The sequence below is a fragment of the Protopterus annectens genome, chromosome 10.part0 (assembly GCF_019279795.1).
Source record: "Protopterus annectens isolate FY-2018-M chromosome 10.part0, PAN1.0, whole genome shotgun sequence".
NCBI classification, from domain to species: Eukaryota; Metazoa; Chordata; order Ceratodontiformes; family Protopteridae; genus Protopterus; species Protopterus annectens.
Genome location: NC_056744.1, coordinates 1,507,680,259 through 1,507,824,437, shown reverse-complemented (window position 1 = coordinate 1,507,824,437; position 144,179 = coordinate 1,507,680,259).

The following is a 144,179-nucleotide window of genomic DNA, read 5'->3' as shown; positions in this document are numbered from 1 at the left end:
TGTGAAGGTAACTACCATCATGCTATGACACAGATCATGTTTAACACATCTTATGAGGTACATGTCACTGACACCTCCACTAGCTGTGCACAGGCATTTATGATGTACAGCGTACCACATCACCTGTACAATCGGTCTAGTACGGCTGTACTTGGACCAAGTGTGGACAAACTGGGACAGGGTGTATCCACATCCTGTCTTCTGTGTGGCTACGTGTCTCTGGCCATCCCCCATGGCCATGTGTGCACGTGTTGGTCATGTATGTGATGGCCATCTATCACACATGTCTGTGTTGTCCCATATGACATACACCCATAGATGTTGGTTAAGTCACCATCCACAGGGCTATGCAGACAACAGGTGTATGTGTGGTATGTGGGGTATGGGTTATGGGAAACTGTGACAATATCGCAACCAAAACGCTACGTGTCTCAGACATGTTGGATGGAACATCACAATGTGTGAAACCATTGCAGGGGCATATAACACAATGGTGATGCTTGTGGTCTGCCCATATCACTACTCACTGTGCGGTACTGGTTTGTGTACCACACATTTTGTTCCACTGTATAGTACATATGCCTCCATTGTAGAACAAATCCACCATTGTATGCACAGCTGGACACACATGTAGCAATGACAAATACTGTAGTTTCATGTCTGTGTATCATTTCAGTTATATATATTGCACATGGGTGGCCTGTGTGGATGATGGGTGATGCAACCTGTATATCCATGTATTAACTGGCCACATGATGAATAGATCTATGCTTTGACATGCCTGATACTGATGATAGACTCATCTGCACGCCAGAGGTACTTGTATAGGGTGACACAGCAGTATGAACATTATCCATGACTGTATGACAGCCACAGGGTGCACAGTGCAGGTTAACACATTCACCTGTACAACAGCATATAGTCAGCACATGTGTGCATATCATACCTCTCAACCTTTTAGAACAATAAATGTGGACAAAGCCTACTATGAAGAGGGACATATAGGGACAACTGTGACATATTGCTCTTACTAACTTGGATATTTGATAGACCAATAGGTTTGCATGCACATGGGTTTGTAACGGAATGTGCAGTTGTAAACACAACTGTATGTCATCATTTAATGACTCCATTCCTCAGCTATTTGCCAGAAAGGGACAGATATTAAGGGGAACACACTTAAAATATGAGGCAGACATCTGGACATCCTGCAAATACCCGTACAATTCAGAGGTATGGTGCATACACAGGGTAGCATAAATCATGTGTGTCCAAATACATTGCATATGTTGTTACATTACATGATGTACACTGACACATGCACATACGTGGGATATACTGGCCATATGTTCAGTACTGACTTACCAGACAACTCCAGGCTCATTGGTTGGGAGATACCCACCTCCACGATGGCAGCTAGTGTTTGTGGGGGCTGTTCTGAGGGTGTTCCCAGACTGGCCAGTAGCTCCTCTGTGTGTGTGAGTGGAGGCTGGGTTGGTGGCCCACCACCCATACCACATTGTTCTCTGGCGATACAGTGGCATGCTGTTTTGCATGATGTATGAGGTCCGTGCAGTGTCTGCGCACCTGCTGGTAGGTGCAGTTGTGGCCGCCCACTTCGTTGACCCTCCTGCGAAGATCCTGCCACAGGTCATCCTGCTGCTGTGCTTGCTGTGGCACATGGCTAAATAACACCTCGTAGTTCTCATGGAGGTACGGTATTATGACATCATCCTCCTGTCAGCTATATGCTGGTAGGCGTGTACACGGCATTCTCTGTAAGACATGATGAAGGTGACAGGTCACATTTACAGATGTGTACAGTGATACTGCTGCACATACATTCTAGTACATTCACGCAGTTATCTTTGCAAATCAACATGACACTAACACGACTGGCATGTATGTGCCCCACACATGTAACACCCAGTATGCATTGGATATCATCCCCATATATGTGTGTCATCTCATTAGTGTTCCTACTGCATGTGACATCAGTCTCTGTGTGGACATGTCTGTTTGCATGCACTGGTGTTCTTACCTATCTACCCATGCCTGATGTATCCACGGTAATGCTGTTGACCTAGATGCTGTGGATATGTCACATATCAACACAGACACAGCCTTACTGGACTTGGGCAGTGACAATGCACCAAGTACACATGGAAACCTGTACATGCATCTGTTTTTCCATAGACATCTACACTGCACCGTACAGCTGTTCAACATCCTGCCACTGATCACCTGTGTTGCACATGTGATAGACATGGGACATGGGCTAGTCGGACGTCATTTGCAGGTAAGGTTATCGGCTATAGCATGTACGGGCTGGGTTTTCTAGCTGTATCCAACACCCATTATGCCATCACGAGGGGCATCAGCGACACATTACTGATCCAGATAGATGATACTACATCTACCATATGGCCATCACACCATGTATGGCAGGGATGATATGTGCAGCTATGTGGACAGGGCTGTATGGTATGGCGGGAGTATGTCACAGGTATGGCACAGGGATCTGTCCAGCATGTGGCCATCCTAGTCGTAGGACAGTGGTTGTCCATGACGTATGTCTTTCAGATCAGGCTATGGACATGTAGCATGTCTAACAGCATAGTGTGGCATATGTCTGTATGCAAGGTGGATAGCATGCTGCATACTGGAGGTGAGTATAAGTGGAGGCTGGTATCGGCCATCCACACATGGGCCCTACCCCTGGAGGGTGAGGTGCATTCCAATATTGGTCACACAGGTGCTGTGTATGCCTGTCCAATGATCTCCGTGCTCATGGATACCACCCTGTCATGTCATGGGTACCTTGGATGACTACCTAATGGGCCAGGGAGATGTCTCCAGCTCAGAGAGGTGTACTACACTACACCATCCCTAACACAGTGTCCTTACTGTTGACCACAGCCTAGGTGTTTCTTAATGGGTACGAGGGTATTCCCCTAGTGGTGTCATTGCTGATATCATCCACCAGAATGTGCACATATGTCACACACATCACACACACAGCCCATTCTGTATGTTGTTCACAACACTGTGACAACTATTGCCCATAGGTCATTGCCATTCACATCATCACATACACAGATGGCTGACATTTGTCTGTGTGGTATGGGCTACAATGCGGGTGGGGTACAACACATTAAACCTGGTTTACTGTAGCTGACACCGTGTGATATGCACATGTCACTGTAGCACCTTTGGTAGTTGTGAGTCTGTCAACAGGCCACTAGTTGAACACACCTGTGACATACACAGGCATCTGTAGCCAAACATCCGTCCTGTCTTGTACATCTGTACTGCTAACATCTATATTGATAATGGTTCATGGACCTGCAGACCATACCCAGCAGTGTTCTGATGTGGTGCCACCAATCATGACTGTTGTCAACACTTGTTGGTTGATATTATACAACACCCTATCTGTAATGTATGGGCATGCTCAGCACTTGTTCAGAGCTTCTTGGCACGTTATGAGCTACTGCTTAGTTTAGCACCCATTTCACACCAGTCCTCACAAGTACACTGTCTGTCCATACATTTCCAGCTTGATAACTGTACAACAGCTGTCGTACACACATCACTCACATACCTCATGAGACATGGTGGTTTCTACGGCCTGTCCACCTGCCACGTACCACTTATATACAGGCATGTCCAACTGGCAGGTACCAGTGCTATTGCCTGTCACAATGATGACTATGTTGTACATGTCGCAATAGAGCTATTCTCATGTGCACAGTCAATGCACACCTCCCAACATACAACAGTACAGCCTGTGGGGGATGCACATATGCAGCCCTGCTGGGGGTTATACTGTCACCAACCCTGACTGCACCTGACAGTCATGTGGGGTTGCACAACATTGGCAATGCACCCCACACATCACACGGTCCCACATGATCCCCACCACAGGCCACACATATGGAGACACCTTGTACAGTACCCCTCCATACTTTGTGTGGGCACCGACGACAGCCCACATCGCCAAACACAACCACACCAACCTGTAGCCCACAGACACGTGTGCCCATCACATACAGCCAATATGGTGTCATAACATACACAACACACCTGTCTTAGGTGACTGTCGGCAGTCATACTGCTGTTCCACTCAGCAGGCTACACAAGGCAATAGTCACTTACATCCTGCTGTCCAGTAACTGGTTCTGCAACATAACCTATGCACACATGCCACAAGTCAGCAGGTATGATGTGACTCCCCTTCCATGTTTGTGTGACTGAAGTTGTCACTCAGGGCACAGACTACGTGTGCAGGGACATGCAATAGCCCACCAGTGTTGTCGCCCTGATGGTATGGTCCATGCCTTGGGAAGCATTTTGCGGTCATCCGGACCTGTTACCACTGTACTACGAACGACTGTGTCACTCCCAACAGTTGTCCATGCTTATGATGTCATTCCACAGGCATCTAGTATATGTCCAGTTTGACAGACCCGGCCAAACAACATGATGCTATGGCACAGTTGACCTGCACCAGTCAGCCCTAGGAGTACGGATCACATGTTGGACTCTTGCTGCTTTTATACTGCCTGTCTTGCACAGTGCCCAATAACAGTCACCACCAGAACGGGAACTGGCTAGTGAAGCATGTGGTCATGTCACACTATGCTTGACATCATCCTCTATGATGCACGCAGGTAAGGCACACCTGATACTGCACCACTGCAATATCTCTGCAGTGACTGGGACCTGCCTCTTGGCTCTGCAGAGCACACCTGCAATGACTGGGTATAGACAGACTGTACCTTTCAGGCACGTACGTGGACTGGCACACCCACGGCTGAGGTGTCCCCATATTCCACTGTGTTGTACACACATCCCGGCTGGTTACTTCGCACAATGCATCACAGGTGCTCCACGTGCATATAACTGTGTCCAGAACTACTGCTGCTACTAATGTGAGACTGACAGTAACCCGCACTTAACTGTGATAGCCGTACATGTACTGACACATTAGGCGTACACTGTGCGTGAGTCATAACCTCCACTCAGCTTGTTCGACCCATACACCACCTCCAAGACCAACAGTATCCTTGACATGGACACTACCAACTTGTGACTGCTGTTCCACACCTGCAGTTATCCCCTCATTGGTGGAATCTGAACATCTGCTACCCACCCTTGTTAGCCACATACCGGCACCACACACTTCACGGCATACACAGTAGATGAGTACTACAACACCAACTACAGATGTCGTATGACAGTGGTCGTTGTTGTCATGACACACGTGCAGGTGGACAATGCGCATGCAAATGCTGAGACATACCCCAGTGCACTTCAATAGCACATACATGACAATGTGGTTCATGCTATTCCACACAGAGCCATGCTGGTACACACCAGAATACAGACGAAACTCTGGGGGTGCAGTCCCACTGACATACTTTACAACAACAGGTGTGGGCTGTTACACAGTGGTGTACATTCCCATGGGTGGGGTGACTCACTGGTCAGCCTCAGGAGGGCCACAGGATCCCACATCTCATACACCATAACTAGCTATGTACACATTACTGCGACACATTCCGAGATGTACCACAAGGCATTATGGTGGTATGGCAGTAGCCGTATGTAATACCCACATCTGCTCACACATACAACTGTCACTCTGGAACATGACAGTAACAGGTGATGTTGGCAACATGCTGTCTGATGGCTTCATTGCTAACATTACACCCTCTCACTCCCTGCAGGGCCACATTCCTTGCAGGTACATTGCGGTGTACCTGCAGTCACACCTACACAGTACTGACCTGCACTCTATATGTCCTAGGACACAGGCCCCTTGTCACCCTGCAATATCCCAGGCTGCGATGTCCACAGAACTCTGAACATCATGTCTCCCCACTGGGACACCATATTCAGTAATAGCCTTGTACCAGACATTGTGGCTCCTGACTGGCACATAGTGGCAGTAACACTCCACACAGGTGATGCCACACTGCACGACTGGGAATATTGCTCTACACACCTCACTGGACTGTTATGCACGGCTATAGGGCACATCATCATGGACATCATTCATTGAGTCTTTGTTGTGCTCCAGTCCTTTGATGCCAGCTGGGTTGGTCTTGTTGGGGCCACAGCATGCCTCCTACACCTGTTGAACACCTTTTCTACAGTTGCCAGAGTAGTTGATGATGACGCAAGTGTCCACACAGCCTGCATTGTCCTCTCGCTGCCATTCAGCACCGTTCTCCATTCTGGTATTGACTACATACACATCCACCTACACATTACAACATATGTCTCCGGATGTTATGTAATGTGGCTAATGGATGGGACACACACACTGAGGGTGGCATACCATATCACATATTTTTATTTTTAGTTAATTTATTTATTTTTGACTAGTTGTTCTGTTCAAAAGGTATAAGTATGTCATATTGTAGTTTCCAGTGCTACACTTGTGCATCTGGATTGGCTCCAGCGGTTGTCGTCCTTGATCCGTAATTGGATTTAACAAGAGATATATTTTTTATATGGGTCTAAAAGTGATGGATAGAGCAAATAATAATTCCTGGATTTAGGTTGCTTCAGGAATCATATGTTGTGTATGCTTATACAACTGAATTTTTTAGATATTTTCTGGGTTTTGCCAATCAATGTTTTTGAACTATAGGCTCGTAATGGAAGCCACATATCTTAATGTTTTAATATGAGCGTTAGAAATACTATGAATGTGTCTTTAAAAAGTTGTAGGATAAGCTGTTGTTTTAATAGTATGAATGTTAATTAGTTAATTGTTTAATTAACACTGACTTTTGTATATAAATAGTGAGCTTTTCTTGTGTAATTTGTAACCTGATGAAGCGCACAAGTGTGTGCGTGAAAGCGCTCGTTTTATAATAAAAATAGCTTTATTCTTTTTTCATGGTGGTTCCTAGCAGTTTTATTTATCTTCAGCTTCTTGTTCGTGGTGCGAGGAACCTTTGAATGATCGGCGTTTGCTTCCTGCTATTGGTTTTCATATTTTTGTGTCTAGCCGATCATTACATGATGGATATACCGAACATTGAATTGGACTACAATCCAGCAGGTACCTCTGGAACCGATAGTTGGAATTGTTTGTTTTATCAGAAGGACAACCCGCTTTTGCATTTGGATGTGAAATGTGATGTTCCTACTAATATTCCGAATAGTAATGAGAATTTGCATGACTTTTTTGGTCGACTAAGAAGTTTGGAAAATGATCTTTATCGCTTGCATAGGCTTGTCTGGCAGAGAAGACATCTGCAAGCCTGTCTTCACTTTAAGGTTATTCCCTGTGGCATGCGGGTTTTGTGCATGCCGAGCTATGGGGATAGCCATCCAGAGCTACTACGGAAGTGGCAGCAACTTAACATCGAGTTCGGCAATAAGTACATCCATTTGCTACTGGACTATTTTGCACCCATTGAGACGGAGCTCTTAACCAAGGTAGAGGAGCAACATAATTTCCTTACCATGAATTACCAGACAGAGTTTTGTGTTTCTAAGATACATAATATGAATAAATAGCTAGCCCTGTACAGTAACAAATTAGAACAAATTAAACTTAAGAAACTAAGACGCGACTATCAGGATTTCCAACTGGGTCACATCTTTGTCTGGCCAAGAACTAACCAGAGAGAGGGGTCCCAGACTGTTCATGCATCTGAGGATCCGCAGATGTTGAGCAATGAGTATGTTACCTCGATTGAACCCTTGACTGTTCGGGCAGCAGCTGAAAGTCAAGCAGATGATATCATTGTCCGAGAGTCCAGTACACCTAATATCTCTTTACCTTGTAATCAACAGGGCCTGAATAGCAATGATAACTTGGGTGCCAAGCCTAAAGCCAATAGTTCAAATAATGCATTTGTTGCACCCGTGCCTTTAAACTTCCCCCTTCCCTACAAGGGCGCAGTACGCACGCGCTCAGTAAGTCAGGGAAGAGGAAAAAGAAAGATGTCAGGAGAAACGCCGGAACGGAGAAGGAAAGTGAGGAACTGAACTGTTTGTTTTTCAACCTGGCATCAAGGACTTTTTCAGTAGATGAACAGTTTATCTTAAATAAAGGTTTATCGTATATTCCCGCTAAACAGAGTACGTTGTCTGATACCCTCATAAGTCTACGTCTTTTTGTTAGAAAATTGTCGTTGAAGGTAATGTTTAAAGACAATTTATCTGATAATGTTGAGTATGATTATAAAACTACACTGTGTAAAAGAAAAAGTTGTTTTATACCTTCAACACCACAGTCTGTTGAATGCTTTATGCGAACATGTGAACGTGAGTTCTATCAATATTATGAACAGGAAAAACATAAAGGCGTTTTTGTGAATTTGAATTATGCACAAAGGTGCGCTTTGGATAACCTTTGTCATGATGTCAGCTTGGTCTTTAAACCGGCTGACAAGGGAGGGGGAATTGTTGCACTAGATTCCTGTTTTTATAAACAACTTATGCTTAACATGCTTAATAATGATAAGGCATATAAAGTTATAGACAGATCTAAAGTAGCATCCATCATTAAGTATGTACATGATACTATCTATGACCTACTTATGACTAGATCTATAGATAAGATACTCTACAATTTTCTAATGATAGACTCCCCCCTTATTCCCTTGATCAAGGGATTACCTAAGCTGCACAAAAATGAAAACCCCCCTCCATTACGTCCCATAGTGTCAGGTGAACATTGGGTCACGGAGAATGCCTCTTTATATGTACAATCTAAACTTGGTGTGATGGTGAAAGAAATTCCTACCATTCTAAAGAACTCCTATGAGCTCCTGGATGACCTTAAACAAGATATGGTTAGAAGTAACATCGATGCAGACACCTTACTAGTCACTTTAGATATTAAAAGTTTATTTACTAGCATCCCTAACGACTACGGCCTTGATGCAGTAAGGTCTCATTTAGTTGAGCTTGGTACCACAGACAGCAATGAGATAATGAATATCTGTTGTCTGTTGGACTTGATCCTGAACAATAACATCTTTTTGTTTGACCGCAATGTATACGCACAGACATGGGGAGTAGCAATGGGCACTCCCTGTGCCAATGCTTATGCTAATTTAGTGGTCTATAGATGGGAGAAGGAGTATATTTTCAGTGACCCTAGATTCAATAACGTCATCCTTTATAGACGCTTTGTAGATGACGTCCTGATGCTATGGAATGGAGATATGGACATGCTGAAGGAGTTCATTTGTTATAGGAACTCCACTACTTCATTTTTCAGCTTTACATATGAATGTTCACAATTAAGTGCCAATTTCCTGGATATCACTATCATTAAAGAAAAGAACAACAGTTTAACCACCACTTTGTATAGGAAGTTATGTTGGAGGAATAGCATCCTTCACTATGATAGTTTACATCCACGTTACGTGTTTCGCAATATTGTAAAAGGTCAGATGAACAGAATACTCAAAATATGTAGCAATGAGTTGGATGCTATGAAACTAATTAAGCATCAAAAGCAGTACTTTATAGATAGAGGATATCCGGCTGAGTTAGTCAATGATGTAACGGATACTCTTCTTAGGGTACCAATAAATACAACAAAGTTAAGCCATAATTCCCATAGAGGAGAGAATAGTAGGAGCATTGGATATGATATTAAATATACCAGTGATATAGAGCAACTAGTTAGGATTATTAGAGGAAATTGGAAAATTATGCTCTCAGATACTCTTCTATCACAACTGGTTGGGAAGAAACCCACATTTAGATTTAGTAACTGCCTAAATATAAAAAGGCTACTTTGTAAAGAGAAGTTGGACATAGTCCCTATTGACATAAGAGCTAGTATTAAGACAGGCACTTATGCATGTGGTAGATGTTCATCTTGCCAATACATCATTAAGTCTCAGTGTCTCAACATCTCAGGTATCAACATGACCTTTAAGCCCACCTTCTACGCTACATGTAATACACAGAATGTTATCTACCTTGCTACCTGTAATCAGTGCAATGGATATTATGTAGGAATGACATCGCGTAGACTTAAGGATCGTATTTACAACCATGTCTACGATATAAGGAAGAATAACCTTACCAATGCTCTAGCTATGCACTGTTATGATAGACCTCAGCATAGCTTTAGCTTTCAGGTTTTGCAGGTCGTAAACCCAAATAGGAGAGAAGGTGACCATGTAGGTACCATTGAGATGTTTGAGCTAAGATGGATACTGAGACTGAAAGCCTATTTACCACCTGGGCTTAATACGGTGGTTAGCATCCGTCCGGTTCTTTTAGGATCTTCATGATATGATGATTGCATCATCCACTTCTCTGTTTGCTTCATCATATATTTTATATACTTAGACTGGTATATATATTTTGAGCTTATTACAATATACCAGTTGTAGTATCTTAAGTTGAGGGTAGTATTTTGGCACTTTTAGTTATGGTTTAGATTTGTATCCTGACACTATTCATGTCCTGAATCATGATTATGCAGTGATATTCTTTAATACGACATAGGCTATATGAATTTTTGCCACATAATAGCCTTATGTACGTAAAGATTTATATATATTTTTTACATTTTATATTTTGTATCTCGTATTGCTTATAGCAATAATGTGAATATTAGATAATAGTTGTTTGTGAATAGTGCAATCAATAATAGTTCGGAAAGTGCAATATGAAAGTAGTTAAAAACATAGAATGTATATATGAGCATATTTTCTGAATGTTCCTTAGTTTTGTGTTGTTGAACATGTCTTTAACATTTCATGAATTTTGATGGATTTAACATATGTTTCATACTTCATGATTATTATTGTTAGTTTGTAGATGCCTGGCATCAAAGAATGAGATTCCGTTGTTATGCATCTATTTTGTACTGTGTTATAAATCAATCGGACGTCTTTAAATACGTCCGTATCAACTAGTGAAATGTTTCTAACTCTAATATGGTCTAATTCATGAATTAAGATAATTTATTTTTATTTTTAGTTAATTTATTTATTTTTGACTAGTTGTTCTGTTCGAAAGGTATAAGTATGTCATATTGTAGTTTCCAGTGCTACACTTGTGCATCTGGATTGGCTCCAGCGGTTGTCGTCCTTGATCCGTAATTGGATTTAACAAGAGATATATTTTTTATATGGGTCTAAAAGTGATGGATAGAGCAAATAATAATTCCTGGAATTAGGTTGCTTCAGGAATCATATGTTGTGTATGCTTATACAACTGAATTTTTTAGATATTTTCTGGGTTTTGCCAATCAATGTTTTTGAACTATAGGCTCGTAATGGAAGCCACATATCTTAATGTTTTAATATGAGCGTTAGAAATACTATGAATGTGTCTTTAAAAAGTTGTAGGATAAGCTGTTGTTTTAATAGTATGAATGTTAATTAATTAATTGTTTAATTAACACTGACTTTTGTATATAAATAGTGAGCTTTTCTTGTGTAATTTGTAACCTGATGAAGCACACCTGTGTGTGCGTGAAAGCGCTCGTTTTATAATAAAAATAGCTTTATTCTTTTTTCATGGTGGTTCTTAGCAGTTTTATTTATCTTCACATACTGCAATCCAGTTACACTTGGCTTACCACAGTCCTCAGTCATGGGGCCCTCATGTTTGGTATATGCTTCCCTGAGGTACAGGCTACCACTGAGGGGACCTCCCTGCCTAGCTTTACAGACCACTGCATACCCAGCACTGTTGTTGCTCCACCAGCTGATACAGACCCCATCCATACAGGTGTCACTGTGACAGATACCGATATGAACATCATGGCCTCTACCTGCATGACACTTGGTGTGAACATCACCTTTGCAGTACACCATCCTCCCCCTGGTTATCACATAGGTGTTAGTCCCCTACATACATGTTGCATTGTACATGTTTTTAAGACACATGTATGTCGCACACACTCCTGTGATTACCACATTGCCACTGTGGCATGGATATCCTTCACACATGTCTGTACTGGGTGTGTAGCTGGTACATAGGCACCCATTGTACCTCTGAACACCAGATGTATACACACATCCATGGGTACAACACCCCGTGTAGGGTGTACCTTACACAACAGCTTTACATAACCCAACATTAAAACACCATGATGTTTATTGAGCTACAACTGTTAATGTATGCGGCTTATGTACAGACACCACATCTGTACACATTTGCAGACTACATACTCAGGTGTGACGTCTGCTGCAAAGACAGGGCCCATGTCCGCAGATATGTTTATGGATATACTCCGCATACACGACATACACAATAGCCACTATGACCATGATGCTTATGGATATGTCCACACACGCGACAGTGTGTGGCATGTGCTTGGGGGTTGCATTCCCAGACCGGACACTCACCATGCTTTGGGACATGATTCCTATGTACATCACGCATGGACAGTCAGTAGCAATGTTCATGTGATACCTCGCTTGCTGGATGGTGGGCACATGTACGCCAGGGATCACTGCAGTGGCTGTACTGTGCAGTGATGCAGGTTACACATGGCTCTTCTGTTCACAGGACACTACCCTGGAGAGGTGCCACTGGTGTGCACACTGTAGTTGTTGTTACACATTGATTTGCCAGACTGCATGGTACCTCACTATGAACCTGTGCAGCTATTACATGTCCTTTGTGCATGGTTACTGGTATAGCTCTTCCAGTTAGATTGGCTGTCACGCTATTACAATGTCCCATGACTACGGGCCATATGTATACTGTTATTGTACACACCAATCATGTTCCTGTTTGTCTGTCACATCTCTTCTGCTATTCTAGTATGGGAGTAATGTTTGTGTCCTTTGGAGTACATAGTTATTTTATCATAACTGTTTATACATATCTTAATTACATACTACTCACATCACTATATGATACCTTTGTTATGCATCATATGCCTGTTCTCCTGTGTAACATATCTGACGTATCAATCTACTGTACTATACATTACACATGTTTTACATGGTATCCCATAATTCAACCATTACTTGCACAGAGGGTCCACCTTAGACATGTCATTGACGTTATATGCCCATACACATGCATACTATTACAGTATATCTACATATACTATCCCCTGCTATGGCACGTACTTATTGGACATACCCTGCCACTGACGGCGGGTCATATAACATTGTTCTGTTTAACGCCGTCATGTTGCATCCCTTGTGGTGTCTATGCTGTTTACCGTGTGGCCCACTGCCGGACGCACATCTTCTACAAGCATTAGTACGATCAGCGAGACATCACTACATAAATACCATTCCCCACTTTATGCATGGTGGACACTTTTAATTACTGCAAACCAGGCTATGCATACACTGCCATTATGTAATACAGAACATATTATACATACAGTTAGTGTTATACATACCTTGATATCATTCTGGTCTTTCGTCTCTATCTCGCTCTTCTGTATCACTCTTTCAACTGTTATACAGTATGAGCATACAGTTTGCATATCTGGCAAGTCATCCTTATATACGTCTATACCTGCAACATGTGGTTTACTGCCGCCAATTGGTGGTCTGGTGTGACTAATTACGTGCACTTCAGCTGTGCAGCTACTCCATCCGCCAATTACGCAGCAGCAGTGGGGTATAATTGAATTCTCCACCTGGGCGTTGGCCATTTGCCCTGCCTTCAGGGAGACGGCCTGTATTGTGTTTTGTTGTGTGTAATTGCAACTGCTTTGTGTAGAGCCAAGTCTATTTTGGGGTCATGTCCCCCGTAGATTGTGTGTGACAGCTTGAGTATGTGGTTCTACCTGTGACTGTACCTGTCATCCCACCCGTCTGATAAAGGACTATTGCAAACACCGGAAACATCGCCATTTGTTCCGTTATACGACAGATACAATTTTGCATGGAGCCTTTAAATGTCTCTCACAAGGTATGTCAATGGTTCAGCAGATGTAATTGACTAACTAGATGTTTGGGCTGTGGTTACGGTCTGTATTGCTATTGTTTACAGTGTGGGGGATGTAGGGGAGTGTACGTAGCATATACGGTTTTGTGGGGCTTGCATTTCTACTTAGTCCATATATGTGTGTGTGGGCCCCTTCCCTAATTACAGTGCTATCACTTAATAGACTTCTGTTTTGGGAATTTACTTTGAGCCGTTGTTAATTGGTTTCTATATGGTATGCAGGTGTGGTTGATACTTCCATACCTCCGGATGTACAGCGATATGTGCAGGGATATTTGTAAATGAACGCTATCCCGTGTATGTCTGTCCCAGATATTTGTAGTCATTGCAGTGGTGTTGGTGTCAGACCCTCTGTCACATGGCTTGCCACCTTTTCATATGGCCATAGTTGGACACTTGCGGGTCACACAGTGGTGTTTACAGGCTAACATATGGCCACAGTCAGTACACAGGATAGCACACACTTTTATCCTCATTACATACCTACTGTTCTTGGTCCTTCACTACTTATCGGTTTGTATGTAACATTTCCATTTCTTACATACAGGCATGAGTATTTCCTGCAACTATTGCATATTATGTGGGACATACCAATGTCCTACACTCACGGACAGTTGCCCTTTCTAATGTTTCATGTCAGGACACACCTGCCCAGGGGGGGCTGTCCCTCCCAATGTGGGACAGATGTTTACCGCATGCCTACGGATAGCTATACCCGCACCTGCCGTAATCATCTACCTCCGAGTTGCCACCTACAGACACACTATGTGGACACACACACACACTTTAGTCACACGGGAACACACATGGCACCCTCAACACACACATACAAAGGCTACATCACTCACAACCACAGTTGTACACGGTACCTATGTGGACCGCACTGCCAACAGCGGTGACTACATGTCCTTACTATCGTCCTATTTCTCGCGGTTCTACTGTTCCAGTACTGTGTTCTTTCTGTCTTTCATCCTCCTGGTTACGCGTGTCGGTGTGTGACATGCTCCATAGTTGGCGGTATCCTGTTTATTTGTACCTCAAAGGTGTTTAGAATGTCGTCAACCTATCTATATATTTGCAGATGCCAGTGACCTCTTGTATATCGACATATATCACACTATCGTCCTTTGTATCTGTATTATATATGTGTAGATATATATATATATATATATATATATATATATATATATATATATATATATATATATATATATATATATATATATATATACATATCTCGGACAGGGGTGGTGACAGGCACGCTATGCCTTTCATTGTGTGTTTGTCAGTGTATACTGTGTTTCTTGGAGTCTGCACGTTTGTGTCTGTACCTGTCACATTACACACCTGCCATAGGTTAAGATTACCTCCCATCCCACTTTGCGAGGGACAGTCCCTCTTTGTGCAGTTGTGTCCTGCAAAATATTTGTGAACACAGCAAATGTCCTGTGACTTTGGGACAAACATATTCCCTATAGTTTATGTCATAGTTGCATGACACACTTATTCTGTATCTGACCCACCTACATGTTACAGGACATGGAACACGTACCTGCGACCATTACTAGACTAAGCTTTTTATCTATACTAAACACTGTCATTCTGGTTTTCATCCTGGCCGAGTGTGTGTTGTCCTGCTGACATCTGGCATATTTTCCACATTGGTCATTTGAACTGTGGCAACCCTACCGTATGTACATCTTGCCTAGCAATAGTGTTGGGTGATTGTGTACATGACTGCCGGTTCCACTCCTGGCAGTGGTCATTTTACCCTTCAGAGCAGGCACTATTTGTTCAGGGGTGACTAATGCTGGTGTCACCTGTTCTGTACATCATTGACCGTGATCTGCGCAGTGGTCGGTGACACTTAGCCCTGTTTCGCGCATATCTGTATAGTCATATTTAAACATCGCTTACCAGCTGTGGGCAATGCTTATTCCCGCTAACGTATACTACACATATTCTGATGACCTGCATCCGGAATGCATTACCCGTGCCATCGGGATTATGTTACATCCCTTGCGGGACGTGGGACCAGGAACATGCACGACAGTCACTGCTTGTACCACTTGGACATCTGGGGGTTGTACACGAATTATGTCAATTTGTATGTGCAGTAAACTACAGCAGTTACTCCACACTACACTTACATGGATGACTCCGTTAGGTTACAACTTGATGGGTCCAGTTAATGGTATGTTCATGTGATGTTTACTGGCTGTATTCCGGCACTGGGTATGTATATCACAATTAGGTACACCCGATAATTTGCTACACCTTCATACGACCGTGGATGCAGCATGCCGGGGTGACTAATGCCTGTCATGGGTATATCCCCTGCCTTGACACTACATCCATGATTACATTTTGTGGAGCCCCTCAGTAATGTGGTGGGTAATCCATGATGGTTGTGTGTAGGACAGTGCTTACACACATGTGCTCCCGTAATTGCCTCTGCTCCAGTATGCGACAGTTGCTTACTCGATGTTGTGGCGACGGATGTCACTGTTTGCCCCATTTGGTGTTTTGCCTCTGACAATCAGGTGTGTACCTATCGATGTACCTGGGAACCTATACACACAGCACCAACAGATGCTGATGGGTGCATCTACTGTTCAGGTGTTGACAGTTCCGTGTTCCCATGGCTGTTGCATGTACAATGTTTGAGGGCTGCCTATGTAGGATTCCACAGTGGGCCACCTATACATCACAATTTACAGGTAGTCATGTTTGTGTGCCATCCATGTTACTGTGTGCAGGTGGAGAGGGGTGTCAGTCCATGGGAGCCTACACTGTCAAGGTATGTGCTATACATTCCCTCTTTGCCAAAGCATATTGGGCACACCTCCGTCTGCCTACTGGGGCTGGCACAGTATGTCCATGGTCTGGATCCCTCTGTGTCTGTGTTGGCCTTGGCATTTGCGGTGGGCTGTGAGGCCCTCCCCCATTATGACCCTGCTGCAGCTGTTTCCTCAGGATCATATTATGTAGCATGGCACATACTTTGAAGATGCCTAGAGAGTACTGCAAGGCTCCACCAGATGTGCCCAAGCACTGGAACCATGATTTCAGCATCCCAAACACACGCTCTGTGATGATTCTGGTTTGTGCGTGTGCCTCATTATGGCGTTCTTGTATTGGTGTGTGTGCATTTCTGATGGGGGCATCATCCATGGCACCAGTGCATAGCCAGCATCCCCCACAAGGCGACCTTGTGGGATGTCCCCCTGACAAATACCTGATACATCTGTGAGGCATGCCAGATATGGGAGTCATGGTAGCTTCCAGGGCTGCCAGTACACACATCCATGATAATGCCCTGGGCATTGCACACGACCTGGCAGTTGATGGAATGGAATCCCTTGCGGTTTATGTAGCGCCTACCATACTCACTGGATGGTGACTTAATTTGTATATGCGTACAGTCTATCGCACCCAGTACCTCCGGGTAGTTTGCCACATGGTGGAAGTGACGCATATTGCTCGTCAACTCCTCCTGAGTGCGGGGGAAGTGTATATGCTCATTGGCATGTGGTAACATGGCATCCAGGAACTGGTGTAGTACCCTGGATGCCGATGCCTGTGAGATCCCCATTATATCTCCAGTTGGCCTTTGAAAGATACCTGTGGCTAGTATTCGCAAGCTTACACATACCTTCGTGTCCACTGGGATGGGTTCCCCTCTGTTGTTTCTGGTTCTCAGGTGTGGCTGGCACAGCTCTACTATTTGCTGTAAGATGTCCCTGTCCACCCTGTAACACTCTACTATCTCCAGATCATGTAGCCCCTGGTAGGTTACCCTTGGTCTGAACACTCTTCTCCTCCTCCGAGGCCTACGGTGGTTGTCGGCATCATCCTCCACAACACCGTCGGTCTGCAACACATGCTGATGAATCACAGCTATGGCAGCTCCCAACATGTACATTTTAAAAGTTCCCCGTCTGTTTACACCTATGGTGCTGTGTTTGGAAATACACAGGTGTGTGTTGGGTGCTTTCACACTTTATACTGTTTTGCTGTGAACACTGATGATGTCATAGGGTGTGTATGTACGATCGTGGCTACAGGGTATCTTCTGTGTTTTATTTATGAAACATTATTGTGTTGCCTTTGGTGTTGCATTACATTTGGATGCCATGCATTACCTCCTGCCCTTCCATTTACATTTGTGCACGTTACACCTACCATTTGCTGGCATGCATTCAGCTGCCTGCTTTCATTTGTACTTTCCCAGACCTGGCTTATCTTGCGTAATGTGTGCTATTGCTGATCTACTGTGGGTTTGCTTTGCTCTGTTATGACAGTTCTCCTATCTTTGCCTTCCAGGTCCTCCACACCTTTCTTTGCAATCCTATACCTCCCCTATCCTGTTTTGCAGGTGTCTGCATGCAGGCTTGTCTACTGCCATCGACCATGTGTTCATTGGTGTTAATTGCTCATTAGTACACCAATTACCCTGCTTCGGCATTTCCTTCTTTTCTTCCCCTGACCTTCCTGTTTGTGCTATTGTTTGCAGCGCGTGCATCCGCTTACCGAGTTTCAGGCACAAGTTCATCCCCGTACACATGCGCTTTTGGGTGTCATGTGTGCTCTCAGCTAAATGGTTCTATACCCTCCTCCCCACCCCTGTCCTTTAGCTTTGCTTAGCAATGGCCAGGCCAGATTTGCATTGCTCCAATGTGCTTACTGATACGGTGGCGCACCCCTCTGTTGATGTCATGTATCACCTTTGATACACTCCTCGGTGTTATAGTGCTGCGCCGTCAGGTACATCCTTAATCTGGCGGGACGTTTGCGATTCAGTATTACCTGCCTCATTTGTATGGCATTGACTACTAATTCATAATTACAGTGCTGAACACTGTCGCGGGCCCCTAGCAACCCTTGCGCCTTGCTTGTGGTGTGCAATGCCTACCATTGCATATTATGGTGCAATCCTAATTTGTCTTTCATTGCGATTTTCTGCCATTTTTATATATTTCCTTTGTATTCCTGTTTGCACACACATGCCCTGCAGTTGTACTGTGCGTTACTGTGGACATGACATTAAATGTTGTTTTTTAGGTGTTGTGTATCTTTTCTTGTGCCATTGGCTGTGTATTTGTCCATTGGCATATGTTAACTTTGTAAATACATGCGTGTGGTCTGCTTCCATAACTCCGATGTTCTGTTTGGGAAAATGTAAACCATGTTTTTTGGTTTACATATCCATGGGCTTGCACTATGCCTGCACCACTTCATGAATCGCTGTATGCCTTCATTAGCATGGTGCGACACTGTGCATGGAGTGATTTGCATACCTATGCCGAGGGCTGCGTAGCTCTGGCTTATGCTGGTAGTGCATGTGGGATTGGTTCATACCTGAATCGCTCGGTGGACATATTTGGCGTTATGCCACCTATGCTATGCCTGCGCCTGGCACAAGCTTCATGAATCCGGGAGACTATGTATTCAAGAACATCCCTACCACATTTTTGTGTGTTTTAGTCACTGAGAAAGATTAGACTGTGTACATTTAGTATGTTTGTGGTAATCTTTATGAATCCCCCTCAGTATTTAGGGCTGCAAGAAAATCAGTAGGAAAACTAAAATTAGGAGAAAGAAGATGTGAATTATGCTTGTGTTGTCTGTTCACTCATAACAGTGTACACTTAGTGTAAGTGTTAACATATCTGGCCCCATGTTTATGTGCACCATACATATGTATAAGGAGCACTTATAATGCGCAAATCTCTCTCTATTCTAGATTTCTGTGAGATTAGTAAAGATGTGTGCTATCAAAATGCTCCCCAGAATACAGGGAAAACTCCTATAACTTAAATGAAAAAAATCCAGCTAAAAAAGGAAACATAAGCTTTTAGCTATGAAATTTAAGTATGAATCATTACACCTAAAGCACCCAAAACAATTTCAATCAGACAACGTCCTTATTATTATATTTAACTAAATAAGACTATAAGCAGACAATATCTAACTATCTATCTGTCTATTTGTCAGTCTAATCAATCTATGTCTTCCAAATAAATAAATTAAACTAGAATGAATGCATTAAATATATATGAGCATATACCCCCACACACTTACACAAACTCTCTTCTTCTGGCATCCATCTCCACTCTTCATAACCTTTACGGTACAATTTGGGACACTGCAAAAAAAGGTGCAGCATAAACCAGATACACTTAAAACAATGAAAATGAATGTCGTGGAGAGTTGGTAGGTGGTTTAAAATCAGTTTAACATTACAACATTATAAACATTAGGCTCCTACTCCTCAGAAAAGAAACTTCATCAGAATAACATACCAACACAGGAGCATTATATACTAGACAAATGCATATTTCATTGGGTGTTAGTTAATAAACTAATTAAACCGATTTCTCTCTTAAAGAACCAATGTAAAAGAGGCAGTTGCCACAGAAGAAACTCTACCCTGTTACAGAAACATTCTCACAAATTTATTTTAAAAATGGACAATATTTTGGTATACAATCTAGTGGTCATTTATAGATTCATAGGTTCATAGGTAGGTACTAGGGTATTGGGCCTAGGGCCTATATAAGCCTAGCCAAAAAGGTACCATGGCTTTTGCCACCCAAGAAAATTATTTTCCTATGCCACTGTCGAGCAGAGCCACAGAAGTGATCCCCGGGGTGAATTTCCTATTTCCCATACGATTATAAAGATTTTTCTTGAAGAGTGCTAATGAGGATCTTTGTTTGATATAGATAGGTAGTTTAAAATTTCAGCCTATAAATTTATTGGCTTTTATACTCAGGACAGGGGCAATAGACACATTCTCATTCAATCCAGGGGGGAATATTGCTCCCAGTCTAAATTGCCACTTCATTTCCCTGAATTTTAAAAAAGTCTTCCAATACCCCCTCTTGGATCCAGTTTAATTTTTTGCAGGATACCAAAACAAAATGTATTAAATATTTTACAGACATTGGAATGCTTGTACAGGGCACTGTTTTCATTTTTTTCCAGCAATATCATAAGTGTGTTTGTAAATACATGTCCTTAGGGCATGCTCAGTCTTACCAGCATAGAACAATAAACATTCTACACAATACGCAAGCTGTGCCACTCTTTGGGTGATACAATTACCATCCTGGAATGTGATTCTACTGTTCAAAATGTTGCCTAACACCAAGGTCTGATTCTTTGTAATATAGATACATTACAACAACCACACTTCATAGTTCCTAGTTCCCTTAGAGAAAGTGCTCTGTTTGTTCTCCAAAATTAGGTGCTCTTTTAGAACTGAAGGTAGGTTCATACCCCAAAAACTGAAATATTTCAGGGTTAGTTTTAAAGATGCACTAGCTTCTATTATAGATATCTTTAATCTCCTTGGAGAACTGATTGTGTTCCACTATCAATGTCCTTTCATATTTATGTTCCATACTTTTCGTTGGTACAGATAATCCAATTCTTAAAAGAGGTTGGTACCTTTCCCCCATTCATTGCATACTTCCTGGAGCAAACTATCTAAAAATTGCTAAAAATATTTCCCTTAACTAGAGTAACTCAACCCGTACTTCATCCTTTTGATATGCCATACATGCCACACTTATGGCCAGTTCCTTAACTAGACTCATTTTCTGCCAAATAAAGTAAAGGTAAAAGTTACAAAAAGAGGCATCGATTCCATAACAAAATGTATTCTATTCTCTGAGTGGGTGGACCATTGAGTCAAACTATGGTGAAAATATTCTAGCCCTTCATTCTTAGGAAAGACAGTGAATAGATCTTTAATGTCTATGGCCACAAATATAAGATTTTCTATCAGAATGTGCTTTTCTGAATGGCCAAAAAGTCCCAGCATTCCTTTATTAAACGTGGTACTACATCATACACATGATTAACACATCTATCTTCCCAAACAGCTATGGGGCATGTTTTAGACCCTGAGGATACAGAAAATTGCTAGTATAATTGGGCTGGGGTTGGATAAGAAGTGATTGGTATCAACATTAATATGTTGATTTATTACATATTATTCCAGATATAAATCAATCCTATGGTATGCTATATGGATTTGATTCTTGGAAAAGGAGGTATATGTTTCAACATCATGCAAAAGTTTCAACATAGTATTAGAATAATCGTGTTTCATCAAACATAACCACACCACCCCTTATCTGGTTGCATGAAGTGTATCATTTTATCTTTGCATAATTGGTCGAGTAAAAGTTTTTCTGCTTTGCATGAACTGGAACCATAATGTTTCTTGTTAGTACAGGTTCTATATATTGTCTTCCATAACCACTTTTTCAAACTTGAATAGTGGGGTATAAAGGGGGGTTAAAAGTACTATGCTTTTTAATTAACCTTCCCCCATAATTTGTAACACCACTTTCTCTATTATTTTTATCATGTAAGAAGACATTCAAATTAAGGTTTCTGGTAAATGTTGCTTACAATATGGGTAGTCCCAGTGCCAGTCCAAGTATTGGCTCTACATTAAGTAACTCCATATTTATGTTTGAGAAATGGATTTTTAAATTTAAAAGTATACAGATTGAAAATAGTTATCTAAGACAATGTTTACACTTGAGTATAGTACCACAGGGGCTAAGACTGTTCAAGTTTCCTTTTGGGTTGTTGTATAATGAAGAGATTATTAGTGATTTTTTTGGCTTGCTTGATAAGTATGAATTTGAATTAGTGTACAAAATTATTAAATATAATGAAACACAGTAGGGCAATTTGAGTCACAAATTAGAATGACTACACCAGGTTATTTTTCAAGATACCTTGTTTGAGCATTTTAAGAACCTGTATGATAATATCCTTTTTAGGGTTGATAAAAATGCACTGAATTATTTTCAAAGAAAAAAAGAAATAGATACTAAGCAATACCGTAGCAAAATGCATACCCCACAACCATACCTCTCACCTGTCCAGATTTCTTGTACTGAGAGGTTGAGAAGTATACCTACAACACACCTCATATCATCCAATGTTACTAATACTACTACTACCAAAAAAGTCAATTTTGTTGAAAAGAGGAGAAGGGACAGATCAGCCTCAGGTGCAAGGAAAACTGAGTTGTTTATAGATAAGCATCAGGATTTTCAGAACCTGAGGCATTCAGAAAGAGATTGGCGAGTAATTTGAGATCCACGTTCAACCCAGGGCAGAATTCCCAGAGGTTCCCATATCACAAAAATCATACAAGGGGGTGGAGGACATAAGAGTTGGTGGTGATGGGATAGTCATTTCTTATAAGGGGTAGAACATCGATAATTATACCTCCAGAACTATTACAAAAGATCACTTTGCATTGTTTTTTAAAGGGCTCAAATTTGTTCTATCTAGGCAAATTAATATTGTTGATGCACAATAGAGGTAAAATTATTTACCAGAAAATTTAATTTGAATGTCTTCTTTCATGATAAAAATTGTGGGGAACATGGTGTTACAAATTATGTGGGAAGGTTAATTAAAAAGTGTAGTAATTTTAACCCTTCTTTATACCCCACTATTAACATTTTCGAAAATGTGGTTATGGAAGACAATATATAGAACCTGCATTAACAAAAAATATTACTGTATCAAATTTATCCAAACAGAAAAACTTTTACTCAACCAGTTATGTAAAGATAAAACCATACACCTCAGGCAACCGATAAAGGGGGCAGTATGGTTATGTGTGATGCACAAAATTATTCTAATACTATGTTGGACCTGCATGCTGTTGAAATATATACCCCCATTTCCAAGCACCAAATCCATACAGCATACTACATGATTGATTTATATCTGGAAGAATATGTATTAAATCAACAAATTGATGTTGATACCTATTACTTCTTATCCAACTTCAACACAATTATACCAGCAATTTTCAGTTTCCTGAAAATTCACAAAGGGATACTTCATCCCCTTTAAGGCCATTTTCTCAGCAACAGGGTCTAAGACATGCCCCCTAGCTGTTTTAGTTGATAGATGAGTTAAATATGTGTATGATGTAGTAACACATTTAATAAAGAACTGCTGGGACTTTCTAAGCCATCTAAAAAATATATTTGGAAGGAAAATCTTATATTTGAGACCATAGAAGTTAGAAATCTGTTCACTGTGATTCCTAAGGATGAAGGGCTAGAAAACTTTCATCAAAGTATGACTCAGTGGTCCACCCTCTGAGAAGATAGAATAAATCTTGTTATGGAATTGATGGATCTTGTTTTAGAGCACAATTACATTTATTTTGAGGGGGAGTTTTTCCAGCAAGTGGCAATTTAGACTGGGAGCAATATTCCCCCTGGGCTGAGTAAGAAAGTGCCTATTGTCCTGACCTGAATATAAAAGCCAACAAATTATAGGTTGGAATTTTAAATGACCACTGTATTGTATACTGAAATACTGTCCATTTTTAAAAAGTGTCAGAATGTTTCTTTAGCAGGATGGAATTTCTTGTATGACAGCTCACTCTTTTCCACTGGTTCTTTGAGACAGAAATTGCTTTAATTAATTTATTCACTAACAGTCAATGAAATATATGTTTAGTTAGTATATTATGCTCCTGTGTTGGTATGTTGTTATCCTGATAAAGTCTCTTTTCTGAGTCAAAAGCACTTAATACTTTTAATGTTGTAATATTAAACTGATTATAAACCATAGTTTCATAATTTAGGGGCACAATAAAGATGGAGTCCACATGCACTCAAAAAAAATCACATATATGCAAAGAAATAGGCATGCATGAGATATTCATTAGAATTAATTAAATCTAGTATTATCTGATGAAGTCATTTAACTTGGTAATATTTAGTATCATAACAGTTATTTCTATATTATATTAGACAAAAGCTTCCTTCCATCCTTAATAACTTCTCTAACGTTAAAACAGCTATTATAATAATTTAATATCAGGTACTATGCAAAATTCCTAAAAAAGGGAAGAAATATTAATGAAAATAATAGACTACCTTACCTTTAAAGTATAGGAATTCTAGACTGTCATATAAAGACCGAGACACGCTCACTTCCTAATATCCAGTGCTAAAATTCAGTGGACGAAATAAGTAAACAAGAAAAGTATAAAGTAGTTAAGGACATAATCAAACTATTACAATAAATATAGAACTGATAAATAAACCTTACAGACACAGACTCAGTATTTTCACATGTCCTACTTGTGGTGAGTTTATTTGACCTTTTGATTGAACATTCTAGATGAAGAACTCTTGTAATACACAAAATATGGGCAGGAAGAAGCAGTAAAAATCATCAAATTTCTTTTTAAAATGGTTGCTTGACATATGGAACATCACTAGTGTTTAAAGAAGCTGAAAGAGTGAAATTTAACTGACAAAATGGCAGTTAGATACACAAAATACTGCTAAAACTGTGAAGTAACAAGAGATGTTTCCACAACCACACTTAGTATTACATTGCAATAGCATTAGAATTAAGTAAAACACAAGATATAAACTAACACAGGAAATAAAATTATTAGTAAGAGTAAGCACAAAAATAAATTCTGTAAATTTTAAAATACATCAATATAGCACTGTGCACAATTCAATAAGTTCCCCCAACACTTAATAAACTTGGTTGCCATTGTGATAATACCTGATAAAAGTATAACAGATTGAAATTGACACTGGTCCAGATTCCATAAAGCTTGCACTAGCTATTTGCAGACAACATGCAAAAGGAAGACTCCATTGCACCTGCTGTGAAGGTGATTCCAGAAGACACACTCTAGGCAGATTGACTACTTCAGGACTCACCATTTGTAGTACAATGTAGGTACGTATGTTTCACAGAATGTGCATACCATAACTATATAATCTATTAACATGGCCAACTTACATGACATATGAGATGCATAAAACCATAACAACAAACCTGGCAAACACTCATGGGATGTTGTTGTTGATGCACTGTGCTGAACGTTAACTAGTGTAAGAAAAAAGACATTAAGTAAAAAGAAAGGCAGAAATGTCATGTAGTTACCAAAACTAATACTGACAACATCACATAAACAACACAGTAATATGGGCTGCAAATACTCACGTGATGGATATTGGAAATGTACACCAGAAGGGCCTGTATTAACAAATATTGACAAAGATATCAGTCATCACCTGTGCTAAACATTGGTCAAAGGTCTGATAATATCATCGTAACACACCTGGCCTTTCATGCAAGGCGCACCTACACTGTATGTACATGTAATGTTCAAGGTAATGAAAAGAATAATGTGACAGTGAATGGTAGTGCCGTTATGTGATGTGTGATCACTAACAAGGTAGTGTGCACAGCAACAGTATAGAGACACTTACCTGCTGTTCCCTGTTTTGGGCCCAAATTCAATGGACCTGTGAATATTAATGCAATAAACATTACACCTGCAGTTTGCACTGCTCTGTCTGTAACTGAGATCTACCAGCACATATAATTACATTTATGTTCATCATCCTCACTATGTGCGGAAGTGTGTTCACAGCGTAAGTTTGCTGCTGTATATCAAACACAAGAATACATGAATGTGCATGCTGAATCAATATGCATGGAGTGTCAAAATACTCATCCCTGTACTGAACATGGATACATACATGTTCGTCCTGGAACCCCCACTTCAATCCCATCACAAGGGATTCATTACTCCCCTCTTGCTCTATGCAGTGAGGCCATAAAATTGTGATGCCTTCGGGGGGGGGGGTCAGTGGTGGTCCATCACTTGTGGTATCCCTTGACCTCTCATGATGTGTGACTGTTGGCTGCACAAACAATCATATCTGATCAGTGATGTCTACAGACCTCATCGGATCGGTTATGGCCTCCAACGGTGTTAATCATGTTGGTGAGGTCCATCCATATTTCATTTCTTAACATAGTAACCCCTGAACAGCTTAGGAGTCTCCTTTCATGTTGGTGGAGAGCATCAGTTATTATGTCATTTCTTGGAGAAAAGTTTCCACCTCTAGGATGGTTGGTAATTTGGAAAACATTGATATGCACAATGATAAGACTCATTGATGACTACATCTGTGTATTTTATTCAATGAACAGCATATGTCAAAATAAACAGTATGCATTCACATGAAATGCAAACATCTGCATAACACTAGCTGTGAGAAATATTAACATGATATGTAAAATGTATCAACAAGGGCTTCATAAAACATCTGTAAAATCAGCATAACTTGTACTATCTTTATATTTTGTGACTAGGACTAGAACCCTGACATTACATATATGCTGAATAGAGGTCTAAACACCAAACACAACAGCATCACATCACTACAGTTTGCTTGTATTTTACATTAAAACACTAAATCACTTAACAATTAAATAATTTACTAAAAGCATTGAAATACCTCTGGATCCATAGCTAGTACTGATCCATAGTAAACTGACACAGAAGCATAATTGTAGAAATATCCACAACAGAAGATGGTGTGACACTGTTTTAGGAGTCATGATTTAACAAATATTTGTAACATTAACATATACTAGATATGGATACGGTCACAATCAGTAGGTTTCTGTAGTTAGACCACAGTGTGCGAGAAATTACCTGTAAGAATTATGAATAATCTGTAAATCCTCCTCCATATACTGTTGTCATTTGCAGTAGAACTGTGTCTATACAACTCCATATAGGACTGAAATAAACAATTTAAAGACCAACACCTGTGTGCATAAAATGCTCAGAAATTTATGAAAATTTAATTTTAATTTTTATTAAATTAAATTAAACTAAATTTTAATTTAAACTTAACATTTAGATTAAATATGACTTTAAACAAGTACATTCTGAAATTATTAACTTTAACTGATGTACTAGTTACTACTACAGAAATTCTACATGTTGCCAATTTTCCTCTCATGCAGACACAGAATCAAAGTACACCTCAAATACACACAGCTTTAAGAACCATTTGTGCCACATAAAATTAACGAGGTTAAAATTCAAGTTTTTTGAATCCCATTCATACACATCCATGTAAAACACCCAAAATATCGGGCAGCGCAGTGGTACAGCGGTTAATGCTGTCACTTCACAGCAAGAGGTTCTTCGGTTTGATTCTTGGCTGGGGTGACTTCTGTGTGGAGTTTGCATGTTCTCCCTGCATTCGTGTGGGTTTCCGCTGGGTACTCTGGTTTCCTCCCACATTCTAAAGACATGCTTCTGTCGCATTTTTTCCCGGGCCTCCGCTAAAAACAGGATATGTGGAACCTAGTCAGACTTTCCCGGTCAACAAATGTTAAATAAAATAAACACTATTATACACCGAAACAACCAGATGTAATGCGTAACCACCCAATAGGTATCAATAAATGGCATCATATGTGGCACATACCCATTATCTTCCAGTAATCTTGGAAATTTACATCAGTGCCACTTTCAAATATTGATTTTGATACATTTACTGATCAGGCCATTGCCAACTGAGAACTGAATGATACCTCAGTGAGCATTTCTCTGTTTTTCTATTTTTTTAGATTTGAAAGAATTGAAAATCATAATGACAAATTCACGGAAGCTGCAACATGGCTGTGCACCCAACTAAACCAAGGAGGAGATGACACAGATGTTGACATTCTACACCAGATTGAAGCAGAGGATGAGAGGCACATCCATGAACTTTGCTGTGATTGGCATGTGGAAACAGATCATGTGGGAGCACTCACAGAGGGCAGGGATCACCATTACAATGACCTGAATTGGAGGAATGCAGCAGCGCTGTGAAGGAAGGTTGATGAGGTGTGGCGGCAGCCTGTAGATCCCTATAGTAAGTACCAGTATTTTACATATTACTTAATAGTCCAATGAATTTTACAGACACATATTTGACCGATATATATATATATATATATATATATATATATATATATATATATATATATATATATATATATATATATCACATACATTTTTATAAGCCTGTTTTAGCTGCTGTGTGAATTAGCTTGTGGGGTTAATTCAGTGGACATTGTACTTATTGCATCTTGATTACAGGTTTGATACCCATTTTTTAATAGTTAAATAATAACTTCATCTATGTCCTTTGGAGATGCACATATGTTTTACAACAACTAACTACATAATTTAACATAGCCACTGTCCTCATGGATCACTGACACCTACAGCACCCAGGCTGCTGATGACCGCTCATTCCGTAGTTTTCCATTATAGTCCCACTGCATCACATATTGGACCATTACAAGGTGGAAGACAAACACGTATATGACTTATATCCATCATTCTTCCTACACAAGTACACAGACATGTTTAATTAATGAAAAAGCATATTTTGTTACATACATGCTGATAGCTGTTATGTCTTCACTATGAGCAGTGTAAAACTTGTATGCATTTTTTATGTTCTGCCATTCATTGCAGGATTTCTAATAAATGGCTGCATTAACTGTTGTCAACAGCAAAAGTCTATTATGATTTAGCTCAGCTTGTAAAATAACTGCCCAGTATGTTGACATTTTGACATGTTGCGGGTTCAAAACCACATAGGGAAACATGTTACCATGCTTAACTTTACCCATATAATTTAAAAAAAAAAATCATATTGCAAGCATCTATTTTATGGTTTATGTTGTGCACGGTAACAACTCACTGCTCTATTCTTTCTAGGAATAACACCATAATCTGTAATGGCTCAATAACATCAGTTGTTGAGCAACGGTATTTGAAAAACAATACCTGTTTTTTATACCTTGTATGTACTGAGTGTTGGCATAGCTTGTAAGGATACAGACCAGCATGTCTAAATTTTGTGTGCTATGTGTTCAAGTCTAGAAAGGGAAATCATACCTCCTAAACTGGTATACTGATGTCATATACCCATAGCGTTCTTTTAGCAAAGCATTTTACACTTATTGATATTAATGTAGAATTTGAATGGTATTGAGAATAACTCAGTCATTCACTGAAATATTACTGATATATCCATAATACATAACATTCTGTTGACATCAGCTATTTAACAGCAGTGCCAGTACATCTTGATAAATCGTGTTATGTGTCTGAGGAATTTATTAGGTTAATATTGTATTCTATTTAAAATGCTGTGAAGCATTGTTTTGTCATGAAATACTGAAGTAAATAATGCAACAGGCTCATACTGTAATTTTGAGGGAATGTGACAGGCACATTAGCAGTTGCAATGACAGGCAGGGAAGATGTATGTATTTACCTAGTGATGTGCAATTTCACAAGGAATAATGGTTCTCACACAAGCTTTTCTGTGTCCATAGTGTACAGCAACATGTATGGATCTGTTCACAGAAGGTGGATGCTACAAGACACTGTCACATTGTATGAGGAATGTGTTATCTCCATTACAGTCATTTTTTCAGAACATTGTGCTGACATGAATGTAATTTGAAGACTGTTTAGCTACATGAGCAGCACATGTTCATAGTTTGCAATCCTAAGTCAAGATCATTCTATACTTAACGTCCACCATCAGGATGCTATCACAACATTAACTCTTTTCACTGCCTGGAAAACATGCTTTTCACAGACGTGTTAGGTAGGCTGATAGGTCTTAAGGTTAGAGTATGGATATAGTTTTCATCTGCTGAATTGAATCTCATATCCTCCAATCTGTGCTCAAAGATGTTAACACCAGAATGTGTTCTTCAGAATAACAGTCTACAAAGTGTATTGTGAAATGATTATCCATGTTATTTGATAAATAAGTTTTATTTATTTATTTTTATTTTAGACAAAAGGACTGCAGTGGGACCACAGTGATGTGCAGTCAGTGGATGCACAGGCTTGAGGGGCAGTAGAGGGAGAGAGGTATATAGAATATTTCACATTATGAACTGAGATTCTTATTCCAATGTTTTCAGGCCTGTATTTTTCAAAAGTACATGTCTATTGAGTAGAATGCATGAATATCCATCATGCATCAGTAAGGTAAGTGAAATCAGCAAATGGTAACTGTCATTAGAGCTGTGTATAAAAACATTTAGTGTTTGTATTTTGTATTTTTGATACATTTGTTAGCACATATTTTCAAAAATACATCCACAACACGAATAAAAGTTTGTTGTGTATATCTGACACATAGGTTATAACATGACTCTTTTGCACATTTAAGTGTAAGTGCTCTGGCTATTACTTATGATGCATGGTTTGGTAAACTCGTATGTCTGGCTGTGTTGTTTGATGTTTGATCTGTTGTGCATAGCCTTCCTATTCTTACAGTCAGTAGGAGTCTGCCGTGACAGTATTAGCCCTGCAGTCTGTGTGGTGTGGCCTTCAGTTCAACATCGGTGTTGCACCTGCCTAGCACACCATGTGTGAAAACACCGTTATAGCCTAGGTTGCCTGACACTTGAGCAAGTACCTATTTGATAGCATCAGTTCCTAATGAGCACCCTCTGCAGGTGAACATTATTATTTTTTCTGTCTCTAACCCCTTGGATGTTTTATTTTAAAAGCACTGCTATAGCCTAGGTTGAATGACACTTGACCAGTTACCCATTTGATCACAGCAGATCATAATCAACAAGCATGTTCCAAAATATTTGTTTTGTAAGCCTCCTGATTCCTGATTATTTTGGATGAGAATGCATACAGTTGTACACATGCAATACTATTAACAGACATATTACATACTGATATGTCTACAGTTTTTTTTTGATTGAACATATCACATATTTAGTATTTTACTCATTAAATTGATGAGTGTTCATCCAAATATCATGTTACTTGTCTCAGAAGGTTGTCATATGTTATGGCTATTGTCCACAATAGTCTCCGATATTTTTCTCCTCGTTTATACAATGGCATGTTTTGTCCGGTCATATACATCACTGATTGCAGACAGTAAAATATATTTGTTGACCACTCATACATATGTGCAATGCTAATGACACTTATGTGTGTCTAAGCATATAGAATTGATCAGGAAAGAATACTGTCAACCATTTTAGGAGTATGACATATCGGGCATGGGTATCTCTGTCCATGATAGCTATGTCTCAGTCCCTGTGTAAACTGTTATAATAATAGTGTGTTGTGCTCTGATTTTCATGGGGCTGTTTTGTGTAATAGACATTTTGTTTTCTTTTCTGTTGTGCTTTGCAATTAATCTTTACAGAGCGCGGCACCCAAGGATATTCACTAATCTAAAGACAATGACATGTGTGTGCGAGGCCGTTGCCCAAATCATCCACAGAAGATAGTGATGAAGATGATGAGGAGGAGGAGTCTGGACTAGCCTATACTTCAGACATACTGCCTGCACCCCAAAAGAGACGTCTTCATGGCCATGATGGAGACGATTTTTGAAAGGAGATCAAGGAGGTCATTACCGATGTGCTCCAAACACAGGTGAGGGACATGATGGGGACCTTCTTCAATGAGATGGCACAGGCTATGAAGGATTCATTCAGGATGATAGCTCATGAGATCATCTGGGAGTGTGATCCACATCACTTAGTCCCTCCAGTTGGTAGGTATTGTCTGTGTGCTCTGCTTGTATTCTGCTGCCAACCTGCTGATTGACACGTAACTGGACTGTATATACAGTCATTAGCAAATTACACTGTCCACACACATTCAATTGTCCATAAATTGTGGCAGTTAACCTGTTGATATTGTTGCAATAGGCAGCCTGTAAACATGTGTCTTACTAGGATGATTGACAGACAACATATGTTATCCATAGTCCAGCACTAACAGTGTCAAATGCCGTGGATGTCTGTTTTGCCATATCAGGTATATGCAACATACAGACATGTCATTCCGCATGGTTTTTGATAACAGTTGTCATGATATCTCACTAACATGATATGGTGGTGTGTCATGGTTTGGCAATACTGATGTCATGTGAGGTCATATACAGGTATAATCTGTATACATGCATTCTTCCTTATATGACTGCATCAAAGAGCAAAGTAACACTAATCTGTACACAGTGTTACAGATTACACATTCTTTCACAGTACATTACAATATGTTTATTGTATTTCCTCACCCATGATGTAGTGACATTGGTGTACACCTTCCATAAACAGTTGTACACATTATGATTGTATGCATGTGTGTACGTAGCCCAATACATACTGATACAGACATGTACCTTTGACAAGTGAGCATTCAGTGATGTACTGCTGATGTGCTGTAATGATATCCACAGGGATGTCATCAGCTCCATAATGAGCAGTATGGTTGACATACACATGTATTTCTTTATTTGACATTTGTATGACAGTATATGTGTATGTGATTGGACATTTTTAATTTGCTTACCTATGAATGTTGAAGTGACATGATTGCACATTACTGTGTATGTGTGTTTTCTACATGCCCAGTTTTGTGGCTTTCAGCAGTCCATCTCTCCATTTGAAATACAATTTCCATTTGTTTAAACATATGACTATGTGTCTTCTACAGCATCCTGTGTGCTTTATGCATACATTTGCATTGTGTCACCTTAACACGTCCTGCTTTACCAAGATGTGGCCCCATGTTGTCTACTTCCCTCTCACCTTAATGTGTCCATGGTATTTACTGCAGGTATGCTTGCATTTGTCAAAACTACTATATATTGCCATTTATTAACTTGGCATGGTGATCATGTGCCAAATGTATGACTATTTTACAGTGCAGGACATGTGCACACAAGTTGTGGGCTATTGCTTGCAAAACATCCTTGTTGTCATTCTACTTCTGTATTGTCCAGTATAGCTTTTTTATACATCCATATGCACAACCTGCAATATTCATTATTTTGTCCTGTTATATTTTTTAACATATTATCACATCATTGGTGTATGTATGTGTAATGACCTTGATTTCAAGTACATTCCATTTATGCCACCGACATACACATGTACACCTGTGTGATGCCATACTACCTTTGACACATTTGGTTGTGTACACCTACTTGTGTATGTAGCACCCTTAGATGATCTTTTGCAGTACTTCTGTTTGCCACTGAGCATGGCTGTCTGCCTTTCATATGTATGCTCTTATGTTTGATTCTGTCTTCTAGAGTTATGTACCATTGCTTGACCTGCATTTGCTCATCTGTGATGTGGCTTGGCTAACTCCTACACTACTGATGGACTAATTGGACATAAGTATATTTATCCAGTGTATATTGTGATCCTAATGTATTACCCTGGAACACACATTTACTATTAGTCATATACACCAGATATGACTGTCACACATTATGCAATATGTGCTAATGTGATATTGCATAGGTAGATTTGTTTTTCTACATTTCACCATGGCTGGTATGTATCCCCAACCCTATTTCACCACTTTCCAGTGCCCATGTTGTGCAGTGTGCTGTCTGTGTAACTTACCTGTCCATACCATTTTTACCAACCTTTGCCTATCTTGTGTTGTGCTATTTGTTCTATGGGTATACCTGCTGTGCTTACCTTCAGCTCATCTCTCCCAATGTTTACCTTTTCTTCCATTCTTTAAAAAACATAAATAATGTAAACTATTCCAACAAAACAAATATTGCCTATGTCCCTATGACTTCCTCTCAGATTTTCCTATTCCAACATTCCTCGTTTTTGTCTGTCTTCTTTGCTCATATCTCTCATCTTCTTTTCTATCTCCCACTTTCCTTGGGTGTGTGTGTTACTTATGTTCCCCAATAGGTTCTGAACCCATTGTTAGCAACTGTTAGCTATGGCGATGTGGCCACAAACGCCTTTCATCCTTAATTTGTCTTATTAGGAAATTTGTGGATTTTGTAAAATCCCCATCTGTGACTGCCCAATATATTTCTATGCATATTCCTGCGAATTTATGTTACGATTGCCATGAGGATTATTTTGAAATACTTGCCATTTTTTATGTGTTTGTGTTCTTTTTCTATTATCGCTATGGCATCAGTCGCATTCAGTAGTTGTGCGTAAAGTTAGTGTACAGATTTTGTTATCTTTTTAAACAACTTTCAGTGTTCTTGATTTGTGATATCTTTCCATTTGTTTGGTAATGTGCAACATTATTGGACAACTATTTCTTATAATTACGGATTACTTGTGCATTTCGATAGTGTGCTGTTGGAACTGCAGAACTCCATTGTGCACTGAGTTATTCTGAGTTTCTTATCATACATTAGCATGTTACAGTATTATCTGCAAGTTCTGTGCTGATATCACTGTAATGCACCAGATTCTGCAAGATTTATGGAATTTGAACCACAGTTGCTTAAATAGTTTATACTTTGCAGGTACAAAGTACTAAATAAAAAGTACACACACATGCATACACAATAACGAGTGCAAAACAGAAATAAATAGACATTAAAGCTAATTGTATAATTATATCTAGCATGATAAATATATGTGTGTGTATATATATATATATATATATATATATATATATATATATATATACAGTGATAGAAAATAAATATAAAAATGGACTATATTTTAATCAGACAACATCATACACTGGAAATATAGAAGAATAATATGTATGCACAAAATGTACAAATAAAATTGCAGCAGTCGAAGATATAAAGAAGACATGAAGTGTATAACAACTAAGAAAGATGGAAGGAAAAGTAATGCAGTTAAAGAAAAGGTATAGAAAGTAAATAACAGAAGTGAGACTAACACTGTAACAATTAAGTTAGACATTCTTACAGTGTTTTAAAGGGAAAGACATCAGTGCTGAAAACAATTTAATATAATAGCTTCAGGTAAGTTAAGAGTCTGAGATAACCAGCAGTAAAACAATCAGCATACTTTCCCCTTCTCTGGAATTCCATAGATCCTTATATTATTCCAAGTCATCATTTTTTTCAAAAACATATTTTATTTAAGAAGAAATTCTATATGGCTTTCACCATAAGATACTCTGCTCTTTATATTATTCACTGCCTCTTCAGTTCCAGAAATATGTGTACTTTGTTGCATAACAGAATTACTGATCAACTTTTGTTTTGTACAGTCTTTCTTTATGTTTTCCCTTTCAGTGTCTAGTTTACCCATTTTTTAGTGAAATGTCTTAAATATTACTCAACAAGAATTGTAGCTCTTTCTTGATAGAATTGTTTTGATTGTTATATTTGGAATAACTCATCCAGAAGCTTTCCAGCAACTTATTCAATTCCTGTTAGAACTTTGAAAGGAAAGCTATAGACATTATAAAAATAGAAAAACCTCAGAGATCAATCTTGGTGAACATTCCTTCCTCTGACAACTTTTAAATTGGTCTTTGCAGCCTGTCATAAATATTTAAATACTGCAGAGCAGACTACCAGTACTGCTAATATGTCACTATCTTTGCCATTTCCCATTTAACCCCTATGTCTGTTTGTTTCTCCTGTGAGGAATGACCCCTATCTACCTATATATCTGGTTATCACTCTTTTTATGCATGTTACATATTTTTTTTTCTCCCTCTCCCTTGCTATACATATATAAATATATATATATATATATATCTATATACATATATATATATATATATATATATATATATATATATATATATATATCTATATCTATACACACACACACACACACACACACACACACACACACACACACACACACACACACACACACACACACACACACACACACATACACATACATATGGGTCTGCTTTGACCCATCAAATTAACATTTTAGCAAAACTCATATTCGCTAGTCCAGTTTCACGAAAGTGCATTTCTCCGGAAGTACACTTTCGCAAAACTATTTTTCACCAAAGCATTAAAAAACACACTACACAAAATTATGTAGGGGGGCAATCCCCCCTACACTCCCGTGTGGGGGCCTGCACCCCCACACCCTCGCTACTAAAATATACCAACTCTGAGCTCACACTACGGTGGGGAAAAGGGAAAATTCCCTTTGCCCCACTGTAGTTTCGCAAAAGTGTATTTCCGGAGAAATGCACTTTTGTGAAACTGGACTAGCGAAACCGAATTTCGCTGAAATGTAAATTTAGTTAGCAGAGGTGGCTAACTTCAAAACATCCATGCAAATGGAGAATAGAGGCATGACCACTGAAACATCCACCAATGCACAGTACAAACATGTACACAAATGCATGGATATCACCATACCCACTAGAACCAAGATGCTCTCCTCCAAAAAAAGGAAGCCAATCTGGTGATCCCCTTCCATAAACAAACTCTACAACAGAAGGAAGAAACTGATGTGGAATACGTTGAAGTCCCAAGACTTGAAAAACTCCCTTATCAGCCCCAACAAAAAGTTGAGATCCCTCATCAATTCCTCTCAAGCTAGCTATGAAAACAGATTTGCAGCAGATAGTAAAGACAATGACAAGGCCTTCTATAGTTATGTAAAGAATCTCCATGGCAATAGCTAGATTTGCTCTGAGCTACTGCACAATGGTACGTCCTATACCGAGACAACAGATATTGCCAATATACTGGCCGACAGATTCAATGCCAACTTTACACCTCTCTCCCTTCCAATGGGGGGGGGGGTCATCTGAATAGATTGTAGGAAGGGAAGTACATGACTGTTTTTTGCAAAGTTTGTAGAACTGGGATCCGAGATGTAGGTTGACACTTTGTTAGACAGGTAGCCAGTTGACATTATTAAGTGTTATGCAATGATACTCATTTCTAAGGGAGAGGGTAATGAATTGGCAGATAGGGTTGCTTACAGTTTGGATGATGGAGCAGTTTTTCTTTGTTACGTCTGCAACCAGTTGAGGTCCATATTCAAGCTGTGCTGGTAGAATGTCTTTGCCTATGACATTCCTGGTTGATCTGGAGAGAATGAGGGAAATTTTATAGGGACAAAATAGGAGAACATTTTATTTTCTTTCATATTTGTTCTAGGTGAAGTTAAAATTTGAATGTGGAATTAAGCCACATACCATGGTATTTGAAGGAGATGACTTGATTAATGGGGTTGTCAAGATGGTCATATATAAGAAGTGATTGATATTCTGCCATTCAGAGAATGTAATAAACAGTATTGTTTTAGTTTTGGAAGGTGGTCAGAATTAAATTTTTATTATTAAGCCTTTTAATAAGTGAAAGGAATTCAGCTTGTATTTGTTACTATGTGACCAAGGAGGTCAGGTTTCCATGAAATAAGACCATGTCATCAGCATAAAGTTAGAGATGGAGGTGAGGGAGGTGAAGTGGTAGTTTATTAATTAAAATGGAAAAAGGGGAGCCCAAATAGAGCCCTGGGGGAGTCCTTTAAAGATCATGTGCAAAGTGTTTTGTTGCCATTTCTTTTGCTGTAATTATACTCTCATTCTGTAAAGTGGGCTTTCGGATTATAAACTAAATAGATTTTACTTTATTTACTTCAGCGGAACTATGCTTATTAAGTATATTAGACTTATGTCAGTAATTACTGTAGGCTGAGCAGCTGTCCAGTTACTTCCTAATTTCATGCCATGCGTGTCACCAAATAAATGCAGTTATATTTAAGTAAAAGCAAGTTAGAACCTAATAAGTATCCTTGTAAAGTGAACAATGCTTTTTATTATTCCATGATAGACAGCTATTCATGTTACATCTATGTTACTACACTGTATGTTAATCATTATACAAAGAAATAGTAACAACATTTTTCCACATGATCTTTAAGTTGAGAGATGGAAGCAGAGTGGGTGTTTTGAAACTGCACACAGAAGTACAGATTGGAAAGATAATTTTTAAACCAAGGAAGTGTATCTGGGCTAATTTCATTTTCAGTTAGGTGATCTAAAACAATGTTATGATCAACAAGATTGAAAACTCTCGTGAGGTCAATAAATATGGTTCCAGTGAGGAGGCCTTTATCCATAACCAGAAAGATGTTATCAGTAATTATCCAGACTGTAGTAGAAATGCTCCTACCAGCCCAAAAGCCATGCTATTTTGAGGATACTAGATGATATTGTGACATGTAAGGGGTGAGTTGATTGTAAACTAATTTTTCAAGGATTTTACCAAGTATGGGAGAACGATATGGGACAGAAGTCAGTGTTGTTGGATGGGTTAATTTTTTTAGGGGGTGGGTAACAGTGGCCATTTTTAAGTATCATGTATGATGCTTTGAGTCAGGTATAAATATAAATGTGAAGAAGTCCTTACATAGAAAAAAGAATGGGAGAAGACTGTCAGGACCATCAGGTGAGTTAGTTTTTAGTTTTTCATGTAGTGCCATTATCTGCTTAACTTTGATTGCTTTTAAATGGAAAGTGTGAATATTGGGGAGGGATTTGAGAGAGGAGGAGGAGTTATTAATGGAATCATGGATGAGATCTGTACTGAAGTGGAGGCTGCAATCGGTGGCTAAGAGGTGAGATGAAGAAGGAATGAGTGATAGCCAGATTAGTGCAGCCTATCAGACAGTCGACTTGAGCCCAGAAATGTTTGATGAAGTGAGAAGGGACGCCAATGTTTTTTCATAATGTCACATTTATCTTGCCTAATTGTCTGTTTAGCTAGATTTCTTAAAGTAGTACAGTGTTTCCTGGAGGTCAAGGATGGGTTGTTTTTCCACATATGTTAGCATTGTCCCTAAGACTAAGGAGACATTTGAGTTTGTATGTCATACACTGGTTATATGGGATTTATAGAGCTGGGTGATTTTAGGGAAGAGTAATACCTGGAGGTTAGTGATCATTTGTGTGAGAAGAACGCTTCAAAAGTCTAGGTCAGTAGAAGAGAGAACAGGAGAACATGAGGCTATAATTGTCTTTAGTTTGAGAATGTTGGACTGGGATTTGTTCCAGAAGGATATGATGGAGGGAAGGATTTTAGTTATGTGGTGAGAGATACTGAAGTTGATTGGGCAATGGTCACTGAAGGAAAGGATGAATGAGAATTAGAGAAATAATATTAGGATTATTAGTAACAATAATAAGATCAAGAAGTGAGTGATGTGAATAGTTAGGGTTTGGTCTGGTTGGTTCAGTGACCAGCTGTGTGATACTGAAGGCATTAATTATTTCTAAGATATTGTTTGGATTAGGGTGAAGAAGGTTGATACACAGTAGGATATAGTTTTTGAGATTTTTTTTTTATTGAGAAGGTAATTTCAAGCAGAAGGGTGTTAAATTTGGGTAAGTAGAATGAAGGGGAGAGGTAATAAACTACAGCAAGAGGAATAGGTAAGTTGTTAGGGAAGGGGACACAAAGAAGGAATCAGGAAGAGAGTCCAAGGGAGTGTTGCTCTGAGCTAAAGATTGGACATTTAGATTACATTTAAACAGCAGTAGTATTCCAACACCAGATCTATAACCAGGTCTCCTATCAAGAAAATAGTTGTCCCCAAGGAAGAAGTGGTGGATGGAAAGATCAGTGGATTTAATACAAGATTCTGTTCTGCTGGTGGGTGAAAAAGCTGTTTAGTTGGTCTGTTTTGTTCTTGATACCATGGGCATTAATTAAAACACAAAATGAAAGAGAATGGGTAAGGTTAGGTTCAATGCTGCTTTCTAGAAACAGGAAGAGTATTGTAGGGATGAACTTATAGATGAACCTGAGTAGTTTAACGGAGTGGCTTGTAAGGGATAGGTTGGTAGTATAAGCAAGTGATAGTGGATATTCCATGCAATGAAAAGTGTGCAAGGGAGGGGATAGATTTGGGGGGGGGGGTGTGCATGCATGCTTATATGAATAGAGACTTGGAATAGAATGAATGAGGTATGAGAAGTAAGGATTTTTAAGAGATGTATGAGAGGTATATTTCTGCTATGTGGAGGAGGAATCCTTATTGCTGTGGGTGGAAGAGTAACACTAGAGCAGCAAGAAAGTATAAACTGAGATGAAAGGAGGGGAGAACATTTCAATAGTGATGACCCCCTCATTTTCTATGGGGGTGCAAGAAGATGAGTTTGAAATGGTTTACAGGTGGGGTGATGTAATGTGCTTGTTAGGCAAAGATTATGAAAGAGAAAACCGAGATGGCAGGATTTTATATATATATATATATATATATATATATATATATATATATATATATATATATATATATATATATATATATATGTGTGTGTGTGTGTGTGTGTGTGTGTGTGTGTGTGTGTGCACGCATGTGTGTGTAGTTGGTTCCCCTTCAGTAGATCAAACTTTTAAATGTTTGAACCACATATGGCCAAGACCATAACATCGAACATTTAAAAGTTCGGTCTGAATGGAGATCCCCTTACAGTGTGGAACGGGAAGATTTCCCTTTTCCGCAATGTAGTGTGATCTCGGAGTTGGTATATTTAAGTAGCGGGGGGGGTGTGGGGGTACGAATGTTTAGTTTTGTTTTTGTTTGTTTGTTTTTGTTTTTTTACAGTGTTCGAACTTTTAAATGTTCGATGTTATGCTCTCTGTCATATATGGTTCGAACATTTAAAAGTTCGATCTACTGAAGTAGATCCATGTAGTTACATGCTGGTTCCTTTAAGCTACAATTATGATGTGAGCAAAAATGGGAGGGGATACAATAGAATAATGTTTAGGTCTGGTGGGTGAATTGAGGGTGAGTCAGGAGGGAAGCAGGCAGAAACATACCGTCATGTATGAGTCAGTAACTTTGCAAATGCCTAGAAGACTCAGCCCCAACTCGGACAATAAAGCTTTCCATACCAGGTAAAAAAAGTCTTGTTATGAAATTGCTATGCAGTAGCTGCAACTAACTGCAAACTATATCAAAAAATACAACATAGGGGAATTCTTTGTAAAAGCATAAGAGTGAGACATTGCAGGGAATTAAGAAATATGGTTTGAGAAAACAAAAGGGAGAGGGAGGTAGACAGTCACCTGCATACTCCACACAAAGAACTAAAAATATTACAGTGATGTTTAGATCTCTTCTAGGGGGTTTTAAAACCAGGCTTTGGTCACTACAATGGAATACCTCAGAATTCTGCGTCTCACTGCATTTCTAATTCTCATGATACCTCCTGCAAGACTTCACAAGAGAAAGATATATTGGTATCTGAAGTCTCTTTGGTCCCAGCACCATTACCCGTTATCTTTTCAGATTTCAGTTCTAGGATTTGTATGGACTTCCAGTTGGTAGAAGCATCAAATATCTCTGAATCCAGGTTTCTCCTTCTGCCCTCCTGCTCCAAAGAAGCAAGTCACCACATCCTCTTCAGACTTTGCTCAGGGAACACTGCTAAGGGGAATAAAATTGTATGGTATCTGGGACAACAAAGACAAAAAGAAGCACATAAACATAAAAGAGATGCTTGCCCTTATCAAGGCACTCAACTCTCTGAAACAATGTTGGTCCACAGGACCACTTCAACTTGCTACACACAAGAACACAGTGATGTGGTACATAAACAATCAAGGGGTAACCAGATCATATCTCATGTGAAGACTAACCATGCTAGCATGGGATATAGCTTTATAGCACAATCTCGCTGTACAGACATCCTACATGCTATCAGAGAAAAATTGCAGGGCAGATAAGCTTAAAAGGACAAAGACAAATGTTCACGAATGGAGACCAGATCATAGAATCTTCCAAAATTCAATCCCTATATGTTGGAGTTCCTCAATTATACCTTTATGTCTTCGCTTTCAACCAGCAGCTGGCAAAGTTATGCTCCAGGACAGCATACTAGAAGGCCTGGAAGACAAGACACCTTTTCTTTTCCTTTGGCAAAAATGTTCTTGCATGCCTTTCTACTCTTTCCATTGATATCCAGTGTACTTCTGAAGATTCGGAAGGAATACCCCAATGTCATTGTGGTGACTCGCTTCTGTCCCAGGCAACAGTGATTCCCCTTCTTTGGGAATCAACCAAGAGTAATTACCATAATGGTTTGTGAGCATGAAAAGTGTCCTGAAATCTTCTTACAAGGGTGTTAGATACATCCCAACCTGAAACAACTTCAACAAACTGCTTAGACGATACAGTCTTAATATCTTTTAGGAATCTATATACTGAGGATATGCAGGAAGTACTACTATAGGTAAGAAAGCATGCTACTAGGAAATCATATCTAAGCAAATGGAAAATGTTTACTAGTGGGTGTCAACAAAATAACCAGTACCACTTCAGGTCTAAAGTTTCTCTGGTTTTGCAATATTTGTGAGAGTTACTGTCCTATGGCCTAACTTACTCCTCTATCAAGGTTCATTTTTTTAGCCATTTCAGCATGTCTGCCCATGGATCTGCCACTTTTAATGCATTTTCATGTCAAAATATTTTTCAAAAGGGTATTACATAAGAGACCTTCAAGAAAACCATTGATTTCTCCTTGGGATCTTATTTTGTCCAACATAAGCTAACACTTGCTTCAGTGGAACCAGCTCATCTGTCTGGCTTGAGATTCTTAACGTGGAAAACAATTTTACTGACTGCTCTGGCTTCTGCTATAGGAGTGTCTGAGCTGTGAGCTCGTATGGTACATCAACTCTATTTAAGTTCCCACAAGGACAAGGTTTTTCTTTGCAAACTAAACCCTCTTTTATACCTAAAGTGGTATCCAGGTTTACTTTAAACCAAACTATCCATCTTCCTGTATTCTTCCCTGAACCCAAAAATAAGGGAGAAGGGAGACTTCATGCCTTGAATGTCCACAAACAACTCGGGTATTATCTTGGCAGAACAAAATCGTTAAGATCTTTCTAATCAGTTGATCATTTCTTATGAAGGTAAGAAGAAGAGGCACCCTGAGTCAAAGAAGGCTGTTGCAAAATTGTTAACTCAAGCTATTACCTGTGTTGTTCCCACTACAGGAAAACTATTCCAGTCAGGGTCAAAACACACTGTGCTAGAGCCCTGGTTTCATTTATGGCTGTGTGGAAAAGGTTGGATTCTAGAAGTATTCTAGAAGCAGCAGTTTGGTCCTCTACACATAGTTTTACAGAACACTAGATTCCTTCTGCTGATCTAGGTTAGGTTTTGCTAGGACCATTCTTCAGGGGCCCCTAGAACAATCCCTTTCCATCACCCAGTTATTCTAAGCTATGGTATCTACCCATATAGCTTAGTCTACTGGAGCAGTGATCAATACAAAGAACATAGTACAGTAAGTAAATATACCACAACAGCAGATGTTCAAATGATCACTGCTGCAGTAGATGCTCCCTCCCTCTCTGAATCCCTTGATCCCCCTTGTTTGTTGGTGTGTTTTTAATGCCAGGGTGTGCACATCTGTTTTCTGTTGTTCCTAGCAAGGTCTGATCGGGGCTTAGACTTCCTTTCTCAGTTGTCATAAAAGTTCTGAAGAAATTGCCACCCAAAAAAAGTGTTTTAGCCAGCTTGACTCAAGTTGTCTAATGGTTTGTGAGCATGAAAAGTGTCCTGAAACTTTGGATACTGTCCGGCTGTTATATTCTTAACAGGATACATCTATATAGCGTAAGCTGTGGCAATAGTGATTATTCAAACATCTGCTGCTATGGTAAGTTTTCTTATACAACTATACCTTGGTTTTAGTTTCTGGATGTGTGAATGTTTGCAGCCATCTACTTCTTTCATATCAAGGCAAATTTGCTTTTGTATAAATACATATATTTTTTACTCATTTGGTAGAACCATTTTTATACAGTATGTACCTCAGATCCAACTTTTCTGCATGAACAGCTCAATGGTGATGCATGTACAAGCAAACCACCAAATAGTTACATTGTGACAATATAATGATGCTATTCTCTTCTACACAGGGGATCAAGCATGATACACAAAGGTATGTAGACACACTGGTTTAGTTCTCCTTTTGTCTTTTCTTACCAAATATAAGTGCAATATCTCATGTTATTTTTACTTTGTGTCTCCAGGACCAAGAAAATACTGAAAGCGAAAACAGATGCTGCACTGGAGTCTGATGACCTCAGTCTAGGAGTGTACAAGGGTCCCCTCCAGTACACAGTTTGGAAAGAAATGTTATCAGTCATCAGCCCTGGTAAGTGACATGTTACTGTACCTTTAATACAGAAAGACTTTAGGAGTGAGCAAGACTTTAGATTAGGGTTCCTAATTCTAAAGATTAGTTGGTAAACTATGATAGAAATAGAGAAAGTACAGGAAGGCCTATTACAAATCATTGTCTGTGAATCATAACTTCAAAAATTAAATTGAAAGAGTGATAGCAAATTATGAGGTAATCACTAATTCCAGCACATTCTCTCGAAGAAGTGCTAGAGTAATCTGATGGGAAGTTGTTTATATCGCCTAAAGTGCAGTTTTATGTATATATCTGGAACTATAATGAAAATCATGGGAAATTTGAAGTTAGAAAGCTAGAAGATGCATGCATTAACCCACAAAGTATTTCTGAAAAGACATTTAAAACTAATATAGAACTGCAGATAGTATCTAGCAGAAACATCAATTCAGTGAAATCCATGGCTGGTATTTGTTCATTCTAATCTTCTGCCATTGTATGTATAGATGAAAAATGTAAAGTGGTGTAACCATAAACAAATAAGATCTCTATGGGCTATGCACAGCACACGAAGAAGTTATTGTACCCATATAAGAATAACATTTCCCTAATATAGGCTTGGGTGCATGTCAGAATTTTGCTAGACAGTTTGATTATTATGAGAAGGAATGAAAGTAAATGCTGATCTAAGGATTTAAGTTTACTGCATGTGAAGCAAAGATCCAACAAAACAACAAGATGAAGATAAAAAGACTTTCTAATCATCTCCCCAATAATAAACTGATCTCAGTGGCAAATTATAATAGAGGTGATTTGAGTGGGGGGAGGGGCATGGCCAGTAAAGGAGAGGGGCACCATGGGACATTTTTCTATTGTGTTTCTTAAGTAAAGAAATCCTGTGTTTCTTTACTTAAAAATAAGACAAAAGAGACCCATGGAGCTCCTTTAAAAGCCAGTTGAGCAAGATAATTGCTTAACTGCACTAAGCACTGGGAGGATATGCTCTTAACCAATCAATTCACTGACTTTCTTTTCTTTACTGGGGAAAAAAGTCCAAGAATAATATCCAGGTAAGGGATTGCCACTGGCTATAGATGCATTAGCTGAAGCATAAGGTAAGTTGCTATGTATGTATTTATTTATTTATTTTTATTTGATCTGGTGGCTTTTGACAGCTTTGACAACTAGGAAAGACCATAGTTTTCAACTGCTGCTGATTATGCCTCATAAGGTTGGTCTTTTCATTGTAAGATTTGTGATTTTCTGGCAAATCCTTAAGGACATGCTTCTCAACTGTCCCTCTTTGATTTTGCATAATGTTCCTGATCTTAACTTGTATTTTTCATCTGTTCCTCAAGAAATTTGTGATTTTGCAGTCACTAAATACAGAATGTCAGATGTTTGAGTTTCATACTTTGTGTCCTTCAGAAAATGCATGATGATGAAAAATATGTTATTGTGGCAGCTTTTTGAGTGTAAGAGAGCAATATTTAAAATATGCCCTTAATTGTGGTCTTTTGTCCATTATTATGTTTTGGAATTCTTTCTGATACTTGCATTAAAAAGCTGAGAGCTGGGAAAGTACTTTTCTTGGGGTTAGTGACTGTTTGCATACTTTTCCTCTATAAATTATTTTGCAGAATGTCCCTGACTTCTGACTAATTTTATATTGTTCTACATAAAAGTGGTTTTCTAGAAAACAATGAGGATTGTATTTAATAAAAAATGACAATCATTTGAGTTTCAAACTTCATATACTTCTGAAAAATGCATGCTAATAAAAACCTGTTAAAATAGCAATTGTCTAAGTTTCTAAGAGCATTATTTAAATCTGTGCCTGACCTGGGACTTTGCTCTTCCATTATTTTTGGCTTTGCCTTGATTCTTGCGCTAAGAGTTTGACAGCTGGAAGAACAAGAGAGAGTATTTTGTTTGGGAGGGCTGGTTGATGAACAGCTTAAGCATACCTCTCAAGTGTCCCTGATTTTGCAGAACGTCCTTGACTGGAGGCCATATTTTTGGTCTATTCTCTGTAAAATTTGTGAATTTCTAACAAACTGTTGATAATTACATTCAATACATAATAACGGCACTTGAGTTTCAGCTTTCATTGCCATTAGAAAATGCATACTAATGCCAAACATGCTATTGTGTAACTTCCTAAGCACATAAGAGCATTTTTTAAAATATGTGCTTAATTTGTTGGCCTTTAGCTCCCTATTATTTTTTGAATCCCGATTTTCATGACAAGAGGTTAAGAGTTAAGAGGGATTTCAAGATGGCTGCACTGTGATCAACAGTTTAACTTCAGCTCTCCCAGTGTGAAAAAAGAAACAGAGATAAGGGCTAGGAACTTTGCTAGTTTTAGTAAATTCAGTTACTAATAAGTAAGTACACTGCCTGGATGCTAGCAAAGAAGATACTAAGACAGCCTGAAAAAAATCAACTAGAAAAGGTGCAGATAAATTACTCACTGGGAAGAATCCTGCAGCTAATCACCAAAAAGCAGGTTAAGCTCCGGTTTTGGTGCAAGAGATGGCTTCTAGGGTCTATATTAGATCACTGAATGCTTAAAAAAGCAAACGGTGATTGATCGAACTTATGTAAGTGAAAGCTTACAATCTCGAACTGTCAGAACAGTGATTTTTTCCTAGGGAAAAAATAAATCGCTGTTCCAAAACACATACAAACAACACAAACACACCAAACAAACAGCAATACACACATGTACCTAAAATCTGACACCTAACCCTACACTAAACTATACACACACACACACCACTAACTATCCACTTACCTTAACCCAAACCCTAACCCTAAGGTCTGTCACTATCGCACACTCACCTCAGCTGCTCCCTAACCCTAACTCACCTAACCTGCCCTAACCCTCACATCCACACAGTCACACACATACCTAACCCATGCCCTAACCCTAACTCACCGAACCCACCCTAACACTTACATCTACACAATCACACACTTACCTGAACCCGACCTGTAACTTTCCACCACAGCACTGAAAATACCAAAGCAACAGAAACAGACAACCAAATTCTTTCCCTAGGAAAAAATTTGGGTTTCTGTTGCTTCAATGTTTTAAGCTTTCGCTTACATAAGTTCGATCAGTCACCGTTCGCTTTTTTAAGTGTTCAGTGATCTAATATAGACCTGGCTTCTAGTAATCTAGAGGAAATAATAAGTCAAATGTGCTAAGAACTAATTAAAATAAATGAAATGTTGAAGGACTATATCAACTCAGATAACAAAATGCTAAAAAAAAATGGAGGAAGCTTTAAATGGATATTCAGATGAAATTCTTCTTCTTCACCTTTCGACTACTCCTGTTAGGGATCACCACAGCAGATCACTGGTCTGCAGAATGAGTGGCAGCAGAGTTTTACAGTGTTGTTACAAGCACGGTGCCCAACCTTCCTCCAAATGTGCAAATACACACACACACACACACACACACACACACACACACACACACACACACACACACACACACACACACACACACACACACACACACACACACACACACACACACACACACACACACACACATGCACACACCTAGGGACAATTTTGTGTGTCCAATCCACCTGCAGAGTGTCTTGGGAATGTGGGAGGAAACTGGTGCACCCTGAAGAAACCCACAATATACACAGAGAGGACATGCAGACTCCAAAAGAAGGCACCCCAGCCAAGAATCGAAATGGAGAACCTCTTGCTATGAGGTGACAATGCTAACTGCTGCATCCCTGTGCTGCCCCACGATATTCAGATGAAAAGATGAAAGTGCAAAATTCAAAGGATAGAATGAAAAAAAGTCTATCTGAGTATGAGACTGGTCAAGAAGAAATGTTTCAAAAAATGGCAGAACTGAAGGACAGAGCACATAGGGAAAACTTGACATTTTCTGCTATACAAGATATACTGGAAGGAACAGACTGTATTCATTTCATGAAAGTACAAATAAGCAACAGAACTGGTATTCCACAGCAGGACTTGTTAATTGATAGGGAACATCTTGTGCATGCTCCAAACCTGGTGATGAGAAAGCAACCAAGATCTGTATTAGTAAAGATGCAATCCTACAAGCAGAAAGAGTAAGTCCTGACAAAACTGCTGCAAAATAGCAAAGTATTAGACATTGGAGAGAGTAGAGTTTCTATAGAAAATTATTATTCACTATACACCAGGCAGAAGAAAATCACATTTATTCCAGCAACCAGGGAATGTCAAGAAGCAGGTGTGTTCATAATATTTTTTTTCCTGTAGGATCCAAGACATTTTTTTGATAGCTAAAGAGGAAATACAAAAGTTTGTTGAACAAAAAAGTGAGACATAAAGCCGAAGGGGATTTTGCTTTCATTCTTCTGATAATAAAGCTCATAGAGAGACTGCCAGTGAAACCTTTTCCAATGTTCCAAAGAAAAATAACAGAGAAAAGCACAGGAGTTGGCAAAAAGAAACAAGAATCCCTTGGAATTAAACCACAGCCTGGAGATGGGAGATGGAGATGAACAATAAAATGACCAGTAGCATGTAAATTAGTGAGTCATGTGAGATTAATAAGTATCGTTTGCATTTGTGACATATGGATGTGCAAGAAAAAGTTGAAAGAATGGACTTTTTTGACTTTATTAAACTTGCGAGGAACTGAACCATGTTTGCCCTACTTCATGTCATTAATGTTTGGAAGGACATTAGGGGAAGGGGAGTGGAAAGAAAAGGTAACCGAGTAAAACAATTTCTTCTCTTAATAGTATTTCTATACAACTTTTCCTGATATAAATCACATGTTATATAGTAAAGCATTATCAGATAGTGTTGTATGTGATGAATATGCTAAAGTAAGCAGATGTTTTTTTTTTCTTTCTTTCTTTCTTTCTTTCTTTCTTTCTTTCTTTCTTTCTTTCTTTCTTCCTTTCTTCACTTAGTATTAAGAAATGTAAGTGTTATAATGCAAATAGAGAAATAAAGGATGGACAGGATGTTTAAATTAACAGGCTGTAATTTTGGGTTGTTAAGATGGGGGATGGGGTGTAAAATCACACAGATCATAATACATGTTGGGCTAATATGTTTTCTCTTACGTTTGCATAGGTGGATGTCAGAATTAAGACCTTTGGTTTAATCTAATATCAAATTCTAAGTAGAACCAAAAGAAAACTAAATGCAGTGAAGTTTTCCTTTAGCAATAACTGTTCGGCATGACTTAGAGGCTGCAGCTGAGGGCAACACTTTTTTAATGTGTTTCCATGGAGACAAGCAGAGCATAGGGTAATAAAAAGCCAAAGCACTGGTTTCTTTAAAGCTAAACATTAATGTTTTTTGAAACCTTGAATGTTTTGATTCATATTTGGGTGGGTAATAAAGATAAAACAAGGACATACAACAATTAGTGTAAGTAATGGAACAGGTAGTAGCATGGGTCTTAGCATGGATAAACTTAACATTAGGTTAGATAATGCCTATGTGTGCAGCTATTTATTTGTGACAATTGTTCCTATTAGGATTGTTAAACTTAATTATTTGAAGATATACATAGTTATGTGTGTATTAATTTAACAGGTTGTGGGGCTGTTCTGTAGGTGTGCTTGTTTATTTCAGTTAAAGTTTTTATCAACACAAAAAGGCTTGTAAAATGTGACAGGTTCCAATGTTAATGATAAGAAAAAAAATGTATAAAGGACTAACCTGTCAAACATTAGTGGCTGCATGTATCACAAAAGCTGGAAATAGACATTAAAAAAGCTGGCCTATTTATTTATTTGTTAACATTTGATTACTGGTGAAGTCTGATAGGATAAAACCCCATTTTCAGCAAAGACCTGGGGGAACAGCTCCAAATTATTACAAAACATTTTAAGAACAATAATTTTACAATCTTTAAAAATGAAACAAAAACATCTGCAGTTTAAGTAGTTATAACAAATTAGACATAATATAAAAACATTGGTTAAGAATCAATACAAGTTATATGACAATTATTTAATATTTAGAGAAATTTTAGACAGTTCATAGAGAAATTAAAGGTTAGTTGGTCTAACAAAGTGAGGGAAAAAACAGGCTTATGGTATATTTAAAGAGAAGGTCAGGGAAGAGAATTTAATAGCAGTAAGGAAGTAAGTGAAGAGGGGAGAGTAAGGAGGTATAAGGAATGAATAAATACTTGTTCACATTTAGAGATATAGTTTATCCTGTTTTTTTTAACAATAACAGAACCAGATTTTAGCTAGGAAGTCTCAGGGACAAAGGAAAAGAGGAGTACTTGTATTAAGTGCTAGAGGAGCTGCAAAAGTGATAGAAAAGGGGGAAAATAACATCAGATTTGTGATAGTAAAGGGCTGTTGGCAAAGGATGGGGATTATGCTATCATGTATTTATATTCTGCCTAAAACTGCTATTATAGAGCTTAAAGAAAATTGGAGAAAAAAAATAACTTTTCAGTAGGAATGTTACTTGTAGGCAGAACTGGGATTTGATTTGCAATCATGAGGATGTATCCGGGGGCTTAGAAAGGAAAACATAGCAAAAGAAGGTAGATTTCTGAAGAAATTTGTGAAAATATTTGTTACGGAAGATTGGATTTCAGTAGTAGGAACTCTGAGAGAATTCACATAGTATTCCCCAAGGTACAACGATATACTAGACAGAAATTATATTTCACAGGAACATATGCTTTTAATTGAGAACTTTGATAGTCATATGAATACTATTTCAGACTATATACAGTACCAGTAATAGCTTAGATAAAACTAAAGGGTAATGAAGTAAATATGAAGACCGGTGCTTCCCCATCTATCTGTTAGAAAGAGTATAATTTAAGGAATGGGTAGTGGAAATTATTCATGATTTATTATAGAAGATAGAAAGTTTTTCAGAAGTTATACCTAGTCAGAGGGATAAAATGAAAGTGGAATTTAAAAATAGGGTAGAAATAAAAGAAAAAGAGATATGGTCAAGATTTAACATAAAATATTTAGAGGAGCTGACAAAGGTAAAGTATTGCAGAGTAAGAGGAATCTCACAGAACAAGAAGGGGCACAAATGTAGACTGTTAAAGTGAAAATAAGGGAGTAGCTGCACAATATGCACGAGTTTAGAGAAGATTGCTGTAAAGAAACTGATTTGATAATAATTCCAGAGTACAACACTTTAGGCAACAAAAACTAGAAAGGGTTGCTGCCAAATCTAGGGGACTTATAACAAGAAAAATAACTAGAGATCCTGTAGAGATATTAGAGACATTTTGAAAATGTTATGAAAATCTGTATAAAGCATGGAAATTTGGAAATTAGAAAAAAGCACAGACAGTGCTAAGAGGTTAGGTAGATGAGGCTCAAGAATAAGATAAAATGGTGATGTATAACCAAAGCACAGGGAAATCACCAGGAATAGATGGTATTCTGGTGAAAGTTTGGATGGTAGGAGGGAAGAAAGTGATAAAGATCTGGAAAGTTTTGTTTAATACTATTTTAAAAGGAGGGGAGGCACCAACATCATGGAAAAAAGCTGTGCTGGCTGTAATACATAAAGACTGTAAGGACCCATCAGATCCAGCTTCATATAGGCCCATTTCATTTTTAAACCATGCTTAAAAATGTTTATGTTATCATGGTTAAAAGAATGGCAAAGGTGTTGCCAACATTGATAGATATGAATCAGTATGGTGTTGTGGAGGGGAGGCAAACATATGACAATATTAATAGAACAACGCTGATTTGGAGGGAAGTAGAATGTAAGAAAATACCTCTATTGCTTGTGGGTCTTAATGCAGAGAAAGCATTTGAGAGAGTAAGTTGGGATTTTATGAGTAGGGCAATATAAGCATTTGTATTCCATAACACAATAATGAGGTTAATTAGGAGGATACATGAGGAATGGAATGGCAAAGGTGTTGTCAAAATTGATAGCTATGGATCAATCTGGTTTTGTGGAGGAGATGCAAACAAATAAGAATATTAATAAAACACTGATGATCCAGAGGAAGCGGGATGTAAGAAAATACCACTGTTGTTGATGGGCCTTGATGCATACAAAGCATTTGACTGAGTAAGCTGAAATTTTATGTGTAGGGCAATGGAAGCATTTCCATTCTCTGATATAACATTAAGGTTAATTAGGAGGATATATGAGGGACCAGGGGCAAAAATCAATGAGGAAAGGTAAGTCTGTGATAAATTGTGTCTGAACAGGGAACTAGGCAGGGGTGTCCTCTTTCCTCTTTGTTATTTACATTATTTACATTATATTTAGAACCATTGGAAAATAAAATAAAATAAAATAGGGGATTCAGAAATTCAAGGATATAATTGATATATTAATCAAGAAAAGTAGGCTTTATTTGCAGACAATATTATTTTGCACCTGATAAAACCAGAAAATTTCACTGTTGTGGAACATTCTGAGACAGTTTCATTTCTTTTTTCTAGCTATAAAATTAATGAAGATAAAACAATGGCTAAATATAGAAACTATATACTCACACATGGATTGGTTTAGCAATGCACATATTTATGGGGTCATAATAAAATGAAGTATTTAGGAGTATGGGTTAAAAAGAAATGTCAACTAAGGTTATTTTAAAAGAGACTAAAAGATAATTCTAAAAACTTAGAAACTAGAACTCTTGTCTATGGATATGGATATCAAAATAGAAGCAGTAAAAATCTTTATAGTATATTTAGTTTTATACATAAGTCAGGCATATTTTTATCAATCAGAGGAGAAGATGTAAACAGTAATTAATAAAGAGTGAATGATTTTATCTGGGAGGGGAAGAGGGCAAGAGTTATTTGGGACAAATTGATTCTTCCAATATAACAATGTAATTTAGGATTACCTGATTTAAAGGGATATTTTACAGCTACACAGTTGAGACTCTTATATGTAGCACAATCAAAAAGCTACAATTCAAAGTGGAAAGGAATGATGAAGCAGGGAGAAAAAGAAGAAATAAGTTGTGAGTGGGATTATGGAAGTACATCATTAAGGAGAATAGCAACAGTTATTCAGAATGTTATGTTCATAAAGTAGCAGAAAATATTCTAAGAACCAAGCTAACACAAGAATTCAGAAAGAAGATCCTGCTGATAGGGATTATTGCAATTAGGGGTACACAGAATAGGTAAGACAGGACTGAAATTTATTGGAAGAAAATGGCAAAGAAACTAAGGTATTGGGAGCAAGTAATTAGAGAGAGAAAGGTAATAGAATGTGACAAGGCCAAGAAGACATTTGGACTGCAAGCTAGAGACTGCCTCCCTTATCAGGGATTGATATCAGAATATAGGCAAAGAAAAATGGACAAGGGGATCTTAAGAGTAAGACATGCACTGGTAGAGCTTTTTAGCTGAATCTATAACAGAATAAAGATAATTAATAGGGCATATAAAAATTGACAATAACTTTAGGAATCAATCAGAGGAGGTTAGAAAAGATTGGGAAGAGAGATTAGATAACAGTTTACAAAGTAATAATAGGAGGATATATGTATGGCTCCCAAGCATGCAATAAAGTCTGGAAGATTTAGGTATTTTGCTTGGAAGTGTTTGGATGTATTTTTATACCCCAAGCAGACTCCAAAGTATTTTTCTTGGGGTAGATGATAAGTTTTGGAGCTGTGATAGGGAAGATAGAAGTAACTGGGAACATTTGTTTTAAGAGTGTAAAAAGTTGGCAGACTTTAGACCTTTTCCACAGAGTTTTCTGTCAGAAATAGTAGGTGAATAAATTGGTGTACCTAATGAAATTATTTTTTGAGCTGGGATACATGATCTGAATTGCCTAGACATAGTAAGACCTTGTTAAGTTTAATTCTGGGGGTTACCAAACCTCAATTACTATAAAATGGTAATCAAAGTATAAATCACCTGTATTTGAAGTATTGAATGTTGAAACAGAGATAAAAAACTGGAAGTGGGATCATATGAAATGGCTAGGAGGACATTACATAGAAAAAATGTAAATTGTGGGAACAATACATGCAGAAAAATATTTTGGAGGACAAGGAATGAGGTTTAAGGGAAGGCAGAAATTAAGCAACTTATTTAATGTTATAAAACAATACAACACACCTACTCTTAGCTTTGTGGCTATGTAGAAGTCAACAATGTCTTATTTCTAGATATAATCTGGATATGGCAGTGTGACTGATATTTGATCTATCTGTGGGATTCACCAGTGTCTTGTCGATAGTTCCTTATCTTTCTGCTGTAGGGAGGTAAAGTGTTAGCTAATATAGAACATCCATTAATTAAGATAGAAAGGAGAAGCTTGGAGATGTTTCAATATAGCTCAATCCCTTTATTAAAATAAGGCAGATGAGCACTTTATCAAAAGCTGTACTCTGTACAAAAGATAAAAACTGCACTTATATTGTATGATTAAAGTGCAGATAGTTAATGTATCAACAAGAATAAAGTGTGAACAATTTTATGGAGCCATATGAAAAACTAAGATGGAGCTATGACTAGATGCACCCCAGGATTCAATAAAATTGGTGTAGGCTCTATGTAGAGTTTACATGGGATGTACCCATGTACACATCCACGGTTCCCCCTCAACACTGCACCATGCATACTAATCATGGTGCGCTGCCAAGGGAGATCATAGTAACATGGCTATTGAATCCATGTAGGCAGTAGTGTAGAGGCTACCCTGTGGTTGTGGATTGTCCAGGAAATTCCTGGACAGATGTTACGCACAGGATAATAATCCCTGTAATGTACCCTGCTAGTGTAGAAATATGTGTGAAGTTTAATTTTTTTTAATGTCTGTTTGTGTGGTGATGCGAAGAGTGCAGCAGTGCCGAGCTGCACTTACACATATATAGATGACACCTGCCAGACATCTAAAAATAAAACTGGATGAAATTAATTATTTATTATTGTCTACTTTTTTATTTTGTTTAATTTTTTGAATGGCTGTTTGCATGGCACCGCATTGGGGTTAGCAACGCTAACAGGTAGCTTAGTAATATATGTGAGGGTATACTGGTTCTCTTACTATCTACACAGCTAAATAGTTTGAGCCATGGCCTAAAGTGTAACAGGTCCCAAGTTCGAGTCCTGAGCAGTCATACTTTTTCACATTTATTGCTATGAAAATGTGTGAGATGATCTAAAAGGTGGTTTAATTCAAGAACAAAATTGATACATTTGGAAAATCTGTGCAATACTAAGCACTGTTTAAACATGGTCAATGGCTATTCATGTTTGCTTGTCGATAAGCTCCGCTGAAACATGGTTGTCAAGTTTATGTGATGCTCAGCTCTGCTATGCTGGTTTGTGCGATGCTAAGCAATGCAGCATGTTTTTGAATGTTACACTATGACATGTAAGGGCGGGAAAGCAGCCTATATTAAGGCCAATAGGCAGAAATTCACAGCATTCATTGGAGTCCATAGTAAACTGTAGATATGCCAGGCGATGTTGGTGAGGGAGTGCACTTTCAGGCACAGAGATGGGGTGTGCAGGAGTCCAGAGTGTTTGTTGGACTCTTGGTCCAAAACTATGAACCCTGGTGGTTGCAAGGCAGTTACCAGGGCTCAGAATGTAAAAGTGAAGCCTGGGATCGGTTGGCCAGAGATTTCACCAGTGCTACTGGTATGCCCTGCATTGGTGAGCAGTGTCATCACCACGATGATGACCTGAAGCAAAGGAAGAGGGGAATCTTGGACACATGGGTCCAAGAGGCTAGGGCTGGGCATGTCTCACAGATGCATAAATGTGTTTGCTACTACTTTACTAAAATACAAGCTGAATCAGTGCAAAACTGGTATGCATAGTGGTGTGCTTCTGTTCCAGCAGCTGCAGCTGAATGGGCTTGCAATGTCCAATTTCATGCCAGGCGCCTGCCAAGATGTGCCATGGGTGTGGTAAGTATGGATATTTTCTGATAACTGTAGTGCAATAAACAATAGACAATACCAATAACAATGAACAATAAGGTTTAAAGCAGGATTGTGGTTTGATAAGTAATATATGCAAATAACTGCAATAGGGCTGTATTCACTGCATGTGTATTCTAATGTCACTGCAGTCAACTGTAAAAAGGAAATTAATAAAGAATGCAGAAGTAATTGCCTGATAAATGTATTGCACAACCCACAGTACAATTCAGTTCAGGGCTGTCTTCGGGTCACGTTCAGTCAAATAATGCTCTCTATTCATCCCACTCCAGGAAAAAGGTATATCGGTAAGGTTCCCATGTTCTGGGCAGATATCATGACAGATCTGAAGGAACAATAACAATGAAGTTTAAAGCAGGATTGTGCTTTGAAAAGTAATGTGCTCATATAACTGCAGTTGGGCTGTATTCACTGCATGTGTGTTCTAATGTGACTCTAGTCAACTGTAAAAATGTATTTAATAAAGAATGCAAAACTAGTTGCCTGATATATGTATTGCATAACCCACAGTATGGTTCAGAGCTGTCTTCAGGCCACTTTCAGTCAAATAACACTCTGTATTCCTCCCACTCCAGGAACAAAGTATATGGATAAGATAGCTCACATTCTGGGTAGACAGCATGTGTATAAGTGACAGATTTAAAGGAACAATAACAATAACGTTTAAATAGGATTGTGCTTTGATAAGTAATGTGTTCAAATAACTGTAGTAGGGCTGTATTCATTGCATGTGTGTTCTAATGTAACTGCAGTCAGTAGTTACATTAAGTGCACATGTCCCATGGAGTCACAGCTTTTGGGTTCTACTCCCATTCCAACCAACTAAGACATGAGTGGCTGTCTATTCTCCTTAATGTACACAAATCTACCTCTCAACTGACATGAGTTTTTATAATGTAATGACAACTGCCCAATCTGTCTGGTCCTTGATTTGCAGATAAATGATTATCTAGAATGCGATGTATTTGCAAATCCATTTACAGAACACCTTGGTAGTAATGTATGAGCACAGTATGTGAAACAGTTCTGTGTACTTGTGTACCTGCATTTGTTAGTGCTTAGCCCATACTGTCCCATGCTAACAGCTTGAGAGCTATGTATGCGCAACATCATCTATAGAAGAACTGGAGTCACTGTACTTAAAACTGACACTGCACACCTGTAGAAGTATATATTAGTAGTCTGTGTAGTAATATCATCTGTGAATTCACTAATGGTATGTCTCTCTTTCTCCCCATCCCTTACCTTCTTTAATTTACTGATGTTATTTATTATTATGATTTAATATTAATATATTCCATTAAACTAACTGTTGTTTTGGTCTTATGGATTATTTCATACGGGTTTGCTATTAACACACTTACTGTTATGTTATTTATTGTTGCATTCCACATAATATACCTTAATGTGGATTTGGATTAATCAATGTTATGTTCCATTATGTTAATACTAACAAAGGTTTGGTTATTATTAATCTTAACTTATCTTTATATCTAATTTACTACAGAGCAACAAGGTAAGCTAGTTCCAGCTGATCCACCTACTTTGGTTCCTCCAGTTGTGGCACCGGAGCCCAGAATGTCTAAGCCACAGCCTGATGGTGCCCCCTCTGCTGACCATGCACTACCTGTGGCATTGGGGATTTCCAACAACGGGGTTGGGCTGGGACCCCCATCTGGGAGCAGAGGTGGAGGGGGTGATTTTTCCACCTGTGATGAACTACCAGGATTGGTGCACAGGATGTCCTTCCGAACTTTCATACGTTGCCTATGCCAGATGGGGTGCATGCTTGCCAACCTGGTGGGGAAACATCACCCCGGATGCCAGCTTCCACCACTGCCACCACAGGGGCAGGGAAGGAGCAGTACCGACAGTTCAATGGGTGGGAGCTTGAGTCACACTGCTATCTTGTGGATACACCTGAGACTGGGATTCCACAATACCCTCCCTCTCCAAGGTGTTTACCCCCTCTTGTGTCACACACCAACCATGTCTGCCCTCTTGTCTGTCTTTGTTTGCAAAAGCTTCCTCACCTTCCCAAATTACCTCCCCCACATGTACCTATGTCCCTTCCCCAACATTCCACTCTCACCTTAAAAAATAAAATGGGCACCTGCCCCCCCCAAAAAAAAATATTGTCTCATACATAGCTCTCCATTTCATATACTTTCATACACGTGTTCACTGGACACACATACTTTGGTCTAATAGGCTTGACAATGCAGTTATGTTTTCCTCACCCCTCTCTCTGGGGTGACAGTCCAAATGCATCTACAAATTTTGTTAAAGTGCACAGTTGTTGTACAAGAAATGGATAACTATGGATCTTTCCTATACCCTTCCTGCAGATACTTACCTGCCTTTAACTATGGTTTTCTCCCAGCTTTCACCCCATTTCATCAGTGTCCTGTCTCCCCATTTTTCTTTTCTTCCAGTGTCACTAAGTTCAGCTAAATGGAGCAATATTGATATATGTGTTTGAAATGATAATAGACATGGACAAAAGGTACACCTGTGCTCTATTTGAACCCAAGACCATCTCATCAGTGCACTAACCTGCTACGCCATACAACTGTTAATTAAAAGAGGTGGTTTAAGCAAAAGATAATAATGGCAACTTACTCTCATTAAGGATGCTTAACCACAGCTGCACATTGTGCCGCATTGCACAAACTTGCTGAAAAAGTAATGAAAAAGTGGAAATATAACTTGGACTCTGGTACAGGACTACACCACTAGAAAGCCAGACACATAATAATGGATGTAAGTGAGGTATCTAATAGAGTTAAATGTGCACTTTTACCAGCAACATTTAGAAATACACCTGCTGAAACATTAATGCCAAAATACATGTTCAACTGGAACTCTGGTGGAGAAATACATCCCTATAAAGCCAGGAACATAATGGATGTAATGGAGGTATTTCATAGCCTGTATGTGAGAACTTATATCATGACAAATACTCATGTGGTAATAGTGACTCAGTAGCTCAGTATGTTAAATGCTATGCAGCCAGTGATTTTTGCCACACATGGTCCTGGTTTCAAACCCAGTGGTGTGTAGAATTTAAATTACATTATTGTGAAACTATCAATGATTGAGTGAGTCATCCACTCTATAACCACAAAATGCATTTCAGGTGCAATGTCTGCCTTTCAATGATGGAAGTCAAAGGCCTGCAGATAGGAGCACAGCTGACATATCCCTTTAGCAATACTATAAAGTGCATAAAGTGTCAGATCATGCATTGATATGCATTCTCAGAGGATTTTAACTTAGGTTATGCAAATGACGCCCACTAATATCAGCATATAGCCCACAATCATTTCATAATGATATTACAGATTAGCATAGCTGCATAATTAACATATACATATGGAGGTCCTGCTAGTAACAAGGACTGCATGCACACATGTTTCAAATGACTACCATAATGTAACACATGGCCTGGCAGTTAACCAAATGGATGACATAATGGTATATTTACCTCCTATGTTGCTCAAGAACACAACAAACCTGTTGCCTATTACTCTGGTAATAATACCATTGGCTAACATACTTATCTTAAATGCATGCCTTAAAGTGCAGTGAAATGGGTACCCTCAATCTGTCTCTGCCTCTACAACAAGGCTCCCACAGCTCCCACAGTTACTCTTACAGCTTGTTGTCCTCCAAAGTCTTCATACTCTCTGCCTGTGCCTATTGCCTGCAGCATCAGCTGCAGCCTGTAGCACACACATCTGTATGTAAAAAGTAACTGCTACAGACGTGCTCTCTGTGATGATGTAGTATCTTGACCCCAGAAATTTCCAGCACAACATATCAGTAGTGGCTTCTAATCTACATCGAGGCCTTATATATTGTTCAGTGATTGCATGTCATTGTCTGATTATACTGCAAATCAGCTGTGGTGGCTGCATTTAGCATTTCAGAACCACAGATTGGTTAACAGCCAATCACCTGGTAATAAGAACCATGTTAAAAAGGCAAAAAGCTAGCTAGGGTAACTATTCTGTATGAGACTTTCTTCACACAGGAAACACATTGCCAAAAATTTTATATATCTGCACATCAACAGGGAGCATTGTACTGCATCAGGCATGTAACCTTTTTGTATACAACATGATGTATATGTGTGAATATACTTAGGGGGGAAGGGGATTACGGCTTTAAGCCTTTCTTACATCTGTAATGATGACATGTCATTGATCTTCAGATTTGTTACACCTACAAAGGACGGACAAGTGTGGAATGTTTTTTGCCAATGTAGCACACTGGTCTAGTGGGAATGTCTTTTTATAGTGATTGTAATAGCACACTGCTATTTGTTGGGCACTGTTATTTTGACATATTATCAGGGAGTTACCACTAGGGGCAACACTACAATGGACTCCTATGTTAGGTGTGTGATCATACAGCAGTATCTGTCATGGCACAAACAGGAATAGATGACTATTGCTAGTATCTTAGTTGTATCCAAACAATTAGTATGTTCGCACACTGTGGAATATGACAAGTGTGATCAAGCAATGGATACTGCCGGCCATTCTGTTATTGCTCTATCTCTACATAGTGTACCTCCACATATGTGATCCTGACATGTGTTCCCATTTTGTTGTCTTTCAGGAAACATGTTGGGGGTTGGGAGGGTGGTCTAATGGTTAAGGTGTTTGCCTTACAAACACAAGGTGCAGGGTTTGAGTCCCACAAGGGATAATTAGCTAGGCTTAAAATGGTTTACAAGGGCAGTTAGCCTAGTACTAATCTATGAACCTATGAACCTATGTATTCAAGACACCATGCCCCTTTTATGGATGCCGAGAACAATATAGTCTTGGAAGGTCTCTGTTAACACCGTGAACTCCTACTATCCAGGGGGAGGCAAAACAAGGAATAGTGAGAAGCACTGTGGGCTGACCTTGTCCATGATGTTAATGCTATAGGTCACCAGAGCAGGACATATGAGCAGGTACAACACCATGTGACAGATATGATAAATGCTGCATGCAGAAAAGCAGCAGATGTGGCCAGGGATTGGGATGTCACTGATGGAGGGCATGCAGTGGAACAACCACTCTCAGCCACTGAGGAATTCCTGGCAAACTTATGAAAATACAAAAGCTCTCAGGCATCCATCGCACTATATATTGTGGATGTGGGTGGCACAGTATCCATGCCAGAGGTGTGTCCAGGTAGGCTTAGTTTGATCAGCATTGGAATAATGCAGCACTCAGTGTGTCAGGGTGTACATATTTTTACGTGGGTGTCAGGTGTTTGTTTTTGGGGAAGGAGTTTTACTGCACTTTGAATCTCATGCTCAGATTTTGACCACTATAAAAATTAACAAATTAGCTACTGTAAATGTGAGATATATGGATGTATTACCCTATTATAGTACTACATGCGGTGGTGTTTGCATTACTTCTCCATCAACTTTTCTCAGGTCCATCAGGAATCAGACAAGCTCATGGTCCTGCTCCTGGTAAACAAAACAGCCATGGTTCTGCTCCTGGTAAGCACAACACTGTTTAGTTACAGATGTAGATTTACTGCAATGTATTCCCTAAAGTTTCATCCCAGGCCTGCTGGCTGGATTGCTGTACTGTCAGCATGATTGCCAACTGCACAGATATTTTCTGACTGACTGTACACACTTTAGAGTTATATCTATGCCTTGTAGGTGTGATCACAATGATATATGTGACAGCATTGTCAGGATAGTACAGATTGCCATATGTGTCAATCATGCAGAGTCTTCACAAATGTCAACAGTGAACCTCATTGTTGATGAGATTGTTGTTTAAAGAGCTTTTATTTACAAGCAACTACAGATGTTTATGAGAAGAGCAATGTCTTCATGTCCTACTGCATGAGGTTGGGGTTAAACAGGTCTGTAATAGGGACAACAGTGTATACAGCTTTACATATATTGCAACATAGTACTGCAGAGCATAATAGTGCAGGTATTAATGCACTGCTTTTCCCTTTTTTATCACAGGTGACCGGGAGGGATCTATCTCTGTCCCCAGCACAACCTGATGTAATGTCTCTTCAGACTCTGATAAAGATGGTGGCCAAAGAGAAGCACAGGTGGAGGTTGCAGGAGCTGAATCTGTCCCAAAGGTTTACATCCTCTTCTGCCCTCATTATCACTGCACACAGTCAGTATGCCTACAAATACCCAGTCCTTGGACGCCACAGATATTGGATACTCAGAGGGTGGGGACTGTGAGAAAAAGAGATACTACCAGCACAGCTAGCTGGAATTTTGTAAATAATTATATGTCATTGGTGGACATTTATACAAGATGCGTGTGTTACAAATGTATTAGAACTGTATGTCATGTGTATATCAAACTTCTTGCACAGATGTGTGTTGAAAATGTATATGTAGAGTGCTGTGTTTGAAATGTAACCACAGCGTGCCCTACTGGAAGAGAACAGAAATGTACCTACACTATTGGAACTGTTTAAATGTATATGCTTAACAGAGGAAACTGGAAGGTTTACCTCAGTCCAGCAAACTTTAGAAAAATATCTGAAATTAAATTAGTTTATGGGCTATGCAATAAAGAGGTTATCTTACAAGTTTTCAATGCAGCTAGAGACACAAAGTCTGTACTAAGAAGCTTTCCTTCTGTATTGTCCTTGCAGTGAACTAAATGCTACTTTTGAAGCATGAAGGAATGCAATTGTTTTATGACTTTCAGCATCTGCCAAAGAGCTGTGCAAAAGCTCTTGTCTGGATATTTTTACAGGTAGATGCTAAATGCTGCCAGCTTCTAGCAATGCGGGTTTTGGCCTGGGAATGATGACCGGAAATGATGTCATTCTGCAAGCTATTCCAGCAGTGATATTTTAGATATTAATTTGAGAAGTCTCTTAGAGAGACACAGCATTTTGCATTATGCCTGGACTTGGACCTGACAACAAGATCCACTCAGCACATGTGACTTTCTCTAATGAAGTAAGTTTCTAGGGAACATTACAACTCTCTTAGATACTGCCAGGAATATAGTAAAGCTTAGTTTAGATGTTTTTCTTTATTTGTGTGAGCCTGTACTGTAATGTTATTTTAAATATTGCCTGTGGTTTTGAACTCTGATGCCACTGTGACTATATATATTTAGTATTGTCTTGTTCTTTTATTATTTATTATTTATTATTAAATATATTTAAACATTTTATTGTGGCTGATCTGTATAGAGATATTTAAGTTTTGAGAGTACCTGTATATTTATATGGTGACAATGTGTGGGTCACTCCTAATAACCTTGCTCTTGGTCAAACTACCATTTGTATTAATATTAATACTGTACAGTAAGATTGAGCACCCTTTGTTAAGGGCCCTAAAGTAGCTGATAAGGAGTGAATGGTAGCAGTGAAAACTACCCTATAGTCTGGGCAGAAGGGGGCATAGCTAGTAAACCTGTGCCAGCCTTTCCCAGGTGTGTGTGTATGTGTGTGTGTGTGTGTGTGTGTGTGTGTGTGTGTGTGTGTGTGTGTGTGTGTGTGTGTGTGTGTGTGTGTGTGTGTGTGTGTGTGTGTGTGTGTGTGTGTGTGTGTGTGTGTGTGTGTATGTATGTCAGCTACTTGGGCAGGGACATGAAGCACTGTTTGGACAGAGATAGTACTGAAGGTCTTGGCTTGGTCACTCAGCTGAGATCTCAACTCTATAGCTATGCCAATGGGGAGTCTTACAGGGGGATCTGGAGGAAGAGAGAAAAATCCGCCCCAGACTGACTGTGGTCTCTGTGTGATCCTAAGGGAAATTGCACTTGATGCAGAGAGCTGTATCTGGAAATACTGTGTATGTACTTGTCATCCTCTCGGTCAACATTCACCACTGTTGCCAGTGGTGAGGACTAAGGCTCTTTGATTACTGGTCCAGAGGTGGGTTGTCACATTTGGCTGGCAGTAGTGGGATCAACACATCAAATATTGGGATTCAGTGGTGTGGATATCAACTCCTGTAGCCTGTAAACAGTGGTACTAAAGAAGGTGTTTGTCCTCTCAAGCAATCACATGGTAGACATTCAGAGTTCATATCACAATAGTTTTATTTATTTTTTGTAAGCTTATTTAGTCAGGAAGAGTAGGCAAGGATGTCAGCAGAGGGTTAAGGCAAACTGACAAGGAACAAGTTGGTTGAGATGTGCCAAGCCAAAGGACTAGTGCATGCCATCCCGACTAAAGGAGAAATCATTGCAGCCTTAACCACAGCTGCATCACAGACCAGAAACCAGGAGGATGATCAGACTGGCCTTGGGGATGTACAACTTCCAGAAAATGGACAATTCAACTTTCTACAGAGGACTTAAAAATCCATCTGGAGTTAAACAAACTTGAACAGGAAAAATGTTTAGAACTAGAAGCAACAGAGACTGGCATTTGGAGATCAAATCAGAATCAGCAGTGGGACTGTGGAGTTTGGAATTAGAATCAGAAGAGAGATTGAGACATCTGTAAGTGGTGGAAAATGAGAGACAGAGGCAACATGAGTAGGAGATGCTTATTCTTCACCAGAGTCATGCAGGTAATGGGGAAGGGAATAACTGAACCCCAGAAGTAATACAGGTCAGTAAATTTCTTCCACAATTTACAGAGGGTGATAATTTCAATAGTTTTACTCATATGTTTGAAAGAGTATGTAAACAGTATAATGTTGACCAAGGGCTCTGGGTACAGTTCCTGATCCCCTTACTCCATGGTAAAGCTGTAACTACTGTTTCTAAATTGTCTGATACTGATTGATTAATTAATTTATAATTCAGTTAAAAATTGTTTATTAGAGTGTTTTACGTTAACACCAGAAGCTTATAGAAAAAATGTTTTGTGAGGAGTAAAGATGCAAGGCAGATGAAAGTGTGTGTGATTATGTTGCTGAGTTAAGAACTTATTTTCATAGGTTGGTGAGTGTGCATCAGAACATCACATTTGAAGGGCTGGCAGACCCTTTGGTGATGGAACAAGCCCTTATCACCTTGCCTGAGTACATGAGAATCTGGTTGGCAGATAGAGAATGTAACACCATAGATGAGTTGGGAAAAAAGGAGACATATACCTAGCAAGCAAGGCATCACTGCACAGGAAAGGGATTACCAGTGCTGCACATGTTAAAAGAGAACCCGTGGTGGGCATCCTGAATCTCCCCAACAGAGTCCACTAGTAACAGGGAAAAATGTTTTAAATGTAACCAGTGGGGCCATGTAGCATATAGATGTCCATGGAGGCAAGGTGGGGAACAAAATGTAGGTGAGCCAGTAAGCGGGAATGACAGAATGCCAGCAGTAAGTTGTCTGGAGGCAACAAGGGTACCAGACTACCACAACAGGTTGCATCCTATCTTTGTAGATGGGAAACAGGCCACTGCTAAGAGAGACAAAGCCAACAACCTAACCATTGTGAAGCCTGCAATAGTTAAAAAAGAGCACTACCTGCTTGGGCAGTCTTCTCCAGTCAGAGCTTTAGGAGGGACCCCATTCCAAATACCTTTAGCTAGGGTTCACCTTGACTGGGAGGGTGTAAAAGGAAGCAAACACATAGGTGTGTTTGAGGATATCCCTGCAGATGTCCTGACAGGGAATGATTTTGATAATGCAGTATCTTGTGTGCATGCAGTGACATGCAGTGAGGATTGGAAACAGGCATGTGTAGCCTTGTGAGGACCCAAACAGACCACACACTTGAAGCCAGGACTGGTGATGGGGCTACTTCAGGGAAAGAGCTGTCCTGTGGCAGTGACACTGAAGGTGAGCCACAGCTGGTTGTGGGTACTGACGTTCCCTTGGACAGAGTGACTGCAAGGGCAGAGATGATTATTAGTACCCAGGCAGACAGTGAGGCACTGCTGTCAGAGGATACCACACTTCCTGTGGAAAGGGAGCTGGGAAGGGTTACAAAGATAGAGCTGAGACAGGCTCAGCTCTCAGACTCTATATTCCAAGGCTTTAGGGAGGTAGTCAGGAGACACCTGATTCTCAAGGAAAGGGGAATCTGTATACTGAGACAAAGGGTTACTGTATAGAGAGTGGACACCTGAGGAAGGGCTGGAAGGTGAGGTAATACAGCAGTTGGTGGTGCCCATAGCCTACAGTTTAGCACTTCTAGCTATAACCCATGATATTCCCTTTGCAGGTCATATGGGCATAAAGTACACAAATAAACATATTATGCAGAACTTTTATTGGTCTGGGATTTCCAGGGATGTAGCAGGGTACTGCAGGATCTGTGAGCAGTGCCAAAAAGTAGCGAGGCAGAAGGTAAAGTCAGAGCTCCTTTAATGCCTATGCCTGTGATTGAAGAGACGTTTCAGAGGGTAGCTATGGATATTGTGGTGCCTCTGAGTACACCAAGGTTCACAGGGAGGAAGTATATCTTAGTGGTAGTAGATTATGCTACTAGATTCCCTGAGGCAGTGACTCTGTCCTCCATTGAGGCAGAAACGTTGGCAAATGCTTTGTTAGAGATTTTCAGCAGGGTAGATTTCCCAAAATAAATACTGACTGATAGAGGTGCCAATTTCACATCAGACTTGCTGGCTTGTCTGTGGGAGTGATGTGGGTTGAAGCACCCAAAGACCACCCCCTACCTCCCCCAGACTAATGCTCTGGTGGAGAGGCTAAACTCTACACTAAAGATCATGCTACAGGCATTTGCAGGCCAGTTTAAGTGGGAGTGGGATGAATATTTGCCCAATCTGCCATTTGCTTACAGAGAGGTTCCCAGGAATCCACAGGTTTTTCACCCTTTGAGTTGCTTTATGGGAATAGGGTGAGGCGGGCCTCTTAATTTTGATTTGTGATGAGTGAGAGGGTGAGTGTGAATCCCACAAGGAGTCTGTTTTAGCATATGTCCTAAATCTCAGGACAAGGCTCAGACAACTCGTGGGCTTGACCCAGAAGAACCTGGCAGAAGCTGAACAGCAGAAAAAGGTCTGTTATGACAGGAATGCTCGAGTCAGAGAATATACTGTGGGACAGCAGGTTACAATTCTCATTCCTGTCAGACACAACAAGCTACAGGCAGCTTGGGAGGGACCCACTACATGGTAGAACTGCTAGGCTGGAGGCAGGGGCACACATTGCACCATGTTAACACCATGAAACCTTATCATGATAGACAGGCCCTGGTGCTAAGTATATGCAGTAGAATGCAGGCAGAGTCTGAGGGGGATCTCTGGCTACATCAAGACTCTCAGCAAAATCTCAAGATACTATGGTGAAGCTTAGGGTTGCAGGCATATGATATGATAGCTCAGCACTGTACTGCTGTCAGCAATGACAACGCAGATGGACTCGCAAGACAGGGAATGGGGTAATGTATTCCCAGACAAGCACATCACTTTCAAGCAACATTTTTCAAGGGTCACTTGAAAAACTAGCTTCAGTCTTCAAATGGGGAATGGAGTGTGACAAAAGGAGATACTGCCAGCACAGCTAGCTGGAATTTTGTAAATAATTATATGTCATTGGTGAATATTGAAATGATTTATACAACCTGCTTGTGTTACAAATGTATTAGAACTGTATGTCATGTGTATATCAAAGTGCTTCTACAGACAAGTGTTGAAAAGGTATTTGTAGAGTGCTGTGTTTGAAATGTAATCACAGAGTGCCCTACTGGAAGAGAGCAGAAACATATGTGTACTATTGTAACTGTTTAAATATATATGCTTAACAGAGCAAACTGGAGGGTTAACCTCAGTACAGCAAACTTCAGAAAAATATTTGAAATTAAATTACTTTATAGGCTATGCAATAAAGAGCCTATCTATCAAGGTTTCAATGCAGCTAGAGACATAAAGTCTATACTAAGAAACTTTCTGTGTCCTTGTAGTGATCTAATTGTAACTTTTGAAGCATGAAGGAATGCAATTGTTTTATGACTTCCATCATCTTCCAAAGATCTGAGAAAAAGTTCTTGTCTGCATATATTTACAGGTAGATGTTAAACACTGCCAGCTTCTAGCAATGTGGGTTTTGGCCTGGGAAGTAGAAGTCAGATGACCATGAATTATGACATTCTGAAAGCTATCCCAGCAGTAATATTTTAGATATTAATATGAGAAATTTCTTAGTGAGACACATCATTCTACATTATGTCTTGGACCTGACAGCAACAAAATCACTCTAATGAAGCAAGTTTCTAGGGAACAGTATAACTCAGTTAGATACAGTCAGGAATATAGTAAAGCTATGTTTAGATGTTTTTTCTTTATTTTTGCGAGCCTGTACTGCAACGTATTTTAAATATTTTATGTGTTTTTTAACTCTGATGTCACTGTGAATATATGTTTAGTATTGTCTTGTTTTTTTATTATTTATTATTAATTATATTTAAATCTTTCATTGAGGCTAATCTGTGTAGTGATATTTAAGTTTTAAGAGTACTTGCATATTTATTTGGTGACACTGTCTGGACCACTCCTAACAATCTTGCTCTTGGTCAAACTACCATTTATATTAATATTAATATTAAACAGTAAGAATGGACACCCTTTGTTAAGGGCCCTAAGATAGCTTATAAGGCGTGACTGGTGGCAGTGAAAACTACCGTATAGTCTGGGCAGAAGGGGGCATAGCTAGTAAACTGTGCCAGCCTTTCCCAGGTGTGTGTGTGTGTGTGTGTGTGTGTGTGTGTGTGTGTGTGTGTGTGTGTGTGTGTGTGTGTGTGTGTGTGTGTGTGTGTGTGTGTGTGTGTGTGTGTGTGTGTGCGTGTGTGTGTGTGCAAATCAAACCTCAAAGATCATGTGTATCGGCTACATGGACAAGGACATGAAGCACCAGTGGGAGAGAGGGTGCTGGAGGTCTTAGCTTGGTCACTCAGTTGAGATCTCAACTCTATAGCTGTGCCAGTGGGGAATCTTATTGTAGATCTGGAAGAGTGGGAGAAACCAGTCCCTAACTGACTGTGGTCTCTGTGTGATCATAAGGGAAATTGTACTTGATGCAGAGATCTGCATCTGGAAATACTGTGTGTGTACTTGTCATCCTCTCAGTGAATGTCCCCCACTGTTGCCAGTAGTGAGGATTGAGACACCTTGATTACTGCTCCTGTGGTGGGTCATCACAGGACATTGAACAGAAAAGTGTGGCAACTATGGCTATAGTGAATGTCGACACTAGCCATAGCCAAACAGCTGTCAAGGCTCCACACAGGTGGATTGATAGGGATGCTTGTAGGAGGCCTGCTTTCCTTCTACCACCTGTTGCAGGTGTCTCAGCATGGTTCACTCGGAGAATGTTTCACACCATTATGGAGACACAGGCACTTTCTAAAAGGGACTCCAGATGAATGCTCTGGATTATGGATACAGCACAGTCTGAGATCTGTGACTCATCCACTGCATTGCTGATACCCTGGATTGGTTCACTGATGTGGTAGAAAGACATTGGTCTGAGACAGATCGCAGAATATCTGTCTTTGAATGCAAATTGTCTGTAATGGATCATCTGGTTGGATTTGAACTTTGGACTCGTGGATGTAGGTCAGCAACTCCATCTACTGAGAGTCCACTTGGCCATGCACAATCACGCTCCAGTAGTGGCAGTACATCTAGTGCTCCAGAGGAGAGTGCACTGTCCACACCAAGACATGGCAGGCCATGGGCTTGTGGTCCTGGGCATTGCCATAGAGGACACTGTCCCAGCAGACAGCAGTCACCATCAGGTACTAGCACCACTTCTGACCTTTGGCATGCAGATGCCAGTACAACTCCTGGCAGAGCTAGTTGCCATGTTCAGGGGTGGAGATGGTGAAATTTTAGGTGTATCATGCATGGTTTAAAGCTGTCCAGCATACACACATATAGGGCTATCACTGAGCTTGACTATGTTCACACACGCACTCACACACCACTGTCAAAATCAGGTCAACTGTAGGTACACACAGCACATTTCCATGGTCCATTTTGCCTTCTTCCCTTCCTGACTCACTCACATGCTTTCAACCTATTGGGTCAGCCTAGGCCTCCTGCGCCCCCACACAACAACCTGTACAAGTGATGATACCTATGCCTTATCCCTGTCATCCTCATAATCAATGCAGGGAAATGAAGCTATGTGTCTGATGCACAGGGTGACCATAAATTAAGATGTACTTGTGTAATCCATTGTTGCCTTTGCCATGCCGCTTGTACTGGTCACTGACAACCACTGTATGCTGACATCTCTAATGAGTAAAATACATTATTTTGTGTAACTTATGTTGTATGATGTTGTAGTGGCTGTATACTTACACAATGAAAGGTATGTGATGGACTTGTTTATGTTTCAGTTTCAGGAGTCTGCGGGGGACACCTATGTATACACAGTGGCAATAAATTCATAAACATCACAGCAGAGGATGGAATGTCAACAAAGAAGAAATATGTCTTCAGAAAGGTACAGCAGTATATGTGCATGGCTCCAGGTCTATATTATATGATTGAAAATTTAGGTGATCGAACTCCTAAACATCAACCATGTAATATCGAACTGCAAAACAGTGAATGCTGCCACACCCCCCTAACTAAATATACCAACTCTGAGATCACTCCATAGCGGAGAAAATGGCAAAATCCAGCGACCGGCAAAGGGAAATCTTTCCCTGCATTAAATTCGCCATTCACTGTTTTTTGCTTTTGATATTACATGGTCGGGCATTCGATCACATATTATAGACCCATGGCTCCATAGGTTCCTATGTGTATAACAGGCAAATAAGGACAATGGATTAATTCAGCCTACTTGTGCATCCATAATCTCTAAAAAGGTATGATGCCCTTGATATGTGTCACCAGGGTTTCAGGAGCTAACACATCTACAAACTGTGGTGATGGAGGTGACACACCTACAGATTTCCTGTGTCCATTACAGACATTTGTCCTACACCAGTTATGATTGCCTTGTTCTGAATCCCATTGTATAAAATGCACATGATGTGCATTTCAGTGGAACTGTGCTACACATGCATGGGGAGCCTGTTACATATGGGGTATAGTGTATGGGTTACATACCTGTCTCTCCAGCGTGTACTATTTATACCACAGTGAAGGTGTAGGTATGTAGAACAGGTAATACATGTGTTAGTCCTGTCTTGGATAAGCAGGAAGTACACAGTGGGATCTGACACTTCCCTGTATGGCAGCCATACCCTGCCCCTCCAAAGCATGTAGGAGACAGACTACACATTTGCGGCCTTGACACGGCCTGCATAGGACATGTTATCTACAATATGTATTGGTTTACCATGGAACCTGTGTGGCTGCTACAGTTGAAGATATGCCTCATCACACTGAATGATAGGTGTGATGAGTGCCAAATACAGTATAATAATGACAGTCTGGGATTTACATGCCATACCTTTCTGTATAGGCTGTACAAAATTAAATGGATCCCCACATCTTACTGACCAGTGAAAGTCAAAGGCTACATTACTCTCTGTGTCCAGAAGTTCCCGAGTAATGGCTCAACTGTGTGTGGTGTGTGGATGCTACTATATTTTCCAGGGGTGGATGACTTGCAAATGGATAGTATTGTGTAATCCTTGGCATTTACTATTTCTCAGTGGCTCTGACAACAACTGAACGTGTGTCTCAGGCCATCCTGGATAACTGTTGGTTCTGTGTGGGATTCAGTGACAGCTCCTAATTTGCAATCACCTGCTAATTTAGTCAGTCAGAGGTCACTGACAGTGGCCATGACGGCAGAGAAGAGAATGGCTAGAAGAGGTACTCCATTAATGATGTCTGAAGGAAGTCTACTGGTGACTGGCCTCATTGTTGCATTGGACTACCCAATGCTATCTTCCAAAATTATGACTATTAGACACATGTCTATACACCAGCTGGCATACTACTTTGTAAATAACCTACATAGTTTTCAGCAATGCCTGATGCCCTAATATTGTCAAACACCTTGTCAGGCCATGGTAGGTGGAGTGAATCATATTCCTGTCAACCATTGCATAGTTTAAAACTCAGTGAGGTACACCAGTTAGGGTAGGCATTATTGGCCCTTGAGCAAAACAAACTGCATTTGGTCCAGTGTCAGTAGGTGCATGACATTGTTACTGATCATTTCCATAATAACTCCTTTCATGGCTTTACATATCAGATGACTGAAAGATCTGGGGACACCGCTTGGCACTGCATGCTAGTTATCCTCTGTGCAACTACGTATTGCAATTACTTCCATTATGTTCTAAGAAAACAGTCATCCAAGGTGTCTGTACAGAGCACAGTCTAACAATAGAGGGAAGGGTAATACATATACCTTATGAAGGTAAGGCAGGAAGTTTTACACAGGTATTCTGCAGTTGTACACTACTCAAGTGGTGTGTACTGAAGGGGCACAATTACCTTGTGAAGAATGCAGAACGCAGGGGAGTCCACTAAATTGTGGGTGCCTGGCTACTATTAATGCTGGCCTCACCACAACCACTGTCTCCTGGGATACCATGCTCTGATACTTTTTCTGTCATCACACACAAAACCTTCCTATGAAGTTCATGATGAGAAGCAAGACACAGCCTGTTTGTTCATCCACATAGTTGTCCCACATCATGCAAGTTTCTGTAGGCTTCACATACCCTTTTCCAGGAAGATGCCTTGATTAGAAACATGAGCAATCAATTGACTTTTGCATGTATTATGCCTTCTGTTCCACAGCTGTTGGTATGTCACTAGGTAACTGACCATATGATGATTAGTGGCACAACTGCAGTGTCACAACATAATGTACAATGTCTGGTGACATAGATGTCCAAGCTTGCTGAAACAAGTAGCACAGCAGTGGTGATCCATGTTAGGTGACAGTTTCACAGCAATTCAGTCATCCTACCCTTCAATTGATTAATGGTGAATATCTGTATGATATGGCTCTATGGCTTACTGCAGATGGCTTACTGCAGATGACTGGCCACCTTTGGCCAAAGTGTGCCCACCTGCCACATGTCCTAGGTATGTCATCCTGTACAGTTATGAACCCAGAACTCATGTCTGTGTTCCCAGATCATGTCACACAACAACCAGTTTGCCATCCAGTTGCTTGACAGGCATTGTAAACTTGCAAGGCTAATGTAATGTCAGCAAAATTAAACAAGTCCTCATGTTCACTGCAAGGAGTGCCTACAAACATTGTGTGTCAGGCTGTCAACCCCAAGGGTGTGGCAGCATTACCCTAACGTTGTTGGACTTAAACAGCATCACATTTGTAGGTATGGTATTGCAACCAAGCCTAATAACAGGATTATGGTCTATCCAAGGGCCGCATGGCTGGCAAAGCATTGTATGGCACACATGCAGGTGCTGTGTTACCTTTTGCAACCTACATAAAGGTGACATGTTACATTTCACCATCTGTCATGACACTGCCTAATGATGGCGTGCTGTGACGTACACACAAACATGACCATATTACTAATGGCACTATTAATGACTGCTGATGAGATGTGGGAAGTGTCCCCAGCCCTCTGCTCCCATGCCACACAAACACAACATGTGACAGATACAACTGTATTTCAAACCTCTATTCCAATGTGACAGATACAACTGTAATTCAAATCTCAATTCCATGGTGTTTTAAACAACAGTTGGTACATATGGCAATGAGCATTTTGCCAACATGTACAGCTCACCTCCTGCTCCACTCATACCACACACACACCTGCATGTGTGGAGCTCCTTACCAGACACATTTCCAAACAACAGACACCTCAGAAAATCATATGCAAGCTCAGTACACATAATCATACCTCTGGAGGGCACAGTACACATAATAGTTCATGAACCAGTGTCTCACGGGTCGAACACCTGAGCCAAAACACAAAACCAAACATATTATTCATAGGTTCATAGGTTCATAGGTTTATACTAGGCTATCTGCCCTAAGGCATTTATAAGCCTAGCCCAAAGTTTTGTGGCTTACGCCACCCCTTGTATGAAAAAATACTGTGCCCATTAGTTTGTTGTGCCTCTGTCCAGCAGTGACACAGAGATGATTCCCGGGGTAAACCTACGATCTCCCATCCACAGGTCAAGATTTCTCTTGAACAGAGCCAGTGAGGTGCTCTGCCTCACATGGACCGGGATTTTATTCCACAGCATAGGGAGTCTCTGAGTGATAAATCTATCCCTCCAGCATGTCCTGTTTATATCCGTGCTAAGGTTTAAGTCGCTTGCTCTAGTGGTTTTGGTGGATTTGGATTTTTTGAGGTGGAGCATGTCCATTAATTCGGGTTGGACATGGCCTTGTATGTCAGGCACATGTCACCTCTGAGCAGACGGTATGCGACTGAATAGAGCTGGAGTTTCTTCAATCTGGCAGCATATGACAGATTTTGGAGTCCCTTTATCCTTTTGGTGAGGAACTTTTGGGGTCTCTCCAATTGCTGCAGATGTCGGGTGAGATACATCCCGAATGGGGCATTGTACTCGATCATTGGTCTGATAAGTGAAGAGTACAGGGGAACAATAACCTCACTAGATCTGGATGTGAATCCCTTCATGATCAGGTGGGCAATGTAGAAGGTCTTTCTAACCACTTTAGCAATGTGAGTGTCAAAAGAAAGGCCACTGTCAACCTGGGTCCCCAGGTCCCGGATAACCTCTTCTGTGCTTAGTGGATTGCCACCTATATGGTAGCTTGGGGTTACCTTGTTTTTCCCGAAGGGTATGACTATACATTTTTTGGCATTTAACTTCAGGCCATGGCTCTGGCACCAGCTATCTGTTTCCGTGAATCCCTTCTGAAGGATATCCGTGTCTGATGCACTTTCCACTATGGCGCCCAGTTTGCAGTCGTCTGCAAACTTTGTCAGCCAAAGTCCTCCCATGTTGGCCTGTACGTCTGAGAAGTAGATGCCGAACAATAGGGGGCCAAGGACCGAGCCCTGTGGGACACCACTTGTGACCGGCTTGGAGTCTGACATAGCGCCAGCAACTCTAACCCTGTGGGTTCTGTCCTTAAGCCAGTTTGCAACCCATCTTGTGACATATGGGTTTACATTTAAGCTGGTAAGTTTTTCTACAATACCCGAGTGGGATATTGTGTCAAAAGCCTTTGCAAGGTCAAGGTAGGCTGTATGGACTGCCTTTCCCTCATCAATGGCCTTGGTGACTGTTTCGAAGAAGTCGACCAAGTTCAAAAGGCATGATCTGCCCTTGACGAAGCCAAACTGGGTCGGGTCCAATGTCTGCAAGTCCCCTATATCTTTGTTTATGAGCTCCATTATGATCCTCTCCATAGCTTTGCAGACTAGACTTGTTAAGCTTATGGGGCGGTAATTACCAGGGTCCGTAGAGGCACGCCTTTGTGGAGTGGGACCACAGTTGCCGTATGCCATTCCTTGGGCACGTATCCTGTGGTAAGGCTGAGATTAAACAGCTGCCTTATGTGCGGGTTTAAATCCTCATTTAGCTTGTGTAGCACACAGCCGGGGACACCATCCGGTCCCATTGATGCTGTGTTTTTAGCTTTAGAGAGAGCAGCTTTCACCTGTGCATTTGAGATGTCTGGGAGGCTACACTCCGCTGGGATAGTTATCTCTCCTTTAGGGGGGGAGAGGGGGGGTGAAGTTTGCACTGAACCTGTCTGCCAGTATGTTGGCAATGTCTGTGGGTTCAGTGATTTTTGTATCATTTTGGACTAATTCTGAGCATATCTGGGAGTTTCCACCCAGATTCCTAACATAGCTGAAAAAGGCCTTATGATTGTCCTTTGAATCCATGGCAATTTTTCTCTCAAAATTGGCCTTAGTTGATTTTATGAGTGCTCATATTTTTTTACTAATAATGATCAGGGGTGACTTCCCTTTTATGGATTTTGTTCTATCATGTAATAGCTTTCTCCTCTTATTGTAAAGTTTGTTAATGGCTGGGGTCCACCAGACTGGACGTTTTCCCTTTGTGGAAACAGCCTTGGTTTTATTTGGGATTGCCTGATCCATGCAGTCCTGGAGGTGTTCATAGAAGGCATTTGTAAGGGCTTCCGCAGCTTGGGTTGTGGTTTCCACTGGCTCAGGGGCCTTGAAGGATACCAAACCAGTCTTGAGTAGTGTGAAGTTTGCTTTAGAGAAGTTCTTCACTGTGGTCTTTTTTGTTTGGGGTGAAGGCGGGATGTGGATTTCCAGTGAGATTAGTTTATGATCAGATCTCACCAATGAGGGATATACTTTCAGTGTGGAGCATTTTGTCCCCATGTTTGTGATAATGAGATCTAGTATATTTTCTCCTCTCATGGGAACAGTGACTAGCTGTTCCATGGCATTTGAATTTATGAACTCCAGGAACTGTTGGGCTAGAAAGTTAGGGCTTGAGTAATGTTCCCAGTCTATATTCGGGTAGTTGAAGTCACCCAATATGATGGTGTTTGGAGATACATTTATACCCTCCAGTGTCTTCAGGAAGGCTGTGTGGGGTTCCTGAGTTTGAGAGGGTGGCCTGTAGCATGCTACAATTTGTAGAGCAGTTTTGCCTATGGTTAGTTGCACCTGAATGGTTTCCGAAGCTTCGTGCGTTGCCACCAACCTGGAGGTGTGGGTATCCTTTATGAATATGGATACACCCCCTCCTTTTGTGGTGTGGTCTGGGTTTTGGGGCCAGAACGCATGATATGAGGTAAAACCAAATAGTGCTGAGGTGCTCTCAGGAGCCTTGAACCAGGTTTCAGTTACAGCACAGACATCAATGTTCTCCATACTGAGAAGGGCCTCGAGTGCGTGCATTTTGAGATTTAGACTTCTGGCATTGAGCAGCATTACCCTCAGTTTCTTCCCATTTTTGTTTTCTAGGGTGGTAGGTTTAGAATTTGAGCCTTGCCTAAAAAAGGCACTATGTGGGTGGCAAGAGCCTTAGCCAATATCCGGAATCCCAGGGGTGACAGGTGCAAGCCGTCCCTTGTGAAGCAGCATGGCTTGTCAAGCATGTCATCCCAGGCAGACAGACACTGGATCCCCTTTGAATGACACCAGACATTGAGCCAGTTGTTAAAGCTGATCATCTTGTCTCTATATTGTGGCATCATTCTTGGTGAAGGAAGGATACTGCTCAGGGTCAGGGTCATACCTGCCTGGGCTACATAATCAGAGAGCTCCTCTATGTCTCTTTTCATGTAGTCCAGGGAGGTATGTCTCAGGTCGTTCACACCAGCATGGACAATGACTGTGTCATATTTGTACTTGCTGTGGAGTGACCCGAGTGCTTGTGTTATGTGGCGGATTCTAGCCCGATAGGCAGCTTACTGTGACCCTCTCCTTGTTCAGCCTGGTGAGTGGGACGTCAGTGTGTCTGACTATGGAGTCACCTATGACAAGTATGTTTGGTGTTGTATTTGGCCTTAAGGGCTGTGACTGCTTTGCACACTGATTTTGTGGTTTATGTGTTGCTTGTGGGGTGTCTTGAGGTAGCAGTTGTTTGGGTGTCTGCTTTGGAGGCCTCTGCTGTTTAGGTAAATATTTACTCAGAGCCTCCGAGTATGTCTTTGTGTGTTTATGTGTTTGATTCAGTGGTGTTGTAGCATTATGTGAGGCTGGTTTGGTGGGGTATGTAGTTGCCTTCTCCTCCTGTCTGGTCTTGCCAGTCCTGAGTTGAGAGAACTCAGCCTCCAGTTTGGCTAAATAGCTGCATCTCTCGCAAGTATTTGTGTTATGTGGGAGGAGGAGAGGATAGGTGAATACATTGTGCAAAATATTGATGTCCATATCACCAGGCTCCATATGGGAGAGGTCACAGTTAGCTGTCAGTAGGTTGACATTATATGCCATACCACACATTCCCGCAACTCAGGGTATATCAGGTATCATAATGACATCATAGTTCTTGCAGGTGTGTACAACTAGGGACATATGTCACTGGACTGTATGCAGACATATGACTGAGCTTAGACACCCTGTGTCTATTGTGGGTATGCCCATAGCTTTCAGCTGCATTTGACCTTCACCTAGGATGATGACTCAGTTGACAGGGAAAATGATGGATGTCAATAATTGCCTTATCATGTGGTGTCATTGTAAGGGGATCAACTATATGTCAAACTGGGATGACTTGCTCAACAGACGTCAATGATTTGCCAAAAACAGTATGTGACAAATTAGCCTCCCCCACAAAGCAGAACCATAATGCACAGTGTAGTTACATGTGTAACCTCAGAGGAACGGACCAGATTGTCAGTGAACTCGTACTTAATGATACCACATATAATGGGTCTGTACTCATAGCTTACCTGTTGTCCCACAGGTACTGCATCAATGGCACTCCCCTGTCCCCACCACATGTGCCACATAACATTCCTACAACCTGTCCCATACCTTGTATATTTACAGAGCAGGTCAAAAATGGTCTCTCTATGGGGGATACATAGCATCTATTGTACATGCAAACATCCCAGGCTGTGTCCTACATGGGATCCAACAAGCATTACTAAAACCATTGAGGAATCCTTGCAATCATACTGTAATCACTGGCTGCATGCCAGCTGACTGGACAATGGCAACTATTATCCCCTTGCACATAGGTGGTGCATCCACTGACCACCAGAACTATAGATCTATTTGCCTGAGTAGGCATACCTGTAAGCCCATGGAGAAAATCATGGAGCTGATCAACAAACAACAAGCATAGATGTAATCTGCAAACAGTTGACTTTACACAGTTTGGATTTCTGACAGGAAGACCATGGCTGTTAAACCTGGTGGACATATCTGAGGCAGTCACCAAGGACCTGGATGATGGGACTTCAGGGCATACAACCCCCTGGACTTAGCCAAACATTGTGACTCTATCCCCCACTCAGGCATCATTTACAAAAACACCCTTAGGCATCCATGGTAATATCATTATAGGGGTTACTACGTGGCTCACTAATGTAATAAATACTCAAAATAGGGTAATCCACCTCCAATAGCTGAGATGTAAGCAGGAGTGTTTAACAGTGCTCCATCCTTCGTCCTCTACTGCTTGGAATCCATTTAACTATGATATAAGTGAAAACTGAATGTCTGTGGATGACAACATTGGCTGATACCTGCAAATTATGAGTGATCATAGAATTTGTGAGTTATGTCAATATTCTACAAGATGGCATTGATGGAAAAATGCCTGTTGACAAACTAATGGCTGTACACTCCATGCAAATATATATGTAGTATTATTGGGTCTATATTATGCCAGTGAAATGGCATTACAGTGAATGCTGTTTTGCTGCCACATATAGAGCAAATTCTAAAAAGAGTAAAAGCTCAGGTCAGTGATTTTTTTTCCCAGTAAAAGAAATCGCTTGGCCTGAGCCATGACATTGCCCTTTACCCCACTGTAGAGTGATCTCAGAGTTGGTATATTTTGCTAGGGGAGGTGTGGGGGGCACAGTCCTCCACTTTGGTGGGTGTGGGGGGCAAAGCCCCCACTTTGTAATGTTTTGTGTGTTGCCTTTTGATTTGTTGGTTCACCGATTTTTTTCATAGGAAAAAATCACTGAATTGGGTTTTCACTTTTTTTAGACTTCGCTCTATATGTGTCAGTGAAACAGCATTCACTGTAATGCTGTTTGGTTGACATAATATAGACTCATATCATTTCCATTGGTAGAACCAATGTTCCTGGAAAGTAGCACATCAGTAGCAACATCTGATGTGCAAACTCAGGACTGATAGACATAGGCACACAAGCCTGGTCACACAGACTTACACCTAATGTACCCAAGATCACTGAAAACTTAATTATGACACTGGAAACAAAGCCTGATTAAGGCACAGAACCTTGCAGGTTGCTATACTTTACAGCACTGTACTTTATTAACTTGAGCACAGTTGCTAATAAAATAACTTATTTATGTAAAAGATGACAAATACTATACTGTTACAGATTATAGTTTTTAATGTACAAGGTTTGCTTTTTAATACTGATATAGATGATAAATTTCCATTCTCCATTTACATTGGAACAAATGTGTTTCTACAAAAGTACCTCAACTAACACCATTTAGTCTTATAGTCCTTCTATACTACCTTTTTGTACCATTTGCATCCTGTCTTATGAAAGCAATCTTTTGAAGCCTGCTTTATGTCATGTAGTCTGTTGATAAGCTGATTTGTGTTCTGTTTCAAGGTAAATTATGTGGCAACCTTCAAGACATTGGGAGTCATCCTTGTCTCCCGTCACCTTTGCAGCTGTACTAGTCAGAAATTAGGGAGTCATCATTATCTGCAGTTTCCTTGTAGCTGTACCAGTCAGAAAACAGCTATTACCATATGGATGCCACTATTTTCTACTTAGTTTCATCTAAAAAAGTTGTAACCCTTTAATATATATATATATATATATATATATATATATATATATATATATATATATATATATATATATTGTAACAAGCAAAAATGTACATGCACTACTGCAAGTGCTCAAATACATATATTTTAACAATCACCATGTCTCCCCAGTGGTAAGATGGAATAATATGTCATAACTGAGGGCACAATCACCCAGATTTGACATGCTCATAACCTCCATATACTCTTCCCTCAGCGTGCCAATATTTGAGTGCAATGGCCATTTAGTAATGTACCTTTCCAAGCACTACTGGCAATTGCATACAACACAATGGTCCCTCACAAGGGAACTTCACTTCTTCAGGATCTCTTCAAAGGGGATCATCACAAATCACTGTCATTGTAGCCTGTGGAATATAAACTACTCAGAGGTGATGTCTGCCTTGCATACAGGGCAATGTGTAACCCTGCTTGATTGAAAATTCTGCATATATGTAGATGGCATGGTACATGGATTACTTACTGTAATGATATTAACCTGATATGTGACATTACTAATACATGCTGGTGGGAGAGATCTGTTTTGCAGACTTTAAAACACCTTTGAAACAGAACCCTGCCTAACGGCAAACAGAACACCTCACTGGGCCTCATCAGATGCTTTCTGTATGATTGGCTGGCTGACTGTCATTTCACCACAGCGCTTCTGCCTCTGTCCCTTGTGGACAGGGGCAACATGTGCTGATCATGTAAATAAGGGCAAAAACGTAGCTAGGATTGTGACGGCTGTAGGGCCATTAGGCTACTAAAGTTCAAAATCCTTTGATTCCATAAGACAAAGTAAAATGAGCTAATAGCCACACACACAAACCTGGCTGCATTAAGGATAGCACCATTTCCAATTAATGTTTATAGGATATATATATACACTACAATTTGGCTGCAAATAGATTAGAACACTGACCTCTCTAATGGTATACACTACAGATCACAGTATGTGATGCATGCATTACACCTCAGGTCTGCTATTACTATCTCTTTAGGACATCTTATGATTGATGATATCAGCTGGGTTTGTTGTGTCAGGTATTTGGAGGCGCACATCACCTGCTACAACCAAAAAGTGGCCTGGAGTGAAAGTAGAACCCTATCTATCTAGTATAACACACTATAGATCACAGTACTTATTGCACATTCCACAGCTTGACTGTAGAATTAATATGGCAGTTGATAGTCTTAAGGTATATGACATTGGCTGGCCTTGTAGAAGAGGGCAGTTTGGAGGGTGGGACCAACTTATAGGGACAAAAATGCAACACCATTACAGTGTGACACTCAATAATGGATTCTCAGCTATTTTACAGGGAGATGCACACACATGCACCCCCTCCTACACACACAATAGCCTGGAGGGAGATTAGAACCCTTAAATATCTAGTCTAACACATTACAGATAACAGCACTTATCAAATGCACCATGGCTTAAGTCTGACATTAGCATGGCAGTTGTTATTCTTAAGGTATATGACATCAGCAAGCCTCGTAGAATAGAGCAGCTCGGAGGGTGGGACCAGCCCTTGTACAAGAGAGCAGTTGGAGGGCAGGACCAACTTATAGAGCCAAAAAGCACAGCACCATTGCAGTTTGGTACTCAGTGATGGATTCTCACCTGTTTTTCAGGGATATGCACACTTTAACACAAATAACATACACACACACACACACACACACACACACACACACACACACACACACACACACACACACACACACACACACACTGGCTTAGGGGATGATTATAACCCCTACTTACCTAGTCTGAGCACTACAGATCACAGCACTTATCACACACACACCACAGCTTAAGTCAGACATTAGCATGGCAGTTGATAGTCTTAAGGTATATGACATCAACAGGCCTTGAAGAAGAGGGAAGTGTGGAGGGTGGGACCAACTTATAGGGCCAAAAACTGCAGCACCATTTCAATTTAGTACTTAATTAGGGATTCTCAGCTTTTTTGCAGGGAGATGCATGCATGCACACCAACACTCTCACACACACACACACACACACACACACACACACACACACACACACACACACACACACACACACACACTCACACACACTACTGATTGGTTTGGTGTATTACATCCCTACCTATCTAGTCTAACATACTATAGATCATACTACTTATTGTTCACACCACAGCTTAAGTCTGTTTTATACATGATTGCAAGCAAACTATGTGTGGATTACATAAACTAAGCTTGTATTGAACAGCATTTGTGGCCTGCCAAGTGATATTCCTTCTCCCTATTTTCTGCAGCTAGTATCCTAGCAGTCAGACAACTATTATTTATCCTAGCTATGTGGCTACAGTTGCCATTTTGGCCATATGTGACTGTTTGCATTTGGTTGGCCAAGTCTGTCATCAGGAACAATGTGCTTTATCAAGGCGTGTGTAGGCAAAATTATACATTACACCACCTGTTATCCTGTTGGTGTATGTGTGTGGTGACAACCAGCAGACACAGGGGGTTGTGTAAGTAAGTGCATTATCTACTGTTGAACCCTTACTTTGGATCCTTTAAGCAACATTATATATGTGTGATAGTGTAGATTTACTCACCATTATCAGGCTATGTAGGACAATACAGACATCCACACACATATTTATGTATATAACAGGAATGTATATATAAATGTGGCTATGTATATGATATCTCTATATGTGTGTGTGTGTGTGTGTGTGTGTGTGTGTGTGTGTGTGTGTGTGTGTGTGTGTGTGTGTGTGTGTGTGTGTGTGTGTGTGCGTGCTATGTAGATATATGAGGAGAGACAGTGATATATGTTTTATATATATATATATATATATATATATATATATATATATATATATATATATATATATATATATATATATATATAGATAGATAGATAGATAGATATATAGCTATATATAGGTATATATTTGTATATACATACATATAGATAATACAGATATATTATCTACGGGAGAGAGAGATAGTGACAGACAGATATGTATACATGTGTATCTATGTATCTACTGACATATCTATATATAACAGGTCATTTTGAGCAAGGAGCAACAGAATTGCGTTCTGTTTAACTAAGTGTATGAACATGTCCAATGGATTCTCACTACATATAAACTGACTCCAGCACACCTACCTGTACTCCAGTCCAGTATTTTGTGTGTTACAGACAATGACATCTGTTCCTGGTTCTGCAGTGCTGCACTTCACTAGCATTGTCTATGACATTCTGTAGCTGTCTGATATAATTAATATGTGACAGATGTTAATAATATTCCACCACACACAGACTGACAGTCTGTAAAACACAACATAGAAATACTTCACATCCAAAAGAAGTGGATACTTCTAGATTAGAACCATCAGTGCCATCACACATGCTAACTTTCCTAGTCCACTGAGCCACACAAGATGTCTGACAGAGAGGGGTTATTCGTCACACAATCAGTATCATAAATATGCAGATTGTTATTCCTGTGTTAAGTAAGATGTAGACTGCATGAGGAATTTCTGTTACTGCCATGAGACCTGCCTGGACTGCTGATATGCCATTGATATAAAGCAGTTATAAGGGAACCCTGCTGTGTTGGGGGTGGGGGAACAACACTGCATGTTCCGGTGGGATACACAGTAGTCTGAATATCATGTAACTCCACTGTGTAAATCTCCTGTGACTGAAGTATTGAGTATTCTATGCATGAGGCCTAGTGAATATTAAATGGCACATGATAGTGGAATGGGTATCAGTAGTACCATGTGGATGTTACTTCTTTCCAAATAGTCCACTATATTTACTTACATAAATGTAGCAGATCCGTACATACAATGCCATATCAAAATAATCCTTACAAGTACTGCATAGGTTACAGACTTACCTTGCAAATGCAGCAGTTGACAGAAATGTAGTTCAGGGCTGACCCTGCCTGATGCAAGCAGTGCACAGCTAATACATGGATAGGTACAGGTTGTGTGGGTTGCTTGGCATCAATTTTAACATATGTATGTGAGTAGGAGTAAGGTTGTCAGTGAATGTGCTATGTGTTGACCCTTAGCTAAAGCCAGGGTGTACTGAGCATGCCTACATCTGAGTACAGGGACATGAGCAGCTGCTTCCTCCTCCAAGTCCTCCTGTGACTGTGGCTGTGGTGACCTAAGCACTGGTGGGGGGCTGTGTATCCCTTCCCTTTGCTCATCCTGCTGCAGCTGTTTCTGCAGGATCAGATTGTGTAGCATAACACATACTGTGAACATATGTGAGCATGTGGCTGGAGAGTAATGCAGGGTTCCACCACATATATCTAAGCATTGGAACTGTGACTTCAGAGGCCCAAACACACTCTCTGTGATGTTCCTAGTTTGTGCTTTTGCCTCATTATGGCTTCTTCCATGGGTGTGTGTGCATTTCTGATAGGTGTCATCATCCACAGTTCCAGACCATAGCCAGCATTCCCCGGTAAATGGCTTTGTGGAATGCCCCTCTGCAAACATCTGGTGCAACTGTGATGTGTGCCAGATATGGGATTTGTGATAACTGCTGGGGCTGCCAGCACACAAATTCAGTATAATTCCCTGGGCATTTGATGGAGTAGTACCCATTGCAGTTGATGTAGATTCTACCCTCCTCACTGGGTGGTGCCTTGATGTGTACATGAGTGCAATATATGGCATGCAGTATCTCAGGATAGTGTGCTACATGGTAGAAGTGTTGCATGTTGCTGATCCTCATCTCAGGGGTGATGGAAAAGATATGTTCTCACTGACATGTGGTAGCATGACATCCAGGAACTGGTGGAGTATCCTGGGTGCAGCTGTCTGTGACAGTTTCCATCATGTCCCTAGTTGGTCTTTGGAAAGTACCTGTAGCTAGTATCCTAAGGGCTACCCATATCTTTGTTTTCACTGGGATGGGCTTCATTCTTTTGGCTCTGGGTATCAGTTGAGGGCAGCAGAGCTCAGTGAGTTCTTGTAGCATGTCCCTGTCCACCCTGTAGCATTCTACAATCTCCAGCTCATGTAGCTCCTGAAAGGTTACTCTGGGCCTAAACACTCTTTTCCTTCTCTGCCTAGGCCTATTGCCAGCAGCAACAGCAGCATTAACTTCAGCATACAGACGTAGTAAACCTGCAGCAGCTCCTAGCATTATCTCAGTTAAAATTCCCAAGTCTGTACTCCAGCGGTTCAGAGTACTGGGGGAAAATCAGAATGTAGGATGTATGCATACTTTATAGAGCTTTGTTGTAGGTCAAAATGTATGATTGAAAACTATGATGCATTCCACCTGCCTACAATATAATTAACATAATTTAATGGCTCCTATTTCAGTGTGCGACGCTGTGCATAACTTATACAATGGTCAAAATTAATAACTGAATATGTCCAGTTTTAAGGACTTGCTGCCTACTCCATCACTGTTGCTTGCCTGGTCTTTCTGTGCGAACATGCTTATCCATGTGGCACATTATGAAAACATGCACACCTAAGCTTAAAAGAGCCTAGAAGTAACAAGACCCCCCCCCCATGTCAGCCACATTCTGTGTAAACATCAACCTGGTCTTAAAGCCAACATGAAAGGGATATATGGACATGATTACTCCTTTCTGCTATTCAGTAAATCCACCTCATTTGCATACATATTCATGCTGTCAGCCTGGAAACTGCATGCTTCATAGCCTTATCTCCTTAGCAACAGCAGCAGTGCACCATTTTAGGGACTTGACACAAGGTCCTATAATTCATTTCTGTCACATATTATAAAATTCTTTTTTTCTTATTTTTTTTTTATTTTTCTATTAAGCATGTTTGTGCACTGCATTGTGTAGTGAAAGCATGCTAAGATTATTAAAAAATATATTATTTAACTTATTCCCTTACTCTCTCTGACATCCAGAATAATACTTTTGCTCATGTGTATATGTAGTATACCACATTTTCAGGGGATTTATTTCCACATTTCTACAGTTTTACATCCTTTTTTGTCTGTCTAGACTCTTGTGTGCAGAATTTTTCTTCATCCACTACGGACACTGACACGGGGTATGAACATATGCCTTTCTGCTTGCTGGATCACTCTACCTGCCACATGTGCATGACATTTGCCTGCTTATAAGGCAATTTGCATGACAAAGAATTTTACCTGTTTGCGCATCCACATGTACCTGAATCTCAATATGTTCGGGCCCATGTAAGCATCGTGGCTCGATGTCAACATGAAAAAAAAATTGTGTAGGCTTTATTAAATTCTGCCTGCAGTGAATAAAAAAGTGTTCAAAGGCTCACACTGTTTTATAGCAGTTCATTGTTTGTACACAGAACAACAAACACATTGTTAATTAAAAAATAAGCAACATGATTGTCAAAGTGTGAACTGTAGATACAGTTAATAGATGAACCCTCATAAAGCAAAGTTAACCGACTCTCACTCCAAATCTTAATTTCTGTTAAAATACGAGGAACATCATAACATATAAAACTCTTGTACTGAATCATCTTACAGTATGTAAATCATGTTTATAGTTTCAGGAAAATAACTTTATCAAAGGCTATTCTGAAGTATGAAGGAAAGACTACTGAATGTGGGCTAGGTGACTAGTTTGAAGATGAATACACAGTACACTTATTTAAAAAAAGAGAAAATTCCAATTTAGGTTGCTGCTAACTCATAACCTTGCAGCATTTAACAAGGGGCTCCTTTACAAATATTCAAGGTTGCACTGTAAGTTGCCTTTGAGTAGGTCATACACGAATGAGTGCCTGTCTGAAGTGCTCACTACAGTTCAATGCAGCACTGCTGTGGCACTCTGACAGTAATCACCTTGGGTGCTTGGAGGTCACTTTTGTAAAAATCCACACATCTTTTGTACACAGAAGTTTTGGGCATATACAGCCATGCGCTTAGACATTAGAATGGACAGTGGTTGTGTGAGTGTTTTTTTGCAGTTCTTTTAAAACATTTTGCTGGTTTCATAATTTGACCTCTCAGTGTTCTTGAGGGATTGAACTAATTTACCACATCTGACCCAATCAATATTCTTACAAGTTAGGACATGTTACTATCTGACCAGCTTTTAAAGCTGTATTAATCAAGCTGGTTGTCATTTTGTTACTTTACTGTTTGGTCTTTTCTGTTGCCATGGAGTTAATTCAAACTGCTATAACCCAGGTGCAGTCTGTGACCCTGCATGAAATGACTAACTCCTTTCATTAATTTCTTTATAAAAGGACACCGTGGCATGGATGAAACTCACCTGGAATGCCAGTATGTCAATTAAAATCACATTCGATGTGTTTAGTACTATTTACCAAACAGAGCTAGTTGTAAACAGAAATATAACACATAGTAAAACAAAAAAGTAAGCACTGTTGCAAGAAATGATTAAAAACGTGACTGACATTGATGTTTAGAAAGCTTAAAGTGCAACAGAGTTGACAAAATAGCTGGACCTTTTTCTAAAAAGTAGGCCACAGTCCTACTCTTCTAAAGCTGGTATAATAGAGATTTCTACTGAAGCAGAGCATGATCAGGAAAATAACATCCAACAGACTTATTTAATCACATTCTGAGAACTGCTGGCAGTCCCTCATTAGCTGAGAGAAAAGATAGTTTGACAACAACTCCTTGAGATTGGTAGGACCTAAATCATGCCAGACCTGGTATATTAGTAATGATACGTTTTATGACAGCCATTATAGAATTTACAATATGGATGTAATGTCATCTGCCACATGTAATGTAGTCAAAAAGTGGGGAACTATCAAAAGCATGGATGCAGATTTTTGAATCAACTACAGGTAATCAAGATTAATGTTCAAGAGCCCAAAGTAACAGGCAGTGCAGTGACCTGAACGTCCATTACACTGTTGACCCCCAAGTGATGTCCTGAAGATAAAAACATGATCATTTCAACATCTGCTGTTCATTGGTCCCTTAATTACAGTATATCATCCAGGGTGACACCCATAAGATACACTGTAGATACAGACTGCTGGGATAATATAGGGGGATGTGCGACCCCTGTAGTATCATAAATGTACACACCCTCAGACATTGGTGATAATGAGTTTCAGATACCCGTCTTCCATCTGGCTAAGGACGGCATCCAACCAGTCTTCAAAGGTGTCAAATGCTGACACCTACTCCTAAGCGAAGGAGAGGAAGAGCTGGGTATCCTACCACAACAGTAAACCATCAATACCCTCCTTCTAGTGATATTAGCAAGCAGTCACATATGCATTGTGAACAACGGTAATGCCAAGATAGAGGTCTTTGGTACCCTTCATCTCAAAGAGGACATCAAAGAAGCATTGATTCTTAAGACAGCACTCACTTTGAGAGTGTACAGAGAAATACGGTACAAAGCAGTTGAGAACTGCGGTAGCGATCACTCTATATAAATGTTGGCCTTTAATTTAAGAACACATGGCTAACTGGATCAGCTATCTCCAAGAGAACAAGAAGAATCAACATGAGGTATAATTAGAGAGCTTGTACACACTTGAAGTAATTTATTACTCCAGTGAGGCAGTTTCAGTGCTGTAAAATGTCCATAAAGTGGAATGACAAGACAAAAGGAATATGAGCTGCATGTAAACTACATTCTTTCTAACCCTACAGAAGCTTGCAGATACAGTGTAAATTTTCCAACCTGCACAGCTCCTGGTGTGGCTTTTTGATGCAATGTTAGCCTTTCTATTGATTTTTTGAAATATAGCAATTCACAGAGGAAAATGCAATGTCATGAGAATTCCTGAATCAAAGACCTCCAGACATAATAGTATTAATCTAGCTGGACCAATGTTTAGTCCATATATAGGAGGATGTTAGCTGAAAATTGATATAATCAGAAACATCAGTATGACACTTTTACCTACACCATTTCAGTGGTATTTGTGTAAGACTGCTGCTATGCCCACTGAAAGCTTGATGGAGAGACAAAGCCTTGATTGTTCACCCTTATCAACAAAGAAATAAGGAGTAGCTTTACTTTTCACTGCAGAAGCAATTTTCTTGTTAATAAGACAGGGTGGATGGCAGAGACATTCTATGATCCTGAAAAGCATTGCTAGAAGAATCAAAGTCATTAAAATGTTGATGGGTAAGACACTGCCTCCTTGTGTAAGATTTTCATTTGGCAGGTAGAATATCAGAAAGACTCATCTACAACATTTTAACCCTAAGCAAGCCTGACCATTGGTTCCCCAATTTCCTTCTTGGTTTCCTGAGACTATGAAGCTCATGACCATACCAGTGTTCCAGAGTCCCAGTTAACGTCCAAACACATGAATTGGGGTGAGCTGATTAGTAGTACCATAACATTCCTTGGAATATTGACATTTGTCAGCAGTATTTTGTTAAATTTGTGGTAAGCTTGGCTAGGATTAAAATGGCTATTTGGTATAAACCAGTACTCTGTGCTCTTAATACCCAGCCCTGCACTCCACATGGTACTGTTCCAGAATGAAAATCAGGTCAATAGATCAAATACTTTTCAAGTTCCTATACTCATCCAGCTCATGGTCACATAATCTGACTAAGGGAAGCTCCAAGATGAGGTGGATCTGATAATGGAATTACAAAAATCTGGCTCCTGAAAGGAGCAGAAGAAGGAAATTGTGAGTAAGCAGCCATTGTCAGTTTATACTTCTTGGGGAAAGGGAGGTGTATTTTGCTCATCAGTTTGGTGATACAAAACAATGAACACTGGGTGTATGTAACACGCATGGTGCATGAGCCTGCAGAGCATGTGATTTCTAGGGTTTGGTGATTACCATGTGAGCAGAGGGAAACATTCTCCCTATGGTGGGCAGAAGTAGTGGAGCTTTTGAGACTCACTACAGGGTTAGAAACTTTAATGGAAGAGAGGGTCGGGCAGTCTGGCCCACATCTTACTGACTGTCTCTCACCTATTTGAGAAAGAATGGACTGATTAGAACCACAGTTGTAGGAAACAATGGGTTGTAGGGCTTTAACCTGAGCTGGAGATTGCCTTACTCTCATCATGGGAGAAGAATGAATGAGCCATTTTTGTGAAGGAAGGGTCACAGAGTCACAAAAAAAATTGTTTAGCTACCAGTTCTCATATGCCCAGACATAAATAGAAGATCAAGTCTAAAGAGCAATCTTACTGAAATATGCCAGTGGTTATAATCTGAATCATCCCGAAATTCTTCCTAATTTATTAGAATTACTTCTGAAATATAACAAATTCAGCACTAGTCAAATCTGAGTCACTCTCTAATTTAGATGGTTCATCTCTGAGTCAACACACAAACTATTGCTGAAAAACATTCAAACTGCTTAATGAAATATAAAAGAACCAGCAGCTTGTTTCTTCTTTCATTGTTTTATTTTGTTTTAAAGCAAACAAAAAAAAAAAAAACAAATCTATTATAAACCAAACAAATAACTATTTACATAAGTCCATAGCTGATCGATACATACATCAACAACAATTAATATTTTTCAACCAAGTCTTTAAGTTTAAGACAAGACTTGTATGAATGTGTAACATTAGAAGTTCTCATCTTTATAGTATGCAATTCACTACTGTAAACAATTCTGGCATACTAATAAATTAAGTACTAGAGGGGGTAACTTTACTTTTACAATTTTTAGTAATTACTTTTCTGGCCATGGTAAGAATAGACTGAAGAAGAGGCACTTGTTTTTTTTTTTGGAATAATGTCAGGAATATGAACATTAAATAAAACTAAAGATTTAGAAATATTACATCTATCTGACCACAAAGCTTGAATAAAGTTAAATTCTTTCCAAAAAGGAGAGATGACTTCACATTCACATGCCATATGCGTTCAATCAGCTATTATTTCAGAATCACGTTTCCAACATTTAATTCTATTTAATTTATACATAATTGTAATTTTGTTAGGAATGACAAAAGTTCTGTGAAAGTGAAAATGTTCCAATATAATGAACATGTAGTTTTATCTGTAGATTGTAATAATATTTTCTTGTATTCTTCAGAGAAGTCTTCATTATTACTTTTTGAGGAGTAGTTCCAATAAGAATTGTCTAAATATGTAAAATTTAACTTATGAATTTTATAAACTTGTGGCCAATATGGTTTATTTTCAATGCATTATTACTGACATTAATTAAAAATTCCAAAAATTTGGGAATTATTTCTAATCTACATTAAATATCTTATTTACCTCTGTGTTCACAAAGTCTCTAAATATTTGTAAAATTAACCAGTTCTCAGAATCTTGACTGTTGTTGGATCTTAAATTTTCAACAGTATATATGTGTATGTGGTTTACTATCATAAATTCGAAAATCAGAAAAAATTGTGTCTGCATTTTCGAATTTATACATCGGAAATGAACATTTCCGAATTAACCTAAAGTCGAAAACAGCTGTGTATTGTCGAATATGTCGCTCGCGACATTTATGGCAATACACACCACTCCCACCCATCCCGTAACTACCTACCTACCTAGCCTAAACTCACAGTTATGCAGGGGGGCAAGCCCCCCTGCATGAGGGGCTGCGCCCCCCTACCTTAATATTCCAACTCCGAGATTTTCCCCCTAAGGGTGCTGCCAAAAGATAAGTGCTTGGTGTAGGCAGAGGGAAGTCATTTCTGTAGGTTTGCGCTTTATCTCCTCCAGATTTGGAGGTAGAAGCGCCCCATTGGTTTGACCTTTATGAATCTTGTGCCTGGTATCTGGAACCCTTAGGGCATCTGGATTTGCCCCTTTGAGCTCTGTCTGACACAGGAAAGGACCATTTTTTGTAGGCCAGTGTCTACTGAATCTTGGTGGCTGCACTTGTAAGAAGTCTTTTACAGTTTGCATAGACTTAGCTTTGTCTTCCATTTTCTTTAAAACCTCTTCTGCCTTAATATCAAACAGAGTATCATGCTGTAAAGGTGCATCTAGTAATTTAGCTTTAATATGATCAGGCAAATTTTGTTCCTTTAGCCAGGCATGCCTCCTAATCACAGATCCAGTAACTGCGGCCCTGCGGAAGGCCACTAAGGAATCAAAACCACATTGCAAAGTATACTTTCCAACCTGTTCAGCTGCATGCAATAATTCCTGCAATTTTTTATTTTCTGCACATTCAGAAATCAACATAATTTTCTGTTTCAGTAATCCCATAACATGTTGTTGATACTTGAGCATATGAAACTGGTAGTTTAAGGCCCTAATTTCCAAGGTTGCAGATGTATAAACCTTTTTTCCCCATCTATCCAGTGTCCTTGAATCTCTGTCAGAGGGGGTAGGATTTTTTGCTGGTGAGGCCTTAACTCCCTTTGGACCCGGTGAAATAGTTTCAGGATTAGCAGCAGGGTTTCTAAATAAAAATTTGTGTGAGTCAGGGACCCTGTAATATCTGTCAGGCTTGCTGGGAGCCGGAGGTAAGGAGTCAGGGGTCAAGCTTGACTTTGAAAACACATCATCCACAATGTCTAAAACAGGGTATGGATAAAGGCCTGTGCTGAGGGAGAAGATGGTAAACCGTATGTGGTTTACTATCATAAATTCGAAAATCAGAAAAAATTGTGTCTGCATTTTCGAATTTATACATCAGAAATGAACATTTCCGAATTAACCTAAAGTCGAAAACAGCTGTGTATTGTCGAAAATGTCGCTCGCGACATTTACGGCAATACACACCACCCACCGTCCTGTAACTACCTACCTACCTAGCCTAAACTCACAGTTATGCAGGGGGCAAGCCCTCTGCACCCCTGTGGGGCTGCACCCCCACACCCCTACCTTAATATTCCAACTCCGAGATCGCACTACAGTGAGGAAAGGGATGTATTTCAACTGCACTGTACCACGATCCTCACATGAGCGAACGTTAGAATTGCGAATGCACAGTCCATTCACAATGGTAACGTCGCCACATCACCTGCCAAAATATGAAGTATTCAACATCTGTTGTTCGAATACTTCATAGCCGCAAGTGCACGCCGGCATTGTGATTGTAAACCGTATATATATATATATATATATATATATATATATATATATATATATATATATATATATATATATACATATATATATATATATATATATATATATATATATGTGTGTGTGTGTGTGTGTGTGTGTGTGTGTGTGTGTGTGTGTGTGTGTATATATATATATATATATATATATATATATATATATATATATATATATATGGATCTACCTGATTACACCGAAATTTGGAAATGCCGACAACGAGAAGACCGACACTGGAAGATTGACAATGGAGAAGACCGACAGTTGAGAATCCCGATGCTGAGAACACCGACATGTTAAGGTAAGTGTACAATAGGGACAGACGTTAGGGTCAGGGTGTGGGTAAGGTAAGTCTGTTATAGTGACGGACGTTAGGGTAGGGTGTGGGTCAGGTAAGTGTGTGATAGTGATGGAGTTTAGGTTTATGGGTGGGTTAAGTGAGTTAGGGTTAGGGTGCAGGTAAGGTAAGTGTGCGATAGTGACGGACTTAAGGGTTAGGGGTGGATTAAGCGAGTCAGGGTTAGGGTGCAGGTAAGGTAAGTGTGCGATAGTGATGGACCTTGGGGTTAGGGTTTGGGTTAAGGTAAGTGCATAGATAGTTGTGTATGTAAGGTATAGTGTAGGTTTGATTGTCAGGATTTTGGTTTGTCGGGCATGTGACGTTTCGTGTTTTTGAACTTTTTTTTCGGGTTTTTCATGTCGGTTATTTTGTTGTCAGTGTTTTGGCATGTCGGTGTTATCAGGTAGACCTATATATATATATATATATATATATATATCTCAGTACCATCTTGTTTCAGATCTATGCACATATTCAGAGGAATTGCTTGCGCTGTCCTGAATCTAAAACATGTCAAGAATAGCTATAAAAACAGGTGACCTTACCAGATTCTTGCCATTAGTTGCCTTTTTAAAGCACCGAACTACGGATAGGGATAACAGTAAACAAATGCAAGTTAATTTTGTCATCCAGACAGGTCTTTATTATGAATGGGAGCTCTGGGCTGTGCTGCAAGTCAAATACTCTATCTGACTTGTTGTGGTTAAGGCTCATGATGATCAACAATACCTTAGGCTAGGACATCAAAGTGAAGGTCCTACTCAAGGCTTAGTTTGTGCACGTAGCTCCTTTATATCAAGTAGGCATGAAAGACCCCTGTCCATGGATGATTTTACAGCCAGTTACTATCTACAACTGCACTACAGTCTGCACTTGCCCTATGCCCCCCTTAATTTCCAAAATAATTACAGCAATAAGAGGCACTGTATGGTCAGTAAACGATCCCTGTCATACAAAGGACCCATCTAAAATTAAAACCAAAGTGCCCAGTAAAATTATTGGTTGTATAAACAATCCTTACAAGATCTATGTCATTATTAAGCCAACAATATAAAGAAGTAAGATTACAGTAGTTGAGAAAAATGAAGAAGAATCTGATGATTATATGCAACAGAACAGAAGAAAATGCTGATCCTCTTTAACAAAGTCTGCAACAAATAATTAGATCTTCACAAATGAAATACTTTGCTTTAGCTTTATGACAAACAGCTATTCCAGTTACAGGCACCAGTGCTGTGTGTGTCCTACGATAATGCCTGCATTTATTTACTAACTTCCCCTTACAAATGCTTTGTACATTGTATGACCTTCATGAAATATTTACATTCCTTCAACAAAATTGCCATAATCAGCATCAGTGCTGAATGTGACCCCACATGAAATTTCTGATTCCTTCTTTAGTCAATATTTTTAAATGATCATGAATCAAGATAATAGTGTAATCCACAACTGGGTATACCAGCTGCATCAAAATATTCTCAGTCCATGTGCCAAAATTGCTGACAAACTGAGAAAATGCAGTTGTGGCATGGCTTTTACCTTTTTATTTTAATTGAGTGACATCTTAACTTCTGTTACGCTTTTATCTCTTAGGTGCCCTACCTGTGGAAGAAACAGGGCACTAAAAGGTCCAAGAGGAGCATTAATTTTCCAGGTAAGCAGGCAGCATTTTTGTCATGCCTCTTGAACTGTTAGATTTCTGCATCTCTAGTCAAGGTGAAAGAGCAGCAAGAAGTAAGTAACTAGACATTCCTTCATGTTCCTGCAGTGGATATCTATAAAGAAATAATGTTTTTCAACAGATTCTTATGTTACACTATCAAGAAATTAGAAAACAAAGCTGAACCACTTGTTCTATAATCAGAAATATTGTTATATCTTTTGCATTACTTGATGAGTATGACTTGACTATAGCAAACAAAATCTGCTTGTTAAGCATACAGTTTGTATCTTAATCTTCTAAATCTAAGAAATGCTATGCTATTTTATAATATAGTGTTGTTAGAAAGTTTGTTTATGCTTTTAAGATGTTCCACAGTTATCTTTTAAGCTTATATAATTTCTTTTTTCTATGCCAACCGACATTCAATACATCATACATTGTAAAATTAAAACTGAACCAAGAATCAATATTATTAGATTAGTAATTACTGGCCATTATCAATCTTTATTTCATTCAAAGTGATTCTTTCATTTATCATCAACTAACATGTAGATCATGCCTCTAATACTTTGTTTTCAAAGTGAATCATATTATTAACAATATTCATAACATCAAACATTCCTATATAATATTTCCTTAAGTCGGTGCTTAAACAACATTGCAATTGATATTGCATGTTTAGTTGTCACTATGCAAGAAATAAGTGCTTACTATATTAAAGTTGCTTCAGTGAATAGCTGGTTATAGATGTGATCATTTTCTTGGATTACTTAGAATATTTTTAGAGTATATTTAACTTTAAATAAAGATCCTGTTTTTTGTTTTACAAGAAGCTTACTTTTCTGTGATATATTCCATAATCTTTTTATTCTTAACTCTTCTCTGGTTGTTAGTAGTGGGGTTATGCTCAATAGCTTCATGGGAAGAATGAATTATATTTTATATTTTTGACTTCTCTGTTAAACAATATCCCTGTAAACACATTTAATTTATTTTCTCCTTATTAAGTGACAGCCATCTACCCAAGTAATACTTTCAGATCTTTTTGGACAAACTGCTTATTTTCATAAAAAACATTTATTTCTGCTATGTCATGGAAAGTAGACTGTTGGAATATAAATATGTACATACATACATAAATACACACTTACCTACAGTGGATATAAAAAGTGTACACACTCCTGTTAAAATGCCAGATGTTTATGCTATAAAAAATGATACCACAATAAATCATTTCAAAGTTTTTCCCACCTTTAACGTGACCTATAACCTGTACAATTCAATTGAAAAACAAAAAATTTGTTAGGGGAAAAATATAAAAAATAAATAACATACAATAAGCTGGCTGCATAAGTGCGCACACCCTTAAACTAATACTTTGTTGAAGCACTTTTTGCTTTAATTACAGCATTCAGTCTTCTTGGGTAGGAGTTTATCAGCATGGCACAGCTTGACTTGGCAATATTTGCCCATTCTTCCTTGCAAAGTGCTCCAAATCTGTCAGATTGCACGGGCATCTCTCGTGCACTGCCCTCTTCAGGTCACCCCACAGAGGTTCTATTAGATTTACGTCTGGGCTTGGGCTGGACCATTCCAAAACTATAATTTTCTTCTGCTGAAGCCATTATTTTGTTGATTTGGATGTATGATTGGGGTTATTGTCATGTTGATAGGTGAAATTCCTTTTCATCTTCAGCTTTCTAACAGACGCCTGAAGGTTTTGGGCCAAAAGTAACTGGTATTTGGAACTGTTCATAATTCCCTCCACCTTGACTAAAGCCCCAGTTACTGCTGAAGAAAAGCAACCCCAAAGCATAATACTGCCACCACCATGCTTTATCGTGGGGATGGTGTTCTTTTCGTGATGCAAAGTATTGTTTTTGCACCAAACGTACCTTTTGGAATTGTGGGCAAAAAGTTCAGCCTCGGTCTCATCAGACCAGGACACATTTTCCCACATGCTTTTGGGAGAATTGATGTATTGTTTTGCAAATTTTTGCTGGGCTTGGATGTTATTCTGTGTAAGAAAAGGTTTCCGACTTGCAGCCCTTCCTCATAGGCCAGACACATGGAGAATACAGGAGATCGTTGTCACATGCAGTACACAACCAGTACTTGCCAGAAATTCCTGCAGCTCCTTCAGTGTTGCTGTAGGCCTGTTGACACCCTCCACTGACCAGTTTTCATCTTGTCCTTTCATCAGTTTTAGAGGGACGTCCAGTTCTTTGCAATGTCCTTGTTGTCCCATATTTTCACCACTTTTTGATGACTGTCTTCAGTGTGTTCTATGGTATATCCAATGCTGTGGAAATTGTTTTGTACCCTTCTTCTGACTGATACCTTTCAGTAATATGATCCCTTTGATGCTTTATAAGCTCTCTGAACCATGGCTTTTGCTGTAGTAGGCAACTGAGTAAATGTCAGAAAAATCCTACTAGAACAGTTGAACTTTATTTGGGGTTAATCAGAGTCTCTTTAATTGATGGCAGGAGTGTACCCAAGAAGACTGAATACTGTAATTAAATCAAACGGTTCTTCAACAAAGTATTAGTTTAAGTATGTGCACACTTATACAACCAGCTTATTGCATGTTTTTTTTTATATTTTTTTCCCCTAACAGATTTGTTTGTTTTTTAATTGAATTGTATAGGTTATAGGTCACATTAAAGGTGGGAAAAGGTATGAAATGATTTATTGTGGTCTCATTTTTTTTTACATCATAAAAACCTGGCATTTTAACAGTGGTGTGTACACTTTTTATATCCAGTGTATGTATATATGTACAAATATTTGAGATAGAGGCAATAATGCCCTTCTAGCTTGCCAATATACCAAAACAGCTGTTTCCACAATAAGAGTCCAGGCTGTTCTTAAAATATCTAAACTAGTGCTTGATTTAATATAACTTGATAGTCTCTTTCATGCATCAGCTCCTCTCTCAGAGAACCAATTAGTACAACTATTATTTCTACATAGTCTTCTAAATAGGTTACCTGATGAGTCCCTCCTACTATTTGAGAACTCCAAACTTTCCCAGAGGTAGTTGTCCTAAAATGCCCTATATATCTAAATAAGGCCTACTCTTAAATGTCAAAATGAGACACTGTATACACGTTCAAATATTTTAGTCTTTCCTAACTTAAATTTTACATCCATGAATGTCCTTGGAATATTTATGCTGTACTCTTTCCAATGTATTCATGCTTGTTTTCTTAAAGTGTTTCCATGTTCTTTAACATACTCAAGTTTGGGTGTCTAATGTAACTAATAAGCAATGATTTCATAATTTCTGATTTTCTAGACTAAATGTTTTTATACAACCTACAGTTCTAGAACTATTAACAAATTGGTTGATATGATTAGAATGACTGAATGCTGGATCTACCCATTATACACATTCCCTTAAATGAATCTACATTTTCAATCAGTTAGTGTTGTATTAAATATTTACATTTCATTTTATGTCTCACAAATCTCATATACTTATTTTTATGCATTTTATAGCACATTACTATACTGTTCCCAGATGGCCAATTTAGTCAAGTTCTTTTGCAGACATGCCCTATCTGTAACAGATGTAATCAGTTTACCCAGTTTCAAATTATCTGCATACAGATTATAACAATACAACCTAAACATGTATGGGCCTAGGAGAGAGCTATGTGGGACATCTTAACAAAAGGAAAAAAAAAAAAAAAAAAAAAAAAAAAAAAACTACAATATCCAGACATACTACATCAATTGAAAATGTATTAATACTCTAATGTGAATGTTTTAAAACATTTTGATAAATTAAAAAAGCACATTTTTAATTTATCAAAATGTTTTAAAACATTCACATTAGAGTATTAATACATTTTCAATTGATGTAGTATGTCTGGATATTGTAGTTTTTTTTTTTTTTTTTTTTTTTTCCTTTTGTTAAGATGGTTCTGAAAAAATATTTTTTAAAATTAGATTTTCTTAAAGAACATATATATTAATCAGGAAATGATGTTTATTTGCTCACTTCCTGTTTTAACATTTTATACGAGCGTTTTGAAACTGTCTCATTGTATCTCTGATGAAGCTGTGACAGGGGTCACAGCGAAAACGCTTGTTTGTTTTGTAATAAACTTTTTGCGTTAAGGACACCTACTTGCCTTGCTTTTTGGCTTCAAAGTTTGCTCGCTGGATATAAGGTTGCCTGTTTACTATTCTTCAACAGTTTTCTTCTTTTGTTACTTGTTCCGGATGATTATGGTGTAGCTAAGATCCCTTGCAAAACAGCAGTGGCAAAACCTGCTCGGGATCTGGAGTATAAAGGTAGATTATAATGCTTGGCAAATGTATGCACGGAGCTCCAAGTAGCAGCCTCTAAAATGTCTTTGGTAGCCACTCCTCGTAAGAAAGCTGTAGTAGTGGCTGTAGCCCTTGTGGAGTGAGGTCTGATGTTTTCTGGAGTTGTCTTTCCATGAAAAGAGTAACAAAATCTAATGCAATTTCCTATCCATTTTGAGATTGTCTGTTTTGAAATTGCTTTTCCTTCCATTCCTGTTGCATATGCTACCAGAAGCTGGTCAGTTTTTCTATTGTTCTTGGTTCTGTCCAGATAGTAGCGCAATTGCCTGTGCACATCCAAGGTATGTAGTAGTCTTTCCCCCATGTTATGTGGGTTGGGGAAGAATGTTGGTAGGTGGATTGCTTGGTTCAATGATACCCTGGAGACCACCTTTGGCATAAAAGTAGGGTTCGTTCTCAAGGACACTCTATCCTGATGGAAGATAAGGAAGGGCTGTACTGCCATTAATGCCTGTAATTCAGAAACCCTTCTTGCTGAAGTGATTGCAAGCAGGAAAGCAGTTTTCCAAGATAAGAACTAACATTTGGAACTGTTCATAATTCCTCCACCTTGACTAAAGCCCCAGTTACTGCTGAAGAAAAGCAACCCCAAAGCATAATACTGCCACCACCATGCTTTATCGTGGGGATGGTGTTCTTTTCGTGATGCAAAGTATTGTTTTGCACCAAACGTACCTTTTGGAATTGTGGGCAAAAAGTTCAGCCTCGGTCTCATCAGACCAGGACACATTTTCCCACATGCTTTTGGGAGAATTGATGTATTGTTTTGCAAATTTTGCTGGGCTTGGATGTTATTCTGTGTAAGAAAAGGTTTCCGACTTGCAGCCCTTCCTCATAGGCCAGACACATGGAGAATACAGGAGATCGTTGTCACATGCAGTACACAACCAGTACTTGCCAGAAATTCCTGCAGCTCCTTCAGTGTTGCTGTAGGCCTGTTGACACCCTCCACTGACCAGTTTTCATCTTGTCCTTTCATCAGTTTTAGAGGGACGTCCAGTTCTTTGCAATGTCCTTGTTGTCCCATATTTTCACCACTTTTTGATGACTGTCTTCAGTGTGTTCTATGGTATATCCAATGCTGTGGAAATTGTTTTGTACCCTTCTTCTGACTGATACCTTTCAGTAATATGATCCCTTTGATGCTTTATAAGCTCTCTGCGAACCATGGCTTTTGCTGTAGTAGGCAACTGAGTAAATGTCAGAAAAATCCTACTAGAACAGTTGAACTTTATTTGGGGTTAATCAGAGTCTCTTTAATTGATGGCAGGAGTGTACCCAAGAAGACTGAATACTGTAATTAAATCAAACGGTTCTTCAACAAAGTATTAGTTTAAGTATGTGCACACTTATACAACCAGCTTATTGCATGTTTTTTTTTATATTTTTTTCCCCTAACAGATTTGTTTGTTTTTTAATTGAATTGTATAGGTTATAGGTCACATTAAAGGTGGGAAAAGGTATGAAATGATTTATTGTGGTCTCATTTTTTTTACATCATAAAAACCTGGCATTTTAACAGTGGTGTGTACACTTTTTATATCCAGTGTATGTATATATGTACAAATATTTGAGATAGAGGCAATAATGCCCTTCTAGCTTGCCAATATACCAAAACAGCTGTTTCCACAATAAGAGTCCAGGCTGTTCTTAAAATATCTAAACTAGTGCTTGACTTAATATAACTTGATAGTCTCTTTCATGCATCAGCTCCTCTCTCAGAGAACCAATTAGTACAACTATTATTTCTACATAGTCTTCTAAATAGGTTACCTGATGAGTCCCTCCTACTATTTGAGAACTCCAAACTTTCCCAGAGGTAGTTGTCCTAAAATGCCCTATATATCTAAATAAGGCCTACTCTTAAATGTCAAAATGAGACACTGTATACACGTTCAAATATTTTAGTCTTTCCTAACTTAAATTTTTACATCCATGAATGTCCTTGGAATATTTATGCTGTACTCTTTCCAATGTATTCATGCTTGTTTTCTTAAAGTGTTTCCATGTTCTTTTAACATACTCAAGTTTGGGTGTCTAATGTAACTAATAAGCAATGATTTCATAATTTCTGATTTTCTAGACTAAATGTTTTTATACAACCTACAGTTCTAGAACTATTAACAAATTGGTTGATATGATTAGAATGACTGAATGCTGGATCTACCCATTATACACATTCCCTTAAATGAATCTACATTTTCAATCAGTTAGTGTTGTATTAAATATTTACATTTCATTTTATGTCTCACAAATCTCATATACTTATTTTTATGCATTTTATAGCACATTACTATACTGTTCCCAGATGGCCAATTTAGTCAAGTTCTTTTGCAGACATGCCCTATCTGTAACAGATGTAATCAGTTTACCCAGTTTCAAATTATCTGCATACAGATTATAACAATACAACCTAAACATGTATGGGCCTAGGAGAGAGCTATGTGGGACATCTTAACAAAGGAAAAACTACAATATCCAGACATACTACATCAATTGAAAATGTATTAATACTCTAATGTGAATGTTTTAAAACATTTTGATAAATTAAAAAAGCACATTTTTAATTTATCAAAATGTTTTAAAACATTCACATTAGAGTATTAATACATTTTCAATTGATGTAGTATGTCTGGATATTGTAGTTTTCCTTTTGTTAAGATGGTTCTGAAAAAATATTTTTTAAAATTAGATTTTCTTAAAGAACATATATATTAATCAGGAAATGATGTTTATTTGCTCACTTCCTGTTTTAACATTTTATACGAGCGTTTTGAAACTGTCTCATTGTATCTCTGATGAAGCTGTGACAGGGGTCACAGTTAAAACGCTTGTTTGTTTTGTAATAAACTTTTTGCGTTAAGGACACCTACTTGCCTTGCTTTTGGCTTCAAAGTTTGCTCGCTGGATATAAGGTTGCCTGTTTACTATTCTTCAACAGTTTTCTTCTTTTGTTACTTGTTCCGGATGATTATGGTGTAGCTAAGATCCCTTGCAAAACAGCAGTGGCAAAACCTGCTCGGGATCTGGAGTATAAAGGTAGATTATAATGCTTGGCAAATGTATGCACGGAGCTCCAAGTAGCAGCCTCTAAAATGTCTTTGGTAGCCACTCCTCGTAAGAAAGCTGTAGTAGTGGCTGTAGCCCTTGTGGAGTGAGGTCTGATGTTTTCTGGAGTTGTCTTTCCATGAAAAGAGTAACAAAATCTAATGCAATTTCCTATCCATTTTGAGATTGTCTGTTTTGAAATTGCTTTTCCTTCCATTCCTGTTGCATATGCTACCAGAAGCTGGTTAGTTTTCTATTGTTCTTGGTTCTGTCCAGATAGTAGCGCAATTGCCTGTGCACATCCAAGGTATGTAGTAGTCTTTCCCCCATGTTATGTGGGTTGGGGAAGAATGTTGGTAGGTGGATTGCTTGGTTCAATGATACCCTGGAGACCACCTTTGGCATAAAAGTAGGGTTCGTTCTCAAGGACACTCTATCCTGATGGAAGATAAGGAAGGGCTGTACTGCCATTAATGCCTGTAATTCAGAAACCCTTCTTGCTGAAGTGATTGCAAGCAGGAAAGCAGTTTTCCAAGATAAGAACTGTAATTCTGCTGTTGCTGCTGGTTCAAAAGGGGGAAGTGTTAACTTTTCTAGCACAAAGCTAAGGTCCCATGTAGGCAAAGGTGGCTTCCTTGGAGGCTTTACATTTTTAATTCCTCTCAGAAACTGCCTGAGTAGAGGATGAGAGAAGACTGGTGGATCCATGTTGTATTCTGCTGAAATTGCTGATGCATGAATCTTAATGGAGGAGTAAGACAGGCCATTGTGGAAAAGCTCTGCTAAATATTCCAGGATGTTAGCTATGTTTGCTAATGATACATTTTCTCCTTTTGCTGCACTCCAAATGAGGTATCTTTTCCATTTGGCTGAATAAGTTTTTCTTGTGGAGGGTCTGCGAGCCTCCAGGATAATGTCTTTAACCCTCTGAGATAAATCTGGGTTATTTTGTTTTATGTAATATTCCAAGCAGCTAGCTGCAGTGTTTTCAAGCTTGGATGCAGGATCTTGTAGTTGTTCTGTGTTAGCAGTAAAGGAACTAGAGGTAGAGGCCATGCGTGTGCCCAAGACATACTCCTCAGTAGCGGGTACCAATGCTGCCTCGGCCAGTCTGGAGCTATCAGGATGATCCTTGGGTGTTCTTCTTTGATCTTCAGTAGCACTTTGTGCATCAAAGGTAGAGGTGGGAATGCATATGCTGTCAGGTTTTCCCAACTGAAGGATAGGGAGTCCACCTTCCAGGCAAGTGGGTGGTATGTCCTTGTGCAGAATTTCCTCAATTGGTGGTTGTGTGGTGATGCGAACAGGTCTATTTCTGGTATCCCCCATTTCTTTGTAATGGATTTGAAGATGTCTGGATGCAGCATCCATTTGTGGGCATCCGTGGTAGTTCTGCTTAAGGTGTCTGCTAGTATATTTTCTTTTCCTGGCACAAATATGGCCTGGAGCTGAATGTTGAGGTTCAGGGCCACATTCCACAGGTCCATTGCCATCCAGCATAGAGGATATGAGTGTGTGCCTCCCTGTTTGTTGATATACCACATGACTGTGGTGTTGTCCGTCCTTATCAGCAAATGACCCTGTTAAAGAAATGGTCTGAATGTCTGAATTGCCTGTTTCACTGCCAGCATCTCTTTTTGATTTATGTGTAGGTTCAGCTGGTCTTGTGTCCATAGGCCTTGTATACACTTGTCCGCCATGTGTGCCCCCCAACCGAGGTCTGAGGCATCCGTGGTGATAGTCTGGCTTGGGTGAGGGCTGTGGTAAGGCAGTCCTCTGTTCAACTGACAGGCCTGAGCCCACCACTGGAATTCTTGCTTCAGGCATGGAATTATTGGAATTTGTGTTTCTAGGCTGTGCTTGTGCTGAGACCATAAATTCCTTAGGTACCATTGCAACTTCCTCATATGTAGTCTGGCATGTGGAATTAATATTATGCAGGATGCCATGTAACCCAGGGCTTGCAGGACTTTCCTTGCTGTAAGCTGGTTCTGCGTTGTTAATGTCATGAAATAGAGTGGTAGTTGCTTTTGTTTTTCTGCTGTGAGAAATGCCATTTGATTTGATGTGTCCAGTTCTGCACCCAAGAATGTTATCCTTTGGGATGGTACCAGCCTTGACTTTTTTATGTTGACTGTGTATCCCAAGGCTTGCAGCAGGTGAATAACCTTTTCCAAATCTTTTCTTAATTTGATCTTGTTGTCCGCTTGTATCAGGCAGTCGTCCAGGTATGGATAAATTTGAATTCCCTGAAGCCTGCAATGAGCAATTACTGATGCCAGGCATTTCGTGAATACTCTGGGTGCAGTAGATAAGCCAAAGGGCAATGCTGAGAATTGATAATGCTCTGATCCTGCAAGAAATCTGAGGTATCTTCTGCAATCTGGTCATATAGGGACGTGCAGGTATGCCTCCTTGAGATCTAGAGTCACCAGCCAAGACTCCTTGCCCAGCATGGGAAGAAGTTGCTGTAGGGTCAGCATTTTGAATTTTGGAACAATGAGATATGTGTTCAGAGCAGACAGGTCGAGAATAGGTCTCCATTGGTTTTCTTTTCTTGGTACCAGGAAAAGCCTGGAGTAAAATCCTTGTCCTTGTTCCATAGACGGTACCTTTTCTATAGCTCTCATCCTTAGTAAGTGGTTGATTTGTCCTAGAGCATTTGTTTTTTGGTTTGGTGGTAGGTTTGGCATTCCTCTCTTTCTTGGTAGAGTATGGAAGTGAAACCTGTAACCTTTGTCTATTGTCTGTAAAATCCACTTGTCTCCTGTAATGTAATGCCAATTTACTGAAAATAAGGCTAGCTTTCCGCCTAAGGGTGCTTGCAGTTGTTCCCTGGTAGGCGGTATCAGAGCCAAGTCACTGTGACTGTCCTGTGGAAGTGGTAGTAGCTGGATCTGTGGTAGTACTTCTCTGGTTGTTAGGCTGCCACTGACGTCCCCTGTAGGCACCTCTGGATTGACCTCTGCCTCTTGGGTGCCTATTTCTCCCTCTCTGTGCTCTGTAGGTGTCTGGAAAGGACCAATTCTTTGAAGGCCAATTTCTACTAAACCTCGGAGGCTTGACCTGTAGGAAATCCTTGACTGTTTGGACAGATTTTGCTTTTTCTTTCACCTTCTTTAACACTTGCTGTGCAGGGGAGCCAAACAAACTTTGTTTCTCCATGGGAGCATCTAGGAGCTTTGACTTTACATGGTCTGGTAAGGATTGCTCTTTTAACCATGCATGCCTTCTGATCACTGTACCAGTCATAGCTGATCTAAAGGAAGCCTCCAGTGCATCATAGCCGCATTTTAAGGAATGATTACTGACCTGCTGAGTGTTATGTACCAAATCCTGAAGGGACTTACGGTCTATAGGTTCAAGAGAGGACAATTTTTTATTTAGCTGATCTAACAAAAATTCCTGATACTGAAGCATGTGGAATTGACAGTTTAAGGCCCTAGCTGAAAGAGTAGCAGAAGTATAAACTTTTTTACCCCATCTCTCTAATGCTCTAGATTCTCTTTCAGAGGGGAGGGGGTTTTTGGCAGAGGCAGCTGCTACAGCTTTGGGGCCCTGTGAAATAGTTTCAGGATCTGCAATAGGAGCCTTATACAAATGATAGTGTGTGTCCGGGACCCTGTAGTATCTGTCGGGCTTAGCAGGGGCCAGGGGAAGAGAGTCAGGGGCAGTACAAGCATCATTAAATGCATCATCCACAACTGTTAGTACTGGAGGCATAGCTAAAGGCCTATGCTGTGGTAAATGTAAAAAGGTCCTTAGCCTTTTCCTTGAATCTGAAAAATCCTGGCCCTGCCATTGAAAATGCTCTCTCATAGCATGCCAGGTTTCCCCAAAAGAAAATTCCTCAGGAGGAGAGGCAGAAGGAATGGAGTCTTCTGCATCAGAGTCCTCATATGGAGAATAAGGCCCTTCTGGAGGATTTGAGTTTTCTGAATCATCCGAGGAATAATCTGTTGAAACTGGCTCAGGGGGCTCTGCTCTAGGCCTCTTCTCTGGAGGGGGATGAGAGGCCCTGTCAGGGTGAGGTTGGGATCCCCTGATCAAAGAAATGAGATCCTCTGCCAGGCTGAGCATTTGGGATCTAGAGGTAGGCCTGTGTGAGTGGGTTTTAGCAGGCAAGGCCTTAGAAGATTTAGCTGCTTTAGCCCTAGAAAAAGCCTTGATAGACACAGATGCAGGGGGCCTAGCAGCTCCACGTGCAGGAATAGATATGTCTAAAGGAATAGTATCTGATAAATCCTGAGAACCTGCAACAGCAGGTGAAATTTCAGTAGCAGATTCAGCCATGCTGTGTGAGGCCTCGGTTGTAGGAGGCATGCTTTCGGCCGAAGGAAGAACCGAGGACTCGGTTTCAGCCGAAACCGAGACACTTGCGGTTGGCTTAACCGTGGTTTCGGCCGTAACCGCAGACCGCGAGTGTCGGTCCTTTTCCTTACGCTTTTTAGCTAATTGTGAAGTCGGAGTCTCCGACGGCATGTTGTAAGCAAAAGCGGGGCCGAAAAACTCCTCTGCAAACTCCGACCGACGTCTAAGTGTCCGTCGGTTGAAGAAAGCACAGGCTAGACAAGCTGCTACGTCGTGGTCTGGGCCTAAGCAAGGAAGGCAGTAAGAGTGGAAATCCTTATGAGGTATTTGTTTCCCACAAGTTAAACAGTTATTTACTTTTTCTGACATCGGCTGAGGCAAGAAAGAGTCCCCAACGGGGTACTTAGCTTTTTAGAAGTCTTCGGTAGTAGTAATCTCTGGTTCTGACCGACCGGCACTTGCGAACAGCTTCTGCTTCGGGCACCGCGCGGCAAGAAAGACTGGGGGAAATGGCATCGGCTGATACCTTTATACCCAATTGACAGCAGCTATGACGTCGGGTGAAGTGCGACATCAGCCGAGGCCAGACCCAGACTTTGGAATCCGGCCGACCGAAGGGCTGCCTGAGGCAGGACAACCCCATATGTTAGGACTGCAGATGCATCCTTGAAGGACATCAATCATTTCCTTAGGAACACAAACAGTGTCTAGTATGTTCTGTTCCCTGGTAGGCTTTTTTGCAATCTGAAGCAACTATTGCTCCTGGACATATGTTGTGAATAATTTTCTTACTAATGTTGTTACTAATGTTGTTGAATTAAGCAATAACCCATGCCTGGGTGTGGGTAATGCTGGATTTACTTACGGTCGGTGTGGTTTGGTCACGAGGCCGAAGCCTGAATGACTAAACAAAGAGAACCATGGGTAAATCCAGCATTACCCACACCCAGAAGTGAGTTATTGCTGTTATACAATGACATTACTTAAGAAAAAAAAATAGTTACTTTTCTTAAATAATGTCTTTGTATAAGAGCACTGTGCTGTCCTTCCACAGTTGGTATGGATCCTGCTGCTTTTCTGATGTACTGAGCATGCGTATGGAGCTTGCGTTCCCATGCATACCCAGTACATCAGTCCTTTCGAAAAGAAGCAACGGAGATAAGAAGATCTCCATTGCTCGGTTTTTGTTTTCTTTTTTTTAACCAAAAAAGTGGAGATGCAAATTAGCATTTTGTAGTCATTTTCCTTTGCATGTTTATATCCCACAAATTACATTCTTATAGTTCCTGTCTAAGGGAAGGATGAAAATCACAGTTGGTGTTTTACAGCAATGCTTCAGTTGGCGATGTTTTAGTGTACTGGCATCATGCCGTCTCAGTGTAACTTGCCTCATGTCTCAGTCAAATGAAAGAAAAAAACAAAATACAGTCCTTCCTATGTGCAGCCCTCACTTATAGAATATACAAAAGGAAAAAGGTTCGGGCGACCGGACCTTTTTCTGTTGGTATATTCTGGGATTTACAATGGGCACACTGGTTAGACTATCCAATCAGCTTGCTCATTTTAAAATGCTAATTGCCAGTCTTTGTATAATCAATATTATTCTATTCTTTTTCTGGTAAATTTAAGTCCCTTACTACTATTATTCTACCCTCCTGTGCTTCAAGCAAAAAATGTATGAATTCCTCTAGGCCATCAGCACTTGACTTTGGTGGTCTATACATCCCTAACAAATTGTTATATGTTCCAGGGTTGCATTTATTGTCACAGTTACAAAATCTACAGTAATGATGTTCTCGCTGTTCATGTAATAATCACAGATTCATAACAATCTTTAATCCCTATCAAAACGCCTCTACCTGATTTTTGTTAGAATGTTTGTCACAGTAAAACATCTATAACATGACAGGAAAGATTTCCAGTCATTTTTCTTTAGCCAAGTTTCACAAACACTAACAGCCCTAATCGTGTGGGAATGTCACAAATTTTCCAATAGAACATGTTTTACTACTAATTCTCCTAGCATTAACAACCATCAATGATACATCAACTGTTATATATTACATCAAATATTGTTATCCGTGAGCTGTTAACTTTTCAACTTTGCAGAAATCATCTTGCATTTGTCAAATACTGCAATACATCTGCTACAAAAATTCTCTTCCCTGGTGTTGACAAGTGCATGCCATCCTGCCTGAACACATATGTACCTAAAATTAGGATTGCATGCTGTACACATTTTATTTTTTTTAAAACAGGCCATTTTTTCATGTAGTTATTTACTCAAAAGATATTTTCATTCACGGTGATCTGACTCTCCTTTCTGTATGTGAATTGTGAAAAATATATGTCTAAACACCTGTAAAAGCTATGCTATCTAAGAGTATTGTAAGTTTGCTATTAACAGTCAGAGAGTACTTACAGATGAGTTCAATTATACCAACATGAATAAAAACAGCTCCATACTTCCTTACATTAAAGCATTTTAAGGCCTTTCTCACATCCTATATTTTTGCTCCTAGCAAGCATAACACTATTCGATGTTCATTATCTTCTCTGCAAATGTAAGCATGAGTTCCTATAATAATTGAATTTCCAGATACAAGTATATTACGTGTAAGCAGCTCTGAAGAATCTCTAACGTCTAATTCAGTAATATCTGTTCTTTCAGTTGTTACACAGGAATTATTTTCAGATACAAGTATATTACTTGTAAGCAGCTCTGAAGAATCTCTAACGTCTAATTCAGTAATATCTGTTCTTTCAGTTGTTACACAGGAATTATTTCCAGATACAAGTATATTACTTGTAAGCAGCTCTGAAGAATCTCCAACGTCTAATTCAGTAATATCTGTTCTTTCAGTTGTTACACAGGAATTATTTCCAAATACAAGTATATTACTTGTAAGCAGCTCTGAAGAATCTCTAACGTCTAATTCAGTAATATCTGTTCTTTCAGTTGTTACAAAGGAATTCTTTTCATCACCGCTAGTCTTATTAATCCCACTGTTATCATTGCTTACCACCTTTGAAAGCATGCGGCTCTCATCTAGCTGGCTTTGTACTTCCACATCTTCAGACATCTTTTCAGATTTGGTCTTTCTTCTCATTTTCCTTACAGTAATGTTCCCCGATCTTTCCCAGTTCAATTCTGATGTGTTACTTTCACCTGCCTATTGTATCTTTTTGCGATCTTCTCTTTTGGAAAAGTTATGCCTTTTTCTGTAGACTGAAGGCTTTCTGATAGCACACACTATCATTCCCTGTAATATGTGTGCTACATAACAAAGCAGTGTCCTTTTTAGTATGTATTCTTTTTGCACTATAAACAGTAATCAGTTTCTTTTTCTTACTTGCTGTTTGTTGTTAAATTCTTCCTTTTTCTTTTATTTTCTTCTGCATATGCTGTTCCTTAGAAAAATAAACATGGGGTTTGTGTTGAGAAAGCAAATGAAACTGACAAGTAATGTTTTGAAACACAGTAGTTTATTTAACCCTTCATTGCCTTTGCCTTTAATTTTATTTGAAAAAATGGTGGAACTGGATTTTAGGCCTTTGTGTTAATAAAGCATTAATAACACAGCTAATTTGAATTCCCAGGAATATACATTGCTTCTCCAATTAGCTAAGAACAAACACCTAAGGGTTATTAAACCTGATAAGGGGGTGGGGTAGTGGTCATGAACAGGGATGATTATCTGTATAAAATGATGAGCCACATTACTAATTGTGATTTGTGTGAGGAGACCTCATTGGGTACATCAATTTGGCATACCACAGAATCAGTTTTTTCTGCTGGATATGGTGGATGAAGGTGAGAGTACACCTGAAATACACAGGTTTCTACAAGTATTACATCCAGTAGTACCATGTATATTTGGGATTCCTAAGATCCATAAGAGTACCATTGATCCACCAATGAGACCAATTTTTAATGCTTGGAAGTCCAAAATCTGCCCCTTGGTGTTTATGTTGATTCTTTGTTAAAAAAGTGTTCAGAACCTTTTAAACACATTTGCGATGATTCCTGGGACTTTCTGGGCAAATGAAAAATGCTGAGTTTTCAAGGAACTCTGTTTTTCTAACTGTGGATATGATTGAATTGTATAACACTATACCACATGAACAAGGCTTGGAATGGTTCCACAACTGATATGTGAGAGCACTGAGTTTAATTATGATATTGTAAATGTTCCGGTGCTATGTATGGAAATGGTTCTAAAATACAACTTTATTTTTTGGAGGGGTAATATTATCGGCAGAGAAAAGGGGCAGCAATGGGGGCGTCTTGTCCCCCATATTTGCCAACATAGTTCTCCTGCAATGGGAAAAGTATGTGCTTTTCAGACAATTTGAGGTTAAACCTTGGAAATTGTTCTCTGTTTTTTGGATGATATTTTTATCATCTGGGATAGAACTCTTGAGGAGATTCAGGGCTTTATGGAATTTATTAATTCCTCTACATATTTTTTGAAGTTTACTCATACCATTCAGTTGGAAAGCATTAATTATTTAGATGCCACCATTTACAAAGACTATCAAAATAAAAAAATGGGCTAGTACGATCTACAGAAAACCCACACATAGCAACAACATGTTACATTTTGAAAGTAACCACCCTTTCCATCAATAAATGGGAATAATAAAAGGTCAATATATTAGAGTAGCCAGAATGGTTTTGTCTCATAATAACTTTGTGGTAGAATGTGAAAAATTGTGGCATATGTTACTTCAGAGGGGATACCATGAGGGCACAGTAGCTAATATTCATGACAGTATCATGAAGAGAAGAATGAAGGGTGATATAGTGCCCTTGATACATTCTACTTCCACCTTGGCCACAGGAGTATTTTCTAGGAGACATACTGATGCGTTTAATATGCAAAAAGCTTTTGTTATGGAATTTTGTAATGAAGCATCTCAGATTAGGGGAATATTGGCAAAAAATTGGCAGATGTTTTCCCTATTTAAAGAATTTGGGGAAATCTGTGTTTTTTAGAAGAGGCAAGACCATCAAAAATTACCTAGAACATACATTGGTGCATTGTGAATATGGACGTAGTAATAAAAGGGTTGGTACCTATAAATGTGGCTTTTGTAATTATTGCAATGGCATCTTGGAAGGGGATACCCTGGTTTTAAACCAGATGACAACTAGATCTAGGGATTTTTGTAATTGTAATAGCATTGGGGTGATTTATGTTGCTGCCTGTCAAGTCTGTAGGAGATATTACTTTGGCAAAACAAAGAGAAAAATGAAAGAACATATATATATATATATATATATATATATATATATATATATATATATATATAAAGAGGATATTAGCAGGACAGCAGAAATGTCCTGGCTAAACATATTATTGTGTACTCCAAGTTTTATTCTGGAACAAGTGTTACAAAACCTTATGGGGGAACCATGGGTGGATAAGTTGGAAGAAAGGGAACTATGCTGGCAGTTCAGATTAAATGCAACCAACCCTCCAGGTCTTAATGTAGGGGTGTCAATAACTAGTGTCTTAAAACTTAAATCCTATATTGTTTAGCTAACATTAATTCATGTCTATGTCTATCAGGCATTATCTAGCAAATAATAATTTTTAGCAGAAGTTAATAATATGTATAGATTTGTGAAAGTTTACTTTGTATTATTAATGTGTGGTGAGTAAATTTAAAAACAGTCTTTTAAAAGTGTTTTAGGCAGGAAATACAAGTCGTGTTTTTTAAAGTGTTTTTTCTTTAAGCCGTTACTTATAATGCATGAATCACGTGACTATAGGGAGGGGTATTTAAGGATGGTGTTTGTGCTTATGCATTTGATTCTGATGAAGTATTTTTATATGAAAGTGCTCAATCCTGTTGTGTTTTATTAAAGTACTGAAACTTTGGTTGGCCAACATTTTTCATTCCTGGACCTTATTGCTGTTTGTGGATTTTGTTGATTCCTGTTTGTTTACTTTCTTGGTTACCTTTAAATATATTTAGCATTTAGTACACAGTACAAGATACTTGTCCTTTAGCAAATCGTAATGACATACTCATTTAAGAAATCCATTTTCAGCTCCAAATGAATAAATAATTCTATAGAAAAGGATAAACAAAAACATTTATCACAGATTTCAAAGACATTTACATACATTTTTAATGAGAAAACTCTCAAAAAATATGGAACTAAATATTAAATTAAGTACAAAAGAGTCATCACTCTGACCTACCATACAAGTTCTGCCAGCCACACAAAAGCTGGATTTCACTTTTAGTCATAGTCACATCTCATTATAATAGTAAATATCAACAAATCATAAAACAAAAGGGAGACATAATCTAATTAGAGGATTGTTAAAGATACACGCTGTCTTCATCAGTCTAGTAAACAACAAAAAGTATTTTTATATTAATATTTAAATTAGAAGTACTATTAATATGTTTTTCTAAGAAACTCACACGCTAAACTACAAGTGGCTTAATATGCATAAAAATGCAAACATGTTATGTAGCAGATGATAAGAGTACCAAGAGTGCTGGTGTAGTTATTTTGGTCAAAACAACTCTGAAGTAGAATAAAAGCAGAAATAGTGACTCTGAAGGGAGATGGGGATACATTTTCTGTGAAGACAAATTAACAGACACAACAGTTACCCTGCTTAGCATTTATGCTCCTTGGTCTAAAAAAACTGTATAGAAAATACATGCAAGCATTGTGTCTACTATAATAATTCAAGAACCATTATTTCATTTTGGGAGGTGATTGGAACTCAGTAATTAATCCAAAAATAGGCAGAACAGCTATTCCTATAACATCTATTGGATGCCAGGAATCTATGACCCATTAGATACGCAGACACAGTGTCACAAAACTTTGTCCTAAACTGACGTTTTTTCTGGTTTCCAGTTCTTTATTAGGAGGTTTGTTGAACTTAAGTATGGACCCACATTTTCTTTTGGAACACTCTAAAATCCAGTTATATATACATCTAGGTAAATTCCTCTTCAAAGGAATGCAGCATAATAAATGGAACTTAAATTCCTGCTTATTAGATTAGACAAGATTAAATATAATATTTTAAACCTGGTAACAGACTTCTATAGCAAACTACACAAACAGAATAACTACAATAGATGCTCAGTGGGTTGATCTTAAGACCCAAATAACATGATACCTTAGCAGCAAGTCTAATTATTATAATAAGAAAAATACACTGATAAAAGTAGTTTTAAGAAATAAACTAAAAAGTCTACAAGCTCAGCAAGTGCAAGATTATGACTGAGAAATGAACAAACAAATTAGGTACTGTACTTACTATACATTAAACAATTTTATGGGTATTAAAACAAAGTTTTATCTGCATACTTTAAATGAGCCCAAACATTCTCCAAATTGCTAGCTAAAATATTAAAGTTGTACAAGATAATATTAAGAACATAAGACTAGAGGATACATATCAGGCCGAGAAATCTCAGATATCTTTAAAGAAACATGCGATTAAGTCTGCAATAATCCTTCAACAAAAGCACATACTACTGATATCAACCCCTATCAATCACGTTTTCTAGTTTAAAACCAGAACACAAGCAAATTTTGTCACATCCAATCAAATTATAAGAAATAATACAATACAAATAATTAACACCCTGAAACTTAATGAAGCTCCTGGCCCTGTTGACTGTTCTGCTGAATTTTGCAAGTATTTCACAGAAATACTCTAAAAAATCCTTTAGATGTTATTTAATTTTATGATAAAATGGTATTTCATATCTTTACTTAGAACAACTTGAAACAATTGTAATACATAAACCTACCCAATATATTGGCAATATTGTCAGTTACAGGACAATAGCCCTTATTAATGTTATGTAAAAAGCTTTGCTTCTGTCTTTGCAAACAGCCTCAAGCAGATTTTAGCCTTATTTATATTTGTTTATCAAGCAGGCTTTATTAAAATTAGACAAACTGTAGATCAAACCCTTACCTTAAACAGACTGCAAAATCTACAACAAGTAAAAAATTCCCACATTTTTTACTCTCATTCAATGCATGCAAAGCATTTGATATAGTGAATATACTAGTCCTTTTTTCAGTCATTTGAAATTGTTTCCAACAAATGAATCTTTATTGAATCCAGCAATGATCACCAAAACATCTCCAACCAAGCAATAATAATATTGTAATCATCTAAATGGATATGGTTAGTATTAATGCTTAAAGAAAACTGATCAATAATAATAATTACAGGTAACCTGTAAATGGTTCATCTCCCAGGCCCATGCTTACACTTATCAAGGGTATCAGAACTTGTCGGAGATTTAAGATGCATGGCTAGGTTTAAAAAGGCCCTTTTGGGCCATTCAACTATGAACATATAATAAACATCAAATATCCAAAGAATGCACATTTAAAAGTGTAGCATCATCCACACTGGTAGTTATGACTTTAATCTACAATCAGAGTATATGTAGGATATATGATAAGAGTTTCTTTGCTACCTATTCATTATAAGAGTGCATATTTGGTTATATATTAACACTATCTGTTGAATACAGAAAACTAGAACAGTAGAGTATTCCTTCCACATATTTCCTTCAATATCTGAGTGTTTAAAATATCTGCTCTTACTGAAATATATAAAAAATTGATGCATCCAGTCCATTACACAGATTTCTAGCACATGTATATAGTCATAAGTAATATGTTAATAACATAGTTAATACAACACCATGTAGTATCATCTAAACTAGACTGCTTTGATACACTGGCCAGTAACCAAAACTGGATGTCTGCTACATCCAGGGGGGAAATTCTAGTTGACAATTTTACCATGTCAATTATCTGAGGTCACATTTGCCTAATTAAGGGACATGACCAAATCATATGAAAACAGTATGCCTCTGATCGTTTATAACTCCAACATGTCCCACTGCCAACTCGCTACTTCTGGCAAAACACTCAGGAAACAGATGTCACATGTGTAAGCATTTAAATATGGAAAATTGGTGAGGGGTGGAAGGTCTCTATGGTGGCATCACTGCCAGATCCCCTGCAGGTTTGTTTTTGGGATAACTATGCCTAGCATCTTTTTCCATCTAGCTTTCAATATCGCAATGGGTCTGCCTTGCAGAGAAGACCTCTGCTTATAGAATAGTCTTCCTGGAATCTCCTTTCATGCATAGGCCCTACTCTATGACATTTTTCTTTTTGTGTAGCAACCTGTTCACCTTTGGAGACTTGCACATGGTGAGACAGGCTAAACAGGATTGCAACTGAAATATCTGTCACCAGAGTATGAGCAAGTGGGTTGCATCAACTTGTGTGACATAATTATATACCTCTGCTTTCATATTATTGCTAGACATATCCCAAATGTCCAATATATGAAACATAGCATTAGTAATCCAATTACTCTAGGTAACCGAGTTCACTGCAATCAAAATCTCAGGGTTTCTCCATAACTCAGCGGTAGGCAATATAGTTGGTCTAGAAATCTTCTACAATTACACGGCTTTCTTTCAAACCATGATTCCAATCCCCCCCAGATTCCATACCTTGTTACATTGATCAGATGCTGACCTAGCCAACTGTTTGAGGCTATACCAAAGCTCCACTGTGAACCAGAGTGGCTTGCATTGCAATTTCCCACTAACATACTGCTACCCCACAATGGACAGGGCATACTGTCAGACACTGGGAAATCTCATACTTCTCTTGGAGAATGAATCATATATTTTGCTCTGGCTGATACATGGCTTTTGATTTTTGCATAAAAAACTAAACAACTGTCTCAGCCATTTATCTAGGATTTTCTCTCAAGCTAAGTGACATAGGTGTCCCAGAACATGTTAAGATGTGTGGTGAACAAATCTTTTTGATAATTTATATGCTAATAAAAAAGTTAACACTAAGTCCCTCCATGAACATATCATTTGTGTCAATTATTCTGAAGTTTTTGCTATATTGCATAAAAGAGTAGGCTTTACATCTGTATCTATTGTTATCTCTAAATACACCACCTGGGGAACCACATGAAAAGTCAGATTTAGAGAGCTAGCTAATGCTACCTGAGCTTCATGTGCAAGTGAGAAAAGATGAGGTTTCTTCAAATTTAGTTGCAGTCTGGATACTTCCACAAAGTCCTGCAGTGTATTTAAAATGTTATAAATAGCATCATATATCATATATCATAAATAGCATTGTGTCAGTAGCTGTCTTCCAGTGTTTCTATGCAGTAAGTTTTTGAGTTTTAAAGACTGACATTTCTCTACTCCCTTTGTGTAGTGTTTTTTTTTCATTTTTTCTGTATTGCAGCTGTATTATGACATCCTCATGTTCTGACAACTGAATAACACTGTTTTTTCTTGTGAGACAGTGGTTTATTAGTAACACACTTCTACCTATTTGCATTCATCTAGTACTTCCCCTTTGATGTAGCTCACGCAGTTATAAGATGGCTAGTGTTCTGTTCTCTAATTTGAAGGCGTAATCTATTACAGATACTGTGTTAGTGCTAATGCTATGGCAATGTTCCAGAATTTGAGCATTTTGAGTATTCCTTGAGTGTAGCAGCCAAACACTGTTACTTAACCTACAACAGCACACTAGATATATAAAAATACTTTGGTATTTTCATGTCATTAAAATGACGTCACTTGTTAATCTAACTGATAAACTTGTACTGAATATACAGGTATAGCTATTCCACATTCTTGCTAACTTTCAACCTCTTATAGCAAGAAATCTGGGCAAAGCCATAAATAATAGGAGGATAAGGCCTAAAATAGGAACAATTTTTAAATATTGCTCTTACAAACTTAGCAAGTTGACAAAATAACACATTTTGCTTTAGCATGAAATTTCTGGTGTGTGAAGTCTTTAATGACTTGCCAATAATTTGCCAAAAAAAACACAATTTTATGAAAAATGGGACAAATATATGAGACAATAATCTGGACATTCTGTAAAAATCTTTACAGTTGAGAGTTAAGTTGATATCTCTGTTTTCTGAATATTCTGGTATGAGACTATACCTTTTATTGCTACAAAGCAGGACTGGTTGGCTCTACTGTTCTGTTTCATATACAGTCATTCTCTAACTGATTATGTAGCAATTTAATTAATTCCAATGGTCCTCTTCTTACCTAGCATAACTCAGTCCTTTATAGTTTTTTGCAACTAACTCAGAATGAGGTATTAAGCTCTGTTGGAAGTGCTGTGTAGACGTCAATATTATTTAAGGTGGATGCTTCATCTGCCACAGTTGCAAATAACAGTTTATGTTAACTACTCTTAGACTTGCAGCTAGACAGTTATTGCTCTGTTTTTTATGATCATTAATGTATTTATAGTAATATGCAAATGATAAATGAGTTGAAAAGTATTAATCATTTTGTGGGTTTCTAATGACAAGCAACCTCTGCATTTACCTTCTGGCAGTTGTGCTTTAAGTCTTGCAGATGGTATTTCAGAGTTTTGAGTCACCTAATACAGACTGATAATGCATTTTTACCCTTTGCTCCTCAACTTCATGTATCTCAACTAAAACTTAGTTTTACTCTTATATTACCCTTGCCTTTATCTTATTTGTATTTTTCTTCTAGTTATTATTATTTTTAGCCAAACCCATTTGTCTTAATTTGACTATCTCTTTCCCTCAGCTATTACACTGAACTGGCATCAATCAAACCATCCAATAATCCAACGACCAGGAGAAACAGGAACAGCCAAAACAAACTAGAGCGGCTTGCCAAAAAGTAATACGTTTATTGAAACAAATGTTGACCTAGGTTTCGTCTCCAAAATAAAAGACTTCATCAGAACATTTACACAAATAACCCACTCCCTTTTATTACAGCCCACACTCTATTGAACAATTAACATTATACAATTAATCAATAAGTGCATTTATAAATTTAAAAACACAGGCTTTAAAACAACCATTATTAAAATTCATTAAATGACTTTTTATTGAAAATTTTCATTAAAAATTAAACTAAATAACACAGTGACAATTTTAACATCTAAATAAACAAAACTTTATAAACACTTAACATTTAATTATTAATGCCCTACAATGTGTTTAAACTTTAACAATGGTGCTATACTAATATTTTCATTAATCCCTGGGAAGTTGGTTGCATCTAACCTTAACTGCCATTTCATTTCACAAAGATCCAGGTGCACATCCAAAATGCTACCTTGAAAATCCCTGTAAATTTGTTGCAGTGCACAAAACTTAAATGTGTGCCCACTATATTCCTTAGTATGCCTAAAAAGGGCATTAGTGGTTCTATTGTGCTTGATGTCCAGAATGTGCTCACTCACCCTTTCCTTAAAAGTTCTACAAGTTTTCCAATATAAAAGGCCGGACATAACTGGCATTTTGCCATATAAACCACATTCTTACTAAGGCAATTATAATGTCCTCTAATCACAATATGGGTCCCAGCAGTATAAATTCCTGGCCCTGTGCTTAATATATACTTACATATCCCGCAACTACCACATTTAAAGTTACCTAACTGTCTAGTTGTACTAATACCTCTTCCACCACCTCCTTTTTCCAATATATCTTTAAAGGACCTATCTTTCCTAAATATAAATTTGGGGACATCACCCATTTTGGCCTCCACATTATGATCCAACTTCAATAAACCCCAATTTTTATGAATAATTTTAATAATATCATCCACATCATAACTGAATGTTGTTATAAAGTATATTTGTTGACAACACCCTTCACTGGATTTCTTTTGCTCACCCAAAACCAATCCGTCTTCAGATGTTACAGTGGGGCCCCATCTTAAGATGGCTTCAATAATTCCACCATTTCACTTTACTATAATTTCGTCCCTAATGGCAATACATAAGGCGGCTGGGTAACCCCTTCTTTTAAACATATCCATTATGAATTCTAATTCATTAAGAAACTCCTGATAATCATTGACCATTCTGGCAGCCCTAACCATTTGACCCTTGGCAATAGATTTTTTTCTGATGGTAGGGATGCTAGCTCTGATAGTCGAGATATGAATTAGAAAAGGTAGCTTTCCTATAAATACCTGTTTTTAAACAACCCTCATTTTGGTCTATTTTCAGTCTTACATCTAAATAAAATAGTTCCATTTTACTGTACTGATGTGTAAATTTTAAGAAATCAGCTGTATGATTGATGTATTCAATAAAGGCATTCATCCTATCCATACTACCTTCCCAAACAATGAATATGTTGTCCAAAAAATGCGTGTGATGCTTAATATGGACTTGATATTGACTCTGAAAAATGTATTCCTGCTCCCAGAATGACATCACATAATTGGAATAAATGGGGGCACAAGCTGCCCCCATAGCCACTCCTGTCACCTGTTTGTAGAATTGTCCCTCAAAATGAATGAAGTTGTTATAAAGAACCACCTCCATTAAGGTGATATAAACATTAATATCATCTTGTTCATACAGGCTGGCTTTCAACAATTGATGTTCTAACCATTCCAAGCCAATTTTATTGGGGATAACAGAAAACAATTTACATATATCTATAGCAAACAAAATAATATCCGTGGTAATACTAATCCCATTTAACTTATACAAAAAATGCCAAGAATCTTTGGTGATGTACTCAAACTTACTAAGTCCTTTCTGCAGGTGGTGGTCCAAATATTTGCTTATAAAACACATTTTACTAAGCTTCCCATCTACAATTGGCCTAAACTGGATATTGTTTAGACCTTTGTGTATTTTGGGAATACCGAAAATACAACTAACCCTAGGATATTCATTTCTGATATAATTATAATCAGTCTCATTAATCTGCCCCTGATATAATAGATCATCAATAATTAAATCTATTTTAGCATATGCAATATGTATTTCATTTAGGCTACTTTCTTCATATCTATCCCCTGCTAACATATTCAACATGTGACTAATATAATCGTTTAAGTCCATGACTACAATGCCATTACCCTTATCGGGTTTCATCAGGCGTATCTCTTTATCATATACTAATTCATTTAGTGTACTCATCTCATCATTTGTCATATTATTGCACTTATTTCTATTTCTATTTTTCATTAATGCTCTAATATCTATTTCACATGCTCTTTCAAAAACAGACACCATACTGTTAGCTGGTGGGTTAAATCTACTGGGCTTAGTCAAAGCACTAGTCACCCAAGTGGAGCTATTGTCAGTAAACCACATATGAAGATTCATTTTATGGGCCAACAATTCCAACTCTATTAAAGTTTCAGTTAACAACCCCCCCCCCTCCCTGGTATAAAAGTAAACCCTTTTGACAATAGATCAGCATGTTCCACCCCTAAAACATTTTTGGAATAGTTATATACTTTATATTCACCATGTCGGTTCAATATCACAACCGGATCATTAAAGAGCTCAAAACATTCAATTACACTAGTTAAACTTAATAAGTCATCACTTGTGTCAATATTAAAATCACCATTTGAATGATCCGTAAACTCAATTAACTCATTCCCAAAGCAGAAAATTGTTTGCCACTAAAAGTTCATTGTTCAAACTAGTATTGCTCATACAAAAATTCTTTTCAGTCACAGAACTACAATCCAAAATTGTGTCCAAATGTTCACTTTGTCCTTTGCTTCCTTGAATTACACAGTTCACTTGCACACCAGGTTTAAACTCTGACAACAAAACTGCATCCGTTTCATAAACACTTACTTGCAGTAACAGGTCAGCCAATTCTATCTCCAGGCACTCTGCCGAATGTAAAATGTTTTCTGCTGTTGAACCCACTTTTTTGGGCAAGCTCCTTGCTCCACATACTGGTCGTTCTCTTCGCGTCTTCCCTGTTGGCCATTCAGCCCTCTCTTCCGCAATCTTTCTGAGCATCTGGGTTCCACCTCCAAAGGGGCTCCACTCGCTTCTGATTTTGGTTATAATTTGGTGATGTTGTCACTTCCTGCTGATGTCGATCTTCATGGTTGTTAAAGTAACCACTCGATAACGGGTAAACTTTGCTGCTACTATATTCATCAGTGGGTTGTAATAAAAGGGAGTAGGTTATTTTTGTAAATGTTCTGATGAAGTCTTTTGCTTTGGAGATGAAACCTAGGTCAATGTTTGTTTCAATAAACTTATTACTTTTTGGCAAGCCACTCCAGTTTGTTTTGGCTGTTCCTGTTTCTCCTGGTCTTTGGATTATTGGTTGGTCGTGTTTCAGGTTTTTCATTTTAGCATCAATCAAACCATCATTGTCTGAGAAACAACATCCAAGACTGAAGTTTACCCATATAAGGACCACAAAAGAGGGTGGCATATTAATAATGTATGTTATTTATTGTTGTGTCTAACATAGCTATCCTATTCCTCTGTAATAAATAGAGCAGGGTCTTCTGTAGAGAACATACACTCCCCTTAGAATTAACAAGTTCCCCTGGTAATTTTCTTTATACTGGAAGATGTGGCCTTCTATTCAGCTCCCATCTTTCTTGTTTATTCTGTGCTATATAACCACTGCAAAAGTCCACTCCCACTTTACCTACCTTAACATAATTCACCTTACTTGTTCTTTGCTGGCGTATAAATCTGTCTTTCTTCCCCTATAACTTCCAATGCATTTGCTGTCTATAACATGTAAACAGTGAACTTTCCCTTAGTGAACCAAAACAAAAATAATAAACTGCAGTACTAAGCATCTCTTTAGGCAGAGTTTTCTACTAACTACACCTGCACCTGGTTAGCCCCTGCTTTGAAACTCTTTTTGCTAACCCCAATATAATTACTATGACTCTGTAACATTGCACCTTCTGCTATTATTTATTACATTGCTCTTTCCTCTAACAGCTTTTCTGATGATATTATGTTTTTACTTTTTCTACTACATAAGAATTCTTATCTTGCTCACCTCTAAGTCTGCAGATAGTTTTTCTCCCCTTCCATACTTCTTTGCCATTTCAGCTGGTGAAGCCTGCTGAGTTCACCCTCGCTTCACTCGGGCTCACTCCACTCCCCCACCCTACCCCCAAATTCCACCCACCCTGACTATCCCTAGTTTTTGACCTACACAAAATCCTACTCTTTCCATCCAAGCAACGTATTATTCTGTTATCCCTCATCTGACACTAACACCCACTACACAAATCATTCTATCCATATTTCTACCCTAGAGGCTCCACCTATCTAGTTAAACATCTCTTCCACAACACACCTCAGCCTCCATTACATTGTTTGCACTCACTATTGTGTCCTATTGCACTCCTTCTCTTTAGCATATTTTTCTTCTTTATATGTGTTATATCTCTACAGCTGTCCTCTTTCTTCTCATTTTAGCCTTCTCTCTGATCCACATTCTTAGCATCTCATATTCTATATACCTATTCAAATTCCTCCCTAATTCTTTTTAATTCTCTTTGATTTTTTAATTATTTTTTTATTTTCTTCTATAACATAATTGTATATACATATACTATCAATTTCTCCATCGTTTTCAAGACTCTTGTTTCTAATATACACAAAAAATGCTCCTAATATTTTGATCCAAACATCTACTCCTACTACTGTCATACCTTGCACCTTACATGCTATATGATATCTATCACACCTATTTCTCAATCCCCCACTCACACTGCTTATGTCACTTGCCACTCATTTACTATCAGTATTGCTTCTAGCTTATTTGGCTTAACCCCCTATCTTATTTTCAGATATAAAATTCTTAACTCTTCTCCCAACCCATATAAAATTTAAATTTAATACTAACATACCTAAACCCTCACTAGTGTATGCATACTGTAAAAGGAACATATTATATGGCGAAGTCCACTAAAACCTAGGTTCCAACTGCCTGTCTTCTCCACCCACTCCCTCTTCTACTGTAACAACATCCACTAAAATTTGAAAATCATATCCATGAATATTCAAAGTATAGTAAACAAAGTCTCTGAATTTCATTTCCGGATCACTCATTACTCCCCAGACATTGTTATTCTTACAGAAACCTGACTTAAACCACATATAAAAAACTCTGAATTTCTGCCCCCTGGCTATACTATCACCCACTCTGACAGATTAAATAAAAAGGTTGCAGTGAGGCAATCATGGTTTCTAGCTATATCTCTGTCTCTCCTTCTTCTATTTCTCTACTTAAATTCCTGCCTCCTGAGATCATTGTCTCTCACTGTAAATTAAATATGCATAAAGCACTATGTATAATTGCCCTATATATTCCACCAAGAAATAACATCCCTATTCTAGAAGACATCCTACACTGGGTATCTAGTTCCTTTCCTCATGAAATAATAATTCTTGGTTTTGTCAGTATTAACTGGCAAACCTTCACATCAGACTACCCTTCCACTAGTATCAATCTATATTGTTTCAAACAACTCATAACTTCACATACTCACTTCAACAAAGCTAATAACACTGGGACTACTCTGGATTGTATACTAATATCAAATCCAAACATTTATGACTCTCCAAAAACCCTTCCAGACTCCCTCAGTGATCAGCATCCCACTTATGCTCAGAGACTAGTAACTCGCCATATCAAACAGTACCTTTATAAAGATTGCTGTAACCTCTCAGATTTTAATATAAATGATCTTTAACAACATCCTTAATGGCATTGGTCCATCCTCTATTCCCTGCTACTGGATAATGCTGTTCTAAAATGTAATACAATATTTATTGACATTCTCAATAGTCTCACTCCTATAAGAAAAAAGAAAGTTAAATTCACCCAATCTCCCTGGCTATTCCCTTCTAGTAGAGAATTAATGTATAAGAGAGACAAAGCTTGAAGAAATTGGCAAAAATACAAACCTCAAGCTCACCTACAGGCCTATAACTTCAAAACATGACAAAAACGTTACTGCTATTGAGAAATACTACGTCAATCCACAGGATAACCAAAAACACAACCCCATACAATTTTGGTCCACTATCAAAAATATTACAGCCTGAAACTTCTAGTACGCATAACCCTTGTCCAGACATCTCACCCTTTGAAACTGCTTCTCAATTTAACTCCCACATTGTAGACTAAATAAACATCATCACCCAAAGCTCCCTACAGAATCCTGCCACCCCTGACAAACTTCAAAGCTCTAGCACTGGAATTTTCCATTTAAAATCTGTCTATACTTCCTATATAAAAAATGTATTACACAAACATAAGCTCTGCCCATCCTCTGCAGACAATCACCCATATGAATATCTAAATATTGATGCCTCCTCTATTGCCTACTCAGTCTCTTTCTTGATCAGTTGATCCATCTGTGAGTCATATGCCCCATCTCTCTGGAAAAAAATATATATCACTCCTCTTCATAAAGGGGGAAATGACTGAAATAACAAACTTCAAACCAATTGCAATCTTGTCCCCTCTCTCCAAGATCTTAGAAAAATGTATTGCTAAACAAATTTTACAATGCTTACTCCAAGAAAATCTATTAACCTCTACTCAACATGGCTTTCTCCCAGATCATACCACAACAACTGCCCTTGTTGCCTTTTTGGACCACATTATTAAAGCCAGAGATAATAATTTTAATTTCTTCCCTCTTTTTAGATCTTTCTGAAGCTTACAGTACAGTCTCACATACCAAACTACTCTATGTCTGCTTTAGGCTTTTCCAGTACAATAGTCACTTTGTTATCTAGCTACCTATATAACTGGCTGCAATCAGTTAGATGGCTCTGTACTTACTCATCTTTTGTCCTAGTTTATACAGGTGTTCCACAAGGTTTCATGCTTGGCCTTCTCTTTTTTAACATATTTATAAATGATCTACATACATCTGCCCAATAAGCTACACTTATACAATATGCAGATGACTCCACCATCATTTGCTCAGTAATAGTCCTTACCTGTTACAATCTATCACTCAGCAGGCTTTCATCTCTGTTGAAAACTGGCACAGTGACAGTCATCTTTTCCTAAATCCAAATAATCCAAAACTACTACTATTCCCTGAAATCCCAAACACACATAAAAGACACCTTCAAAATATCCTCTCTCAACAATGCTGAAATTGAAGTTGTACCTCCCACAATGTTACTTGATGTCATAACTGATGATCAGCTGAAATTTGATCTTCATATTCAAAAGTGCATAAAAACAATAAAAACAACACACCAAAACTGGGCATGTTCTATAGATCAAAAAGATTTCTTACCAACTCCTCAAGAATTACTCTAGCCATTACATACCTACTTCCTTCACTACTGTATGCTTCACCCATTTTCACCAGCATTCAGATCTCCCTAAGAACAAAATATGGGTTTTCTTTAACAAAGCAGCTAGATTTGCAGCCAGTCAGTCATACAGCTCCCGCCACTGCTCGGCCATCAGATATTTAAACTGGCTTGACTTAACTCACTACCTCAAGTTCACCCAGCACCACCTTGCTCATAAAATGACATACCTCATCCTGCCCAGCAACCAGCACCATTCTTAACCATTACCTCCCTATTTGCTCTCTTCACTCATCTGACAAACACCTCTTTGAAATCCATTAACTCGAAAAAAATCTATGGGTCACTGCCTGTATTCTTACTCAGTAGCCAAGGTCTGGAACAGTATTCCTACATCTATTAGCTCAATGCCATGTAGTCACATATTCAAAGAATCTCTAAAGGTATTTCTCCATAACTCCTGGCTCTATACATGTCTTACACCAGGCTGACACTTGCCGTACTCCTTCCTTGTCTTCCTTTCTCTCCCCTCTCTTCCTTCTTTCTTCATTCTTCCATCTCTTTCCTTTGCTCTTCTATTTCCCCGTTTCCTTGCATCCCATCCCTTGTTAGTCAAAGCACCAGTTGTTTGTCTGATAGCTCCCTACTTTAATTTCATTTCCTAATCTTCTTTCATCTCCAAAATCTCTTTCATTTCGCTTAGTCTTCTGCCTGTATTTAAAATAATTAATTTATTTACCATTGGTTATCACTACTGATTCTTCTTTACTGGGTTCTCAATATCCTATGATTATTGTTTAATATTCACTGCATGGTTTTATGATCTGACTTTATTTATCCTGTATGTCAGTTCTACTATTTGTTATGGCACTTCATGTGATAATATTATGTACTTTATTAACTGAACTATTTATGTTGGAGCTTTTCTTCCCAGGCCTCTGCTGAAAATGGGATTCATGCCCAGTTGGACTTTCTCAGTAAACAAATGCTAAATAAAATAAATAAAATAAATATTTAAGATTGCCTAGGCTTCATTAACCAGAACAGACAATCAACCACAAACCATGCAGCCATATATATTTCTGATTCTTGTATACTGATACCATCATCTGTATGCTTCTGCCTTAACACTGTAAACAGATAAGTTGCCAGCACAAATATTAAGGGGAAGAGGAGGTAGCTCTGATGGGTGCCTTTACATAATGCAATTTTAGGTGAAATTATAATATTAGTTGTCATACAGGCATATAAACTGAAATACAGTGCTTGATATTTTTGAATAGACAGTCCACAAAGCCCTGTACTCTGCAAAACCGCCCAAATAAATTTGCAGTTTAGGGTGTTAAAAGCTTTTTGAAAGTCCAATCACAGTGCTGTTGATGCCTGATGTACTCTGTGCTCATATTTTTGATAATTGAGCCATAGTTAGACTAAGTCTGGGGTACCCACTCTGCCTTTAACAAAGTCTTTGTGCTGGCCCAGGATTGTTTGAGGAAGTATACTTTCCAGATGCATTGCAAGCACCTTGGCATATATCTTTACATCTAACTGAAGACATGAGATGGGCCTGTAGTTGGCAGGAATAGTCAGATATTTGCTAGGCGTTGGAAAGTATAGAACCAAAGTTATATTTGAATATGTGGAAAAGAACCCTACCATTTCTACTGCTATATAATATTAAATTAAATATTCCAGTAATTTTTCCTTAAGTGCTTTGTAAAAATCAGAGGATAGCCTGTCCAAACCAGGAGCTTTACCTGCTGGCAAAGTTAGCAATAGCTTCTAAAATCTCTTAGCAATTTTTTTTATAAATCTCAAATTTTCTGTTATCTCACCCTTTAATTAACCATATTCTTCAGATAATTATACTGCCAGCATCCATTAATTATTGTATCTTTCTGATACAGATAGTGCCAGAATTCAATATGCTAAAACATGCTCAAAATACATTTGCTGCTTAACCAAAACTCTTTTGTCACAAATGCTAAATATGTTTACTGCACAAGACTCCATGAGAAACTGAGTTGTCTGGGCCCTTAACTCTAGATGAACTATTCCCAACAAGAAAAGCTGTTTAGGAATAAACAACCTAATGTGTTTCATTGGTATAGACAATTTTCTGCTTGATATGTATCAGCTAAGTTGAGGGTGTTGCAAAAATACAGACAATATGATTCAGTTTTACAATAATCTTAATTATATCCTTAAAATTATACCTGACAGAACAATCTAACTGCCTGTCTAAGCTGAATTTAGCAGAGTGAAAATGGACAAGATGAACACTGATGGTGAAAAGGGCTGGAGAACAGATTTCTCAAGTTCTTAAAGAGCTTAAGAGGATTCAAATGGATCTTCTGGAGTACAATGATGCCAAAACTGATCTTAATATGCTCAGTGATACCCAATGGTTTCACCTGGAAAAATTAGATAAACTCTAATAAAGAAAGCAAGCTGAGGACTCATTTTGATATAAGCTGGCTTTGAGGACTAACAGTAATAGGGCATCAGACTGCAATTTTTTGATAGGGGCTACAGGAGATATTTAAAATGGGTCTATATCAGAACATCAAAGAATTAAAACTTCGAATGTTCTGATATTGAACACTATTCAGCGAACGCTAAGAATAGTGAAGCTGCAGAACAGCAAATTCTTTCCTCAGGAAAGAATTTGGTTGGCCGTTTCTGTGGCTTCGCTATTCTTAACGCTGTGGTGGAAGTTACGGGTTGGGTTGAGGTAAGTGTGCTATTGTTTGTACGTTAGGGTTAGGGGTGGGTTAAGTGAGTTAGGGTTAGGGCGCATGTTAAGTGTGTGTGCGATAGTGACAGACTTTAGGGTTAGGGGTGGTTTAAGTGAGTTAGGGTTAGGGCACAGTTTAGGTGAGTGTGCGATAGTGACAGACCTTAGGGTTAGGGTTTGGGTTAAGGTAAGTGGGTAGATAGTAGTGGATGTTTAGTTTAGTGTAGCGTTAGATGTAGGAATTTAAGTGTATGTGTGTGGTTGCTGTTTGTTTGATGCACTTGTGTTGTGTGTATGTGTTTCGGAGCAGCAAATTTTTTCCATGGGAAAAAATTCGCTGTTCTGAATGTTCGATATTTTCATGTTTAGATGTTTTGGGGGTGATGAAATAGCGTTCGCTATTTTCATCTTTCGATAACGTGATATAAACACTTTAAAATATGTTACACAACAATGTGTGATCACAGTTACTGAGCAGAAGCTGAGATAGCAGTAATCAAGATGAACAGAAGTACAAAAATGGTCCTTCACTGTAAAGTGTGGTTGCCATCAGACATGGTTGTGAGCACATAGGTTCATAGGTTCATAGGTTTATACTAGGCTATCTGCCCTAAGGCATTTATAAGCCTAGCCCAAATTATTGTGGCTTACGCCACCCATTATATGAAAAAATACTGTGCCCATTAGTTTGTTGTGCCTCTGTCCAGCAGTGACCCAGAGATGATTCCCGGGGTAAACCTACGATCTCCCATCCACAGGTCTAGATTTCTCTTGAACAGAGTCAGCGAGGTGCTCTGCCTCACATGGACTGGGATTTTATTCCACAGCATAGGGAGTCTCTGAGTGATAAATCTATCCCTCCAGCACCTCCTATTTATATCCGTGCTAAGGTTTAAGGCGCTTGCTCTAGTGGTTTTGGTGGATTTGGATTTTTGAGGTGGAGCATGTGCATTGATTCCGGGTTGGACATGGCCTTGTATGTCAGGCACATGTCACCTCTGAGCAGACGGTATGCGACTGAATAGAGCTGGAGTTTCTTCAATCTGGCAGCATATGACAGATTTTGGAGTCCCTTTATCCTTTTGGTGAGGAACTTTTGGGGTCTCTCCAATTGCTGCAGATGTCGGGTGAGATACATCCCGAATGGGGCATTGTACTCGATCATTGGTCTGATAAGTGAAGAGTACAGGGGAACAATGACCTCACTAGATCTGGATGTGAATCCCTTCATGATCAGGTGGGCAATGTAGAAGGTCTTTCTAACCACTTTAGCAATGTGAGTGTCAAAAGAAAGGCCACTGTCAACCTGGGTCCCCAGGTCCCTGATAACCTCTTCTGTGCTTAGTGGATTGCCACCTATATGGTAGCTTGGGGTTACCTTGTTTTTCCCGAAGGGTATGACTATACATTTTTGGCGTTTAACTTCAGGCCATGGCTCTGGCACCAGCTATCTGTTTCCGTGAGTCCCTTCTGAAGGATATCAGTGTCCGATGCACTTTCCACTATGGCGCCCAGTTTGCAGTCATCTGCAAACTTTGTCAGCCAAAGTCCTCCCATGTTGGCCTGTACTTCTGAGAAGTAGATGCCAAACAATAGGGGCCAAGGACCGAGCCCTGTGGGACACCACTTGTGACCGGCTTGGAGTCTGACACAGCGCCAGCAACTCTAACCCTGTGGGTTCTGTCCTTAAGCCAGTTTGCAACCCATCTTGTGACATATGGGTTTACATTTAAGCTGGTAAGTTTTTCTACAATACCCGAGTGGGGTATTGTGTCGAAAGCCTTTGCAAGGTCAAGGTAGGCTGTATGGACTGCCTTTCCCTCATCAATGGCCTTGGTGACTATTTCAAGAAGTCGACCAAGTTCAAAAGGCATGATCTTCCCTTGACAAAGCCAAACTGGGTCGGGTCCAATGTCTGCAAGTCCCTATATCTTTGTTTATGAGCTCCATTATGATCCTCTCCATAGCTTTGCAGACTAGACTTGTTAAGCTTATGGGGCGGTAATTACCAGGGTCCGTGAGGCGCCACCTTTGTGGAGTGGGACCACAGTTGCCGACGCCACTCCTTGGGCACGTATCCTGTGGTAAGGCTGAGATTAAACAGCTGCCTTATGTGCGGGTTTAATTCCTCATTTAGCTCGTGTAGCACACAGCCGGGGACACCATCCGGTCCCATTGATGCTGTGTTTTTAGCTTTAGAGAGAGCAGCTTTCACCTGCACATTTGAGATGTCCGGGAGGCTACACTCGGCTGGGATAGTTATCTCTCCTTTAGGGGAGAGGGGTGAAGTTTGCACTGAACCTGTCTGCCAGTATGTTGGCAATGTCTGTGGGTTCAGTGATTTTGTATCATTTTGGACTAATTCTGAGCATATCTGTGAGTTTCCACCCAGGTTCCTAACATAGCTGAAAAAGGCCTTATGATTGTCCTTTGAATCCATGGCAATTTTTCTCTCAAAATTGGCCTTAGTTGATTTTATGAGTGCTCATAATTTTTACTAATAATGATCAGGGTGACTTCCCTTTTATGGATTTTGTTCTATCATGTAATAGCTTTCTCCTCTTATTGTAAAGTTTGTTAATGGCTGGGGTCCACCAGACTGGACGTTTGCCCTTTGTGGAAAGAGTCTTGGTTTTATTTGGGATTGCCTGATCCATGCAGTCCTGGAGGTGTTCATAGAAGGCATTTGTAAGGGCTTCCGCAGCTTGGGTTGTGGTTTCCTCTGACTCAGGGGCCTTGAAGGATACCACACCAGTCTTGAGTAGTGTGAAGTTTGCTTTAGAGAAGTTCTTCACTATGGTCTTTTTGTTTGGGGTGGGGGCGGATGTGGATTTCCAGTGAGATTAGTTTATGATCAGATCTCACCAATGAGGGATATACTTCGGTGTGGAGCATTTTGTCCCCATGTTTGTGACAATGAGATCTAGTATATTTTCTCCTCTCGTGGGAACAGTGACTAGCTGTTCCATGGCATTTGAATTTATGAACTCCAGGAACCGTTGGGCTAGAAAGTTAGGGCTTGAGTAATGTTCCCAGTCTATATTCGGGTAGTTGAAGTCACCCAATATGATGGTGTTTGGAGATACATTTATACCCTCCAGTGTCTTCAGGAAGGCTGTGTGGGGTTCCTGAGTTTGAGAGGGTGGCCTGTAGCATGCTACAATTTGTAGAGCAGTTTTGCCTATTGTTAGTTGCACCTGGATGGTTTCCGAAGCTTCATGCGTTGCCACCAACCTGGAGGTGTGAGTATCCTTTATGAATATGGATACACCCCTCCTTTTGTGGAGTGGTCCGGGTTTTGGGGCCGGAACGCATGATATGAGGTAAAACCTAATAGTGCCGGGTGCTCTCAGGAGCCTTGAACCAGGTTTCAGTTACAGCACAGACATCGATGTTCTCCATACTGAGAAGGGCCTCGAGTGCGTGCATTTTGAGATTTAGACTTCTGGCATTGAGCAGCATTACCCTCAATTTCTTCCCATTTTTGTTTTCTAGGGTGGTAGGTTTAGAATTTGAGCCTTGCCTAAAAAGGCACTATGGGGTGGCAAGAGCCTTAGCCAATATCCGAATCCCAGGGTGACAGGTGCAAGCCGTCCCTTGCGAAGCAGCGTGGCTTGTCAAGCATGTCATCCCAGGCAGACAGACACTGGATCCCCTTTGAATGACACCAGACATTAAGCCAATTGTTAAAGCTGATCATCTTGTCTCTATATTGTGGCATCATTCTTGGTGAAGGAAGGATACTGCTCAGGGTTAGGGTCATACCTGCCTGGGCTACATAATCAGAGAGCTCCTCTATGTCTCTTTTCATGCAGTCCAGGGAGGTACGTCTCAGGTCGTTCACACCAGCATGGACAATGACTGTGTCATATTTGTACTTGCTGTGGAGTGACCCGAGTGCTTGTGTTATGTGGCGGATTCTAGCGCCCGATAGGCAGCTTACTGTGACCCTCTCCTTGTTCAGCCTGGTGAGTGGGACGTCAGTGTGTCTGACTATGGAGTCACCTATGACAAGTATGTTTGGTGTTGTATTTGGCCTTAAGGGCTGTGACTGCTTTGCACACTGCTTTTGTGGTTTATGTGTTGCTTTTGGGGTGTCTTGAGGTAGCAGTTGTTTGGGTGTCTGCTTTGGAGGCCTCTGCTGTTTAGGTAAATTTTTACTCAGAGCCTCCGAGTATGTCTTTGTGTGTTTATGTGTTTGATTCAGTGGAGTGGTAGCATTATGTGAGGCTGGTTTTGTGGTGTGTGTAGTTGCCTTCTCCTCCTGTCTGGTCTTGCCAGTCCTGAGTTGAGAGAGCTCAGCCTCCAGTTTGGCTAAATAGCTGCATCTCATGTGTTAGTGGCTGTAGTTGTGTTAGATTTTGTGTGTGTATGAGAGTGTGTGTATACGAGGGGTTGCTGAAAAGTTCTAAGTCTGACCAACTTTCTAAATTCTAAGTGTTATTTTGCTCTGTAGCTGAAAAGAGGGTCATTTCATCTTGAAAGTTCCAGTTTGCAGAATCATAAGACTATGTTTTGACATTGTTTCAGATGATTGATTGAACCATGTCAACAAAAAGTTTAGAATTTTCAAGTGTGGAACTCCAAGTCGTTATGAAGTTCCTATTCCTGAAGAAGAGTTCTCTTTTTGCAAGACAATGTACCTGTTCACAAAGCTGGCAAAAACCAATGGATGTTTTGATGAAATTGGGGTTTGAGTTCATAGACCTTCCACCCTACTCATCAGATCTTGCTCCATTGGACTATTTCCTGTTTAAAAACCTTAAAAGAGTTTGAAAGAGTGGCAATGTTTGAGTGATTTGGAGGTGATTGCAGCAGTGGAGCAGTATTTCAGTGACCAGAATTCAGACTTTTTGGCAGGGTTACAGAAACTTCAGACACAATGTGAGAAGTGTGTTGACACTGAGAGAGAAAAAGAAAAAATAAGATGAAGATGAAAGAGAACTTTAGAGATGAGTTGGAATAATGACTAAGGTGTTTGCATTCCCTGCAAAATGTGCAAGGTTTGATCTTGAACTCCGACCAATGCCTGTATAGAGTTTGCATGTTCTGTCTGTGTCTCTGCAGGGTTCCTCCTGCCTCTCAAAAATATGCTGAGTGTTTCTATCTTAAATTCACCCAAGAATGGATTTGTAGGCAGCACCACAGATTCTAGATGGTGCCTATAAGAGGAAGAGTTGTCTAGACAAACCACTTTGGGAATCAATTGTGGTGCACAGTATCCTCAAGATAGGAGAGTATGAATCTCAGACTGCATGCCATGTCAGGGCTACCCACTCAATGGTGTTAAAATTGGCTATAGGTAATTTGGTCATGTTGATTAATGCTATCAAATGGTCATGGGTATATGTCAGAGTTAAGTGGGTTGAGGACCTGGCTTACTTCTACCTACACCAGGGGGCCCATGTTAATGGTGGGAGGGTGTTTATGCCCTAATTGGGTGGTATGTTTGCCTGCTATAAAGCCCAGCTGCTCTGGGTCAATAAGCTACTGGCTTTCTGGTGTCCAATTGCCCTGCTTGGGTAACCTGGGATAGCGAGCAAAAGCTTGACATAAAACCAATCAACCTGAACTAAGAATTGCTGCACTCAATGTAGGTTCACTTACAGGAGGCAGTTTGCAAGTGGTTGACATGATGATAAGGCAGAGGTTGGAGGTCCTCTGTATCCAGGAGACAAGATAGAAGGGCAGTGCAGCAAAGTCACTTATCTTGGCATCCACAGTCTACTATTCAGGAGGAGGCAGACAGGAAATGGGGTCGCAATTGTAGTGAGAGAGAGGCTTCGGAAAACAGTGAAGGATGTCATCAGAATTAGTGACAAACTTTTGCCAATCAGACTCCAATGTAATAATAGGCAGTATTTACAGTCTCAACCTATAACCACAGCAGGGTTGAAGAAAAGATTGCATTCAGGCAGTAGGATCTACTAGATAAAGCAGGACATCATGAATGGGTGCTGATAATGAGGAACCTGAATTCACATATCGGTAAAGAGAGAACAAAATAAGATGACTGCCTGGGTCCACATTGGTGGGACAACAGGAATAAAGAAAGATGGGCCTTTCTAGATTTCTACCTGGAAAATGGCTTGATGATGGCCAACACATGATTCAGCAAGAATGACAGTCACAAGATCACATAAAAGAGAGGCCAAGATTCAGCTATGGTAGAATTCCTTCTAGTATGAGAAGAGCACTGGGGTAGAGTCAGTGATTGCAAAGTCATCACTTGTGAAACAGTCAGTCCACAGAGTAAACCACAATCAGCTACAAGCAGTGGTCAGAGAAGGCACTAAAGTTGACAGAGACTGGACTGAAGACTTGAAAGGTGACTGGAAAGAAAGCACAAGAGTTCAAGGAGTTATTCAGGGCTCTAGCACCTCAGGAAGAAAAAGTAATAGGTGGAGTTGAAGAAAAATGTCAACACCTCAAAACAGCATGTGGGAGGACTATAGAACAGATTTGCAGGGAGCCAGGTATGGATATAAGGTACATAAGGAAAGCTGGTGATGGAATGCCGAAGTCTAACAAGTCATCTAAAAAAAGAAGGAATACAGGAAAAAGTAAGAGATAGAAAAGAGAGACCAGACAAGGAAGGAATGCTGGTTGGCTAATAAAGAGACTAAAACAGGTGTCGTAAAAGCAAAGAACAATGCATCAGAGGCAGTCTACCATCTTCTGGAAAATGACTCAGTAGGCAGCACAAAGAAACTCTATCAGGTTGCAAGGCAAAGTCAGAAAGATAAAGAAGAGAGTCAGACATTTCATTTGATAGATGGGCATGGGGTATCTATAGTTTATTTATTTACTTACTTACTAATTTGCTTGTATTTATTTACAGAGAAAATGTGATTGGGTAAATTTATCCCTGGTCCAGCCCCCATGATCCCCCACCCTTATAAATTCCTTGGTTACTTCTCTACTAACATACTGGCCCCATCATATAGATGCCTATGATACTCAGGAACCAAATGATTTGGAGTGCATATCAAGGCATATAAGGGCCTTAGTGGAAGTTAGCCTAGTAACAGACTATAAACCTATGAACCTATTTAGAGTAGGGGCATAGGAAAAAAAAACTCCCACAAGGAAAATTAGAAGAATACAATGAATAGAAAGAAGTACTATAGGCTATGATGAAAGACGCAGTAACAACAGTAAACATTACTATAGTATGGGGTATAACAAGGAGCTATAAAACTCCCTATAAACTTAGCATAGCATTTTAACTAAGGAGTGTTAGCATTTATTTAGATCTTATATTATATACAGCATAGCATGTACTTGGCTCAATAAACTTCACTGTAGAGTGAAGAGCTTATTGTCTATATAGCACAGTGGTTACTACAGTAGAATGCTGCAGGTATTAAGCAAGTGCCAGTTTAGTCAACTAGACAAGCACGATTACAGATCCAATAGTTTAGTAAGTTTTAGAGTGGATTTGAAGAGGTGGGGTATTGTTTTGTCTTTGAAGGGAGGGAATATTGTTCCAGATTTTGGAAATATAGTTGTAGTGAGTGTGCTGTTAAGAGTTGTGATGTTTTGATGCAAGTAAGATGTTTGTCTTTGAAGTGGAGTTGTCTGATTGGTTAGCACCACTGAAGCAGTGTTTAAGGCTGTCTTGTTGGTGAAGTATTTTGTACGCTATCTTTCACTTGGAGAATTCTACTTAAATTGTTAGCAATTTTTGGCAAACATATATTAGCATTGCTCATGTAGGCTTGTGAGGATAGACACAGCATAGAGGAGATAGACTAAGTAATAAGCATACCGTTGCTGTGGATTTGCACACTGTAAAGTTCATTTACTCTTATTATTAAAAAAATACTTTGGAGATGTTAATTTGAAAAAAAAGTAAAGATGCTGTTATCACCTCATTGCAGGCCCAGAAAAATATGTTGATCTGAACTACACTGGAATGTTTGTTTGTTCCTATGGTAACCATCTCAACTGCTGTAACTGATCATCAGAGGATGTAAAATATTTTTCTTATTTATGACCTGTGTACTGTTTTACTAGGGAGTGCATGTTAATTAGGGAATCTTATTCACTGATACATCTGTAAAGAAATGTTAAATTGTAGTGTAAACTGAACATTTAAAGATACTTTATGTGCATTCTTCATGGCATTTATAAACTTCTGCCTTTCTTTATTGACAAAGAATTTGACACCCTGTTTTGTTTCCACAGGCTTGTCTCACCTAACCCTGAACCCTAACACAGCCCACCCCAGGCTCATTATCTCTAAGGACCTGACCAATGTAAGAAGTGGTCATAAATATAAGAAGCTCCCCGACATTCGTGAGAGGTTTGATGAAGAACAATGTGTGCTGGGATCACAGGGATTCACATCAGGGCGGCACTACTGGGAAGTAGTGGTGGCGAACAAGACTAGATGGGATATAGGTGTTGTCAGACAGTCGATTCGCAGGAAAGGAGACATCATCAAAACACCAGAGAATGGATGGTGGGCTGTGCAGCTGTGGGATGAGAATGAATATTCTGCACTGGATTCAGGAAGGAAGTGCGTCACCTTGAAGGTGAAACCACAGAAGATCGGTGTGTACCTGGACTATGAGGGGGGGCAGGTGTCATTTTATAATGCTGATAACATGTCCCACATCCACACCTTCTCTGAGACATTCACTGAGAGAATCTACCCTTACCTCAGTCCTTGGAGTAAATGTGGAAGTCAAAATGCAGAACCACTAGAGATGTTTCAACTGAAACTCTAATGTAGGCTTGCATGCGCCATAGATTACTGAGATAGAAATTGCTGCTTGTTTAAATGTCTGTGTTATAAATACCCTATACTATATACAGATTAAAATAATTCTTTATTGCAGGTTACATTTAACAGTGACATACAAGTACCATGTGTGAATATTTAAACTCTAATATAAAGTGGGTTCTTGCTAATTGCCTCTTATCATTGTTACATCACTTGAGGTTAAATGATATTGTTAAATCACTCTCAGTGTGAAATAACAGCATTATATCCTAAAAAATGAAATACGTGTAAGCTTGAATATAAACTCAGTTGTTTAATCTCAGTTGTTTAATAGTCACATAGAATATTTGTGTGATACACATAAGCAGGAAATGAAAACTACATCAGCAGTGAATCTACAGGAGAAAATTGTTTGATATTTTTTCACTGGATAGGAAAGATTAGTTTTTAACATTATAAAGTGTCATCAGTTAAAGAAAATTTGAAGCAGAAAGAAAAGAGTGATGCAGGCTTAATTTGCAAACAAGAATTTAATGGAGTGACCTTATATCTAAGGGAATATTTTATAGCTTCAAAAGAAATGGTCATTATTTATCTTCAGTATCAAGTTACTATCTTAAAATTATTGTTTTATTTAGAGTGGAAGCTCCTATCTGATATGTACCCTCAACTATAATTAGTACTGTATGTGTTGGCTTATATGCATTTAAGATGTATTAATTTAGTGGCTTCAGGATGTCCACTGGATATGTGCATGTGCGTGTGTGTGTGTGTGTGTGTGTGTGTGTGTGTGTGTGTGTGTGTGTGTGTGTGTGTGTGTGTGTGTGTGTGGGGGTGTGTGTGTGTGTGTGTCTTGGGGGGTCCCAGTATATGTGTAAATGTATATTACTGCAATATCAATAGATATGTATGCATATTGCTCCTGTTAACATTATTTATCATGCACTCAAACCTTTTCATTGTTAAGTGCAGTGCAGAACAAGTAACAGCAGAATTGACACCATGATTCGATTGATCTATGTGTATCAGGCAGTACTTGTGCCATGTTTACACCTCTGAGATCTTAAAAAAATACACATCTATCAGTGATAAGGCAAGTGACACCCTTATCTAGGAGAGTACTTTGGCAGACCATGGCATCAGGTTGGTGACCAAACCATTAGAATCCAGATTCACTTCACTTGGACTTGTACTATAACTGTCTGGGGTTGAACCTTGGAATAGTACGACTGGGAACATTATGAAATGAAAGGTTTGCATATGACAAATCAGGGCTACACGGGGTTAGAGACACAGGGACAAAAACTATACACACCATCTGAGAATTTTGTATTATTCATCGCATAGGAAACATGTTACTTTCTGCACAAAAGGAAATAGGACTGGTAAGGCTTTCCTACAAACAAGGTATCTGAACAATCTGTGCACAAACCATTCTGTACCAAGTAGCCATCACTCCTCTCGCTGGCAGTGTGAGCTGGTGAACTCCTGTCTGTAAGAAGAAAGTACATTTATGTACAATCTTACCATAACAGTGGATGTCTTTGTCTTCACTGTTGCAGTCTCCCATATGCATGGATTTTCCTTGCTGCAAAAGCCAGACATCAAACAGTATACCAAAGCCTACTAAAGTTTTATGGTACACTGGACATCACACTTGCAGGCCCTGCATAACGTGGGCCATAAAAGTGACATACAGATGTACATTATTCAGAACTGATTGCCCCAGTAGGAACAGCAGTCTAAGGAACTCCATGAGGTAACCTGATCATCCAGGAAGGAAAGGACTAGAGGAAGGAGGGAGGGATTGAACACTGCAACAGTGAAGGAAGGACTTCTACTGTTATGGTAAGATTTTACACAACTGTACTATGTCCTTCCTTCACTGGTTGCAGTATTCCTTACATATGGGAGAGTACCAAAGCTCAAGAGGAAAACTGAGAGGCAGAAGAGGCAGTAGAGCCCTCTATGAAGCCATGGAGAGTGGCCCTATGAAAACCAGCTCTAGCTCTAAAGATGTTATCTAACTTGTAATGCTTGGTAAAAGTATATACAGAAGTTCAGGTAGCTACTTCTAAAATAGAGATAGCATCCAACCCTTTGAAAAAATCTCCAGAAGAAGCCACAGCTCTAGTAGAATAAGCCTTTACAGAAGAAGGAAGGCTCTTACCATGAAAGGTATAACAAAAGGAAATAGCCATTGAAGTTGAAGAAAAAATAGTTTGCTTGGATACAGGTAATCCTTGGGATCTAGAATGAAAATATACAAACAACTGGTCAGCTTTCCTAATAGACTTAGTCTTCTCCAAATAAAATCTGAGTTGTCTATGCACATCCAAGTAATGAAGCACCCTCTCACTAGAAGATTGTGGAAAGGGAAAAACGTAGGCAAGTTAATAGACTGATTAAGAGACAACTCATTAACTACCTTAGGCATAAAAGAAGGGGTAGTATGCAAGAACATGCTGTCCTTATGAAATACCAGAAAAGGAGAACAGGCCATAAGGGCCAACAACAAAGACACCTGTCTGGCAGAAGTAATGGCTAGTAAAAGAACTGTCTTCCAAAAGCAATGTTACAAAGAAGCTGAAACAGCAGGCTCAAAAGGAGTCTGAGTCAGTTTTTACAAAACAATGTTAAGAACCCAGGGAGGTGGAATAGGCTTCCTTGGAGTTCTCAAATGTAGGATGCCTTTAAGGAGTTGCTTAGCCTCAAATCTAGAAGCTAAAGGAGGAGATAAAGGCAGACCAGCAGAAAGAGCTGATAAATGGGCCTTAATAGAAGAATAGGCCAAACCAGCATTGAGCAGCTCACATAAGTAAGACAGAATCAAAGGCACATCTAAAGTAAGTGGGTCCAGGTTATGGCAGAGACACTAGGCAGAAAACCTCTTCCATATGGATAAGTAGGATTTCCTAATAGTGGGTTTCCTGGCCTCGTGCAGGACTATAAGCACATCCTCAGTAAAAAGGTGTCTATAAGGAATTAAAATCCTATCACCCACAGAATCAATTGAAGAGTGGGAAGGAATGGATGAAAGATCCCTTGTCTTGTGTAAATAAGTCCACCCTGTGAGGTAACTTGTGGTGAGTGCCCTTGGCTAGATGCAGCAGAAGAGGGAACCAGTGCTGTTGCAGCCAAAAGAAAGTCACCAACAAGATTTTGGGAGTGTCCTGTTAGATCTTGCACAAGACTTTCAGAATGAGAGGAAGTGCATAACCCCCCCAAAGAAAAGGATAGGGTATCTGCCTTCCAAACCAGAGGACCTGGGACTCTGGCACAAAACCGAGGAAGTTGTCTGTTCAGAGGAGAGGCAAAGATATCTACTTGGGGAGTACTCCACTAGTGGACACTGTCCCAAAACACATCCATGTGAAGCATCTATTAGTGGGATTGAGTTTTGGACCTGTTCAGATTGTCTACCACAGTGTTCTGACCAATGTAAACTGCATAAAGAGTCACTTGATATTGTACAGCAAGATCCCAAACCAGAAGAGTCAACTGGTAAGGAGGTAAGATCTTGCCTCTCCCTGTTTGTTTATGTACCACGTGACTGAGGTGTTTTACATGAATACCTGGAGAGGCCTTAGGGTGAGAAGAGAATGAAAGGCCTGAAGAGCCAACAGAAGGACTCTCATCTCTTTAACATTGATGTGTTCCTTCTATTGGCAAGGTAACTATAGTCCTTTAAGTTTTAGGGAGCCAAAAGTTGCCCCCATCCCATGACTGACATGTCTGTTAAGAGTTCTTAAGATGGAAGAGTGGTATGAATAGGTAGCCCTGGTTTTGGAGAATGTTGCTGAATCCACCAATGAAGTTCTTTCTGAAGAAAAGGTAGAAGAGGAACTACATAATCTAAGGGATGAGCATGTTGAAACCAAACTGACTTCAAATACCACTGAAACTTTTTCATGTTGAGTTTGGCCATAGGAAGCATAGAAATGGTGGATGTCATGAAATACAGAGCTCTTAGAAACTTCATGGCTATGACAGATGCCAAAGGGAGAAGAGTTTGGAAAAAAGAAATGAGAGTCAAATCCTTGGGAAGGTGCAGGGATGCCAGCATGGATGTGCATTTGAATCCTGTACCCCAGAAAGACTTGTTCTTGAGAAGGGTTCAGATAAGACTTTGTATAATTTATTCTGAACCCTAGACTTTGAAGAAGATAGATTACAAATTGAAGATTTAGCAACAGAACCTCTGGAGAGGAGGCTTGAATCAGAAGATCATCTAAGTAAGGAAACATTTTGCTCCCCTGAAGCCTGCAAAAAGCTATGACAGGAGGCAGGTATTTTGTGAATACCCTTGTGGCATTAGAAAGAACAAAGGGCAAAGCAGAGAACTGACAGTGCTAGTAAGCAACAGAGAAGCTTAAAAACTTCCTGAAAAGAGGATGTATGGGGATATGAAGATAATTATCATTGAGGTCCAGAAATACCATATAGGCCTGAGGAAAAATGAAAGGAAAAGGAGTTTGAAGGGAAAACATTCAAAATGTAGGTACCTTCAGAATGTTGTTTAGATGAGAGAGGTCTAGAACTGGCCTCCTAGAACCCTCTTTCCTAGGCACTAGAAACATTCTGGAGTAAAATTCCCTTCCCCTCGGGGACACAGGTACCTCTTGGATAGTACCCTGAGTCAGAAGTTCTTAAAACAAATCTGAGAAAAGGGGAATTTGTTCCTGAGGTGGTTGAAGAAGACCCATAAAAGGAGGAAGGGATTTCCACACCATGAAGTAACCCTGGTGAATGATGAAAAGAACCCAAGAATCTTGAGTAACCTGAAGCTAAATATGAAGAGAAAGAGAATGGTGAAGAGAAAGAGCAATTAGTTTGGGAAAAGATGGATAGTTACTCAGCCCCTGATTTATCAGGAAAGGAAGGCTTCTGAATCTCTAAAGTCTAAGTAACCTTAGCAGGAGGGTACCTCTTACCACTCTTTTGCTTTTAGAAGAAGGCCAAGATTGCCTGTGAACAAAGGTAGGCTTGCTGGGATAATTTCTTTGAAATTTAGGGACAGGAGAGACAAAGACAGGTTTATGTTCTTGCAATGCCTTGCCTTTATCTTGAAGGGACTTAAATAAAGCAGCCGCAGCTTCACCAAACAAAAGCTTATAATCAAGAGCGGCATCCATCAGTTTAGGGTTGAAGTCTAAGCCAAGAAAACATTTTCATCACAGAGCCAAACCTAGCAGCCCTTGAAGAAGCATCTGCAGTATCATAAGTGCATTTGATGGAATGCTAAACCACTTGAGAGGAAGTCGCTATCAAGAAAAGAGAAGAAGTTTTACCCTCTGAGAACAGATGATCTGAGATGAGGTGACAAGCCTGAGAAAGAAGGACCAGAACATACCTACACATATGGGTGTGATAATTAATAGCTCTGAAAGCTAAGGTAGCAGAGGTGTATACCTTCTTACCTAACCTTTCCATTGTTCTACTGTCTTTGTCAGAAGGTAGTAGCTAAGGAGAAGGATGCTATTGAGAAAGCTTGTCAGAGGCTACAGACACACCTGAGGAGTCAGTAGCTGGACATTTATATACAAAGTTACAATCCTCAGGCACCCTATAAAATCTATCTGGTTTCTTGAAGCAGGATGAAGAGAGCATCCAACAAGGCATACAAAACAGGAGGAATAGCAGAAGGTTTAGGAGTTTCCATCTGCAACAACTCATAATACATTTTATGAATATCAGAGACCTGAGCACAATCCTATTTAAAAAACAAAATCCATCATCCTGGTGATGCTATCCCCAAAGGAAATTTATTCAAAAGGAGTATCCAGACTATTAGATTCTTCTTTCTATGTCTCATAGTCCAAAGGAGAAGGAATGTGGGAATAATAAACATGGGATTCCTCATCAGAATCTAAGTCTTCCTAAGAGGAGTCTTGTTGCCTAG